The sequence below is a fragment of the Eublepharis macularius genome, chromosome 19, assembly GCF_028583425.1.
Source record: "Eublepharis macularius isolate TG4126 chromosome 19, MPM_Emac_v1.0, whole genome shotgun sequence".
Taxonomy (NCBI): domain Eukaryota; kingdom Metazoa; phylum Chordata; class Lepidosauria; order Squamata; family Eublepharidae; genus Eublepharis; species Eublepharis macularius.
In genome coordinates, this window is record NC_072808.1 from 1,155,117 (window position 1) to 1,273,868 (window position 118,752).

Sequence of the window (118,752 nt, forward strand, 5' to 3'; positions counted from 1 at the left end):
GCCTCAGCCGAGCGCCAAGTCCGACGGGCCCGACGGGAGCCGCGGGAAACCCGCCCGGAGCGCCGCCTCCGCCGCGCCTGCCTTAGGAGGCGGCTGCATGGCCGGCGCGGCGGGGTCTCTCGCCCGCCTCTCGCCGCTCCGACGGCGCGTCGCAGCCCGCGCCGCCCGCCCGGGCCACCCTTCCGGCTCAGTGGCTCCAGGCGCGGGACGAGGCGGCCGAGAGCCCCTGGCGCGCCGCCGCCGCCGTCGGTTGCAGCCGCCCCGCGCCGCGGCGCCAACCTGCGAGTTGCCATAGAGACTCCAGGCACGCCCGGCGGGCGGCTCGGCCTTAAAGGCGCCGCCGGCCCGGCCCGGCCAGGCCCGCCCCGAAGGGTCTCCCGCTCGCCCCGGAGATTCCCCCCCCCCCCACCGGGGCGCGCGCGCAGGAGCCTCCCCGCGCTGGGCTCGTCGCCTTCGAAAGTGCCGGGGAGGCCGAACAGCCCCGACGCCCCTGCAAGGCCCACCGGCCCCCCGCAGCCCCCGGGCCGCCCCCTCGCAGTCCCGGCCCGCGGCGAGGCTTCGCTGCCAGGCGCAAGGGGCCAGCCGGCCTGCGGGCGGCCCAGGGGTGGGGGAGCCCCGGCGAAGCCCCTCGGGGCGGCCTCCGCGCGGGACCCTGCCGGGCCAGCAGGCCCCGCCGCCGCCGGGGCGCAGAAAGCCAAGCGGGGGGCTCCCCCGCCGCCCCGCCGTGTGCCTGCCTGCGAAAGGCCGCTTTTCCCTTCGGAGCGGAGGGCCCCCGGCGTCTCGTTTCCCGGGAAGCGCTCCCCACCCGTCCACTGCTGGGGAGGCGGCCTGCCTGGAAGCCGCCTTGGTCCCGCGTGCCGAGCGGCCACTGGGCCCGGCCCCCCGGCCTGCGCGGCGTCGACCTCAAAGGGGCTTCTCTGGCAAACCCCGCTGTCGCGTGGGGCGTGAAGAGACGGGTCTCAAGCCTGGCGGGAGCCCCCTGGAGCCAAGCCCCCCCCCTCTGCTCTTTGCGGGGGGGGGGCAGGGCTGGAACTGGGTCGCTTAGCCAGACTCTGGTCGAGGGCGTGGAAAGAACCAAACAGCCGAGCGGGTAAGAACGTGCAGGCAGCAAGTGGCTGCGGACTCGGAGGGCTTGGGGAGGGGCGCTCCTTTTGCACACGCAGGGCCGGCCTGTGTGCTTCCTGCTGCCCCCAACCTGCCCCCCTCAAACAGAACAGGGGGGGGAAAAGAGACCCGGGAGTTTCCAGCACTCCCTCCTGCGCCCCGCCAAGGTGGCACTCCAGTTCCGCACTGCTTGGGGAAGGGGAAACTTGTTACAATGCCAATGCCTGTAATTTTGCACTGTTAAGTGAATTTAACTCAGCGCGGAGAGTCTTTTTCTTAGCGGAGGCTCCGCTTGTACCACTACACGCCCCCTCCGTTGGGTAGGCAAAAAACACGTCGAAAGGCAACACCTGTATTTTAATGAGCCAGAATAAAGAGCCTCAAGAGTGGCACTGGGATCTGCAGCGCCAACCGAGGCCAAGGTAGCAGGCATGCCAGCAAAGACCTTTGTCTCATTGTGCCCCTGTTGACAGAGCACAGATGAGAAGGCCCTTGACTCCACCGCCTGCCACCCCTGCTCCGAACAAGCACACGCCCTGTGCCAAGCAGGTGCCCTTTTCTCTCCCTTCTGTTTACCCGGGGACTTGCACAGCAGTAATTCCTAAGGCACTTAATTGCCAACTTTAGTTTTTCAAAAAGATATGGCATGGGTGCTTGTTGTTCTTAACATACATATATATATATAATATAACTCTAAAGTGCTCAAAGCACCTTTATACACATGAACAGCAATTTTTGCAATAATTCTATAGATCAGATTCTTTAACCCCTATTGCATATACGCAGGAATCTTGGGGTATTTAAAAGATTGACAAGGTTTTGGTTCCGTTTCTGCTGGTGATTAGACAGCCTCCTTCCTTGCCAAAAGAGTGTCCGTTTTGCAAGAGGGTAAGGCCCGAATGGAGATTATCTGCTTGAAGAATGTAATGTGTGTATTTCCCCAAATGGGTTGCCAGGCAAAGCATGCAAATTGCTTGAGCAAGATGAGAAACACATAAAAGATGCAGGCCTCAGAATTATAAAAGATTAGGGCTGGTATACATGACCTCTTAGTTTCTCACCATGCTTTCCTTGTGGCTGTTGAGCTTATTCCTTAGTTGTGGGCAACCAGAGCATGTGTCTCAGAGTCTCTTTACACAAGGCATCTTACGCAGGCATGTTCAAGTGACTTACTTTCTGTGTGGCCATGTATTCAAGTGTACTCTGTCTCCCTAGCAGTGCAGGTGTTTCCCCAATAAGAGAACAAGCACAACATGTCTTGTGTAGAGAGAGACTCACTTGCAACTAGCTAGCTGTTCTTGCAGGTTTGCATACCATAGTTCAATCTCCATTATAAAACTTTCAACAACGAAGAATGCTAGATATTTGACTTTTTTTTAAAAAGAGAGAGATGAATTGCTCAAGCCATGTACATTTTGTTGCAGTTGTGAGATTTTGTCCTGCAATATGAACTGGATCTAGCGACACAAACCACCTCGCTGTCAAAACATTGTGCCATTGATATTCTCCATGCTACAGCTGTGCCACTCTGCTGCCTCACCTCCTATTCCTGCATGGCAAAGGCAGGGACCCAGCCTTCACAGTGGTTTCTCAGCAACAGGTCCCACAAGAGAAGTACAACCAGCTCCCTCCAGGATGGTTCGGGACTGAAGCCAAGAGCTCTTTCTCAGAAAAGCTGTTTAGCAGCTCTTGAATCTGGCAAAGGATTAGAAATCAAATGAATTGGGGAGAGGGGGGGGAGAACAAATTTTTCTGTCTACTTACAACAATTTTGAACTTAAAATTTGTTTTCCACACTGCCCAATGTGGATATAGAAACTTTAAAAAAATCATAAGCATTTAAAAAAAAAACAAGCATCAAAGCTCTTATTTAAGTAAAATATTAAATTAAAATTCACCACCAAGGGTTAGTATTTAGGGTAGTCTGTTTTTAAAAATGTCTTTCAAAAGTTGTATGTGCAAAGGTTTATTACTTTCAATTTGTGCGAAATTACATTTTGGCTTTAAAAAGGGAAGCTTCCACGATGCACAGCGAGTTTTATTCTGGTTCCAATAATCTGCTGAGGATATGACATGGGCGTGCACGGACTTCTGCACTTTTTAAAAAGCCAACATTTAGTTGCATGGATTACAAATCTCACTACCACTTGCATGATTTTTAGAGTGGTAAAAACTGTTGGATTAAAGAATTGGCGCTGTTAGGTTTTCGCCCCACAAACATCTAAGAAAGCAGAAGTTAAAAACAGAGGAATAAATCTAAAGACAGTCCCACACCATTTCTACTGAAATAGGGGTCTTTCCTCCGTCTTCCTAAAGCGACTTCACGTTTTAGCACATGGAAGCTACTGGAAATTGCTTCTGCATTTCAGTGCTCCTCTTATCTGAGGGTCTCTCCTACATGAGTCCGGGGCACAGATAACTGTGGTTGGGACACTGCTTCCCAGGAAAGGGCACAGCTAGTAAACCAACCCAAAGTTCTCCAAAAGCACCTTTAGTCTGTCATGACAAACTAAAACAGAAGTGCACACTTTAAGGTGCCGCTGGGTTTTTATTTTACCAAATTAGAAGCCCTTCTACAGCTACTTTACATATCCTCTGCAAGACATCCAGTCACAGGTTTCCTGACATCAAGTCTAGCTTGTCCCTCCAGAGTAACTAGCTTCTTTAGAGCCAAGCTACAAGTGACGCCTGGCACAGGTTGGACATTTGTCAGCTTCCCTCAAGTTCTGATGGGAAATGTAGGCATCCTGGTCTTGCAGCTGTAATGGAGAGCCAAGCTGTAAAACCAGGACGCCTACATTTCCCATCCAAACTTGAGGGAAGCTGACAAGTGTCCAGCCTGTGTCAGGCGTCACTTGTAGCTTGGCTCTAAGTTACAAGTATAGTGAGCCCCTCCTTGGGGCTGCAGAGTTCAAAGGGCACTGATCATGTTTGAAGCAGACTACAGCTCAGTTCTCTCATGCAACAGCTGACAGGCTCGTTCCCCAAGATATTGAAGAGCGTGTTCTAGGAGCCCCTGAGAGAATGCAGGACGTTTTGGGGCTCACTCTCCATTTGTTGCCAAAAACGTCCCGCCTGCTTTTGCTTTGGAATAATGATTTGTGTGAGATCTACCGCAATACTCCCCCCCCCAAAATCTAAGCAAATCTCACTTGCAAGTTGCAACAGATTGAAAAGTTATGTGTTGGTAAAGGAGGAGCTTATCACATACTGTGCCTTGTTAACTGGGGCCGTTTATGTTTGAAGAGGGAGAATCAAAATCCTTCACCTAGGTAACCCAAATTTTGCACTAAGAAAAGCCAGGTTTTGTGACTTGTGTGAAATATGCAAATTTAGCAGAATGGCATTTTTTTCTGTCTCATTTGCATAAGTTCTTCTGCTGTGGGGGAGGCAAGGAGGGAAAAAATCAAGGCTTTGAAGGTCATCTTTGCCCCTTCCAACCACTGGAAATATTGAGCCTCCTTGCTTGCTTCTGAGATCCCATCAGGCATTGCTCACTCACAGTGAAATCTTTCGTCCCAGTCATAAGGACCAGAAATTTGCCTTTTTAAAAAATAATTGAAAGCCAAAAATGTTTTGGAGGATGAATTCTCCAACTGATACTAAATTCAGCGTTGGGCAGAACTGAGAAATAATACGTCCTTGGTGACAATCGGAGCTTCAGCCCAGCCAGTAAGAAAAATTGCCTCTGAATAAGACCTGAATCCATTGTCCTCTGCAGTATGCTTCCGATGAGCAGATCCTAGCGGATCAGAGCGATTCCAAGCTCAGCATCAAAACAATCTAAGGACTGTTGTGCAGTGATAACTTAAAGGCAAGTTTGTGTCTACCTTTCAACAAAAGATGACAGAGTGACAGGGTTGGGGGTGTTATCTCACTTATGTACCTTCGTTCCAGTACCATCTCATTCCTGTGTGGGTGAGCTCCCAACCTATTAAGCACAGCCTTTGTCTTGAACGCAGCATGTGTGGGATGGGCTGTGAACATAGACTCCAGGAAGGTAGAAATAGCATCAGAGGAACTGGCTGGAATAAACTGGTGAGAATCCAGGGCAAAATATCTGTGTATCTTGCAGGCTCTTCTTACAAGCCCCGATTTTACTTTTTTAAATACATACGTTTCTGGCGCTCAAGATAGCTGATACAATTCACTTGTTCCTCATTCAGTGTTTTATATGCCATCAAATGTCAGCAACGCCCTTCAATTCTCTCTGTTGGACAGACAGGTCAGTCTCTTCGCATAAATCTAATGGCAAAAATCACAACGTTCAAAAATCAGTGGGAGAACGTTTTAATGTGCCAGGACACTCCATCGCTGACCCAAGAGAAGCAGAGAAACTTGAAAGGAAAATCACAACACGAGATTTCTGAAATTGTGTTTATTTGTAAATTTGGAACGATGGATCCCCCAGGGTTGAACTGGGACATAAGATTTTTCTAGTATTGCAAATAGTAATTTTCTGCACTTCGAACCCCTCGCTCTACCAAGTTAATTACAACATGTATTATAGCTAGCTTCCTGACACTTTAATTTACAATACCCCACCTACCACCTGCCTAGATTACGAAGACACTTTCCTTTTTTCACTCCTCGTATCTGATGAAGGGAGCTTTCACTTTTGAAAGCTCATATCTTGGAAATCTAGTTGGTCTTTTGGGTGCCATTGAAACCAGATCTTCCTCTTCTATTTTTTATTGAGAAAATGTTCTTTCCTCCGCTCCTGGGATTGCTGTTCTTTGATGTGCCACATGGAATGTGGTTATACAGGTGTCACAGATGGAGCCCTATTGGCTAGTATCTGTAGTGTCTGTGACAGCACTTGATAGTGTCACAGGTGTCCCTTCTACCCAGGCATGCCATTTGTTCACTTTGGGCTGGCAATCTCCTGATGGCCAAACCCTCTCACCTGTTTTTCCATCCAGTGGAACAAAGTAAATCAGCTGACGTGATGACAACATCATAGAGTTTCCAGAGTGTCTGCTAATGTCACATCTGGGTTTTGATCTGATCTCCATAGGCTCCACGCAGCTGTAATTCCTGGAGAACCTCAGGCTCCACCGGGAGGTGGGCAACTCTAGGCTGCCCTTCCCTCCAACCAGCGTCATGATCGCAACTCAACAGCTTCTACTGAAACAACGAGAGCTTGATTTAGGACTGGGAACAGGACTTTTTTTTTTTAAGTGGCAGCGTTCTAAACTCCTCCCATCTGACCTACCCAGTTCAGCCCACACAAGATTTCCTCTTGCGCAAGGTGGATTTTTAAAGATAATTATCACCATCACGCTTAAGTGCGCCTGAAAAAGAACGATCTCTATTTAGCTATTATAACTGTGAACATGGCAAGATGAAGGGGAAAGGATAACTGGAGGTAGTTATTGTTTATTTTAGGGAGCAACTCATTGTAAGACTATACAAGTTTCTGAAAAGCATCCAGAGTAAGGCCACAGGGAACCTTCTTAGAGCTGCTGCTGTGAGCACAGCTGGAAGGCAGTCGCTCCTTTTTTCAGGAGGCAAAACTCTTCCCTTGGGAGAGGGGATTTTTGGAGCAGGTTCTTTGGCTGGAGCTCTAGAACGGCCTGGTGTGGCTTCTACACAGGTGCAACGGCCACATTTTGGACTGCACAGAATCCATGAGGAAGAATGGCTTCCCCCCCCCCCCCGTCCATCCTACCCTTTGAAGTCACGCTTGGCACCCTGCTTAAGAAGGAAGACTGAAAAGGTCCAGGGATCGCAATTTTTAGAAAACCAAATACGCACTGGTGCTGGTCACAAACGTTCATGGTTTAGCAAGCCAAAGATTACTACAATAGCAGATTTTGTTCATCAGTAAGAAGATACAATTTATAAAGAATCTTATTAAATCATATGAAAAAGCTTTCATGGAGTTTAAGACTGGACGATGCAATACAGATAAGAGGTCATTTTGTGCGTGTTTAATGTGCTAACTGCAGCACAAAAGTTTCATGGGTGTTTGATATTTTGTGATTCTTTCCGCCTGTGTAATAGTTTTTGTTTTTTTTTTAATTCAAAACTAGTAGGATACAGCAGTCCCGGCTGACTTTCCCCTTGAATGGGGCAACAGGGCTTTATTTATGCAAACTTTTAAAAGAATTTGTGAATATACTGCCTTGGTAAATTCTCAGGCATGATTACCATAGGCCTTGGGTGTGTTCCTTTGTCAATCTGGGTTGCTTTCAGTAATTCTGCCTCTTCCACCCACAACAATTTGTGATTTGAGGGAGAAAGAGAGAGAAATCCCAGGAGTATTCAGCAACACTTCAAGAGCTTTGAGGAGCTCTTCGTTGTTCATATAAGCAAAACATGGTTCTCAGTCTGATGCAGCCACAATCGTTGCTGTGCTTCCAGGAAGAAAACTGCAGAGAAAAAAAGCTACCTGCACTGAAAAGCACCACAGTTAACGATCGGAGGCGGTGGAAGAAAAGATCTATCTATATTCAAGAGCGTTAAAAAAACCCAGAGTGCTTCTATGAACTCTCAAGCCTACAGGTTTCATAAAGGACTCTTTACCTCAGATTCCTCTGGGAATTTCTGCATGATTGTTTGGTGTGTGTGTCAAGAAAGATTCTCCTGGCAGCAAAACATAACTAAACACAATGACTACAGAGTGACACTCAGCCTGAAGCGCATCCACGATTCTCATGTTTGTTCACAGTGAACAAAACACAGCAATGTTCAGAAGCAAAAAGGGAGAGAAACAGGTCCCTGCCCCAAAGAGTTTGTAGTCTACAGTTCTGACAGCAAGGGAGACCATCAAGGAGGGAAATAACAGGGTGCAAACGCTGCTGCGAGTGCTTATGGCTTAAACTGGGAATGAACCAAAGACTTCATGGAAAAGGCGGGCTTTGAGGAGGGATTTGAAAGGAACAAGTAAAGAGCATCAATTCCTAGTAAATTTTTTGCTGCTACTAAATCTTTGCTAGTTTACCAATACAGGTTTTTTAAAAACACACACACAATATATATTTGCAAGTATCATGTCCTTTTCTCAATATCCAACAGATTTCCTATTTTGGAGACAGTGAACTCGAATTACCCTTACCTACCCTTCTCGTGCCAGACACGCCAACATGACTTCAGCTTGGTGACTCACCCAAGACATAATTATGGGTTTTAAAAGAAATGTATACCCCATTGGGGACGTAGTGGCTCACATCATTCTTTTCTCCATTTTATACACACAACAACCCTGTGAGGTAGAGTAGATTAGAGGGTGTGCCTGGCCCAAGATCATTCAGCGAGCTTCCATGGATGGAAAAGAGAATAGGTTTTTTCTGCTTTTTTTCTCCGTTCATATTTCACTTTTTTTACCATGACCCTTTGAGAGTAGGAATCAAAGCACACTGTCTGCCTGACTAGTTCTTAATAGTTTGTGCCAAAGGATTTTGGCGGGTAGGACTGGGGAAAGGTGCAGCATCAGGAATTCCCTCTTCTCTTCTGTTCTCCTTTTAAAGTTCTAGTTGCTTTAGCAGCTAAAGATATCAAAGACTCCATAAGCAACCACACACTAGGCAATCCAAGCACTCGCTGAACGCTGCTGTTAAGCGGAGGGGTGGGGGAAGCATTTGGTATGTTTGTTTACTATTTATTTACCTTTTAGTCTCACACTTAAGTCAGATTATACAGTGTAAGTCTATGCAGTCAATAAAACATGAAATCTAGTAAGCAACATAATCAGTCAAGGGTTCAAACAAAGCAAAAAGTGTTAGACATAATTTGTTAAGCACTACAGAAAGGGTATTACATAAGGAGAAGACAACGCAGCGGGAGCAGGCTAATGCATACAGTAAATGCATGCTACGCTGGAGACTGAAAGCCTGGCTCTGGCTCTGGTGATGCCTAGCCCTCTGAATGTTGTTCCCAAATATATGCTGCGAAGAAGCTTTAAAAAGGAGCTTCTATTCCAGACATTTTGCACTGGAGGGGGTTTTGCCTGAAGGCCCTTCATGTCACACAGAGATACGAGGACAGCCAGAGCAAGACAGCAAAGAGATGTCAGCAAGGAGCTGCCGGCGCAGCAGAAAAAGGCCAGCCAGCAGTTTGGCGGTGCTCGAGTCAGCCGGTGAAACTTTTTGGAACATGAAGAAAAGTCATTGCTGCATCTGCATGCAGAGCGGCTGTTAAAGGCACAGGGACAGCGAGCCGTTCAAGTAATTGGCAACTCTGTTAGCCATGATCGGTTTGAGGCCCGGGGGCTTAGGAAAAGCACAGAGAGACATGGTGCAGGGTGGAAGAAAGATCTTCCCATCAAGCCAAGGGGCTTTCAGAGTTTATTCTCCTCCCACCCTGCAGAACAGGATGGTGCTGTGCCCACTGGACCCTCCAGTGCCTGTCCCTGTTACAACTTGGGAGCAAAGATCAAACAGTTCCTTCCTTTGATGTCTGCCACATTTTAAAACTCACTCGACTCCTGTGCCTTTAAGATCAGGCAGAAACTAAGCAGGTGAAGATTTCCCCCAGCACCTCCATGCCAAGACAAGCTTTACCTGCGTTCGGGAAAGAATACTGGATTGTTTCAAGGCAGCTTAAGTTAAAATACTCCATGGGAGAAGGGAGGGCGCGCGCGCGCACCCCCATGCTTTATTTGGCAGTTGCAAGTCAAGATGTAGTTAGGGGGTTCTCATGATCTGTTTGCTTAAGCCAAGGTCTTGAGTGATGTTATTATTTTTAAAAAAACACCTGACCTTGTTTCTCTACATGCAGAAATTAAGCAATAAGTTATTTTGGGCACAGAAAGGGAAGGGGTGCTGGCTCAGCCGTAGAGCTTTGAAAGTCCCAGGTTTCACCTGTGGCATCTCCAGTTAAAAAGATCAGGTAATAGGTGATGGGAAAGATCTCCACCTGAGACCCCGGAGAGCTGCCGCCAGCCACAGTAGGCAATACTGACCATGTTAGGCCAATAGCCTAACTCAGTATAAGGCAATTTCATGGGTTTCTACGAGAAAGTCCACTTGGTGCCAACCTTGCCAATCTGCTGTTCAGACAGGCGTTGGGATTTCTGCAAGTGTCCCACGTTCAGTCATGAAAGAGTTAAATTGTTATCCTGTTTGTTTAGTCAGATAGCTAGTTAGCATAGGACCACTTAGGCCTCCAGTAAAAGTTCCCGCCATAAAAAGGGGGGGTCTTTAGTCTTAATGAAGGAATCCAGGATTGTCTATTGGATGAGCCAGTTTATTGGGGGCAATTAACTAGAAACATATACTAAGGTTTTATTGCACTTTGTTCAGTCCCTCTCACAGTTTCTCTCTCTCAGCTCCTAGTCTAATCATGAAGATGTAGTCAGTTAGATATTCTTTATTTTCTTACCAAATGGACCCTTTCCCCTGATATGGAGTAAAAGTATTTTTCTAGAGCTAAACCCACAGAAGTCTGTCTACTTGTTTCCAGCCTGCTAATATTAACCTCTGCAACTTTCTCTCTTTTTAATTTCCACCCACCAACAGGCCTGCCAATTTGTGACCTGTCAAGCCAAATGAAGACTGCAAGGAGCTGAAAGGCCCAGGAAGGCAGCAACACAAGCAGTGTTCCCTGGTGGACTGTCAACACATGGCCGATAAGCTGCGTTTGGCTTGGCAAGTTACAAAATGTGCAGCTGTGCGTGAAAAATCCAGTAGACAACTCTATACCAGCACTGTGCCAAACTGGTGGTTTGGCCCAATCAAACCATGAAATGGTCCAAACTCCCGACTCATACTATTTGTGTAAGTCCCCAAAACTACCCAGCCGCCATCTACTTCTTGCCTTCCTTGTGGGTTGACCTAGCTAATTTCTCTCCATTGCCAGCAGAGTAACATAACACACACCCTTTCTCCATGTCTTTCTTGCATCATAGTAAAGAGTCCAGTAGCACCTTTAAGACTAACCAACTTTATTGTGGCATAGGCTTTCGAGAACCACAGCTCTCTTCGTCAGATGCATGAGAACTGTGGTTCTTGAAAGCTTATGCTACAATAAAGTTGGCTGGTCTTAAAGGTGCTACTGGACTCTTTACTATTTTGCAACTACAGACTAACATGGCGAACTCCTCTGGATCTATTCCTTGCATCAGTGAACTTTCATGGGAATGACAGGCCAGAGAATGAGATAACACAAGGTCCCCCAGCATCATGCCAAGCCTCCTATTGACTCCGGACTCTCTGGGGCGCAAGCACAAAAGATCTACCACTGAACGGACATTTGGCTCATCTGCTTCTTTTGGGAATGGGAGATGGATTGAAAAAAGAAACAGCCCCTGCAATGTCACAGACTTCCTGGTGAAATCATAGGGCACAGACACCTGCCTGCAGAGTGGATCACGAGCTTCCCGCCCTCCTTTTAATCCTTGCCAATGGGGGCTGAAGGAGCATGAAAGAGTCGCGTGCTCTTCCCTCCTTCAGGAGGATGTGCGGGGGCACTGTGGTTCCAACTGGCTAGGAGAAAAATGCCCCGTCCCTTTAGCAGAGGGCTTAAAATGAGGAAACGGGAATCTGAAGCGTTTCCTGACATGGAAATAACTAACAGCCCATTAAGCCTTTATTAGAGGGACTGGACAAGCTTGCTGGCGATGCTAGAGAGTTATGCTCATTAGAGCGGTTGGCGTTTTCAGAAGGGCACTGAAGGGTATCTTGATGGCTAGTTGCTTTGAGCCCACGTGGGGAACAATTTTGTAAAAAAATAAATCCTACCCAGGGGGCCGCAGCACCCCCAGACTTTGAGCCGGTCATTCCTCCAGCGAATTGGGCACAAGAACCATCAGTTCTGGAGCTGTCAGGCCGCTGGTTCACCAGGTTCAGTGCTGCAGCAACTTTCCTGGATTTCAGGCCCAGGTTTTTGCAAAATCAGAGTGACCCAAGCAAAGCTTGTACTCAAGTACGGGTTATGGCTTTTTCACCTATACCAGAGTGAGCAAAGTGGCATAGAGATTATAGTGTAAAATAGGATTGTCAAAAAGCCCCAAGAAAAGCGATCTGCCCTTTGAATTCAGGCTACATGGCTGTTATTTACCTGGTGAGGTTATTTTCCCGCATGCCATGAAAACCGTTCCCACCCATTCAGAGCCAGGCCCGTCGACAACTGAAGTCCGTGTGAAGTGTAGGGGCTGGGTCTGGGCACCCTTTCTCATGTTTAAATCTCCCCTTAGCTATGAAGCTCATTTAGTTATCCGGTGTGGCATTGTGAGGTTCAGCCACTTCTCTGAGATAGCAGGAAGTATAATCACATTTACTGAGAAATTATGAACAAAGCTCCCTGTGCGAGCAAAGTTGCTGGCTTTCAGAATTGCCCTCCCAAACAAATACTCATTCTAAGGACCATCATCAATGGCCATTTTTAAGCAAAGCACAAAACTGAGTTGTGCGTGTTCATGTTTTTAAAAAACCAAACCCAAGTTCACCTTTACCTCCAACAATTTCAATCCACATCAGATTAAAGAGTCCTGGGTGGGTTTTCTTTCACCTTTTTAAACAGCTTCTGTGATTCAACTGTGATTAGATACTTGTATTTAGTCTAATTTTCATATGAATGTTTGTGTTCTTTTCACCTACTTAAGACATTATTGACAATGAAACAAAACACCTATTCAAGTAAGAGTTTCTCGTTCAGAAGGTGTAATAATATACTGGGCCCCCTTCTCCCACCCACTGTGGGGTAAAATGAGAAAGCACTGTTAGTTGTGGGAGGTGGGCAAAAAGACCCAGAGCGGAAGAGGGAAGGAGGCACTGCAGCTGCAGGATTGTTCAAAAGCAAAGTATGATCTCTGGAGCCTGACCTCCCACCTCTAATATTAGTTAAGTGCATCAGGAAGCTAGATGTTCTCAAGATAATGACAATACTTTGATTCTATGGGTATCATAGATAATGATTAAAAAAGACCTGGTTCTTTATTCAGCATCCGTTCTGGGCATGCTGCATGGCAGACATCCCCTCTCCTGGAGCTGGCATGAGTTTTAGGCTCCCTTCCTGCTTGCCTCTTGTAAGGCAAAATACCTGTTTCCAAACACAGCACCGATACAGGAAAATTTTCCATTAAAAATCATGGGCGTTACATGTTTTCTCGGAGCCTCTTTCAAGCCATTTGTTCTACTACTTGAAAACACTGCTTTGGGAAGCGTCTGTGTAAAGTGCTACCAAATCTTGGCTGACTCGTGGCCGGCCACCCGGTTGAGTTTTCAAGGCAAGAGCATAACAGTTCGCCATTGTTTATCTCTGCATAGCACCCCTAGACTTTCTTGGTACTACCCAGGGCCGAGTCTGCTTCACTTCCGAGATCTGAGCAGAAGGGTGCGGGAGGGGAAAAGGGCTTCCTGACTGTCACATCAGCTTGCCCAACCAGCAGCTTGCACAGCCAGTTTCTGTTGGCAACAGGGAAAACCAATACTGAAAACCAGTTGCTGGAAACCCAGAGGAGCATCACACTTGAGAACAAAGTGCCTGCTGTTTTGCATCTGCTCCTCCTAGGCTAGAGAAGGTTAAGGATAGCATAGCTGGAGATGTTATTTTATTCTCACCAAAGCCCTTTGAAGTACGCTAGGCTGAGACTGTCGCCCTAGATAGTTATCCTGACCAACACAGGTTGCTGCAACAAAGGCTGCATCTAAGTCAGTAAGCAACTGGTCAGAAGTCAGAAAGCAAAGGGAGGAGGTGTTATAGTTGCAGCCAGTTTGTCCTAGAGTTGCTTGCAATCAAGCCTGAGCCAGCCCAGCTAGGCCTCTGTCGTCTTTGAATGTACCATCAAAACAAAGAGACGGACTTGTTGGAGGCCATCCAATGAACATGTGGACGGACGTATGTTATTTGAACAGCTGAGTGGCTGTGGATGCAGACACACAACTCCCTATCTAGAGCGGACTTAAGGGAAATTTGTCCTGCTAGTTTGCAACTGGTTTAAGAGTTGCCAAATCTGGGTTGGCAAATTCCTGAAGACTGGGGTGGAGCCTAGGAGGGCAGGGTTTGGAGAAGGAAAAGACCTTCTGAACACAAAGGCAAGAGCCCCCCCACCCCCGTCGTAGCCCCTTTAGCACTGTGGCTACAATGCAACGTAATTATGTGCATACTTAGCGTCCCCTGCACTGGGACCGACAAACATACCTGCCATATTCTAACCATCTCACCCTTCACATGGTAGGGTACCCAAGCTTGCTTCACAAAATGACAGGCTTTGTTTATCACTATACTCTCTGCAAATAGCTCATTTTCATTTCAGCTTAAGTATGTCCCTAATTACGGCAAGTTAAACCAAAACAAGCCACTCCAGGGAACTCTATTCACTAAGGAAAACGCTTCTCCATCTACCTCAACAGCTTCCCTAGTGAAAGGTGGCATTTTTTGCTTCCAGGGGTGGCTCACGTCTCCCACAGGTTTTGCTGGAACTAGTATGAGCTCTCTGGACCACAGTGGCCCCCCTGCCACGAAGTCTCCGTTGTTGCATTTTACAGTCATCTGTTCTCAGCCCTTTTTCTAAAAGCCAAACCCTGCCCCAATAACGAGGAGTCCAGACAGCTGAAATACCGATGCTCTACTTTTGAGATGGGCCGAAGCGGCAGGAGAGATTTGGTTTCAAGACAGAAGTACTTGCAGTTCCCTGTGGCGAAGGCCAACAAGAATGTACTCCAGGGCCAGTAACAGGGAATCTAAGGGGAACGTTACATACGAAAACATCTGGACCAACAGGATTATATCTAGTGATTTCAAAGAGCTCGCGGGGGATGACCTAGAACAGGTGCCGTTCCGTATACGAACGGCAAGATGGTATTTGAGAGGGTTTTAGGCCTGAAAACAGAGAGCCAGAATGCCCCACCCGCTATCCAATCAATTGAACATGGAAAGAGATGTCCCCTGTTTCCCTCTCATAGAAGTTCATTGATAGGCTCAAGAAATCTTTTTCACATATCTTTCAAACACTGACTCAAATAGTAGGAGGGACAGTCCCATCAGTTTCTTCCCTTTGCCTACATTGTGTGGCTTTGTCCATGCAGACCCCTCCAAACTATAGTATCGTGGTTTTGGGGCTCACAGGTAATGGTGAGGGAAGGCAAGTGCTTCAACCAGTACTTTACACTGCTAATGCGAAGGATCCAACCCTTTTAAGATTATAAGCATTTCTGCAGATGGGATGTTTTCTACCTATGGAGCGTGACTCTAGATTGCAGTCCAAATGCTCTCTAATGCTGCTCCCCAAAGTCATGCAATTTTTTCCACCTGGGGAAATGCTCCCTTGGACCCAAGCCAATGACAAAATACCACTCTAGATACGGCCTTTCCAGGGTTCACGAGGGGATATGGGAGAGGGGAGTAGGAGCCATATTTACCACTACTTTCTGTTTGCAGTGGACAGTATCCAACTAATTGAGTCAGCCTTTGTGGCCTAAGCTCCCATGATCTGCTTTATGTTCTGACTGAAAACACTGCGGCACTATGAGACACATTACCATTTGTGAATGCTAAAGCTACGCGCATTAGTGTAGTGTAATGGCTAAGAGGCTGAGCTGGAAACTCTCAATGCAAATCTCACCACCGCCCCTTCCCCCTGCTGAATTCACCTGTGCATAGGGGGCGGCAATCCAGATCCAGGGAAAAGTCAGAATTTCGCCAATATGGCTGAAACTGGCTTTCCCAAATCTAGAACCGGGCTCCAAACCCCTGGGCAAATGCAGGAGACGTGGCTTCAGCCTCTGGTTGACTGGACTTCTCCCGCTTTTTTCCCATGGGGGAAGTGAGGCAGAGGCAGGAGGGAGAGGGAGGGAGTGGCCAGTCCGTGCAGGACCTTCTCCTTGTGTGCCTGGCTTCTGTGACACTGTTTCAGTTGGGCTAAGTTGCGACACTGTCCCTTCAGTTTGGTTTGGGTGGAACGTTCTGTTTTGACACGTTTCTCTGGTTTGATGTTGGTCCCCTTGATTCACTTTAGTTCAAGGGGGGGGGGATTCCATCCATTCCCCTGCTTCAGTTTGGTTCTGTTGGGCTTCCTCTCGCATTTGGGAGTGCGCCTTTGGCCACTGCAAATCTCGCCCCTGTGTGTGTTTCTGCCTCAGAACCGTCTCGGAAATGTCTTCCCCATAGGAAACAATGGAGAGTGGCCGGGGGCATCTCATTCAGGGGCCCACAGAACTGGACCCTGGAGTCCAATGCTCCTGAAACTTGGGTGGTCTTTAGAGGACAGTCAGGAGTAAGTTCCCTGCAAATTTGGTAGTCTGCTTGAAAAATGACCCCCCCCCAACCCCCCAGGTAGTGTTCTCCATAGGCAATAATGGCTGAATTCATCCAGGATTCTTTGCTCAGAGAACAGATCAGAGAATCTTCCTTGGATTTCAGGAATCCTGGTTTTGAGATCCCTGAATCCTGAATTTTGTGTGCGAGCTATAGCTCCTCAACCACCTATCTGCAATACCAAGCTAAAGGTACCTGTTGTAAGGATTACTTAATTATGTGAAGAGTTTTCAAAAAGGTAATGTGTTTTTAAAATGCTAACTATTATTCGATTTGCTACCTCCTAAAAGCACCTGCCCAGCTTTCATCCTTTCCCCTCAGCCCTGCAACACTGAGTGAAGAATAGACTAAATACTGTTTTTAAAGGTTACTTTGCCTTTGTTCAACTTAGGGAATCTCAAATTTCCCCTCTTGACCTATGACCCGTAGTTGCACCCTGTCTGAAAACCTACAGCCAATCAAGATAACCAAATTATACCCATCATACCAGCTGAAAATTCCAGATGTTTGATTTAGATGAAGCCATACAACTGTGGAGAGTCAACGTCTGGTTAATGCGGCATAAATACTCATCCATTCACTCCACAGCTCCATGATCCTGTTTTCCCTGAGCCCTCTAAAAATAAGAAATAACAGCAGAGAGGAGGTCAGCATCTTTTAACATGTACGTCATTTTTATTTATACAAGGACAGAGAAAGACTGCAGCAGTTTTTGTTTTTGCTTGAGATCACCTAGGATTAGCACTGCTAATTAAGTCGCTAGAAATTTAGTGTAGGATCAGATGTTGGGATCGTGGCTAGGAGGCGAACAAATGAAACCTCCCATCTGTCAAACACAGAAGTAGGGAACATCTAAATTTATACATGACGTACAGACAGAATGCTGCTTCTCTCAGGAGGACTGAGTCTCTCCCATTTTGTGGTGGAAGAAGCACCCAAAGCCCCATTTCCCCAAGTATAGTATTTAGGTAAGATGTAGGAAGAAAAACCATCCCAGCAGTCTCTCTCATGGCTCCTCCCACTTGAATTTCTCATTCTGGGCTCACAATTCACAGCAATTTGTTTCATTGCCAGCATGAATAGCTTTGCTGTTAGGAGTCAGGCCTGGCTAGCAGCACTGGGGTGTATGGGGAGGGGACGTTCCAGAGGCTTTCAAACTGGGGCTCTTGGAAGACACCCCTCTCTCATCCTTTTGCTTTTAGGCTGAGACTTGGCCAATGTTTGAGGACGGCATCAGAATAAGGAGGAGCCACAGACTGCAAAGGAGGCAGCAGCGGTGAGGTTTGCCCAGGCCAGGCCTGACAGCCTGAGTGCGCACTTTCCCACGAGAGCCTGACCCAGGTCACATGGCAGGAAGCAGGAAGAGGAGAAGCAAAAGGAAGCTGCTTTCCCAGGAAGGAATGATCAGGGAAGAGAAGTGGCACAGGGACAGCAAGTGTAAACTTTCCTTTGTTAATATCTCTAACTAGGTGTGTCCTACAATCCTGTCATCCAGTTTCGGAAGGCGGAGAGAGTTCATGGTCCTCAAGAACTGGCCACGTCATATTGGCTTGGCCGCGGTTTCCGCTGTGGGAGAGCCTTGACTTCTTTGCCGGGGGTGCCCACGTGCCCGTGTGCAGTTGGGGCTGGCGGACCTGCCTCAGGACCAGGACCAGTCCCAGCCCCATTGGTTCCTGGGGAATAAGTCTGGCTGAGGTGGGCTGTGTTTCCAGGAGGAGGCCTGGACCGGGAGCTTGACTGGTACCAAGGCCCGTTTCTGTACCGATTCGAACTGGGGTGCAGGGCCCCATTCTGGCGTTGTCCTTGGGGCCTGTAGCCTTGGCCGGGCCGTCTGTTACCCTGGACCCCCTGAAATGGAAAGAAAGATGGATTAATGTGAGCAATGCTGATGCCATCTTGGAAACAGGACTGGCATTTGACGAGTGAAAGAGAGACTTGCCAACTGACCAGCTAAATATTGACAAAATAATGGAGAGGTATTTTTAAAGCATTAACTTCATTAGAACAAAGACAGTACTTTGTTCATAAAGATGTTTATGTTTATAATAATATCAAGTATGTAAATAGTTACTGCAAAACTCAAGAATGCCATTTTTTTTAAAAAAAGGAACCAGTTTAACGTCTCTATAAATACAAGCAATTCACTGAACAGTTCTCTTTAGCTTTTCAACCTGGAATATCAAGGTCAGCCTACAAAAACATTGAATTAAAAAAGAGCAAAGTAACAGCACCTTTTTAAAAGCAAGTTTTTAAAGAAGGCAGTTACACGAAGAAGCATCAGACCAATTTTCCCAGTATCCCTTCACAGGAGACGTACAGGGCCAGACAACATGGAGGAAGTACTCCAGGGCTCCTGTAGCTAGCAGGATGGGAGTCCCGGGCAGTGGCTTTTGCCCCTCGTGCGCTTGCGCTCCTGCATCTGCTTGGAGGTGCCAGTAGTTGATGCAGCTGGACACAGAATCTTTGTTACGCTGCTCCGATTGGCCTCAACTACAAGCACTTTTCATTCCCTTTCTTGTGAGCAAATGACACCGCAGTGAAGTAATAACGTCAAGCGGCTACCTGCCTCGTGGCATCTTTAGTTCCATGGAATATATTTTGACATCTGGTGAATCAACCCTACTTTTAAGATTTGCCACATAAGGGAACCAAGGGTATTTGTACAGAAGATCAGCAAAACAAGGCTCCCGTTCCAAGAGAGGGGCTGGAAAGTTATCACGAGTGCTCAGCACCCGAGAGCCAATATGAAATAATGGTTCAGAGTTTCAGGCCAGGATCTGGAAGACCCAGGTTTAAATTTCCACTCTTTCATAGAAGCTCACCGGGTGACTCTGGGCCTAACCTGCCTCATCGGGTTGATGTGAGGATAACATGGGGAAGTGCTACCACAGACTAACACGGCTAACTTCTCTGCATCCATGGGGAAGAGAAGAACCATGTAAGCTGCTCTGAGCCCCTGTTGGGAAGAAAGATGGTATATACATGAATAAATAAGTAAGTTTAATACCTGGTCAGTATACAAGAAAATGCCATCACCTCTAGCCTCACAATGAATACGTTTCTTAAACGAGCGATACTAGTAGGGACATGCCTTGCACTTGTACACTTAGGCCTGAGAATGCAAATATGGATTTAAGCACCACTTCAGAAAACAGGTTTGGACTGAGGTGCTGTAAGGTGACGCAAGTGAAATCAAGTTTCTTTCCATCATTTTAAAGTCTGCATTCTTTCTGGCAGATGAGATCTATGTCTCAGGAACTGGCCCTTTGTCTAAAAGCAACTTGGCAGTCATGCCTGCCCCTGGTATTCTTCTTGCATGGTGCCTTGTTTCCCCCCGGCCCAATTATTTTCCCAGTCCAGAATGAACAGGCATGGCCCTCCCTATTCCTGGCCTGGAAAAAGGGCTCCTGGAGTTGCATGCCGGCAGGAGGAAGCGTCGCAGCAGGTTACAGCACAGGGCAATAGCTCTGGCTGGGATGAGCCTAGAATCCGTTGGCCTTAGCTTCTGTGGCAGCCTCTCTGTTGCCACAGAGCTCCTGTTGTACAGTGGGAATACACACCGGAAGTGTAGCAGGAGAGGCACAGGCATGTGACCAGTTCAAAGGCCAATCCCCATGGTGCCCTCCAGAGCAGCAGGCAGAACAAGGCTATTACCTCACGGTAGGGCTGGTACGGGCGGTTTGCTGCACTGGCAGGTGCTTCGACCGGGGAGGGTTGTTTCTTATTGGCTGTTGTAAGGCTTGGAGCAGAAGCAGAGGCACACTCTGGGGTGGTAGATTCATCTGGGCTGCTCAGGGGGACGGACGTGACGGAGCTGCATCGCGATCTGGTTGAGTAACTGTTTTTCGGATGGGAAACTGAAATGGGAACACAAGGGTAAGCTTTTTCAAATAGCCTCTGGTAACCCAAGGCCACTTGATGGCTTGGATCCAGCAATGTGTAAGTGGAAACACGAATGGGCTTAGAACAGTTCCGACAAAGCTAGATCTTCTGCAACACCTAGCGCTTCCCTCCCTATATATTATAGCGCCCAGAAATTAGCTGTATAAGTTCTTGCCCAACTGGAAACACAAGTGGGGGATGCGAAAATTTTGCCTTAGCATTGACTCAGCACTACCATGGTCTTTTTCTTGCATTTCTTCAAGAGCCAAATGGAAATTTGGCATTGGATGAACCCAGTGCCTCTTCATAAAGCAGCCATTCAAGGAATATTTCTCTTTTGAAACTGAAGCCCTATGGAATGTACTACTGCCATCCTCACTACTAGCAATGTAAATGGAGGCCTCAGAGGCATATTTCCATCGTCAAAAGGAAAGCCTGCGGCAGAACAACGTTCAAGTATCAGTTCTCGCCTGACTTAGTAATTTTAGCCTCTAAATGAACAACGCTAAATACTGTTTCGTGGAGAACTGCTTCATGCTTCAGTGTATCATGATACTGCACCCCTTTATAATGGGAAACGAGAAGTAGAACGGACAAACCCCTTCTTTTAACTCTGCCCGTGAAACAAATGCCGTATGTTAAAAACGGATGCATTGTTTATATTATGTGCGCGCACACATACTTGAGCTGTAGACATCCCAAAATTCAAGAATGACTAAAAGTAAACAGGCATTCTGACGATAACCAGCCAGACAAAAGACGTTACATTTTCGGTAGATTTCATACTTATACAGATTTGCTTACCTTGTCCAAAGGAGTCAACACTCCTCTTGAGCCCGTCTAGGTCACAGGTGAAACGGGCCACCCGGCCAAGATCTTCATCATACTTGCGCTCACTGACAAAGTGCTGAGGGGGAGGCAGAACGTTAGCCCTTTGACGTAACTTCCTGCAAGGCAACTTCATGGATCCGAGAGAAGAAGCTGAGGCAAAGCACAGCTCAGAGGGCAAGAAAGCTGCAAACGCCTTTCTCTGCCTCGCCCACACAACTAACCGCGAGGTGAGGGAACTCTGAACAAGGCCAACACAGCAGGGATTTTATCGGCAGCAAGTCACAAGGTACCAAAACCAGGCAAAGTCTTGAAGAGGGATTCCTGGTGGAGTGGCTGTTACACCGGGCTGCGTTTCTAAATTCAGCGGGATTTTATCAGAACTTTTCAGTGACTTTGTTCTGCCCTCTGGTGGTGGAAAGAAGTGGCGTGTAACAGAGTTGGACTGAAATGGCTTTTTTAAAATAAGTATTTATATAGGCTCTTAGAAGGGTTTTAGTGCTACACACATCTCCTTGCTGCAATCCTCGCAGCCACCCAGTAAGGTGGAGAATGAAAATAAACGCCAAGAGACAACTGAGAGGCACTGCTACTTGGCTGGACAGGATCCTCCAAAAACACTAAGATTTATAGGCGTTTATCTCGGAATTTGAGTGCCAGAGCCTTGAAGAAAGGCAGAATATTTTAAACAAACAACAATGGAAAAATTCCAGAATAAAAATCCTGCCTGAAAAGGGCCAATTCGGTGTTGACACATTATGCAATCCAAGCTATTTTACACGTTTATCTTCACATCTTTTTGGCTGCAGTTTCCCAAAACTTAGAACTCGTGTTATCATTGAGCCTAGTTTGCAGGAGACGCACAGAACTAGAAAGAGAGGCTGGCTCAGTCATGACGTAGCACCGCCCGATTTCTAGAGCTCCACCAGAACAGCACCAAGCGGAAACTGCCCCAACCTTCCCAAGCTTATCTTTACACCCACAAGTGCCAGAAATCTCCTCTTTTAAAAGTGCAACCGAAAAATGGCAGCTTCAGTTTTCAAGATTCTGGGTTGGATCTGGATTAACGTTCCTATCAGCAGCACAGAACATTCCTGCCTTCCCCACAACGCTGCTCCTGGGTGAGAGGGAATCCTGAGGAACAACACGGGGAGGGGGCTGCAACAGGAAAGGGGAAACGGGCAGAAATTGCCTCTCCCCTTCCATCAATGAAAAAAATCAGTCTGGATCCCACTCTATGCCAGAACTGCCTCTTTCTTCATAAGTATTTTCCTATCAGAGAGGAGCCCCAGTCCATTTCTTCCACAGCATCTACGCTACCCATAAGATCCCTCAGTCCTGACGGGTACGTCAACCCTGTGTTCTCCAGGGCGGAGGTTCTTCCCAGTTCTGGCACCCAAGACTCATCTGAGCACTGAGCTTGGGCCTATTAAAAAGCACACACTCTCCATTCTATGTAGGGCTCTTGAGTAAGATAAGAATACAAGAGGGCCGAACTAAGCCTACGTGGGGCTAAGGGATTTTACTCAGAACCAGGGATTCCAGCTTCTGCTTCTAGCACCATCGTTGACTTGTCTAGTCTATACAAACGGGCTTAACAGCCAGACAAGGGCTCCCGTAGTCCACCCACCTTGATGTCAGCTCGAAGCTCTACCAATTGCTCCTCTGACATTCGGACTGCCACATCAGTCAGCTTCTTCAATGCCTCCGCCTTCTTCTGTCGGCTGCTTAAGATTTCCACTGAGATGTAAAGAAACGGAGTGCAGAAAGTTGTTATGCCCAAAGCAGTTACATTTCTAACTCAGCTCACTGTGAGAAACAGAAAATCCCAACGGAAGCAACTGCTTCTGTAGGCCAGCCCAACTCTTGCAGATCCAAACCTTGCCAAATCCGCCAAGAAGTTCAATTATCTCGAGAGAACTACCTGCATGCTTCTTAATGCACCTTCACTGTTCTGACTTGCTAAGACTGATGGCATTTGTTAACGCAAGAAGGTGCACATGGAAGATGTAGTTTTTGCCTAAGCCACTTAAAGCTTTATAGTCCCAAGTCAGCAACCTGTTCGAAAGATAAGCAGCCAGTGCCATCCCTGAAGTACCGGTGCCATGTGAATAAGGGTCCCACCCTTAAAGAGGGAAGATGCCCCATATAAAAAATGTTTGGACCATTATCAATCATTAGTTCCACTCAAAGCATTATCATAACAGCCTCCCTCTGATGTGCAAGGCATGCTTTCTGTTGCAAGGCTTGCAACTTTTCCCGCTGACAAGTTGGGCAGGAAGGTGCTCTTGGATGTTCAAGGAGCCCTTTCACTTCGTATCTTGCATGGGCAAGTGTGCTACAGATCCCTGTGGGGTCCTAGTCCCAGGTCTTCTCTGCTCCAGCGAAGGACATCTTTCGTGTCTGAAGAGGCTTCTGCGGCCACAGGTGCCAACGCAGGCAGAGGGGACCATTCTGGTATATGGAATGGCATTCCTCCTCACTGTTACAAACAAAAGATATTTGAGCGGCCTTTTCCCTATTTTCCCTATTGCATCTGACGAAGAGAGCTGTGGTTCTCGAAAGCTTATGCTACAGTAAAGTGGGTTAGTCTTAAAGGTGCTACCGGACTCTTTTCTATTTTGCTACTACAGACTAACACGGCTAACTCCTCTGGATCTTTTCCCTATGTTGTTCCATTTCCAACGTCCTATGTTTAGGTCAGGTGATTCTGCACTTTGGCAGGGGCTATAGTGAAGACTAATCTCTCTCTTCTTCCCAACAGTTAAGAACCATTTTTGCACAACTGTCCCTTCAGTCATTTAAGGCTGCTATTTTTCCACAAGATCTAATTGTCAGGGAAAGTGGCCAGTAAGAAGAGCTAGTTCTTTTTCCCCCACTCATAATCTGCATTTTCTAAAGTCAAGTTTTAATCAAGTTCTGGAGGTTTTTAAAAAAACTAATGTTCTTCAGCCAAGTGGAGAGGCAGTGCGGTGCAGTGGTCAGAGTACTGGACCAAGCCTGGGGTGACCTAGGCTCAAAGCTCCGCCTGCTATGCCAGTTACTGGGTGAGGACGGGTCAGCCTCAACTGCTTAACAGGAATGCTATGAGGATAAAATGAAGGAGAGGAGAACTTGAAGGAAGGATGGGATAAAAAAAATACATTAAAGATAACTCCTCTCTGCATTCATAGTTACTTTTAAAGAGTAATCGTGCTATTTTCCTCAATATATGAACTTCCCTGCTCACACTAAGTCACTTCTGCAATGTCTGCACGAGCGTTTGCTCTTTAAAAACTTACCCTTCATCTCTTCCCACAGTTGGAAGAGCTGTGGCTGCACCACAGAGCTGCTACCCCCAGGCTGCACAGGAGGGTTCTGTTGTCTCCCATACTCTCCACCTGTTGCCTACGTTGTTTCTCTTTTGTTAACTTCGAAGAGTCGCCATAGTTCTGGCACCCTAAAGTAGCCATTAAGTTTCTCTAGGGAACTGCCATCTAGCCTGGACACTTCCCTGGCAAGCGGGGGCGGTGGGGGGGGGGGACGGACCTATGGCAAGTTCCTTCCCCTCTCTGGTCGTTCCTGACCCCACTTCCAGCTACACTCTCGTTCTTTCAGGCGGCAAACTTGTCCTTTTCTTTCTTTATCATTTAGTGCATTGCATTAAACAATCATCCAACAGCCCTTGGAGTCAGATGGTCATACCAGGCACGTAGGAGGTGCCCTGCCCTTAAGAACCATTTTATACAATCCCTTTTCAGGTGCTTTTAATGCTGAAATAGGGAAGTTTCAAACCTGCTTCTGCCAAGCTAGTCGGAATGCTGCTGCCTTGGCTTGCTTATGGAGAGCAAGACTGACTGGGACCCCCCACCGCCCAGTGCATACAGAGAAGCCCTAAAGCACGTTCACTCCAGTACGGACTCACACATGCCGGCTTCAGCTGATATGCCCAGCTACGGCCATTCCTCAAAAGGCATGATCCGGCCATGGCGATCCATGCTTTGATTACATCCAGGTTATGTATCTGGAATGTGGTTTATGTGAGGCTGCCTTTAAAAACAATCCAGAAATGTCATTTCATCCAAAACGTAGAAGCCAGGCTGCCGTCGGAGTTACAGGGACGACATTACCCCAGCGCTGAAAGATCCTCACAGGATGGCCATCTGTTCTGGGACAGAACTCGAAACTCTGGTTCTTGCCTTTAAGGCCCTAAATGGTCTGGGGCCAGGACACCTGGAGGGCTGCCTCCACCCACACTGTCCGGCCCACCGGTTAAGATCTGCCTTGCAAGTCCTGCTCTGCGCCCCCAACCTTGAGAGGTGAAGTGGGTGGCAACCACAGACACGGCTTTCTCAGAGGTAGCTCCTTGCTTATATAGGCATGCACTTTCCCATGAGGGTTGCCTGGAGCCTATTTTACTTTTGAGTGCCAGGCCAAAATATTTCCGTTCACTCAGGCTTGATTAAGGGGTTATCTTTTAACACTATTAAAAGTGTTATACTGTTGTTTAAAGATCCAGAGGAGTTAGCCGTGTTAGTCTGTAGCAGCAAAATAGTAAAGAGTCCAGTAGCACCTTTAAGGCTAATCAGCTTTATTGTGGCATAAGCTTTCGAGAGCCACAGCTCTCTTCATCATGCATCTGACGAAGAGAGCTGTGGCTCTCGAAAGCTTATGCTACAATAAAGTTGGTTAGTTTTAAAGGTGCTACTGGACTCTTTACTATTTTGTTATTTTAAGTTCGCAGTGGTCCATTTTTATGGTCTCTTGGTAGTGTTTTTAATGCTTGATTTTAATTAATGTCTTTTAATGCTCTTAAAAAATTATTTGTATCTTCGAGGCAGTCTTGGGGAAGTTCCTGAAGAGGCAGCATAATTTTTGTCTAAATAAATGCCAAAGTGCTGCTTTTATTCCTCCCCATCTTTAGCTGTACATAGTTACAACAGAACATAAGCAAGCTAGGGATAGCAGGCACAAAATATTACCTGAATATATTTATTTGCAAGACTGCCTGTAGTTTGCCTTCATAAAAAATTAATGCCCTTTCAGCATGTGGTCACAAAGCGGTCGTGGCTTTTTAAAAAACCTAAAAGGGAAAGCACATCAATGCATTTGTGTGGGTTTTGTATCTGGAAGGGCCCTGAGATTGCAAAATGGAAGGCCTGGCTCAGATTTTCACGGCTGCTGCTTAGTTGGAGTCTACTGAAACAGCACTCAGTTGTTTGCTTTTCAAAACAAGAAATGAGGTAAAAGCCTTACTTGCTTCCGCCTTCACTTTGTCCATTTCGCCTAAAAGGGCTACTTCACGATCCATGAGGCTAGGGGAGAGGGAAAGACACAAAAGGCGTGAGGAGATCCCTTCCCACCCATAGTGTCAATATACAAGTTGGGCAGAGAACAAGCCAGCTAGCGATCTGATGGCGGGAAGAGCTCGCAGTCAGGAAGCCTCACTCTTCCAGACGTGAACAGCTCCATGCTGTGGAGTGATCGTTTAAACTTTAAGCGGATGGGGGTCATCCAAAGCCAAGCCAACAGATGGCAGCAGAAAACTGCAAACTCTTCCAAGGTTTCTGGGGCAGCTCCTTCCTTGAATCAGTCCCAAAACCACAAGTTATGAGCTAACAGAAATCCAACGCACACTTTCCATTCATTGCTTTTCCTTTCCTTTGAAAACTTGTCTTCAGAGGCTTTAAACTCTGTGCCTCCAAAAGTTACCTAGACCTCTTTTAAGTCACTTAAACCACACAGTGCAATGAAATGTTTTTGCTAAATGATCTTGGACGGCACCCCCAAAACGTTCACGCACAATGAAGGGGTTTCCCGTAGCTTAAGACAACTGTGTCTAGTACACGGCGCTTCACTGGGGAGTCTTCTATTTGTAAATTTTGTTTTTCACCTACTTCTGCGCATGGCTGGTACAGCTCATCTTACAGAGCCAACCATATGAACCATATTCCTTGGCAGAGCATTTTAGGAGTGGTACAGCATTAAGGAAGTATGGGAGATATCTTCAGCCACCAAAAGAACTACAGCCGCTTAAAGGGAGCTTTTGACATTCTTACTGGTTGTGGAATACTTGACAGCTCTGTAAAACTCTATTCTGGTTGGCTGACAGATCATGCTGTGAAAAGCACAGTTCTTTGCCATTCCAAAGCGCCTTCCAGCTGACCTAAGTAAAGGACTTTAGAATTGTATTATTTATAGGCATTTGCATAGTCCTTGGTTTGCCTCTTGAGGTCAACGCCCTCTCTGCAATCTCTCGCACTCAGGAACCTCGAAAGGAACGGCAGAATTTTCCACTGACCCATCACTTCAGATTGTGACTTTCTACTGTATGAGAATTGTTCAAAGTCAGGAGTACAACGTATTTAAATACATTGAACAAAAAGTGGTGAATATTGTGAGGGGATCTTCTTAGGAAGAATGGTAGATTCTTCAGTATACCATACAATACGGTATTATTAAAGTCACAGAAAACCAAAGTTTTGAAGTTCCAGACGTGGGGATGAGTGTGCACATACAAAATTTCAGAAAGATTATTCTCTTAATATTTCCTTGCGACACCAATTCTGATCAGTAAACACAAAGCGCTTCCAACTGCTTGGGTAATAAAGTTCAGATTTCAACATCTCTTATCTGCTGACCAAGATCAGCTTGCTCTCCCGCAGAACACAGCACCGCCAAGGTCCATATAACCCCCTGCCCTGGGAGGAGAAACGGATCCGTTTTCCAAAGGCAAACAGAAAAGGATTTGACTGACTTGAATGCACCCAACGGCTGTTCCTGGAAAACAGCTCCGTAAGAAAGAGTCAAGACTTTCCCCTTGCTGAACGGCACGGCACTGCTTTCAGAAAAGGGCAGATAAACTGACCTGACCGCAGGCTCACTGCTTTTATCAGTGCCGTGTACAAAGCCCGCTTGCAAGAACCTTCTTCGCCTGGCATTTATTGAGGGAGGTTCCGCTGGCTCCGCTCCAAACAGGCACTTCACATCCCTGTATCACGGAACTGCACTTCCTGGTTTCTGCTGGTTCTGCTCTCACCTTTCCCACGACAACGGGGAGATTTATCGGGAGTAAAGCTCCTGAATCACACTGGGGTCTTTCACCTTTCTTAAACGTGACGCAAATGTGTCACAGATAATAATCTGAGTATTTTTAAGCTAGCCAATGAGCACTTTTCACTGCTTTTCGAAGAGATTAAAAACGCAGAGTGGCCGTATGAATACTGAATTATTGAACTATAGGGAGATTCTGCTAAACCCAGCCCTAAATATTAAGAAACAAAGATGGTTAACATCTCCTTGAGACTCCTTTTAGGTCTGTACAATATTTATGTGCTTGACATGTTATATTCCTGTTGCATTAAAAACACTGCTGTTTGATTAGAGATTTGGTGCTAGCGGTACCTCTTATGCACTTGATCTGACGTTTTTATATCACACTTCTGTCTCAATTGCTGCTCAGGAGGGACCACTGGCAGATGACGTTTCAGAGTTCAAATGCCAAAAAATTAAGAAGGGACAAGACTTTCCTGGCAGCTGAAGCACGCAGCACTGAGTGACTCTAACAGATGCATGAAGAGAGCTTTTATTACTTTTAACAGTAAGAGTCACAGAAATGCTGCAGACGCCAATTGCCAGAATTTGCAGTCCTGTCTTTCATACATCCACTAAAGTAATCCTGTGAAAAGATGGCCACCTGAAATTTCCACCAATTTCAAACAACATTCATTCACGACTGACTGCTCATATGGTCCCAGCCTTACAGTAGACAGTGCCTGAGATAATAATTAGATAGGAAAATAAAAAGGACCCCCTTTTACCCTAGGATACACCCTTTTTACCACAGCCTGAAACAATCGTTTCTGAACGCTCCAGTTTCGACATGTGTCAGCATACCAACTCTGCAGCTCAGCAAAAGCTTGCTTCATCTTCTTAATGGAGGCGTCCATTTCTTCTTTAACTACCACTCGATACCGAGCCAGTGAGACGGTGCATCGCTGGAGGTCCTTCACAGACTTCTCGATATTGGAACCTACCCCAAACACCCACACAAACACCCAACAGCATTAGACTATACACATTTTCCAGGCTACAGAAGATCAAGAACGAAAATCTTAATTTCAAACCACTCTTGGGTACAAAGTATCCTTGCAAAAACAAGGGCTCGAGGGAAGAATTGACAGCTTTGAATGCCATTTGTTTCAGGCAGAAGTCTAAATACTCAACAGAAGGAAATGCCTTCTCAAATAAATTAAACAGCAGTGTTGAATAATAAAGAGCAAAAATATCCAACTGTGAATGAGACCTTTGAATTAGCTCACGGAGGTATTGCTCCAGTAAACTGAAGTCTTTTTGAGAGAAGGGCTTCCTCTAGAGCAAAAGATGGAAGGCTCAGGTGCCAGTTACAAAGGTTAGACGGGCCCTTCGCCTCAGGTCGACTCCAACAGAACTCCTCTCTGAGCTTATTTCTGTCTCCAAGGTTTGCCGAAGCGGTCCCCGCCCCTCCAAGATGAACTACCGGCTGCTTGTTACGGCCCTTGTTATAGCAAAAAGGTGAACCACCACTGCCAGCAGCCGGGTGTTCACATCTTCCTGAAGCGGCAGATAATGACCCTGTTTCGAACCGAGGTCTTACAGGTCCTTTTTACTGACAGGTGGAAAGAGGAATACAGGAGTTGAAAGGAAGAAACCACACGGGACAGTTGCTTCTCATTAACTATGAGGCCTCTTTGAAATTCTGGTTCAGGGACAAACTCTGATCAACGAAGGAAAGGTACAGAAATGTGGTTTTGTGATGAGGAATATAGTGGAGCATTCCGAATCCATGGAGAAGGTTAGATATAAAACAACCAGAGACTACCAACCTGGGACGTCAACTAATTAAAGGATTTTAGGCAGCCTGCTCTCTGGTTTTCATATAATAGCCAGAGCAGGAAAACAGTGAGAAGACGGAGTACCGACTGCCTGCCCAATGGAAATGCAACATTCCTATTAAAATGTTCATAGCCCTCCCACCACTAGGTAATCTAATTAAATTCACTTTCAGCCAACTCCTGCTCTCTTAATGCGCTCTGCAAATTAGTCCCCCATGTATGCAATACATTCTGTGCCTTCCAAGAGTTGTGCGCAGCCCAAATGGAAGCAGAGTTGGAAGTCAAAACAGAATTGAGAAAGAGACATTCGGTTCAGTGACTTCTGCTTGCTCTCAGAGCAGCCAGATAGCAAGACACAAGCCCTAAGGGGTCAGTGAGTGTTTTGCTTAGCAACACACGCGACTTGTTCCCTTCCTTGGTGTCCAGATTCGGGTGGTCTTGCGCCAGCATACAGGTACGCTGGCAACAGCCTGTAGATAAAGCAGGCATGGGAGTTTGACAAGCATGGGGAAGAAAGGGGGAAATCAGCTGTGATTCTCCCAAGGCAGGCCATAATACCATAAATGCTGGAATCTGTTGTGGAAGTGAACATTCTTCTGGCATTGTACCAAGGTTGAAGAACAGTCAAGAGCAATGGCATCAGTTATTGGTTAGAAAATGTTAAGACATTTCCTAGAGTTATGAAATGCAGCTTAGGTGTTCACAGAAAAGGAGGATAGGAATATCAATGGATGAAGTTCCTCCAGTCTAACGAGCCTCCCCCCAGCTTTACGGATCCCAATGAAGTCAAACATGGATAAATTTATCTACTGCATTTTTGCCTCGGCATTCCTCTAAGGAGCCCAGGCTGACATACACAGCAGTTGTTCTTGTTTTATCAAAGTATGTTAGCCTGATAAGAGCAGCTGGCCCCATGCCCACCTATCAACCACAAGCTAGATGGTGGGTAGAGAGCTGAACCTGTTTATTCTCGACCCAAGTCCAGCACCTGTCCACCATACAGGCTGAAGAAATTAAGCACGATACAAAGATCACTAGCCTGTTAGTCAAAGCGTTTGATACTTTCCACCGTAGCCTTTAAGTCCCAGACATGCCTCCTGCTTGGGCGGCCATTTAAAACCTGGCCAGCAAAGCTGGATGAGCAACAGAACCACAGATCCCACCAGGCCCTACCTTGCTTTTTGTTCCCAGAGGACACAGGGATCTCATCTAGCATTGCTAGAGATGAAGGAACAGTTGACTGGCTGCTCGATGCGGATCTGGAGAATGGCTTGCTGGGGCTCCTCCGCTCATGATGCGCTCGGAGAGACGGGGTGTTCTGGGCAGACTTTGGACTGAAGTCTGCTAGGCGGTTTTCTAACTCAAATGTTGCTGAGGAGGAGAAAAAAGTTCCCAAACATCAGAAAGGTCAGATAGGGAGATGTGACAAGATAACAAAAAAGCAACTGTTTTGGCTAAGCTTACCTAAACTATTCCCCCCCACCTTTGAGAAGTTGAATCCATTCCCTGTCCACAGCATGGCCCCAAACCCCAATGAGAGTCTTTGGATACGCCCACCTTGCTAGAACCTTCTTGGTGCCCTAGCTTCCTTCCCCATGTCATCCAGCCCCCATACTTTGAAGGGAGGCTGCCCAAGGCTAGATGAAGGTTAGACAGCTATAAATATTTATTTTATTTATTTGCTCCCAATTTATAACAGCCTTCAGCTTGCGGCCACTCCCAGTCCTACCCCCGCCTGGGAACCCAAAGCAGTTCCAAAAGGTCCAGTTTACCTTTTATCTGTAAAAACTGCCAAGCAGCAGACAGGTGGTACGGGCGACACAATTCAGACACAACTCTCATTATTAACAGATATTTAACCACAGGGACTGACAAGACAGCTTTAGAAGAGGGGGAAACAACAACCCCCCCACCCCAACCCCACCCCCACGCAGCAGAACTAACCTGCTCGGTCAGGCCCCTCTGGAGCAGCAGGTTCACTTTCCTCCGACTCTCTGGCATCTATGGAAAGAGTATCCAAACCTTCGCTGAGAGAGTCCACAGATTCTGTGTCATTGACTGAGCCGTTGACATGGTAACCATTGATCCCGCCCTTCTCGGAGGAGGCTGCAGCCTGTTCCTCTTCCGCGGACACAGGTTTGCTGGGGTCAAGGGGGCCGGCACTTGATTCTGCAGGAGGTTTTGGTTTGGTTTTCTTCTTTTTGTTCTAAGCATTCACGTATCCGCCCCGCCAAAGAAAAAGACAGTAAATTCCTGATGAAACTTAAGTTCATTCTTCGGATGGGTGAGACTCAACTACCACATGCATGCTAACGGTGCACAGGTAGATGCTGTAGCACAGGGCAGCAATATGAATACTGCTCTCAATTACCAGTCTGAACAACTGGCTATACTCCAGGCTGTGTGCATTCTATAACGCTATGCATGCGGCCGAAAAGCTATACAATGAGCCCCTGAGTTTGGAATCAAGCTGAGAATCTCAGCTTTCAGTTTCTAGCCCTTGCGATGGCAAAAGGTGAACTTGACAGTGTGAACAAAATGCCTTGTGAAGTCACAGAAGTCAGAGATACAGTTGAATAAGACTTCCAGTAAGCAGAGAGGGTGGGGCTTTACTATCTCATGCATCTTAACCCTTCCCAATAACTAGCAGAAGGCAGAAAGAATTGTGCTTAATTCACAGCATTTGTGCAGGTCAAAGGGGTCAATTTTTTTTATTTGAGCTATATTAGGAAAGATCCTTGTCCTTTTAAAAGGGCAGGGTGCACACAGCCTTTGCTATACAAACACTCTAGGTCACTTATGGGTTCCCTCTCGTAAGTCCAGATTGCATGAAAGAGATTACAGAATATGACTAAGGGGTCAATCCAATTTTATCCTTGCTTCTACAACGTCTGACTTTGTCTTCGTCTCCAGCACCCACTGGCGGCAAGCCATCTATAGGATTTATTATGGCCCTTTTGTGGATTCCTTTCTGGTTTACTATGAGGATTACAATCTGCTCCTGGAACAGATTATCTATAAACAACCTTATTTTAAGTTTGGTTACCATCAGGCACCTGGCAAACTGTCCCAAGATAAGCAGTGAATCTTCCCAACATTCAGACTCAAATGCCCTGCTCTGATTAAAGAAGAGGGCACAGGCAAATGCGAAAAAGTCAACTTGCACTTGAGGAAGGAAACGAGAGAGCTGGCCAAGATAATGAGCTGGACAACAGCGGCAGGGACAAGCCCACCGGAGACGGGGCACTCCAGGGAGGAAGCCACTGCCAGTGAAAAACAGGGCACTGCGGGACAAGACAAAGAGGACTCGTGTGTGTGGGAAAAGTCAGGGAAGTACAACATGCGTGACTGGATTAAGCAAATACACGACACACAGGCCTGGCATTCCTCTGCGGAAAGACCATTCAGAAACTGGAAGACTACCCCTTACCCTATTAAAAATTATGTAAGTCTGGAGTGAATTTCCTAGACTAACTGGGAATAACGACAGGGGGAAAGGGAATCAAATGTATAACACTCATACCAGCTGAAGTTTGCATAATCAAGACTGTAAAGAGAATCGCAGGTTTTAAGCTTCATTTCAAAAGCTACTTGGTTGTACAGGAGACCAAAATCAGCAGATCACGACTTTTAGGCAATCAACGTAAAAGCCGTCCTCTGGGCAAAGATGCTCTTGGCTGCATCCCTGTTATTTAATCGGGAGCAGCGCAGGGAAGTGGGCTTAGCAGGCCAACACAACACACACCCTCACAAGCAGCGGTTTCATGTACAAATCCAGTGTTACCTTTTTCTTGCCTGTAACTGTCCATTCTTTCAATACTGCACTGGCACTGCCTGCAAATTAAAATAAATGTAAAAGCATAAGCAGTAATAGTTCCAAGTTCTCCTCATGCACCCACCGTAGAAACAAGCTCGACAGACAAGACAGCTGCGACGTCTCCGAGAATCTGTTTTCTATACAGCAACATCTAATTCTCACTCATGGAGCAACATCCTACACGTACAACTGACCACATTTCACCAACATTTTACACTGGTATGGGAGGATGGCGTATGAGTGGGAAGAAGAGGAATAAATTTGCCTCTGCCCAGGCAGAGACAGAACTGTTAAGGGCCTTAGATAAGAAAATCAAGGATTATTCCAAGTCTAAGAGGAAAATGATGATTCTGGGTCTGCAGAAACTGTTACAGGCCAGAGTCAGGGGCAGCAGAATGAATGCACATCTTTAAAAGGGTGTTTCACAGGAAGCCTAGATCTTGAGGAATTAAAATTGATATTTCTAGGACACAGCGTAACTGGTTTAGATGTAATAGATTTTGTTTAATGGTTGTGCAGTGCCATTTTAACTTCTAATGTCACTCAAATACAGTACAATTGTCTTTTCAAAATAAATCCAAAACAGATTCTGAAAGAGGGGAGGTGAAGAAATCTATACTTAGAAAGAGGAATGAAACTTATGCGCTTGGGTATTCCAGGAAACGATGACAAAGGCCTCTCCATGCAATTAATGCGATACAACGAAAGATACACCTGGGATTACCACTGAAACAGGTTCATACTCGGTTTCATGTTATGCATTCAAAATATCAGTGTTTGTGAATCTACATAAACTTATACAAATGAGTCACACTGAAAAACAGAATTTGGAATTTGAAACATATTGCTACATAACACAGACAATGTAAAGCCCAACAGCTAGAAGAATTTGTCCACATTCTTCCAAAAAGAGAGTTTCTAGTTCTCACAGCTAAAAGTAACACATAGAAGAGTACTGGCAGTTCATGTTCAAAATTTAGAAATGACAGACCATTTGAGTGCCCCTACAGATATAGCTTATTTCATACACACACCTAAATTTTGTGCAAAACGCACTCACTGTACACCATCCCGCATGAAAATTGCAGGAGTATCTATTTTCTACAATTATCCAATTATTTGCATACCCACGGAATACAAAATCTAAAACAGGCTTCTTGTTGCGATCCCAGTGAAAAGAGGTTATGCGAGATGTTCACACGACGGTTCTACACTCGTGGGCATGTTTACCCCCTTGAAGTAACCCTGAGGAGGAAATAAACGGGTCACGAGGCAGGCCTCTTACAGGGTTGCCAGCCTCCAGGCATGGCCTGGAGATCTCCAAGAATTTAAACTGATCTCTAGATTAGAGAGATCGGTTCCCCCGGAGAAAATGGTTGCTTTGGGGGGTAAACTCTGCCGAGGCCCCCTCCTCCCCAAGCCACTCCCTTCCTAAGGTTGTATCTCCAAATATGAGAAATCTCCCCACCTGGAGTTGGCGACCCCAACCTCTTTACTCAGCAGTCACATTCCTGAAGGTAGAAGCAGCAGCAAGAACGGGAGAGAAATCAGAGCCCTGCTGGAGAGCACCCAAGAGCTACGGAGCCCCACGTTCTTTTTACCACAGAGGCCGGCCGGCCAGACGCTTCTGGGAAGCCCCCCCCACTCTACTCCCGCCCTCATCACGCTCTCTCGTCACAAACGTTATTTCTTATTCCATGTCCAAATACAGTACGCGTTTTGTGAGAAAATATATAAATCCTCGCCGATACCGAAATGCAAACGTAACAGCATGCTAACTGCACAATTATGTAGAGAGGGCAAGCGAGGTAAGGTGCCAGTAAGCTTGCTCATTTCACACTACTTATTCCAGTCACCTACTTGAGGTTTTGCAGCCTCCCGTCCAGAACTGCCTGACTGGAAAACTCACCTTCCATAAAAGCCTGCACTGTTCGGTCTACACAGTTATCAAAGTGCTGCAGCACTAGTATGATTTCATTGTTGCTGCGGTTGGGGACTATCGCTCGCACGGCAGTGATCTAAAAAAGAGAGAGATCCAAGTCACACATTAACCAGTTGCTTCCAATTGTCAAACATTCTCCCTTACAGAGGAAAAGAACTAAGTTTCTGTTCTCCCAGCCAATGTTAGTTTCATTTCTGCTCTGGGAACAGCCCACTGACATTGTTTTCTTTGGCAACATTTTTCTGAAGCCCATCCCAGAGCAAGCAGCAAGTATGTCACTGACGCTGGAAGCTGGAAGCAACAATCAAGTCGTGCACTTAAGCTGCTTCTGTGAATTTTGTATCCGGAACCAGTAAGGCTGGATTTTCAATAGCTGAACAGATAAATAGGAGTTACTCCTATTGCAATAATGCGCCACTTGCCAGGAAGGGAGGGGGGGGGCAGATAACAAAGTGTAGAAAGGCTCAAAAACTGGCCTCTGGGAAGCAGGAGAGCCGCCATACACCCAAGTTCCTGTTCACAGGAGTTTGTAACCTCCCTGTCACCTGCAAACCAAAATGTCACTTCAAACCCTTAGCTAAAGAACCTCTCAGGAATTGCTTACCTTTTCTTTCATGTTTTCAAAGGTACCTCCTTGGGCCATCACAGTATTGGACTGCACATCAAAAATAAACCCTGATGAATCTGAAGAGGCATAGAGAAGTTAATGTTCAGAATGGAAGAGACTCATAAGACATAAAACTCTAGGTAGAGACTGCACTGCATGGCCATAAAAAGCAGGTGGAGGATCTGCTTTGATCCCTGAAAGCAACTCTGGCAGATGTACCGTGGGAGGTATGTAGAAGATGAAGCCGTTCTGCTCCCTGAACCTTTTGGTACCTGTACGTACGGCTTTCTTACAGAACGCTGAAGACAAAAAGCCCTGACCAAAAGGCCCGAATCAAAGTTTGTCAGGAGCGCTTGTGACTGACCAGTTCTGAGAGTGAGAAGCTCAGCCTGGCTTATCGCTAGACATAGCCAAACTTTTCACCATCTTTTCAGGTTTTACATGCCTTCAGTGTATCCAACGGGGCCACGCTAAGGACAGTTACATCTTTCCACACCCACTGTTTTCCAAAGGTGCAACTTTGCTTGGGAAGTCAGGAGAGCTCTGCCTGTAAGTGAATGCCTTAATGCTGTTTCTAGAACAAACATCACAGGCGGGACTGGTGCCACTACAAGACAAAAACGACATTAGGGTCTTTTCACATACCCCTCTTGGAATGCGATGGCTGTTCCTTTCACTTAGCCCGCCCCCATTTCCAGTTGGATCAGCACATAATGAGGCTGTTGTGTGTACTGTGGTCCCTGAACCCCAAACTCATCGGCTTTCAGCACTGCCACCAGTCACAGATGAGCTCAGAGCATAGCAGTGGCACACACACACACAAAGCAGCTTGTCCACAGCCTGACTGAAAATGACAGCAGCACCAACCAGAGGTGACCATGCAAGCGGCATAACGCTTATGAAGGGGCGTGCGACATCTGCTCAGCTCCTGATCAGTTCCGTTTTATAAGGCTGTCGAGTTGCTCAAGTACTGCTTTATTAGCCAGCCTGGGTGGTGGGGAAGGGAGCAGACGACACAAACACAACGAAGAAAACGTAACCACTAATTAATTTAGTGTGGTATCAACTGCATTAACTAGAGTAGTCCAAAGGCTTTTGTACGACTGTGCTAATCAGAGAGCAACTTGCGGTCACCAAACCTATGTACAAGAATCCCTCTCGGGCACCTAACCTTTACTCAATATTTAATGTCATCTCACCCTCCTGGATGTGCAAACTGCACTGCAACCCGTTAATCAACATCTGCCAGCTGCTGATTCTGATAAATGCAAGCCTGACTTCCAACAAAACCTTTGTTTGTTTTGCATCTGGTCTTGCAGGCCAGAAACGGGTGACTGCTCTTCCTAGAACAAGAAAGAAGCGGCTTGATTATTCTAAGGGTCTGATTCTGGCTTTGAGAAATCCTTTAGACCTCTGCGGTTGAAAGTGTCAGCATGATTAATTTACAACCGCCTAAAAATATAACAACTTGTGTTATGACTTCATAAAGAGCAGTTTAGTTATGATTACGTATGCAAAACATCAGGATCATGGTATCTTATGGAAGAAGGAGAAACAAGCTATGTTATATATTTACACCACCTTTAGAAAGTTTCTATTTGTCAATTAACGAATCCTTACATGTTTGATACTATATATAATGTACATAACTATGTTTACTACATGTATAACATCTTACATCTCTTGTGTAATTGGTTAATTTTGATTTCAAATAAACTTTAAAAAATTTTTAAAAAGGAAGTATCAGCATGAAGTCTCTGGATTTGTTCTCTCCCCTCTGCCTACTGCTCAACAAAAGAGACACAGAGGAAACCAGCTGGCCGTCACGGCTCCCAGAATTTTCGGTTAAGGATACAGGAAAGTCTGTATTTTTTTTTTAGATACAAGTTTGTCGCCATGTCTCCCAGCTGCAAAAGTTATTTCTCACTCCTGACAAAAGGTGTTCTGAAGACTTCCACGTGGCACAATGTCAGGACACTGCGCTGACACTGCTGTGTTCTGAACAGGACAAAGGCCGCAACATCCAGCCACGCATCCACTCATCAGCTCAGGAGTGCCACCTATCCATGCTGCACGTATGAGAGTGGAGCTGCATTTTACATTTAATTCTGCCATCCTTTTAAAAGACCCCTCCCCTCTTTTCTGAACATAACCACGAGGAGGTGGTTAAACCTTTCTTCCCTGGCCATTTCCCAACGGACATAAGTTGCCAACAGAAGGAAGGGAGAAGGAGGCAGTTTTATTCCCCCCCCCCCTTGCTGAGCACCCCGCACCGCAGGGCATTTTCTTTGTGAGGCTCTCCTAAAACTCCAAGACGATTTTCAGAGCAGACTGCCTGGAGGAGGAGGAACTGGTAAAAGATCCACTCTGCCAATTTCTGTACACTTTTCCAGTGAACCCTAACCCTATTGATTTAAAACAAACATTTCCATTTTTTTCACATGCTTCCTAAATAAAAAGTAAATACTAATTGGTAAGTTTGTTAAATACTTAGCAGTATTTTTCTAAGATATAATACATTGCTTACAGCTGCTTATATATCTCAACTGGAGGGACCCAGTCAGAGGAGGGCATTCTCAATTGCAAGACATCAAGCCCTCCCCTCTGCAGTTCTAGAGGGGCAATACAAGAAGTTTCGGGTGGAAGATGGGTTGTATCCTTGTGGTACAGGGGAAATTGAAACTATAGAACATGTTTTATTACATTGCCCCTTTTATCAAGAAATTCGCATTAAGTCTGTTCCCCCTATAATGGGTGTCTTGGAACATCTGGAAACATAGCTGTTCATAAAGGTGAAAAGACTAGCTCTTTTATTGTTTGATTGTTGTACTGAAGAAAGCCTATTGTTCAAGATGTAAATACACAATAGTGTGAACTTCTCTGCAAACGTCAGACCCTCTACTGATGGCAGAGCCCCAGGGATTTTATTATTACATTTCTAGCCTGTACTTCTCTAAGGAGCTTAGGGCAGCTTGTAAGAGTTTTTATCCTTTCAACATGCCTTGTGAGGTAATTAGGCTGGACTGGTTTAAGGCCTCCAAGCAAGCAACACGGGAACGCAGAGAACACTGAACTCTCGCCTCAGTCCAAGTCCAGCGCATCACCCAATGCACCACACTAAATCTATGGTAATAATACAGCCTCTGCCGTAATCTTTGAACCTCTATTTAGATAATGGCTAAGTCAAAGAAATTACAGTTTACAGTTAATTTCTGAAGCACTCCAAATTAGTAATTTCCCCCATTAATAAATGTTTTGCCACTTAAGATTCTAAAGGGATTGCCTGGATTTCTACTTATGATAGCATAAACGTGAGGCGATTTTTACTGTACTATTTTATTTAGTTATGTTTCTGTCTGAGACTTTCTGTCTGAGACTCAAGAGGGATTACACAGCGCAAGTCAATACAGTCAATACGATGGGGCATTCAATAATCAATGTAACAGGAAAAGGGTTGCAGAAATCTGAAAGCAAGCTTAAACAAAGTTTAAGTATTAACATGACATGTTACACAATGCAGAAATTATACAGTAAGATAGTACATCTAGCAAGCAACAGATAGTACACGCGATAAGCAATGATATAGTCCACAGCCCCTTTTCCTTCACTGAAGCTTCTTTCTGAACTGTTCCCTTGTAGGATAACACTATTACATGTATAGAAGTATCCTGCTTTAAAAACTCAGTTTTGCAGTTTGCAGAAGACCAGGAGAATGGGAGCCTCCCTGAGCCCCTGAGGCAGGCCATTCCACAAGGCGGGGGGGGGGCACAACAGAGAGTGCGTGTGGGCAGGCATTTGTTGATCTTGCCCCCGCAAAAGGCCCTGCTCAGAATAAAGGGAGGGGTGGTCCTGCAGGCATGAGGGTCCAAGGACATGAAGGGCTTTTTATGTGATCACCAGTAATCTGGAGTTGAACCCAGTAACTGACAGGCAGCCAACAGAGGGACTGTAGTACGGGAGTCATATGCACGCTCTGCCTAGCTCCCGATAATAACTGAGCTGCAGCATTCTGCGACAACTGGAGTCTCTGAAGGAAGACCTACGTAGAGTGCATTACAGAAGTCTAGCCTCAATCCATGGATCCAGGTGGCCACCACATCGGCTTAGTCAAGGCAGGGGGCGATCTTCTGCACAACACCAAATGGAAAGAAAGCAGTTTTTGCAGCCGCAAACTTGTATCTCCGGCGGTAATGCTGGATCCAGTATAACCCTTAGGCTCCTGTGCGTGCGTTCTCTGTTGTAGCTCCACCTTCTGGAATGGCCTGCCCGACGGCTTTTGGCTACTGGGCAGAACTGAACTGTTCAAGAGGGCTCCTCTATACAGGTAATAGGGTTATACTGTAACAGAATGGTGTGCCTGTTGCTGCAAGCAGGGTCCTACGATGCAGCTGTTGCATTGTTTAATGTCATGCAATACTTTTCCTTTACTTCAGTTCTGTTTTCAGATCTCAGGCTAGTTTCAGATTTCTACAATCCAAATCCTATTGCATTGTTTATTGGATGTCTCATCCTGTGGACGGTATTGACTTACTCTGTGCAATCCACCTTGAGTCCAAAGGGGAAAAAGGCAGACTAAAAATAACCTAAGTTTAAAAAGGCCGGCCCATAAAGAACGCAGAAGAGCCAACGTGGCTCAAGGGCCTCAGAATGCATTTTCCATACAGAATTCCTTAAAGAACTGTTCGGGCAGTACAAGCAAAATCGACTTGAGTGGGGACTGGCACAACCCACGAGTGACTGCAACCCAGGGAGGCTTATTTCTTGGTGAGTAGAAGGGCATCCTCCATTAAAGGCACTCACAAGTTTAGAGATAACACCTTGAAGGGGGGGGGGAGAAAGGTAGAGAAGCAATCTCTTACAAGAATTTAGTTGGCAGAATTCAAGCTTTCAGTAGCCCTAACCTGAAAAACAGTAATGAGTCCAGTAGCACCTTTAAGGCTAACCCACTTTAGTGTAGCATAAGCTTTCGAGAGCCACAGCTCTCTCTGTCATTTCTTGTTGTTTATTATTTCATAATGGCTGTGTGAAATCCAACAGCATCATTAAGTGGTTTTTGTGAATAGGTACCTATGAATGAGATTGATGGATTTTTAACTACCGTGTGCTCTTTGACAAATATTTTATGAAACGGGTCACATGAGGTTCTAGATAACCCGTCGGAGGACCAACCTTGGGATTTCACACAGCCATTATGAAATAATAAACAACAAGAAATGAAATAATACACAACAAGAATTGACTTTATTTCACTGGAACTTCTCGCTCACTATTGGACTGTTGCTATTCAGGACCTGTGAAATAGAACATGCTGAGTTGTTACTATGCACTTGCACTTTAATAATTGTATGTGCAATGAATTTGTGTAGCAGTTTGTAGCACCAGCACTTTATTATTCTGTGGTACCTGTATTTTAGCAACCGTATTCATGGTTTTCCATATGTGAGTTGTGGAAACAGTTTTATGAATTGTTGTTTTAGTGTATATGTATTTTACTGTGTAATGTGATTTATGTATTAAATATACGATTGTGGTTGTTAGTTGGCACGTCATGTGGTTTTTGCTGTTACAACTTAAGGGGTATTAAGACAAAAGGGGCACGTGTAAGAGATAAAAATTTTAAAGGTTAAATATTGACTGGTACAACAGAAATATTTTGTTTTCCAGTTTTCATAACTAAGTAAAATAACTACAAGATGCTCTGCATGTTCTGTCAAAGGTAGAGAATTCAAGTCAACACAGAACAGGCCATTCGAAGAAGTGGATGCTGGTAAAGACGTGAGCATTACACAAATTAACCCCATTAACACCGGAATATCCTTTGAGGGGGTTAATTTATACCTATCTAGTAAATTCTTGCACGGAACAGTCTAACCACTTGTTGAAGCCCTCTTATTGGAGCTTGAATTTTAACTGAATTTGGCCCCATCCAAAACAAATACATTTATGTTTTACACACACGATTACAATGGCTTGAGTGAGCGGATGAAAAATAGTTGTGATTATAAGGAACATAAAAACAAAAGCTAACACAACAGAAATACATTTGGATAAAGATCTTGTGGTTGTTAGTTCTGTTGCAAGGGTAAAGTCTTCCAAGGTAAAGTTAGAAAAGACAAAGGTGGCGCGGCAATGCAATATCAGATCACATTCTGCTCGTACAAATTCCTCTCCCTCTGATCAAAACAGAAATATTATTTTGAACACAAAGAGAGACTTTTTCCACTGGACACTGAAGGCTCGAATCATTTGTTTTAACTCTTTATAAAGATAAAATGACTTCATTTAAAATTAAGTACAATTCTTTTGCAGTGAGAAAGCCAAATGAAAACAGATGTTTAAGTTTCTATAAATTACACACAAGATCACCGTTACGTGCCTGCAGTGTGCAACTCTTTTACAGATCACCATGTACAACAGTTCCACACATCTGCGTTTCACTAACAAGTCTTAAATCGTCAGTTTCCCAGCACAGATACGTACAGCAAATACATTTACATGAGGACTGAACAGAAGTGCCTACACGGAACTGACTTCTGTGTTACATCTGCAACAATCCAGCAACTTTGCCAGTCTTCATGATCTAGGTTGGAGATTCACCAAGTTCCTACAAAGACTATATATTTATTTAAAACGGCACCCATCTTTCTTTCAGTGAAAGTAAAGGAGAAGCAAATTATAAATACATATAGTCAAGCTTGAAGGAACAGGAGGGGCAGCCCATGCAAAGAACACTGACTTGAGGTAGGACTGGCCTTCATAGTGCTATTACACAGGCCTGGAGAAGTTCAAAGCACCTGGCTGCCCAGGACTTTTCTAAGACTTAGTAATTTCCTAAGTTGTGTCAGCCTTGAATAGGATGGGTACCTACCAGGGATCCCCTTCCTCCAGTGGGGATGGGGGATCCCCACTCCCAGGCTCCACTTCCCTCTCACATGTCCAGTGGGGGGGGGGAGGTGTGAGAATGGGCCTGGGAGCCCTGCAGCATGCTCCCATGTGCTCCAGAGCATTTTCTCATCGCATTGGGAATGACATCATTCCCAGCATGACGCATCTAGCATCTGGGGCCAATTTTTCTCAAATCAGCCGCATGCGGGACTCATTGCTTCCACGTCACACCAGGAACGATGTCATTCCCGGCACAACAGGGAAGTGTTCCAGACAGTGTGCGCACTGCACGCACAAAGTGAGTCCACACACACACACACACACACACACACACACACACGTGTGCACTGCTCTCTGGCTTCAAGCCCGACAGACCTGGCATCCCTATTACCTACAGATACTTGATACTAGCTTTCTCACTGATGTCACGCTTGACAAATCCGCACTGTTTTCCCAGTCTCTACATCCGCAAAGAGAACGTACAATAATTTTTTTCCTATTTTGGTCTTTACACATTTTCCTAGCATTACCAGAAAAAGCTGAAAGCTACCTGGGTGTATTTAACACACGAACATGGATTGCTGGCAGCATTCCCTTGTCTCGCTTTCATCTACCACACACAACATTACTAACTGATATTATTAATTTCATTTATACCCCACCTTTCTTCCCAACGGAGACCCAAAGCGGCTTACATAAAGTGGCTCTCCTCTCCCCTATTTTATCCTCACAACCATTCTGTAAGGTGGGCTAAGCTGAGAATGTGGGACTGGCCCAGTATCTCCTAGCAAGCTTCCACGGCAGAGCGGGGATTTCCACGTGGTTCTTCCAAATCCTAGTCTAGCATTTTAATAGCCTGGCAAAGTATGTCTGACTTGCTCAAAGCTTTGGGCTGGATATAAACAAATATTATTTGTAGAATATAAAATATTAGCTAGTAACTTAACATAACCCCTTCACCCGCCTCATATTTTCCCACATTACAGCTCCGTCTATAATTAAGCATTTAAATACAACTTAAAATGGTTTCGTCGGGAACCACGTCTCCTTTTGGACAGAGTGCTGCAAGCCTTTCTTTTGCAGAATGAATAATACTTCTCAAACCAATTCTGCTGTAGGAAGGAGTATCCAATCGGTTTTATGGTCTCTGTTCTAGAACAGCTTGGCTTATGATTTATAGCAGAAACTTTCAAGGAAGTGACAGAGGCACCTTGCCAGCTCCAAGGGGCATGTTCGCAGATAAAGACATGAACTCTGAGCCTGCTCCAAGTCTTCTCAGAGATCACAAAAGGGAGACTCAGTGTATCAGCAGTTGTCATACTGGATGGTAATGGACTAGCAGAAGCCTAGAAGACTGTTTTAATTGTGTAGCATTAATTGTGTAGTCTTTCTTTATCCTGTTTAAGCACCTCTGTAAACTCTTCCATGTCAATAGTGGCTATGGGTAGAGAACTCCAATACCTAGGAGAAGTCATGGGAAGTCATGGCTTCTGCTATGTTCAGGAGAAGTGGGACCAGGTACACTGGACAGCCATTAACATTAAGGCTGAAACTAATATAAGTTACATTAAATATGTAGCCACCGCTAACAATTGATGCTTTTAACATTTTTATTATGCTACTTTTAATGATTCCAAGGGAGGCTTTTTAACTGCTGCTGTTTTACTCATTTTAAAAAAAAATAGCTTTACTTAAATTATCATTTATTCAGCATTTTATTCATTGTAAGCCATTGCGTTTTTAAAACAATAGAATTGTAACATCTTATAAATAAAAGCATCAGTCACCTTTTAGTTCCCACCTCCTCACTTGCAACATCTAGAAAAAAAAAAACCTGTGTTTCAATGTCACCACTTTCAACAGCAAAACTCTGCTGCTAGCAAAGTACGCCTATAACATTAGGACATGGCTAGAGTTTGCTACATGCTGCAGAGCAGAAGGGGAGAATTAGGTCTGCAGCTGGCATTCCCAGTAGCATGTATGTAGTTAAGCAATGCCTTAGTTCTTCCCCCAAAGGCACGTTCAGTAAGAGCATCCTGGCAAATCCAAACCCACTCTTCTCCGGGGACTCAAAAACCAGCACTGGATATGCTATTTGAAAGGACCAAGTGAAATGCTCATGAGTTAGACCCGTACCCCTGGAACAATCTTGACGGAGCACTAGCTGCTAAGTGATGGCACCACATCCAGGGAGGGAGATTTGGTGACGGATGCAGATCTTGCTGGGGAGAGAGGTTTTCCAGGAGAGACAGAGGCACCTTTCTGCAACCTGCCTACTTCTGGTTAACCCACAGCTAAGAGAGAGACCACTTGCGCTATCACTTTTTGTTGACTACTAGTCCAAGAAATTCTATTTTGGTTTTTTCATTGAGGCCCTTTTTCCTTTAAGGGCATATTCGAAGGATCTTAGGGAGACAATGTGTTGTGATTTAAGAATCCCTGACCTACAGAACTTATCTTCAATCTCTGACTAAAAAAATCCCAAGATAACCAACAAAATCTCAAATGCACAACACAGCTTATTATTTTGCTCAGATTATATGCCAAGTCTTACCTTTTTGGTTTTGCTTCTTAGACATAATAGATTTTTTTTCCTGTACTTAGTGTTCAGTTACACAGCAAAGAAACTAGAGTCCCTCAAACTGAGGGTGGAAGGTGCAACTCAAATGCTGTTTTGCATCAAGGCAGGAAATGGTAAGTATCTGGTTGGAGGCTGCAAATCTCCAACTCCAAAGGCAACAGATGTTGTTAAAATTTCTGCTAATATGATTGCAGATCACCACAGATCCTTCTCCTCAGCACCAATCTTCTGTCAGGAAGCACAAACAGACCAGTTCATGACCAGCTGTTTTTCAGAACCTGGAAAAAGTAAATACACAAAAATACATCTTGTAAGCCTGCCATACCACATCTGAGCAACAATGTCCCTTAAAACCTTAGACTTTTAAAAACCTGAAAAACATGCTGCCTGAAGAGAACAGCTGAACCACAAGTCAACAAAAAACATCATCATGAAATTCAGTGAAGACTCGGACAGACTTTGCCCTGCATTTTAAACAGAGTGCAGTTCCAGAACTATAGTTGGTGCATGAGGGCAAAAGGAATTCTGAAAGCACAAAGGCACTAAAAACGATTAACTCATTAACAGAAGCACTAAACGCTTCCAGTAGCACAAAATCATTATTTCCAAAAGTGCTGAAATACTGGACGATCGTTGGCATAGGAGAGAATTCTTGAAATTTCACACTTCTTGAAGAATGGTAATGTAAGAGAGAGTACGCAGTAATATAATGCAATAGAATATGTGGTATGAAAATAAGCAGAACTGAAATATCATAATGCTCTTTTATAGAAGAAATTTTTTCCCAGTTATAAGCACTTCACATTCTACTGTTTAAAACAAACTTGGAACACAAAGGAACCAGCTAGAAAAATGGCTGCTCTGTTGCCTTGAGCAGTTTTGCCAGCATCACTTTCCACTTTGCTTCCTTGAGCCAGAACCAGCAATTGACACTGTCAAGCAAGACAACAGGTAAAAAGGCAAACAACAGGGAGCGATATTAACGATGGAATAAAGAATTCCCTCTGTGGGTGCAGGCTGGCACAGCCATACTAGAACAACCCCTGTCTTTCCAAATGAAACCCGCAAGCAATGTTTGATCAAAACAAAAGCACAGCAGTGGTAAAAGGATACTTTCACGTGTTTCATAAAATATCTGCAAAATTACCATATTCGCTCACTTTTATACTTTTGGCATGCTACAAGCATTGCAGAATTAACCCTGGATTTTCTCCTTCCCCATCAATTTGTTCATTGGTTGTTGTGGGTTTTCCGGGTGAAGACCACGGCAATACAGCCCGGAAAACCCACAACAACCATCGTTCTCCGGCCGTGAAAGCCTTCGACAATACAATTTGTTCATTATTTCTACTCAACGCTGCAAGTCCTATCATATTCCCTGGAAAAGGAAAGTTAGATGAGACAAAGGGGTCTGTCTCGCCACAGACTGCTCTTCTGATTAAGGGGGTGGGGGTGAGGCGCTCCTAATTCAAGAGTGTTCAGATTTGCTCCCTAATGTAAAAGGCTCCAAGGAAAAACGCAGCCCTGATTTTCCACAGTGAATTTAGAATGCATTTGCATTTCCATAGTTCAAGAAACGCACGCTCGTCTGGAACAGAAGCATTTATGAGGTCCTAAAACAGAAGCTGTGCAACACACAAATAAATGTTTATATCCAGTTAAGGATAACTTTTATCTGAATGGTCTTTGCATTTCTAATTCCATCTTTTAAACAAAACCTATGCATAATTGACCTTAGAATAATGGGGGTCAAGGACAAGCAGATCGCAAACCAAGTGTTCTAAAGACATCCCCACATAATTTACAAAGTCTAGGGGAGACTGCAATGCCTGAAAAATGGCTAGCAGCTAATAACAGTGTAAAATAAGAGTTGCATAAATGATATATATTCAGCCGCTCTTTGATGTATATTGACAGCACCAACAGCCTTTCATTCTAAAAGAGGCAGAACCCAATCCCAAAGTTAGGCTGCTCTATCTCAGCACCGCTGAACACACAGCGAGCCTGTAAGACGCACCTGCAGCTTTTGTCCAGGCTTAAAGGCATCCTCCTACCATCAAGGTTTACCCAACGCTGTTACCACTACACCTGCTGGCTCTCTTATGTAAGGGAATCATACATGTAGCTCACACAACGGCTCGCACAGCCAGCAGCAACTTTTTATCAATGGCATGCCTAACAAGCTGCTTCCACTTCCAACTGCATGCTGGATTTCCTTGTCCTTACATACACAGAAGAGAAAGATCCAGCAGCACCTTAAAGACCAGGCTTTCAAGAGTTAGAGCTCCCTTCGTCAGATACAAGGAGTGGGAGAAAAAGGGGTCCTTATAATCCAGTAAGAAGGTGAGAGGGGTAAACTGGAGTGTTAGGAAGCTTGCTATAATACATGTTGCAATTAGCTTCACAGAGCCTGGATGTGAACTGCAGAAAATTAGTATCTGTAATGTGAGAAAAATCCTATGCCAGCCCTGGAGGATCAAGTGTTTCAAATAAAACTCAATTTCTGCAATCTCTCATTGTAATTCTCTTTTGAAGTTTCTCTGCTCCTCTTAGGTCAGTGCTGGACTGAAGCGTTGTCCCACTGGTTTTTGAATGCTGTGGTTTTTGATATCAGATTTATGTCCGTTCAAGTGCTAATTTTCTGCACACTGCACCCAGGCTCGAATAAGCTAACTACAACATGTATTTTAGCTAGCTTCCTGACATTCCAATTTACAATACCCCCCCTCCCACCATGTGCCTGGATTATAAGAACCCCTTCCTTTTTCCACTCCTCATTTCTGTGAAAGGGCGCTTTGACTCTCAAAGCTTGGAAATCTAATCTTTAAAGTGCTATTGGACCTAAATCTTACTCTTCTGCTACAGACCAACATGGTTGCCCACCTGAAACTATGTTACGTGCATAAATGGCATATTTTGATTGTAGCTCAACTTTCCAACATTTAGCATGGAGCAAGCCATGTGATAAATTATTCCAGCCACCCGCAGGGTAGTTGCCCTAAAGAAAAGCACACTGAAAGCAAAGTAACTCTTGTGAGGCATAATACGCTATCTCTGGTACCTCCTCCAGTAGAAAAGCCTTACGGGGAAGGGACAGCGGGTTCAAACAACCACTGAGCTCAAAGTCATGCACTGTATCTTGCCATGCTCACGGAAAAATGAAAAATGGTTTTCTATTTTCAGAGAACCCATCATTTAATAAACCGTGATGAACTTTTCAGAATGTTGCCATTACTGTGTAACTGCAGCTCCTGCTCAGAGAAAATGATTCCAATTAATCTATTTTTACATGCATAGCTGATTCTGTGGAAGATCAAGAACTACCTAAGCCATGAAACAAACATTCATGTGAAATCAACCTTCAACTCCATGTTGATTTACTTCATGTAAAGCATTAATAATTTACACAACGCTATGTTTACACAGCACAACCAAGTTTCATAAACAAAAACGAGATACTTCCTATTTCCGCTAGTTTATAAACTATAACTGGCAGTGAAGAAGACAAAAGAGGGAAGGGAGAAAGGAGTAGGGAATAGCAAGAGTGAATGAGAGAAAATTTAGACTCATACAGCGCTTCTTCCTCAAAGGGATGGATGCGTGAGCATGGTCAGTACTTAGCAATAAATCCTACAAGATACAAGAGAAATAGAAAAATATAATGGAGCTTAAATACAACATTTGTTTAGTAATCTATTGCCTCATCCATAGTTTTACCAAGTCACTTTAACACAGGTACCCAGTAATTTTTAACATAGGTACACGACAGGAAGCTCTTGATTTGACAGAAATCCAACAGCATAAAAGCATCCTTCAAGGCTCATGTCTCTGGGTGGTTTTCTGTGAAGTATCATAAAACCCCATTTTTAATAATTGTATTTGATTATTTGCATGTTCTTATACTGTAACTAAGTTGATGGCTATTTCAGTAGAATAGAAAGAACAGATCTCTTAACACGGAAGCTGCTTTACAAAATCTGAGTACTGGTTCAATCATAGTAAAGCATTTTTCAGTCCCACAGATTTCAGCATGAAAAATTTAACCACATGCTTGACTCTCCCACGGAAGCCACTGGGAGTGAAAGTATTCAGTCTGCGCTGGATCATACACTTTAGTCTTACTGGCACTCCAATTAACCACTGTACACTCGACTGCGAACAGTATAAAGCTACCGTGCTCCAAAGGCAGGCAGAGTTTCAAGATTCTCAAACACACGAGATTTTACATAGTCCTAGAGTACTTTTATGACACTTCCAAATATTTCTACAAGAGTGGAGCACTGAGGCTTTTAGGGAAAGCTTCATAATGATGATTTTGCATCACAAAGTGATTTAAGTTGAAGCATGGGGGAAGGGAAAGGAACCGCAAAAACATTCCGCATCTGTGAGTGAAAACGGCAATCAGAAATTGAGCTATGGAAAATAATTGATTGGCCTTGTGGTAGTAGAACACAGGATAAAAACTAAAGTTTATCGTCATTATTTTACATAAGGCTGTTAATAAACTGGGCATAACAGTAAACACAGAAATGAACACATATACCATTATCTGAGTGAAGCAGACCCTCCACAAGAAACCTTGATGTTAATACTAAAGGAATAGCTTTACATATCATCAGATTCACATATTATGACTGGCCAAGTTAGCCAGCCAAAATTTGTGGTCACGAGAGCTTGACTGAGAATACCTTACCCACCGTCAAGCCCAGAGGGGCACCACTGACTGACACTGTGTTTATGTGGAGCTTTAGATACTTTCAGAAAGCGCTTGTCTTGCAGCTTTCCAAGAACATCCAAAACTATCACAACTGTGGGAATGAAGTCCACAGCTCTTCTCCCATGCTGCATTTACTTGCTGACAATTTATTATTGCTCCTGGTGAGATCATTTGATGACCCCTATGTATTCTCCCTCATTCACTAGCAAGGCAAACGACCAATATAATCGAAAAGAGTCCAGTAGCACCTTTAAGACTAAGCAACTTTACTGTAGCATAAGCTTTCGAGAATCACAGTTCTCTTCGTCAGATGCGTATCTCACACCTGACGAAGAGAACTGTGATTCTCGAAAGCTTATGCTACAGTAAAGTTGCTTAGTCTTAAAGGTGCTACTGGACTCTTTTCGATTTTGCTACTACAGACTAACACGGCTAACTCCTCTGGATCTATGACCAATATAAGATGCCCTCCCTGTCTAGTCTTGGAGAAGAACACATGAAAAAGTATCAATCAATCAAGCGCCACACAAGAGATGGCCAAACATACAACAGTTCAGGAAAATTCTGCCCTGGTGACCAAGAAGTAGCAAAATGGACTTTGAAGAAATGTCAATTTGTGTGTGGTGAAGGACTTCCACACATATTGGAAAAATCATTTGGCCTCAAATCAAAAAATATTTAATATGAGTATGAGAATAGATTTTAAAACCTCTGAACATGGTCAGACCCCAGGGTCAGACAGCACCATGTTCTACGTTGCAAACTGCCAAGACTGCCTTTGGTAGAAGTACGTACTTTGGTGAAAAGAACAAAAGAAACTTCATCAACATCTGTTTACATGAAGGCCTATCTCATTCTCCACAAAGGTTGCATCCCATAAACATGTATATGTTTAAAATACATGTATATTTAAAATAACTGTGTATGCACAGTAAACATGGCCTAAAAGAAGAGAACTAGCAATTGATTTCCTAGAGGTGATTCTCTCATCACGGGTAGCTATTTAAAAGTTAGTGCACCATAAGCAATTGTTTACCACCAGATGAAGTAGCCTGGTGAAAGAACGGTTTCAAGAACTAGGCTCCAATGACTCTGTAATTCACAATAAGCAAGTCTGGCTCCAAGAACAGCTTGAACTATGAATATCTACCTTACGCTGCAAGTAGGCCCTCTGAGCTGTTTCAGAACAAGAGCAGGGTGCAGCAAGTGTGACAAATTGCACACCACCATGGGAAAGTGAATTACAGCAGATCATTTCCCCACACTCTCAAAAAACAAAGTTCACCACTCAATTTAATAAGAAGTTAGAAAAGAAAAAAAAAAGCGACTGCTATTTCTGACCAGGAGAACTCTCCTTTCTTCCCATCCCATCATCGCTTTAGAGCTGTGAATACATTTAACCATATCCTGTTCTCTTCATAAAGTCTGCTACTCTGATTTTTGTCATCCTAGACCTCCAGCATTGCTTATTGGATGTCTCGTGCTATTTGACTGCATTGTTCTATACTGTGCAATCCGCCTTAAGTCTTTGAGAGAAAGCGGACTATAAATGAAGTAAATAAACAAACACTCTACCCTCAGTACTAGTTCAAGAGAAGGTATTACTTGAAGAACCACTAGGGGACTTGTTTTTCTGGGACAAAAGTAGCAAACATTTCTGTAGAGGGCAAGACAAAAATATAAAGTGGACTGAGAGCTGTAGGAAAATATGTTCAATTTTCTGTAAGAAACAGTAATTTTGCCAATGGTTCTAAGGTCATTCCAAAGAATCCTGTCACAGTCACATTTGGATGCATGCTTCCATTGATTACCCGCATTCCTCATTTAAATGTATTCTGACTACCATCATGCACAATCTTTAGTTCAGAAAATTTCTATTACCTATAAGAATACTCTTCTCTCTCTCTCATTTTGTCTCCACCAAGCTTGAACAACACCATAAATGTTATGTAGGAGCATCTGGCTAATTGGCTTTTGAGTACTATAGTCCCTTAACAAGCTATTTTAGTCTTGTTGATCGTGTACAGAGGAGTCTTTGTAAAGAGGACAGTTTGTAACTTACAATTATTCTCATAAACATACATAAGATATAAAGTTTACCACCCAAGTTGTAAACATCCTCTAGAACAACTGTTACCCCCCCAACTTATATAATTATGCCTTTGCAATCAGGGAACAAAAGTATTAGGTTTTATATTAAAAACTTCATCAAATTAGTCTAAAAATTCAAAAGCCTGTGGTATTTTGAGCTGATCAGCTATACTTACAAGCTACAATTTAAAATTTATATAATTCTTTTACACAACACTTTAACTGTACAAAGTAGTTCGATGTTTACATTACTCAATCTTAATGACTCTTTCTTGAAGGTAAATTTCACTAAAATCTATGGGACTTGCTTTCCAGTAAATATGGGTAAGACGAGGCTGCCCAGCACAGAACCTGCTAAACTCTCCCAGATCATTAATTATGCACATATGTTCAAACTTCTGATCATTTTCCACCATGCAGATAGCTTTACAACTGAATCTGAAGCCCTGACACAAGCTGCACACACAGCACACCATAACTGCAAGTTATATAGTAAGAGTAGCTGCTACTCGTTAGCCGGCGGCTGTCCCAACAGCAAGTCTCTGTTCTGCCTCCATTGCTCTTATGCCCCCTCAGCTTTTCCCCTCCCTGCCCCCCTGCCCCTTTCAAGCACTTCATTACATGGAGGCATTCCTGCTTTCCAGCCTCAGCCACTCCCCCCAGCCAGGCTTCGCACGCGGCTCTCGGTGCCCCTCCAGGACTAAGCGATTTCTGTTAGAGAGTTAGGAACCAGAGACCTCACCACTATGTTGTACTGGATTCCTGCTAATGCTGTGTCTTTGTGAACTTGTATCTATTCACCCTATGGCATCGTTTACGGAAATGTTCTTGATATTGACTGTACTCATCGCACACTGTGCAATCCGCCTTGAGTGTCCGTGATGAGAAAGGCAGACCATAGAGGACATAAATAAAAAATAAAATAAACACACAAAGCAAAATCCAGCTGCAAAACAAACCAACATTTCCCCTAAACTACCTCTACTCCACCCAGTCTCCTGTTCCCCACCACTCTCTTACACTTTACATTCCTAAGAGAAGCCTTAATTTCTAAGAAAACGGCTGCTGAGGCACAGGTTCGTCTGAAAATACCCCACTCCCACCCCTTTTCAGTGAAAGGCTTAGTAATGTCTGTTGGGTCAGTTTCAGCTGGGTCTGCAGCAGAAGAACAGGATTTGAGTCCAGGGGCACCTTCGAGACCGACAGGATTTTCAGGGTATTTCCAGAGTCAGAGCTCCCTTCTTTAGATACGTGACGGGAAGCAACAGTTAGCAAAACCAGCAAGGGCTGTTTCAAGCCTCTCCCCCCCCCCCCACCCCCATTAATGGGCTTAGAATCACAGAACTGGAAGGGACCTCTAGGGCTATCTAGTCCAACCCCCTGCACAATGCAGGAAATCCACCAATACACCCCCCCCCCACACACACACACACCCAGTGACCCCGGCTCCATGCCCAGAAGATGGTAAAACACCACCAGGCTCCCTAGCTAAACTGGCCGGGAAGAAATTGCTACTGACCCCAAGGTAGTAATTGGCCTTACCCTGGGCATATAAGAAGGGACCACGAGAACTAAGCACAAACTCTCAACTTCAACAAGTGGGGTAGTTCAGCTGGGTAGGCCTGTGATAGAACAGCAAGACATGAATCCAGGGACCCTTAGAAACCCACAAGATTTTCAGAAGAAAAGAGCAAGGGTGCAGCAGCGCCTGTAAGACTAAATTTGAGGTATGGTATGAGCTTTTGTGAGCCACAGCTCACTTCTTCAGATACCAGTAAAAAAGAGCAAGAGTGCAGTAGCACCTGCAAGACTAAATTTGTGAGAGGATATAAGCTTTTGTGAGCCACAGCTCACTTCTTCTGATATCTGAAGCAAGAAAAGAGCAAGAGTCCAGTAGCACCTATTAGACTCACAAAATCTGTGGTAAGGTAGGAGCTTTTTTGAGTCACAGCTCACTTCTTCAGACAGAAAAAAGCACGAGTCCAAGTAGCACCTATATGGCTCACCAAACCTATGGTAGGGTATGAGCTTTTATAAGTCACAGTTCTCTTCTTCAGATACCAGCAGAAAAGAGCAAGAGTGCAGTGGCACCTGTAAGACTGAATTTGTGGTAGGGCAGGAGCTTTTGGGAGCCTTCTTCTGATATATGAAGCAAGAAAAGAGCAAGGGTCCAGTAGCCCCTCTAAGACTAGCAAAATCTGCGGTAGGGTAGGAGCTTTCGTGGGCCAGATACAGGGAGGAGAGGCGCCTGGGCTCTCCTTGGCCTCCCCGGCGCCTGGGCTGGCTCTGGGGCTTAAGGGCGCCTGGGCTGAGCCCCCCCCCACCTCAGGGCTGCCCCGCGCCTCGCCGCCCCCCACCCCTTCGCTCCCCTCCCCCTCCCCCGGCCGCCTCCTGGCCCGCCCCTCCCCCCCCGGCCATTCGCTCCCCTCAGCGCCGGCTCCCCTCCCCCCTTCAGCCCCCGAGGCCGTTTCCCGCGCCTGCCCGGGCCCCCCTCGCCCCCTGCCCGGCCCCCTCGCGTCTTCCCCCCTCGGAGCCCCGCTGCATACCCGCCAACGGAGATCGCCGCCGCTGCCAACACAGCCGCCGCCGCCCCCTTCCCTCAGGCCTCAGCCGCACCGAGGAAGCCAGCCCCGCCCCCCGGCGCCGCGCTCTCCGCGCGCCTGAGCCAATGGGCACACAGCAGCTGGCGCGCCTTAGCCAATGAGAAGAGGCGTCTGGCTGGGCAGAAACGTCCGCCAATGGGAGGGAGGCGCAGCGGAGTTCGTCCCCCCCCCCCCCGCTCCACTTTTCCCTCAGTGATGGAGGCTGGAGAACAACGGGGGCTCCTGGGCCAGTGGAAGCCCTCCGCCCGGCGCCCAATCGGCCTCTGCCTTAGGAAGGGCCAATCGCAGAAAACGAAAGTGGAGGCGCTGCGTTAGAGGAGCCACTGGCGAAGCCGCAGAGCGAGAGCCAATCCGGGCGCGGGGGGCGTGGCCAGGGCCTGCCGCCGACCAATAAAGCAGAGCCTAGGAGCCAGCAAGGCGGAAAAAGCCGAATGGTTTCCGGAAAGAGCCGAGGAAGGAAGGACTCATTCTTTCTATGGTAGAATAGTAAAGAGCCAAGTAGCACCTTTAAGACTAACCCACTTTATTGTAGCTGAAGCTTTCGAGAACCACAGCTCTCTTCGTCATGATGCATGGACCCCCCCCCATGCATCAGATGAAGAGAGTTGTGGCTCTCGAAAGCTTCAGCTACAATAAAGTGGGTTAGTCTTAAAGGTGCTACTAAACGTTACTATTTCGGTACAACAGACCAACACGGGTAACTCCTCTGGATTTTTAACAGGCAGAAATTTGCTAGGAAGAAACTTTCTCTGCTATTGCATTTCTATGGCAGGAAAAGTTTACATTTCTGTCAGGAGCCCTGCCAGGAAAAAAAAATCCTGTTCGATAATCACAGTTTCCCATTTCTCAGTATGATAAGGATCATGTGTAAGCTTCAAATGCCTTCACCTTATCTGGAACTGGGGTTGCTAACCTCCAGGTGGAGGCTGGAGATCTGGAATTCAATCTGATCTCCAAACCACAGGGATCCATTCTCCTAGAGAAAATTGTTGCCTTGGAGGGTGGATTCTATGGAATGATAGATCTGGAGAGGTCTCTCTCCTCCCTAGTCCCCACCTTTTCCAGGATCCACCCCCAAATCCCCAATAGTTTTGCAACCCAGCGTTGGCAACCCAACCTGGAACTCAAGCAGATGCACTCATTGGGTTCAGGAGTCCTCACCAGAACTTGAAAACCAGGGGAGGTCCAGGGGTTTGGCCTGCTTGGAAACAGCACCCTCCAATATTTGAAAAGCTGCAGTCCCCCTCCCCCACCCCAAAATACTGTGGTTGTTCATTGGTAAAGTAGAGGCATATACTTCTGTTTATTTACTATAAATCACTGTTTTCTTCCTATTTTCCCCACTTGCAGGTATCTTCTCAAACTGGTTTAGTGGGATTTGAAAGACGTGCAGGCCTTTGTGGTCCAGTTGCTATGAGCTGCCTCAAAATGGCAACTAAGGATACTCTTTGAGCCGCCCCCTCATACTGCGCAGACCTTTTCTCCATAACATAAGCAAAACACACACACACTCCAAATCACACAACCAGACTGACTACACAGAGCTCTAGGTCACTCAGGCCATGCTGTCCCCTCCCCTCAGCAGACCTGTCTGCGGGTGTTAAATCTCTGAGCGGCATATATGCAGGCTCCTCGACGCTAGTCCACAATCTGCCATTTTATATGCTTCAGCTGGACAGGATCAACTGCTGGCAACATATTATATAAGACATTTTTTTCTTCTCACAGTGTCATAAGTCTTTTTTGATATCTTGTCAACCAAAAGAACAACCTTCCTTTGCTTTTAAAACAGTTCAGGACCGTCTCTTGCAGGACAAATGAATACTGTAGGCAGTGAATAGCTTTCAGCGAAATGTATGATGTGTGAAGTATATCCTGCTCTGGTACTGATTGTCCATGCAAAGGTTAGGGTGGTTCCAAGCATGGAAAAGCTGCTCTGTGAAATCCTTGAAAGTCTGGCAAAGACATTCTTCACATACTTGGGAGCTTGTCTTCCTCAGCAGATCCTGTTATATTTCCAAGTCTGAAGCATGACACCGAAAAGAAGATCTAGGTGTGAACAGTAGTGAACCACTGTTCAAATCAAGAATGTGAACCTACATAGTAGAAACTCCATCCAATCTTTACCGTAAGGCTAATTCAACCTCCTCCTTTAAGCCTCCAGTAACCTGTCTGACTTGTGGGACTTGAACCCATTGCTTAGCACCTATTGTGATTTGTGACCACAGCACTTACTGTTGCTTTTCTCAGGCCTCCTCCATCCAAAGCGATCCCCAGAGGATTTTAAACATCTGCATTAAAACAGACTTTCCATTCATTCGTTTTCCTCTCTCTGTTTTTCAATTGCACCTCAACAGCACCCCCTGCTGGGCTTTGCTGAGGTTGTAGGCATTTGAAACTACCAAATACTCTTCTTTTTTTTCTTCTTTTTTTAAATAATTTTTTAATTAAGCTTTATAACATACAACAAATAGAAATCAACGATGAACATCAACTGTAACACAACAACTAATCAATAATAGTTTACAAGTTTTGAATAATATGAACATTACAATAACTTTTAAACAAAGCATACATAATATTACCAAATATCAGAAAACTGAGTCAACGTCTGAGCAATTCTTATTTTGGGATGTAAATCATGCATGTCTATAAATTCAAGAAAAGGGAACCATTTGTCATAGAAATTAGACCTGGCAGGAAAGCGTTCAGCATTGAGGATATTGTCATCAATTTTATCCAGGATGAAATGGTCCCATGTCTTAGAGAGCCACATCTCTTTAGTTGGCACTTTCTTTAGTGTCCAGACTGAAGCTGTCGCTGATTTCGCTGCAACTAACAAAATTGCTATAAGATTCCTGATAGCTTTTGGGATCTGCGGAATATTCCATTGGTCTAGAAATATAATTGAAGGCGATAATGGAATATCGTAACTCGTAATCTGTTTTATTACTTCCAATATTTCTTTCCAAAATGTGGCTATCCGTGGACAACCCCACCAACAACGAGAGAAGGATCCTACCTCATTGCAACCCTTCCAACACAGGGGAGAGCAAGAGGATGAACCAAATACTCTTCTCATGAAATGTAATCATATCTTGTTTTAAACCACAATTCATAATCTGAGGCATAGACAGAAGAATTTGGAAGGTCTAAAGAAAGGCTAGTAAAACAGACAGGAATACGCAGGTGAGTTATTTTGGTGGTTAATTTGTAAAGAGGAATGCCTGCTCAAGTGTGCTGGGATTTCTGTTTGTCCCAAAAATCTGGACGTGGCAGAGGAGACGGTGGCTATTCTATGTCAAGGAAAATAAAATACTGCTTCTTGCAGAAAAGGTGAAAAACAGCAGTAATGTAATTATAAAACTTTATTTAATGACTGTTTGGATGTTTTAAAAAGTGCTTATAGAGCAAGGGGTACAGTATCCTAGGAAACCAGCGGCATTTCTATCTAATGCTTTCAGATACATACTGCCAGTTTCAAAGGCATTTCAACACCAAATCAGTCCATAGTGTCTTATTTTAAAGATTGATAACATTGTGCTGAACATGTAAAACACATATGCACCTCCAAATCCCACTCACATGGAATAGCATTTTATTTAATCTATTCATTGGGAAGTTTGGGTGATTTTTGGATAATTTAATTTGCCCAGCCAATTTCAGTTCCTGTTTCTCTGGCATCGTTCAAATAGGTCCAGTTCTGTCCTCACAAACTTCTCTAAGTCAAGAATGAGGTCTGTGGAAACGTCCCCAAAGAATTAGAAGGCCAGGAAAACAAAGGGAGGGTCTTATGAGCCCCGGTACCATGGGCCAGCATCGGTGTGGGATAATTCCACCCTCTGGACCTATTTGATGCACACAAAAAGTACCTCTCCAAGGAAGCATCTTCCAGTGAGAACCATATACCAACCAGATGAGCGTACATAGAACTGTTGTTTGTTCGCTGGTTAGGATATCCAGTCATGCAGGCTTCTGTTTTCTCATCTGTGTGAGCAGCTCATAGGCAGCCTGGAGTTCAATAAAATGTCTCTCAGCCTCGGCTGCCCTGTGCCGATTATGATCTGGATGCCAACGCTTTACCAGCTCCCGGTAGCTTTTGTTGATTTCATCAAGTGTGGCATCACTTTGGAGCCCTAAGATCTTTAAAGAGAGAGGGGGGGGGAACAGGCAGTGAGGATATTGGGATAGATCTGGGAGGCTTTGAACTAGCCATAGCTGACTTATCAGGAAGAAAAGAAAAATCCTAGTAAACTAGGTCTGGTTTTACCTACGGCGATGATTTGCTGCAGGACCTGTTAACCAAGAGCCCTGCACAGAACTAACTAATGACGCAGCACACATGCAGTTGTTTCTCTGTTCCCTTCTCCTACAGTTCAGCACTCGCCCAGAGCTTCTTTCCTTCTCCCAGCTCCAAAGGTATTATGGCTGAAGAAGTTTCTTTTTTAATCAACTGTTTCTGGTCATGAGTATTTTCCCTTTGAATCTCCAGACCGGGGGAAGCCTTATCTGCTTTAACTTTCTAGACTTTGACCAGCATTCTCTCTCCTAAAATTTCAGACAATGGTTAAGGTTGTAGCGGGAAGATGCCAGAAAATAAGTCTAGAACTTTGGACATTTGTTTTTGGTTACACGTGACCATTAACTGATGGTTTGTTTTATTGCCCTTTGTACTCTTAACTGTTTGTTATTAAATTAATTTTTACATCTGTTACATTTAAAATGATGAACTTGGTGACAGACAAGAATGATTCAGCTACTATGCTTTAAATGGTACAACAAGTAGGATTTTTTTAAAAACAAAATGAGATTTAAAACCGTATTTTCAAAGACATTTGGTTTTCTTTTTCTCCTGTTTTTGTAAATGGATTTTATATGTTAAGATTACCAGCACTTGTTGTTTCATCTTGGAGTCTCGATGATGGTTTAGTCTGAGTTACAAATGAACAAAATATCATAGGCCATAAAGAGTAACAAGAGCATTGTGACGAAGTTTTATGAGCCAAAGCCCACTTCATAAGAATATAAAGTGTTAGCTATTGAATGTTATATTGTTGTACCAATATAACAATTGTCTATCAGGTTTTGTGAATCCCCAAGCTTTCATTTAAAAAAAAATCTAGCCCTTTTCATGGCTGAGATGTGCCTTGTCCCTTATATCTCTGCAATGAAAAAGGAAAATTTAAAAAAATGGAAGCTGGGAAGTTACAGCCCCTGATACACAGATGGTTATATTGGTATAACAATATGCAATTGTTTGTGGAAAACCAGGAGAGTGGGAGCTTTCCTGACCTCCTCAGGCAGGCCATTCCAGAGAAAACGAGTGTACAGGTAGCTGTTGATTTCACCTAACTACAGGGTAATACCTGCAGAAGGCCTGTTCAGATGAATGAAGCTGCCTTGGCAGAACAGAGCAGGAGGGGGTGGTCTTGCAAATAGGAGGGGCCTAGGCCACGCAGGCTTGAACTGGGCCCGGTAACTGATGGGCATCAGAATGGGAGTGATGCGCATGCTCTGTCTAGCTCCTTGGCACCAGCTGGAGTTTCTGAGCTGACTTTGAGGGGAGACCTATACAGAGCGAATTAGAGTAGTCTAGTCTCAATGTTACCATGGCATAAATCCAGGCGGCCAGATCAGCCGTGTCGAGCTAAGGGGCCTTCTTCCAGGCTAGTCCAATGTTCCTCTACAGTTACAAGGAACTACAAGCCAATCATGTACTGAATATCCAGCTTGCTGTATCCTCAACACCATTCCAAACGCTTTAGATTCCCTGCACCCAAATCCATGTGTTTTATCTTCCCATTTCCCAAACTCTCTCTAAATGTGGATAAGGGAGCTAATGTCCTCTCTATCCCCGAGGGGGTTAAGGATGGGCCTCCTGCTTCTGGAAATCTCTTTCCCTCCCAACACTCCCCCCACTTCAAACATTACAAATCTCCACCCCACTATTGCCCAATTCGCACAAAGAATCGTAAGCTGATCAGTAAAAGACGTGCCTCGTACCTTGTACGCCATCTGCTGCCTCTCAGTCTGGAAAGACTGTACAAACGCAAACATTTTCTCCCACTCCTGGAAGTAGCTGTGGCCAAAGCCCAGAGTCTTCCAGGCATTGTAGGGCAGGAGAAGCATTGATTCCAGTACGCTGCTCAGTGATGGGAATATACTGAGCCAGTCCAGCGTGGCTCCGATAGTACTGGCTACATAGTTGGCCGTGGCAGCTGTGTTGCAGAAGGCAGAGTAGGCCAACGGTCCCGAGAACGCCAAGTAGGCCAAGCCCAGTCGGTACAGCCGGGCACTAAGATTCTCGCCGGTTCCCCGGCGGGATTTGTAACGCCGATGCCGCTGGGCTAACACACTCGTGGTGAGACTGATGGGCAAGATGGCCACAGAGCGACCGTAGAAGATGGGTGCGGTGGCGAAGGCAGCTGTCAACGTGCCCTGCAGGTCCGAGGACTGCTCGCCCACTTCAGACACCAAGTGAACTCCCAGGCCCACGGCCAGAGGCAGCAGCACCAAGTAGAAACCGTGCAGGGCTGAGAGACTAACGAGGGCCACCAGTCCAAAGTAGATGCCCACGAAGACCTGGCCCAGGAAGCGAACGGGGCTCAAAGGCGGGGGCTCCTCTCTGTGAGCTTCCGGGGTGCTGTTGGCCTGTGCCACCCAGCCAGGCAGCAGCCACAGCTCCCAGAGCCACCCTACTCCAAAGCCCCCCAAAGTCAGCATCCACAACAGGGCGTGGTTATCCCGGCCCAGGTAGAGATGGTGGAGCCCCGCTGGACCCCCCAGAGCCCAGAGAGCGATAGCCACCAGAAGCCTCTTGGCCATAATAGGGTGGAAATTCCTTCACCATACGCAGGATATTCTGCCGCGACGTTGTCCAGTGGGTTGCCAAAGATCCTGAAAGGAGAAGAGAGCAAATGGTAGGAGTCTCAGATACATACACCCTATCCATGCAGAATTTAAGTTGCAGTGCCAGATCTGTAGCTATGCGTCCTGCCACCAACATCCACCTATGCGACCTGCAACCACTAGCCATTTCCTGACACCGAAGCTCCCGATGGTCGTCTAATTATCCTGGCGTTAGTTCTCTCTTGGGGATGGTTTCTTCTGTCTCTCTCCTGAGCCACCTCCTCTCGGGACAAGGAATTTCCTAGGCACAAGGGTGTCTATCCCCACAGTCCCCCACAACTCCCACAGGCTGGGTTCAGCCAGGTTGAAATTACCACTTGGCCAGCGGACCAACAGCAGATATCCCAGCCATGCCCACCCAGCAGTTACCTGAACACGCTTCCCGGGGCTGTGATCTCATGCCTCCCAGCTCACTCCCCCCCCTTTCCTCCCAGCAACCATGTGAACTCAGAAAACCTTTGATCTCTTGAAGCTTGCTTGGACTTTGCCTTTTTCCTGGGGGAACGTGATGGGATTGGGAACAAGGCATCTGACAGGGCGGGCGGGAGGGAGAACTGGCCAAAGGGCACGGAGGCACTCCCTGCTTTAGTGACAGCACTGGGTCCAGAGGGGCTGTACAGGAGCATCCTGTGACACAGAGTGCACGTGGCGCAACAGAATTCGTGTGTGGCTGCTTAGGAAAGAAAGTTCACTTGGAGCCTCACTTTCTCTTTGGTAAAAAAAAAAAGGAGTCCTTTATTTTAAGGAACTCCGTTCAGGATAGGACAGAGCTGAGATAGCTTTATATGCTAACTAGCTAAACTAGGACGGACAGAGATGCAAGAGAACACGTCTTGCTCTCCTGGTGGTAAGAGGGAGAAGGGGACGTGCCAGCCAGCCAGAAGGAAGGAAGGTGCCCCGAGAGTAGCAGTCTGCACACCAAAGGGAAGAGCACCAGAAACGTGGAAAGGAAGGATACACAAAGTCCTGACCCATCGGTCTTTCTGGACTTCTCCCTGCCCGTCTACGTGTTTCAGGCTAGACTGACAAGTTGATGCAATAGATATACTGTGTGATGCACTCCTATTGCTACGTAGCTGACACTTGTCTGGTGGTAAATTGATTTTAAACTACGGCTGTTTCTCCTGGGATGACACGAGTTCAGCCTCCCTGAGCGGAAATAATTGGGCCCAGCGCCCTTTTTCAAAGGCAACCACCATCAACTGTCCCTAGCAACACATGGGAGAATGGTTTGTTCAGAGCATGGTGGAAAAGTAAAAAAAAAGAATAGTTCCAGTTAGGACTAGGATTTGACTAAGAACCAGCATCCATTTTTTCAAAAAGTGCCCATTTTTTTGTTTGTTTCTCAAATCTATCTATGTAACCATTGCATTTTGTAATTTGTCTTGCACCCAATGGGCTCTAAGGCACTTGTCTTCAACCTTTCCCAGCTCAGGACCGCCACCCCCCCGCTCCCCGTTGCAAGCTTGTGAAATCAGAGTCACATGACAGGTCAAAGAGACCATTTCCCCACTTTAACCTTCCCCTCAGGGTTGTTGTGAGGATAAAAGGAAGATGAGGAGAACAATGTAAGATGCTTTGAGTCCATACTGGGATGAAAGGCAGAGTATGAATGAAATGAACACAAATCTGAAAGTTCAGTGCCTACTTCATTTATACCCTGCCTTTCTCCCCAAGTGGGGGCCTAAAGTGGCTTACAGCATTCTCCTCTCCTCCAGTTTATCTCCACAACAACCTGTTCATTCCACCACAGTTCTCCCTTTATTTCTATCCAGATCCAACCGTTTGCTTAGTGAATTGATTTTCTGAATCAGTCCCCATGAGAAGAAGCTAGAGTTTTGACTTTCAGGGGCAAATTTTTAAGTGTGTTCTTAACCATGATCATATAGGTTGGCCTGTGCTTAATTTACAAAATGAGACTTGCCTGGAAGTAGCATATCTAGAAGCCCCAGGCAGTAACAACAACAACAACAACAACATTCAATTTATATACTGCCCTTCAGGACAACTTAATGCCCACTCAGAGCAGTTTACAAAGTATATTATTATCCTCACGACAATCACCCTGTGAGGTGGGTGGGGCTGAGAGAGCTCTGAGAGAGCTGTGACTGACCCAAGGTCACCCAGCTGGCTTCAAGCGGAGGAGTGAGGAATCAAACCCGGCTCTCCAGATTACAGTCCCACACTCTTAACCACTACACCAAACTGGGCTTCTCCCAGATGTGTGTGAGCCAATCACGTCTATTCTATCTCTGCTCAGAGACACTCTCTTCTTTATTAACGTTCCAGATGTATCAAAGCTAAGTTCCTGGTTCTGCACCAGAGCTCTACTCCCTGCTTACTGGATGAGCCAAAAGCATTACATGCATGCTTGAAACGCTTGTGCAATTGCAACACCTGCCTGCCTGCAATGAAGTTCTTTCTGCTTTGTTTTGTTCCAAATTAAACCCGGTGGAAACCTCTATCCTAGGTGTTAACTGCCAGTATCTGAGAAAACCTGGGACTCCTCAGTTACTAGAAGTCTCTTAACTGGCTTAGCAAAACTAAGAAAATTGCCCGTTACTGCTGTTATGAATGGTCCCTGTACTTTTCTCGACCACTTTTGAATTTTATGTAATTACCTACCTCACAGTGCGTTCTGCATTTCATTGCTATTTAGGCCAGCTGTTTATATCTTCCTTTTTTATAACCTCATATAGAAGTGTTGGCTTAAGTGAGAACCTGCTACTTGCATGGAATGAAGTGGGCTGTATTCCATGAAAGCTTAAACTGGAATGAGTCTCTAAAAAGACTCAAGTTTACTATTGTCCTAAGATAGGGCTTAAAAACACCAGGTGGCAGCATTGACACCATAATGGATGAAAGCACAAAAAGCTCCCAGGGATGCTAAACTCCTTGTGCAAGATAGTTTCGTCCATCAAGCAGCACACAAAGGAAGCATGTCGTGGGAGTCAGAAACAATAGAAATGTTTTAACACATTCAAAGAAGCACTTATATTCCGGACTTAGGGTGACACATCTCTGTAGATCCTCAAGTGCAATGACTTATGTGCAGGCTTTTCACTGTGTGCACATGCTCGAGAAAACTGCAACCCACTTGAGGTTCACAGTGAATGCAGGGCTAGGGAAAAACACACAACAAAATGTGAGCCCAGTAGCACCTAAAAGACTAACAACATTTTCTGGGGTATAAGTTTTTGAGTCATAAGCTGGTATCTGATGAAGTGAGCCTTGATTCAGGAAAGCTTATACCCTGGAAAATGTTTTTGGTCTTTCAGGTACTACTTATTTTCATTAGTTTATTTATTTACTTATTTATTTACGTTATTTGTAGTCTGCCTTTCTCATCGAGACTCAAGGCGGATTATACAGTGTGAGTTAATAAGTCAATTTCAATAAACAATGTAATAGGATACCGAAATGCAACTTTGCCAAGATTTAAAACCAGCAGAAATCTAATACAGAGTTGAGGAAATGCTGAAACAAACCTTAAGCAATTCTAAGGCTGACAGATTAAACAACATAGAACTACAGACTAAGAGGGGGAAATGTAAGATTCGGGTCCAGTAGCACCTTAGACACCAACTAGATTTCCAAAGTGTGAGCTTCCGATGAAGGGAGCTCTGACTCTCGAAAGCTCGTACCTGGAAATCTAGTTGTTCTCTAAGGTGCTACTGGACCTGTACCTTGCTCTTCTACTACAGACCAACACACAGCTACCCAGGGGAAATGTGTTTGTGTGTAACTGCAGTGATCTATTGGTGGAATTCATGTCAATTTCTACACAAAAACACTCCCTGCCTTCTAAGAACTTTGCAACATTAAAGTGGCTCTGAAAATCCCAGATTTGGGGTTGTTCAATAAACCAGTTCAGAGCTCAAAGCATAGGATATGCGGTTAGATTCTGCGTTGGATCTAGCCAACGGTTTTTGCTCAGTCTCATTTAATTCTCCTCCTCACTTGAGCCCCAGCTTTTGTTCATGATGCTCTCCAAGGATATCGACCTCTTCCTCCCTTTTTCACCGGCAGAAAAGCTACTATCTCTTGCTTTAAGTTTGTGCTCCTACGTACTACCCCACTGGGTAGTTCTGTGTTGTCTAATGTCAGTCCTAGAATTGCTTTTGCTCTGTTTCAGCATTTCTTCAGCTTTGCATTGGATTTTTGCTAATGCTATGTCTTCGTAAACTTGCATTTATTTATCCTGTGGCATGGTTAATGGAAATGTCCTTGATATTGACTGTGCTCATCTCACTCTAGGTAATCCCACCCTGAGTCTCCGTGAGAAACGCAGACTGTAAACGACATAAATAAAATAAATATATAAAATGCGTACAAGAAGTTTGAGCAGCCCCTTGCTACCTTTGCATTTGAAAAACCTCTTCTGTACTGGTTTGGCTGTTTATAATGAAGACTTTTCAGAGCACATTGATGAGCGAGCCCACCATACAGCAGTCGGGGCAGCAGAGGAATCGCAGCAGAATTCTGGGAGTTCTCTTATACCCCCGCGTAATTTACACACATTCAATACATACAGGATATCTGGCAGTCATTTCACTGTGCGCAGCTTGGTTGTTCCTCTTTTCCTCCTTTGTGACTTTTGGACGGGTGGTGATGGCGCAGTCATAATACAGGCCCCACTCAAAAGTGCTCGCCGCTGAAGTGTGAAACTTCTGCAGAGGAACGAGACAGCTGTCATTTGTTTTCATTCCTTTACTTCATTTATACTTTTCTCCCCAGCGGGGACTCAAAGTGGCTTATATTATTCTTTCCTTCATTTTAGTCTCACAATAACCCTTTGAGGTAGGTTAGGCTGAGAGTGTGGGATGGTCCAAGGCCACAGAACAACACATTTCCATGGCTGAGGGGGGGGGGGGGTTCAAACCCAGGTCTCCCACTAGACATGCTGTTTCTATGTAGTTCATTGGCATAAACGATAAAGGGATGTGTTGCACAATGCTAGTCTTGTATAAGTAACAACAACAACATTTGATTTATATACCACCCTTCCTGACAACTAAATGCCCAGTCAGAGTGGTTTACAAAGTGTGTTGTTATTATCCTCCGGACAATCACCCTGTGAGGTGGGTGGGGCTGAGAGAGCTCTGAGAAAGCTGTGACTGACCCAAGGTCACCCAGCTGGCTTCAAGTGGAGGAGTGGGGAATCAAACCTGGCTCTCCAGATTAGAGTCCTGCCACTCCTTAACGTAAACCAAACCAAATAACATCCTTCATTGGTCTTCCAGTTTGAGATAGAAATGCAGGCAGGCAGGCAGGACAGATGCCCTTCCTGAAATCCAAATTCCCCGACCCTGCTCAGTACGAGCCACTCCCTCGTCTTTTTACTTGACCAAGGGATGCATCTGGCATCCATTCTGCCAGGGCCGCTCACATGCTGGGCATCTCATCTCCCATGTAAATCTCTTGCCAACACCCCCGCACAGAGCCTCCCCCGACCGCTCCCCCAGGGCAGGGAGCTGGCCAGCCCCGGCTCTCCTTGGCGAGCGCTTGTTTGCGCAGGCACTTGTGGTATTATCATCCTTATTTACATAGATTAGCGAGTAGCAGGCCGCCAATTTGTCCTAATTCATAATTAATCAGCCCAATCTCCTTGCGTGCTGTTGACTCTGCCGCCTGCCTCCCACCCCCATGCAAATTGGGATAATTTTGCCGTGACCTGGAGGTGCATTGGGAGGCTTTAATATTTCATTATTTTTTTAAAAACACACACACAAACAAAAAGGAACCTGGCTCACACTGATCCTCCCCAGGCTGCCCCCCCCCCCCGCCTTCAGTGGTGTGCTTTGAAGCACCAGACCATAGCCTGGCTTTTAGTTTGTCCAAGGACAGCAGGTGTTGGGAACAGGGACTGGTCTTCCCCCCCCCCCCTTAAACGTGCACGCTCTGATTTGGCACAAGAGGTTGTTGCGGATACTATTTCATAGGGTACCAGCTGGGTTTCCCTGGCTCGGTCCCACACGGCAATGGGAATAGGTGGGCCAGTCTGCAGCTTCTCCTGGGCGCATCCCGTCATGAGCTTACTTCCAGGTTTGGTACTTCACAGTCCGAGAATTTGGTTTTTTTCCTGGAGCACGTGGCACAGTGCAATGATGAAGGAGGGGAGGGGGGATAGTGCAAAGTGCCTTGAGCCCTGACCCTTAGGGTCCTTCAATCGCTGTGCTATTCCCTGCCACCTCAATCTGTTTATCTTCAGCCTAGATGATGACAATGAAAAGGAGCAAAGCATCTGCTGGGGCAGGTCTGAGCCTGTTGCAGCTTTTGTGTTCATCTGATCACACCTTGTCACACCGTCGCCTAAGGGTGACATTCGTAGGAGAGAGTCCAGTAGCACCTTTAAGACTAACCAAATTTTTTGTAGCATAAGCTTTCGAGAACCACAGCACTCTTCATCAGATACATCTGACGAAGAGAGCTGTGGTTCTCAAAAGCTTATGATACAATAAAGATGCATCTGATGAAGAGAGCTGTGGTTCTCGAAAGCTTATGATACAGTAAAGATGCATCTGACTAAGAGAGCTGTGGTTCTCGAAAGCTTAAGATACAATAAAGATGCATATGACAAAGAGAGCTGTGGCTCTCGAAAGCTTATGCTACAATAAAGTTGGTTAGTCTTAAAGGTGCTACTGGACTCTTTTACTATTTTGCAACTACAGACTAACACAGCTAACTTCTCTGGATTCATAGGAGAATATCCTCTTCCTCGTTTTGGGAAGCTTTCTGCCCCTACACATTATGCCTTGAGATACAGACCTGAGAAGTAAAAATAAAAGGCCTCCTTGTTATCATCATGTCTGAAGTCCTGATCCTGCTTAGCTGTCTGGCAAGAGTCATCAGGCTCACAGCTCCAGAAAGCAAGTGATGGGAATGCAGAGAGACAGTGAGGTCACGGAGAAAAAGAGAAGTTGTTAAGGCAAGCCAGCTGCGAGCCAAAACTTCTTGGCTTCCTCTTTAGCATGGGGCAAAGACGACTGGTCTTGGAAACAGGGTTACCACATTCTGTTTTCCAAGTGTGGAAGGTAAGGGCGGACTGGCAAGTTGCAGCAGAGCGAGGAAAGAGGGGAAGCAAGCCTCCTTCATAGGGGTGGCCCTAGGATGGCTGGGGAAGGGTGTTAAATATTTAACAGGCTGATGAATATTAACGCTGAAGGGCTGCCTCTTGCTGCCTGCAGATTCCCCCAGGAACTCGGCATGCAGCGTGGCCCTGAATCCCCATAACTGATTAGCAGGTGTCTCCCCTGTGACTGACACAGATGTTAGCCGGTGCCCCCGTTCACTGCACACCTGGATTCGAGGACACAGACAGACGGGGCCGCCACCCAAATTAAGGGCTGCCTTAGATGCGGGGGCGAGAAGTTGGGCCAGCTATTCTTGACTTTGGAAATGGAGGGTGAAGATCAAAATAGAAAACAGGGCAGTCCAAATGACACGGGGCCACAGAATCGTCAGCACCACATCTGACTTTGGCTCAGGAGGCAAATCTTCTCACAGAGAACAACGTTTTCTCTCACAGGAGTACAAGGATGATGCGCTTCACTCTCCAGGTACCACAGGAAAACCAGGAATCCTTCGCCGATTTCTGGAACAAGGGCAAGCCTCACATAGAATTCTAAAATTTCACAGTCTCTATGAAAATTGTTTTGACGTACACCAGTGGGTCAGATCAGAATTCGTCATGGCTTTCCCATTCAACGAATCTAAGAGCCTTGTGGGGTCAGGCTGTTGATTTAAACCATTTTCCTCTTTCCAGCACTGGCCGGTCACTCGCTTCCTGGACACGTGCAGAGCATGAAGAAAATCATGGAATATACTTTTTAAGGAAATATATATGGAAGGAGGAAAATTGGTCAGAGATATTTAATTGGTAATTGTAGACAGGATGTTAATATGTTCCCTCAGGTGTTGAGGTGTAGTCATCCACAGGGCTTTTTTTTCTGGGAAAAGAGGTGGTGGAACTCAGTGGTGGAACTCAGGACTGCACAATGACGTCACTTTGGGTCAGCTGGAACAAGGGGGGAGTTTTTTAAAGTTTAAATTGCCCTCGGTGAAAATGGTCACATGGCCGCAGAGGGCAATCTCAACTCCCCTCTGTCTGGAGATCAGGGGGCGGGGCCACCAGCCATGTGACCCTTTTCAAGAGGTGCCGGAACTCCGTTCCACCGCGTTCCCGCTGAAAAAAAGCCCTGGTCATCTAGGAGGAGCAAAGAGCTTTCATCCCTCTTCGTTGGCCCTAATGTGTCCACGTCCATCCTGTTGGTGTGCATTCTTTGATAGCTTCTTGGGATGCTGATTTTATCTTATTCAAAGAACCAAAGACAAATTGTTTCAACAAAGGCTGAACGGCTACGTGCAGGAAATGCTTTGTTCTTAGGAAGATTATCCAGTCTTTTGTGTGTCCTAAGGCTGCTGTGGGTCTCCTTGTCTACGCACGACTCGCCCACTGACAAAATGGCCTCTGGCCCACAATTGTGTAGGCTGCAGTACAGGTGTCCATCTTTTAGGCGCCATAAACCAGGCGGCTTCTGCAGTTTCAAGGGCGTGAGGTTAGCAACTTGGGATATCGTAGTAGGGTCCTCTTGTTTGGGTCCTTTGCTTATCCTGCTGTAGCAGACATTTGTCCTCTCTTCGGACCTGCAGCAGGAACTCTTGCCTTCCTCTGACAGCAAAAGCAGATGCAGTAGAGTTACGACTGGTGGAAGACATCTGGAGAGGACCGAAGGAGACCAGTGTCTCAACCCAGGCACCACAAGCTGAGCTGAACATTCAGCAGTCTGAAGAGAACCCTGAAGAACCAGTAAAAGAGTCCAGGAGCACCTTTAAGACTAACCAACTTTATTGTAGCATAAGCTTTCGAGAGCAACAGCTCTCTTCATCAGATGCATCTGATGAAGAGAGCTGTGGTTCTCGAAAGCTTATGATATTGGACTCTTTGCTATTTTGCCGTTACAGAGTAACACGGCTAACTCCTCTGAAGAACCAGGATGGCGATTCAATGGTCTGCCTGCTCACAAATCTGAGGACTGCTCAGAAGGAGTCAACCTAACACAAGATTTGAAGTCCAAAGGCGCAGCTGATAATGCTACACTGTCCTTCCGCATCCCATTCCCAGCACCATTGCCCCCACCCCTTAAAGAAGTCACTTGTTTCCTTCTGCTTCCCTTCTTCATCATCTCCATACCCTTACTCAAGTTTCGGAAAATTCTAATGTTGATACCTCCTAGAGAATAATATCAGAAAAATATATTGTTCCCTAAAGAGCCAATGCATTAGAACATCCAGCAGCATTTACATTAAGGAAAGTATGAGAAATGACCTCTACTGACATCCAACACAGAGCACAATCAAGAAGCAACGTAAACCACAGTAATAACAAAGTGTTCGTCTCCCTTGTCAATGGGTGGTTTTCCGGAGGAAATTTCCTCTGGCTTTGTTCTCCCATCTTTCCAGATACTACCTGGTATCTTTGGGGTCAGACTGAGTCTCTGCCCTCCCCTCTCCAATCCTAGCCTGTCTGTTCCATGACAGTCGATCCCAAGGGGACCGCTAGCAAGAATCTTTCAGTGCCGAGCCCTTGGCTGTCTCTAAGCTGAGCTGTCCCAGAGGGGATCCCGAGGACGCAGCCAAGGATGGAGCCCAGCCAAGCACAGACAGCCCAAAAGAGCCTCTTCAAGCCAGAATTGGGCTAGCAGGGAGGAGGGGTCCAGCCTGGAAGCAGGAGCAAGGTGATGGGTGGAGGCTGGAAACGGGGCCAACTTCTGAGCTGCGATTCCATACATCAACTTCCTGGAAGTGACATGATGCTAAACATCATGTCTACCTTTATTTCTGTCTAGTTAGTTACACCAGGTCATAGGGCAATTCTGGGCCTACTTCCGTCCTGTCCCAACAAGCCAGCCAAACTCTCTCTCTCTCTCTCTCTCTCTCTCTCTCTCTCTCTCTCGTTCTCTCTCACACACACACACACAATACACACATCACATGCCACAGCTATGTTTGTTACATCCATTAAAGATTTCCTGCTCAACTCCTTTGAGAAGATCGATTGTTGAGGGGGGCGGAGAGGGGGATTTGCCTCCCAACTCTGATCGATTCCGTAAAAGATCTGGCTTGGAACTGTCAAATTTGCCTTTTCCCACTTGAGGCCAGGTAGAGGGGAGGGCTGGGGGTGCCAGCATTCAAGAAGGGCACACAGCACTGGACTGGAGAGCCCCCCACACTTGGATGACCCGCAGCGTTCTGGCACAGATGCCAACCGTGCCCCGCTCACCCCCCCCACCTGTCTTCTGAGCTACGGATAGCCAATGTAGCCCATTCCCTCAGAAAGCAATTAGCTTGGGAGGCATGACTTCGCCCCCTCCCCTTTCCACACCTCATTGCAATGCATGCGCTACATTGGAACAGCCTGAGCCTTTCATCCCAGCTCCCTGTTTGTGAGTTGTTGTCACACCAACACAGTGCTGGCATTTCCCCACTGCCAGGAGAGAAATACCTGACAGGTAACCAGGATACTGATGAGGGCTGTCAGGTGGGCTTTGGGGTGGGAAGAAGGAGCACTCTAAGTTGGGAGATTTGGGAGACGGGAACGGTTTGAGTGAAGGGATGCCAAGCTTTGGGGTCCCTGAGCTGCCTTTTATTTAAAGAGACATGCTGTATTTTAAAAAGGCTTCATCTTATTCCAGCACATTATCGAACAAAGCACTTCCAACCCCACCCCTTGTAAAGTTGCTTACACCACCCTAATGAAGCATGTAATAAAAGGATACCCCACATATATTCACCTATGAAACATATATATTAAAAGGCACTATCAGCACATGCATAAACTGGTACATATTTAGATGCATGAATAATGAGCAACCTGGCATACGACCAACAGACATATAATGTACATAACACATATGCAAACATTTATAAACAAACATGACGTAGCCACAAATGAATATGCAATATAGCCACAGATTTAGGTGCACAAACACTTGTGTACATGAACATGCCACAAACATTCATGAATGTACAAAGACATATGCAAACACACATATTTAGAACTTATATATCCACGTATCAACAATGCTGGGCTGTATAGAAAAATCTGCATGAATGCAGACCCGCTCACAAAAACACAACATGCCAGCACAGAACTATATTCTTATAAGGATACATGATGTCAATTGTTCTGCTACTTCACTAGCACATATATATACATGTTAACACATTACAAGAAAGGAGTGCAAACTGAATAAGTCAAGACAGTTTCACACTCTGGCTTCTCACACCACAAATATTTACTATTTAGGGTTTTGAGTTTCAGTTTATTACATCTGAATTAATATTGCAGTACTCAAAAGCTCCTGAGGCCCGGCACATGTGGGGTTAACAGCCCCTCCCAGTTTCTCCTCCCCTTCTGGTAGAATAGGCTCAACCCTTCATCCCATTTCCCTGTTTGCAAGTTGTCACGGAAACAGAGCCCCTGGCATTTCTGTGCTGCCAGGAGACAGGTACCTGACAGGCAATTGGGCCAGTGATGCGGGCTGTCTGACAGGCAGATATAGGGATGGCAGGCAGGTCAAAATGGGCCCATCTAGCCAACCCCAACTCAAAATGAGTTGCATTGTTGACAGATTTAGACCATTGTGGGGCAAAAAAAAAAAAATTAAGAACATGCATACACATACAGACACACCAAGCTCTGCCCAAGGCAGGAAATTTATATTGCTTCTCATTTCTATTCCAGTGGTTGGCGGTTCCATACCCTCTTAACTGAGTTTTTCTGATTTTGGCTTATTGTCCCTTGTACCAGGATATGAGAATGTTTTATATAACAGCAACAACATTGGATTTATATACCGCCCTTCAGGACAACTTAACGCCCACTCAGAGCGGCTTGCAAAGTATGTTATTATTATCCCCACAACAACAAACACCCTGTGAGGTGGGTGGGGCTGAGAGAGCTCTGAGAGAGCTGTGACTGACCCAAGGTCCCCCAGCTGGCTTCAAGCGGAGGAGTGGGGAATCAAACCTGGCTCTCTAGATTACAGTCCCGTCATTCTTAACCACTACACCAAACTGGAAACAAGTATTCTGTACCAACTGCAGCCTCCAAGTAGTCTTCAGGGGCAGCCCAAACTACAGAGAACTGCGTGTGTGATGTGCCGTCAAGTCGCCTCCAACCTAGGAAGGAAAGACCTCCAACACGTCTTCTAGTCAAGATGTTATCCGGACATGCACCAGAGTGGCAAAATCTTTCCTGCCAGGAAGGACAACAGTTGGCTTACCAACTGGATCTGGTGAGAGGCACACCTGGCCACTGCTGCCAACTGGAAGCCTGGGTCCAGCACCACCCCCAAGCTGTGAGCCAGCTCCTTTAGGGGCAGAACAGGAGAGATCCCCAATCCTGGGTCAACCCTTCCCCCACCAGTAGCACCTCTATTTGGGTGGAATTAAGTTTTAGCTTGTAAGGCCTCATCCATCCCATAACTATCCCCAGGCACCTGTTCACAGTTTCTACAGCCTCCCTGGGATCTATTGGAGGCAAAAGACCGAGTGTCATCTACGTCCTGGTGACAACGCAGCCCAGATCTCAGCCCAGCAGCTTTGCAGAGATATTGAAAAGCATGGGGGACAAGATGGAACCTTGGGGCACCCCATGGGCCAAGAGGCCAAGGGGCAAAGCAGCAGCCCTCCCAGCACCACACTCTGAAACCTGCCCTCGAGATAGGTGTCATGTCTGTCACCCCATCCATGCCATTATTTTCAGTTGAAGTGTTGCTGTGAACCAGTGTTTTGTGCTGAACCATTGTTCTATGCTGTTCCTTGATATCATATTGCTGATGCCATTACTTGCCTTGTATTCACAGGCCTGCTGTATCCAAAGTGTCTTATCTCTTGTGGTTTGAAGCTCAGTGTCTCTGACCTTGCAAACCTGCTAGTTCTCAGGGGAAAGAAGAATACTGTGTTTCATTCTTAATCTGTTGCCTTTCTCCTTTGTCTCTAGACGAAGCATGTAAACTATTTAGGGAGTTCTCAGAACTTCGCTCCAAAAGTTATGTTTTCCTATCGGGAGGGGTGATGAGTACTTGGGACCTATATGAACCATAGTTTTTACAGATCTTGTTATTTCTGTCCACCTCTGATCAACATGTGGACATATCTATGAACCTGATTTGATTCCGTGAATAAAGGCTTTTCAACCAAGACCACGGAGTGCTTGCTGTTGAGGGTACAGGGATCTGTCGGACATAGCCTGTCATCCATAGACCTGACAATGGGACCGGAACCACTACAGAACTGCGCTTCCCACTCCCGGTCTTCAAAGAGGCCCATATGGACACCCTGATCAATGGTATCAAAAGCCACTGAGAGGCCCAGGGAAATTAACAGACTCCTACTCCTTCGTCCATCTCCCAGCCCAGGTCATTCACCAGGGTGACCAAGGCCAATTCAGTCCCACGGCCAGGCCCGAAACCAACTCGGAATGGATCCAAACTACCCGTTCCATTTTGGTTGAACAAAAGATATTACATAGCTTTTGTTTTTGAAGCTGAGAGTTGTTAGCCGAGTCAACAATGTATTTATTCATTAAAATATTTATACCCTGACTTTTGCTGAAACCCCAAAGCAGCTTTCAATCAAAAGACAAAAAGCAATTTAAAGCAGACAGAAGCAACAGCATGGGGGGGGGCGGTTTGGAAAAACCCCTGCAGATATTAGAGACGGAACGCTCTCTGGAACAATTCTTTACATAAAATCCAAAGGCCACCTGAAGGGGCTAGAGGGAAGGTCCACAATTTTGGTACTGCTAGTGAAGAAAAATATCTCATCACATGTATTTGCACTACTACCACACTTCGTATACTGGGAACACACGCATCAGAGCCCCTGAGAAAGATCTTAAAATTTGGGAGTGAGTGCTTAGCTGTTGGTAAATGCTGGGCCCTAACCTTTTAGGGCTTGAAAGGATGCATTTATTTTATTTTGTTCATGTATACCCCCATCTTTCTCTCCAACGGGGACACCAAGTGGCTTCCGTCCATCTCCTCTCCTCTCCTCTTATTTTTTCCTCACTACGAATCCTGTGAGGATTTGTGACTGGCCCAAGGTCACCAGTGACCTTCCAGATCTCCCAGGATCTCCCTGGTCCATCGCTCGCTAGCTACTACCTCAGACTGGCTCTCTGAACCAGTTGAATTGGTCACGAAAAGCACATAAAAACCAATGTTCTTGGCAACCCATTCCAGTAAAATATCTGGCGACTGCATTTTGAACTTCAGTCTGACAAGCCCACATAGAGCATATTTAAGCCATCTAATCGAGATGTTACTGGAGGACAAGTTACTTGCCTAGGCCCTCTTCCTCCAAGAGAGGCCTCAGCTGGTCAGCCAATTCTAGTGAGTCAAAGACACTCTTGGGCATAGTTGCTTCAGCACCATCTGGACATCCAAAAGCAACCCTGGTTCCAGAGGGCATTCCCGCCCCCCCACCACCACCACACAAACACGAGATGCAAATTTGGGTTTTGTCTGCGTCCCACCCTGGAGCCCACCGGGTGGAGGTGGGGAACTCAGTGCTGCTTTGAGGCAACAGACTTTTTCAAAACAAAAATCAACAAACCCTCCATGTACCTGGTGTATCGACTCGGTATTTGCCTGACCTCAGTCGTGACCTGTAATTTCCCACAGTGTAGTCTGACAGGGTCTCCCCCCCCCACCCGCTACATACTCCACAAGACAGACCAATGAACTCAGCCACTGTGATCTGCCACACCCGCTACCCTCGGTCAGGCCAGTAAGCGGGAACCGCTGAGTTTTCATCCCCCTCTCCCCCAGATCAGACCACCGCACCCCACCAGAGCTCTGCCACACCTGAGTTGTCATGCGTCAGATCCTCAGCTCTGTGAAAGGTCAGCAGTATCGATCGCGGAGGCTTGTCAGAGCTCACATCAAGGAAAGGCTAACAGAGCGGGGAGGGGAGAGCAGGAGGACTTGGTTCGTTCCTGATGCCGGCCCTGAACACACACACATCCCCCTTCAGTGAAAACCGTGGCTAGGCCAACCACCGACTGACACACACACACACACACACACACACACACACACACACACACACACACACACACACACACACATGGGTTGCCAACTCCAAGTTGGAAAATTCCTGGAGATCTGGGGGCGGGGTGAAACCTGGAGAAACCTGGAGAAAGTGGGGTTTGGGGAGGGAAAGGACATTGACATGGCATAATTCCATAGAGTCCACCCCCCACAGTAGCCATTTTCTCCAGGTGAACTGATGTCTGTGGCCTGGAGATCAGTTGTAATTCCAGGAGATCTCCAGCTACCACCTGGAGGCTGGCAACCCTAGCTCCCCCCTTTAGACGGTAATCGACACGGTCAAATGCAAAGTTACAGCCTGAACTGGGATGCCCCCTGCTAAGCCCCTGAGGTGGGGCTCCAGGGCTTCTGCTCCAAAGTCCGGCTCTGAAGCAAACACAGCTGGGAATAGAACCTGAGCGCCGTGATGCGCCTACGAGGCTCACCTCTATGCCCCGCATGTCACAGTCTGCCCATCCCCCCTCCCCCACCCAGACAAGATGACAAATGCCTCAATTAGTAGGCAGATTTTACTGATCGATTTCCTTAAGCGCTGGTGACCGGGTCTGATCAATGCCCCCAATTATGCATTATAACAGGCGTACAAGGCGTACTTGTAAGACACGTGTCTGGCCCTGCTCAACCCAGGAATATTCATTACCCTGGCGTCTCTCAAGGTCTGGCCAGAGCTTCGGAGGGAGGGGAGAGCTATGCTGATTGGACTCTGCCTTGGCCAAAGAGCCTGTAACTCTCCACTTGGCCTAGGGACAAGGGCAGTGGGAGGGCATGTTGGTCCCTCAAAGCCCAGAAATGGCCGTGGCCGTGGCCTAGCGTAGACATTCAGACCAGAGCTGGCATTCTTTGGATCTGCCTTTGCTCTGACGCATCACATTGCCAACCTCCAGGTGGCGTCTGGCGGTCTCCAAAATTCCAACTGGTCTCCAGACAACGGAGATCAGTTCCCTTGGAGAAACTGCTGGAGGGCGAACTCTATGGCATTATGCCCTGCTGAAGTCCCTCCCCTCCCCAGGCATAGGGCTGCCACTCCTCTGGTGGGGGGGATCTCCTGCTCCCAGCCTCTCCCCCCCCCCCATGCTGCCACTCACCTGGCTGGTGGTGGTGGGGAAAGGCCCTGAGGAATGGGCCCGGGAAGCAAGAACCCCCCTGGGCCAGTATGCAGTGGGTGCGCTCCCCACGGGAACAACGACGTCACTTCCAGAAGTGATTTCATCACACCCGGAGGTGGGAATGCTCCCACCCTTCATGCTGCAAAGGTTGAGCGCATGCCCACCACCGGGGAGAATGATGTCACTCCCAGAAGTGATGTCATCATGCCTCCTGGGATCATGCATGTGCAAGATCGCCCAGTCTGCAGCATCTGAGCACTAGCCAATGCCTCGAGTGGGCATGGAATCTTTAAGAGGAAGCTTAGTAAAAAAAAGAAAAACTCTCTAGTGATGGCATAGCGTAGCAAAAGAGTATTTAAGCCAAGAAACCTGGGCTGGGTTAATCATTACGCTAACTACTCTACACAGCACAGCCTCCAGCCAAACAGAACTTCGCTCTGCAGCAATATAATTATCTGGGGGTTTCTCACTGTAGACTGTGCACTCTGCTGCTCCGGGGGGGGGGGGGCGGGGGCGGGGGTGCCTACAGTATTTGGAAGCAGCATCCCTGTTCTCCAACAATGGGATTACCCAGCGTGAGCAGTAAAATACGGGTCCTCGTGCAGACATGCCTGTTTTTTGTGGAATTTTTTTTGGTGGCAAGTTGCAAACGAATTATGGTGACCTTGTGGAGTTTTCAAGGCTAGAGACAAAAAGACATGGTTCACCATTGCTTGCCTCTGTGTAGCAACCCTCGACTTCTTGGGTAAGCTCCTATCCAAGTACTAACCAGACCTGGTCCTGCTTAGCTTCTGAAATCTGATGAGATCGGGCTAGACTGGGCTATCCCATACATACATGTACTGAAGAAGAATGAAAAGGATTCCGTGGGCAGAACAGGGAGGGGCAGACTGGAGTCTTTGAGTGCAATCCTAAGAACGCTTTTGTGGGAATAAACACAGTTGAATAAAATAGGGCTTACTCTTCATTTGTATAGGTCAGGTTCTGTGCCAATGAAGTCAGAGACTTACAGGGCTGCAAAGCATGGTTTGTAATGGTCTTTATTTCCTATCTCCAGCCTCCAGCATTCCCATGTTAAGTTTCCATCCTGTAAAAAATTTGCCTAACTTACTTGTGTTGTCTGTCATACTTTGGTCACATCATGAGAAGACAAGATTCTCTGGAAAAGTCAATGATGCTGGGGAAAGTGGAAGGCAGCAGGAAAAGAGGAAGACCCAAAACGCGAAGGCTGAACTCAATCAAAGAAGCCACGTCCTCCAGTTTGCAGGATCTGAGCAAGTCTGTTAATGAGAGGATGTTTTGGAGGTCTTTCCTTCATAAGGTTGTCATAGGTTGGAGGCAACTTGAGAGCATATAACACACGCACACACATCATCAAGGCATAGGTAAAAGGCTAACATCAACAGAATAGTAAATTAAGTTGCCATCTTGCCAGCAGTATTCTTTCCCAAGTCCTAAAAGAAGCGTGGGACCAGCAGCTACTAGGCAAAAAGAGAAACCAAAAAGTTCTGCAATGATTAGGTCTCAGTTAAACAAGCTTTACATAATTAGAAAAAATAAATCAAAGCTAACAGGCTATTACAGCTCCAACTACATATAAGCCTGGTACTCACACTCTACCTCCCAATAGGAGAATGTGTGGAATAATAGCAAATTCTAACTAAGGACTGTCACTGAGCTACACATTACATGAGAGAACTAGGATTGAATTTTTTTAATGTTATAAAGCAACAGTGGATGGACTTTATTTGGCAGGGGGGAAATAGAAGAACGGTACTTCTGCTTCTCTTTTTTCAAACCAAATTTAATAGTAATTTTAGGGGATTTCTATCAGGAATTGGCACAGCAGGAAATAATTAAAAACTCCCCACCACCACCACCGACACAGTGTGGCCCTGCTCCAAACTTTCTCCTCTTCTAGTGACTTTTTAAAATTAAAAAATGTGTAGGCTGCCATGATCTCTTTGTAGAAAAGGTGGGATTAAAATGTGATAGATTAACAAGCAGACAGGCAGAAGGACAGATGGGAAGCACAAATCTCACACTCCAAACCAGAGAGAGAGAGAGAGAGCTGTACAAGGGAATCAGAAAAAGATAATTCATATTTCTAGAGCAATTATACAGCTTTTAAAAATATTAGTGATGTAAAATTACAATTCATATCTCTGGGAAAACAAAGGAAAAACAGTGTTGGCTAATAAGGCAACCAGCTACAAAAGGACATGGGATTTAGGATGAGATTTTAGGATCTTCCGTTCTTTGTGGCCTCTCCCTTCACTTTTTCCCCCTTTGACAAACATGTACGGGATTCCCAAGACCAAACTATTTCATTCGAGGTTGATTATTCCAAAATAAGCTAGCACTTGGTTCCATTCTCAAGAATCACTAACTCTGATTAAAACAAGCACTTCGCTCTTGAGAGTACATTCTGAACTCAGTTAACCTGGTTAGCTGGCACATAACCTATCTTGAACTATTTATTTATTTACTTTGTGTGTGTGCGTGCATGTGTGGTGTATCATCAAGTTGCTTCTGACTTATGGCGACCCTATGAATAAATGCCCTCCAAAATGTCCTGTCATTGAGTGATTCCGCACACGTTGGATAATGCACTTCCAATCCTCTTTGCAGATCATTTGGAATGGATTTTTTCATGTGCGGAACAAAAAGTCCACCTCAAACAATTGATAAAGTGCACTGAAAGTGCATTATCCAACGTGTACGGAATCAGCCAAAGACAGCCTTGCTCAGGTCTTGCAGACGAAGTCAATCGATCCCATGTTGGGTCTTCCTCTTTTCCTACTGCCTTCTAATGTTCCTTCATTTATACCCTGCCTTTCTCCACAACGGTTTCCCTCCCCTCTATGTATCCTTAGAACAAGCCTGTGAGGTAGGTTAGGCTGAGAATATGTGATTGGTCCAAGGTCACCCAGTTAGCTTCCATGGCAGAGTAGAGATTTGAACCTGGGGTCTCACAGTGTGACCCTCCAATCACACCACCACACTGGCTTTCTTTTGTCATATTTGTGTGCATATAATAGATTAGGGCTGCTGCAAATTTCATCCCCAGTGAACAGGAAAACAGATAAACTTTCCACGCTGGTTTGCAGTAGGTTTTCATAAAACCACACCTGTGCCAGGACACTGCTAAGTCAATGTGATCCACACTCGTCAGTGTTTCATGCAGAAGCTCTGTTTAGCAGGATGCTTTTTAAAATGAAGATACTGCTCAAGAAAGATCCTTTAGCAGCTGCTGCCAAAGCACCTTTCTGCGCAGCCAATCAGATCTCTAATGGCCAACTGATGCCCTGCTCAGCAAAAGCCCTATCAGGCCCTGCCCACTCTCTAAAAACACTTGGTGAGCACCAGGAGAGGTATTGACAGGTGCCAGGGGTACATGCACAAGACGGTGTACCTCTGTAGAACTATATACATATATACATAATTTACTCACTTTCTACATTTGTGTCTTTATCTTTTTATATACAACATGAACACCTCATTGTATGTTCAAATGTTCACATCTTCCAACACACACATCAACTTGCAACAGACACACAATTTACTTATGAGGCCTGTTTACAAGTTACAGTAGATAATGTATCATCTAAGCCCTGTACTCACCTTGAACGGGATAGCCCAGGTGAGCCTGATCTCGTCAGATCTCAGCATGCAGCTAAGCAGGGCCGGCATTGGTTAGTAACTGGATGGGAGACCTCCAACAAAGACCAGGGTTGCAGAGGCAGGCAATGGCAAGCCACCTCTGTTAGTCTCTTGTCATGGAAAATCAAAAAGAGTCCAGTAGCACCTTTAAGACTAACCAATTTTATTTTAGCATAAGCTTTTGAGAATCAAGTTCTCTTCGTCAGATGCCTGATACAGAGACTGTCATGGAAACTCCGCTAGGGGTCACCATAAGTCACCACCACAGGCCCTGTACACACAATCACTCCACGTACTGAGAGAATGTGCAAAAATCAAGGGCAGGCATGAGTGTGCAGGCCCCACCCCTGCCTGCGCATGACTGCAGACTCAAGAGCATGGGTTCCATGCGCAGAGGCAGTCTCCATGTGCATGCTCCCTCCCCGTGGTCACTGCTTTCTAAACATTGGGTTGCCAATCACAGGGAGGGAACGTACATGTAGACACCACCTCTGCCGGTCATGAATTGGCAATCACTTGGAGGGGGGGGCGCAGGGCCCCCTCTGCTTGTTTAGTAAATGCATGAAGAGGTCATCATGTTTACGTGGCTTCTGTGAACGGTGTGCACTTGATTTAGGTGTGCGTTGACTAGCTCTCATGTTACATTCGATGTATATACACCTGAACCTCACATTTATCCAGGTACTGGTCCCTGGGTTCACATCTAAAGCGAACATAAATCGGGTCTTTCTTACAAACACACGTTTGCTGTAACGTGAACACGGCTATGGTTATAAGGTAACACACACACACACACAGCGGTCTTGCATAGACACTGATCCGTATTTCAGCTGTTTTCGCATTTTCCCACTGCACATTCTTTACAGTACAACCACATCCCTTTACACTATTTACATTCCTCGAGGCTAAACACAGACGAGCGCGCATTTCTTCACATATACCCAAAATAAATCCTTTCCTCTTGCTAACTCTCACACACACATCCACACATCGGCCAAAGATATTATAAAGGGGCCCCTGCCTATTCTGCGCTGTCACGTCGGCCTGTCAGTCGGCTGGTAATTAATGCGAACTGCAGGTCCAGCGCCCCATCGGAGTCGTATATCACTGCCAGTTCTGGCGCGGCAAAGCAACCCCTTTTACCCAAGCACCGTTATTAGGGGAATTTTCTATGTATTAGCTGTTGATGCACATTAATACATTAAAAATGTCAGTGGTGGAGGCCAGCTAATTGTCTGATTTAAATGTCTATTTGTCAGCGCGCAGCTCAGGTGGGCATGAGCCGAATCGCGAATGAGGCACGGAACCTGCCTCGGAATGGGGGAGTGGGTCTCGCCGGAGGGGGGGGGGATCGATGGCAGAGACACGCGGTCCGAAAGGTTTGCGCTTCTTCTTGGCTCTCTCTGCACATGGGAGAAGGGGAGGGGAGGGGGACAATGAGGCCCATCTCATGGAGACAGGAGGAGCTCTTCAGTGGAGGCGCTCCTGGTTTCTCCAAACCCAGCTGTTAAGCACGGAAGAAAGAACGGCTGGCTTTGGGTGAAATGATGGGCTGCGCTGTGTGGAGAAGGGCAGAAGCACAAACTGTGCAGGAATACCAATGGCTGACTCCCCCCCACCCCCCACCCCATCTGAAGACCATGTGGAAGGCCAGATGACTTGCCGTGGGGTGTGTGAGGAACTCCCATAAGCGCCTGAACATTCAGGGGGGTGCTGTATGGGGAAAAGCTGGGAAGAGAGGGGAATTAGAACCAAGGTTGCCCCCAAATCCAGCATGAAATTAAGTAGTAAGAAAGAAAACTAGCGCCTCTGAGAGCCAAGCTACAAGTGAGGAATGACCCTTGCCTGGCAAGTGAACAGACTCGCGTGTAGTCCTCCCTGTTCACTTGCTCAAGTGGAGCGCAAGTGAATGGCAAGTGAACAGGGAGGAATACACGTGAGTCTGTTCACTTGCCAGGCAAGGGTCATTCCTCACTTGTAGCTTGGCTCTGAGTATCTGCATCTCTCTCCACTAAGTAACCACAGCCCCATAGCTTGGATCCAACAGTGTGTTTCCATAAGCACTGGGATTTCTGTCCATGGAGCATGAATCTCTTCTTGCCTCTTCCCTCCTGCTGCAGCCTAATATGCCCACAAAACGATGTTCTTTGGGGTCCCCGAAGAGCGCTCTAAAGGATCCCTTCCCTCTGTGGAAACGCTGTGGTGAATCCAAGCCCACAGATGAAATTAGGATACAGGCAGTTAAGTACTTTCTGAAGATAGAAAGCTGGTGCGGATTTGTATTCATTTACCCTATGACATGGTTAATGAAATGCCTGCCCTTGTCCTTGCCACTGATTGTACTAAACTCACACTATGCAATCCGCCTTGAGTCTCAGTGAGAAAGGCAGACTATAAATGACATAAATAAATACAAGTTTAATGTATCTGGATTAGATCTTGTTTCAAGGTCCAGGTTTATCTAATTTAAAACCTCTGTCAAATCTGTTCTATTCCTTCATTTGCAAAGTGGGAGTAGTGTAATATTCCTCCTTTCTTGCTTGCTTGCAATAATTATACCCAACAGGGACCCAAAGCAACTTTCACCCTCATTCTCCTCCACTTCATCTTCACAACAACCCTGCGAGATGTGTCAGGCTGAGAGACAGATGCCCCAAGCTTCCCTGCTGAGTGGAGATTTGAACCTCTCCCCCCCAGATCTTAGGACGGCACTCTTAGCACCACACCACACCACACTGGTGAATGTAAAGAACATTTCAGGGACCTCCCCACTGCATGAAAAGAACTCCTCTTTGTTACATTTTCAGGGTTTGAAAGAGTACACCAATATTCACAATGACCATGCTATTCCGGCCATAGTTGCCACTCTCTCCACACCATCCCGGCAGTGGTGGCTGCGCTCTTCTTCCTCAGCAGCATTCAGGCGGTGGCACTCCCTTTGAGGGCGAGGGCAATATAATGCAAAAAAACCCATTCTGTTAACAGGTACAAACAAGGTGAGCAAAGTAGGGGCTTTTGGAGACCAGCTTGGACCCCACGCTGCCCTCGCCCGTTCATGCAGAAATTACTAGCTTGCAAACATTCAGCGTGGCGCTCATAATAGTGACCTCAAACACATAGTGTTGGTAGAAAAACAGGACAAGAGAAATGCATTATAGCAACTTCTCTCACAAGGAGTGGCCCAGGGCTCTTTTAGACACTACGCGACCCCATTTTGCCGTAGAATGTACATCCCACACCGGAGTATAACCAATCTTGGTTCCTGTGCTAGAGCAGCCACATCCTGCACGTGCCTGCAAACCTGTCTTCGTTCCATTAACACCGTACTCCTAAAACTTCTTATGCGTACATGATTTGCAAAGCAGCCCATATGAGGCAGGATTTAAATCGTTAAAAGGTGCTGATGCCGATTTATGAGCATTGTGCTCTTTGGAGCCCCCTCCCCAGGGAAATCCATTCATCTTCCTCCATCTTTGTCTGCTGCTAGCAGCGGGGGGGGGGGGGGGGGCTTCTTTGTTTCATTTGGTCTTTCCTTACTGGGTCTTATTAGCTCTCTCCCCTGTTTGGGTGTCTATGTATTTATCTGCCTTCTTTAACAGTTTTAAATATTTTACATAGATTTGTATTTTACAACAACAACAACATTTCGATTTATATACCACCCTTCAGAACAACTTAATGCCCACTCAGAGTGGTTTACAAAGTGTGTTATTATGATCCCCACAACAAAACACCTTGTGAGGTGGGTGGGGCTGAGAGAGCTCTGAGAGAGCTGTGACTGACTCAGGGTCACCCAGCTGGCTTCAAGCGGAGGAGTGGGGAATCAAACCCGATTCTCCAGATTAGAGTCCTGCCGCTCTTAACCACTACACCGAACTGGCTCTTAAATAAATAAGTAGTTTTCAGCTATGACTGTGGTCTCTTGGTGGCATTATACACATGCTCAGAGGCACTTTTCTTTATTGTTACTTCCTCGAGCAAGCCTTGGCAGTGAAAACAGGCTCTGGTGAGCTTCAATTGGAGAACCTTCTCCCCTCCTCCATCCCTGCCCAGTCTCTGAGCAGAAGGCGCAGACAGCACGGACAGAAATAAGGGCACAGACTGGGGACAGAGAGGGAAGAGGCTCCTGTTTCCTGGCATCTGAGCCCTTGTTCCAGCTAGGACAGGCTCTGTTGACCCTTGGCATCCGTGCCCCTGGGAGCCCCATCTATCCACCCTGATCTTTCGCTGCCCGCCTAATTGCCAGCGAGGGCAGGATGGATTTCTTCATCTGACATCCTCAGAATGCTTAATAAATGCCGCTTGTCCAAGGAATTAATTCGGGCCGCCCTGCAGATATCAATCTTGGCGCGTACTGGCATGCAGGTGATATACGGCCCGGCTGCCATTTATTAGCACAGGGCCGGTGGATTTAGGAAATGACTAATTTTATATGGTCTAGAGCGCAGTGCATCTCCTCGGACAGTAAATCCCAGCTGAGAAGATGGGGGGCGGGGCGGGGTAGAATGGTCTTTTCCTACATTCTAACAAAAAGCATCCTTCTTTCCTTGGAAAGGGAGCAGCAAGTTTGAGTCAGAACAGTGTGTGTGTGTGGGGGGGGGGGACACAAAAGAAACGTACTTGGAGGTACATCTTCTGGGTTCTAACCCCACTTCCAGGGAGCAGTGCCTAGGCGCTGGAAGCCACGTTTCTAGCAGTGTTGAGTGCAGCACCATTCCAGCTGCTTCCACATGCCTCTGTGGGGTGAGGGGGCGCTTGCCTCCCCCAGTCTTACATTTACTGCTCCGCATCAGTGATTTGCCATTGCAAGTAATAGACTCCCTCATCCCACTCCAGAATTATTCCTGCAGACGTCTTTGCCTGCTTCACTTACCAACATCTGTAGATATGGAACAGAAGGGGGTAAAGAAACCGCTGCAAATAGATGAAGCCGTCCCCTTAAAAGGACAGACGAGGGGATGCATGACAGAGGACACCAAAACGGGAATAATAGGACAAATGTTTCTGACGTGATACATGATTTTTCTCTCCCTTTCATATGTTCCACCTTTTGGCAGTGAAAAATACGTACCTGTTTACGTAAATTGATCAGGGCTGGGTTCTTGGTAGGAACCAAGACAAAAGATCATACCTGGGACCTGATAGTACTGCTCAGCCAAAGAATTAATTTATATATGTGGGTATGTATAAAACACCCGGAATGGCAGAAATTAAATTTTCAAATTTAGAATGATCATGGTATTTCTCAAGCATCACAGGATGGATATCACACCCAAAGGCTTCTAAAATGTAGGGCCAGCTGCCCAGGTTGTAACACAACATTGCTGCCCAGCAGAGATGGGCACTATAGTGTTGTGTCAAAGATCCACACCATTGGCACTGACAATATGGTTGCGGGCCTCTAACAGTGAAAGCCTACGCAGAGTTACTTCAGTCTAAGCCCACGGAAATCAGTGGGCTTTGACTGGGGTAACTCTGTTTAGGATTTCACTGTTAAATGTAGCAGCTGCCCCACAGTATGAACTCAAGGAAAAGCTACTCCACTGGCATGTAAAAAACGTACACAAGTGCTAACCATTTTAGTCACACATTTCATCTGCAGCATACCCAATTGCTCTGGAGTTCTGCACTCACCAGAAGGTTTGGGAGGTGATTTTCCAAGGTAAAATGGGCAGCAATTAGTTCACCGAATAGATGCAGAGGGCAGGGAAACTCCAGCAGCAGGTACAAATTCACTAAATTTCAAAAACCAATACAGAAATATGAGTGATGGCGCTTCACTATAGAACCTGTCTGGCCATGAATGGGTCAGCTTTATAAGACACAGCGCAGCCCTAACCCACCTTCTCAAGTGGCCCGTAGATCTGTACTGCATTAACTCTCACAGCAGGCCAGGTACTTGTTCTTACCAACCTGTTTTTTGGTTTTACTATAACTTGGGGAGGGTCCAGCTTATCTCCCCTTCCCTTTTCATTCTCTGGACTGCACCTCCTTTAACCTGGGAGAGGCTGCCTAGGCGTGCAACTGAGAGCCAAGCTACAAGTGACGCCTGACACAGGTTGGACACTTGTCAGCTTCCCTCAAGTTTTGAGGGGAAATGTAGGCGTCCTGGTCTTGCAGCTGTAATGGAGAGCCAAGCTGTAAAACCAGGACGCCTACATTTCCCATCAAAACTTGAGGGAAGCTGACAAGTGTCCAACCTGTGTAAGGCGTCACTTGTAGCTTGGCTCTGAGACAGCCAAAGGTTTAGTTCTCTGAAGAAGAAAGTTGTATTGCCTCTTATTCTGACCAGCTCTCTTCTCTCTCTTGCCCCCCCCCCCCGCCCACAACGTTCTTTCCACACTCACCCCTCCTGGCTTGCATGCTATCCCAAGATCAGCGTCTTCTCACTGCAGAGCAACTAAGTCTTCTAGCGTTTGAAACAGATGCTTACAGAGAGCATAAGGTCCAAGCAGGTTTAAATGCCAATATCTATGTTCTCTCTTTGGTGCTAAATAAATTTTATGCAGGGCTCGGAGCTTCCGACCTCTCTTCAGTGCCAAGGCTCAACCTGGGAGCATGTAAAGTAGCCACAGTACATTCACGAACATGTGCAGAAAACTTTTCCTCCCCTGCACAGCAAGCATCACTGCACACATTTGGCATTGAAGGGCAGACTTCTGATTTACAGCAGTGTCCTCTAGCCGTGGCTCAAGACCCCCAGGTGAGTTGCAGAAGCTGCTACAGAACTGCTGGATCTTTGGCTGGTTTTTTTGGAAAGACCTGCTGCTAGTGCGCATGCGTCGAAAGACCGGGCACCTCGCTTCCTGCCTGTCTTTGCATACAGGCTACGAGAAGCGACAGCACGGCGAGCCAAGATTCGCTCAGCAGCAGACAGGACTCCTCTGTGGTTCTGAATCTCAACTTGTTCCTCGCTGCATATCTTTAACAGCAGCTGTATAATTTAGCCACTGGCATTTCCCCCTGCCCTAAAACGTATGAAGGGTTATTTGTTGTTGTTATAATGTACGTTAAAGTTAAGGTTGTCAACAGGCCTGGAGAAAACTGTGCGGTCCCTTTAACAGAGAAGTAATGTGTGGAAATGGGCAGATTCAAGCTTTTCATGGCTTGGAGGTAAATCATACCACAATAAAAATGCATTAAAGGGACAGGACATTTTTTTTTTTATTTTTCCGGGTCTATTAGCAACTCTCGGAAGTCCTCAACTATTTGTGGTTGGCTGGATTTCCCAACATACTTAGGCACGCATCTCCCTGTTGGAGAAAACTCTCACCTGTGCAATGCCTCTGTGCAGCTGCCGTCAAAGGTGCAGGTGTAGCAACAGTTAAAAAGCTGGCAACTAAGGGTGCACACACAAAAAATTGGTATTATTTGGATTTGAGTATCTTATTTTGTCTGTAGCCATACAGCAGTTAAAAAGCAAATGGCTGTTAAAAAATAAAGGAGGGACCAAACAGCCTCAGAATGCCTCCACAGGGGGTGGGGGGTGGGGGTTCCTCCCTCCCGCCTCAAGACATTGTCACAATAGCATGGGGGTGTTTTTCACTCCTGGTTTTACTGCTCCATGCACACAGAAGAAAAAAGGAAAAAAAACTTCCTTCCCCTGCTATTTTGACATGGGGAAATGGCTTGAGGGGGGAGAAAGGAACCCTTCCTCCTCCCATGGGGGCATTCTGACCCCATTCCGGCTCTCTGTTATTTTTTAACCGCCATTCCCCAAAGGTGCTGTGTGGCTGCAGGGAATTCGAATTGGGTCCAGGGAACCCAGATGCAACTCTTTAAAAAACCTGCATGCCTAGCTTGGCCCTGAGTTTCAGGGGTTATAAACTCTTTCTAGAGGCTACAGCAAATTCTGATGGGCTGGACTTCTAAAAACACCAGGGCTCTTTGGGCTTTTAATCTTCCCTCACTGTTAATGTTATTCTAATGCAACCGAACTTAAAATGAATATAAAACCAGGATCTAAGCGAATGCTCCATCACTTAATTTGCCTGTCTTATGTTGCCCAGGCTAAAGCAAGATACGGGCAGGATGAAGCAGCAAAATAAAATTTTGCCTCAGGCAGGAAAATGGCCTTATTACTCCTCCATTATAAGAAATGAGACCTCAATAAACCTTGCTGCTGGGAATGGATATAAAGACTGTCCTGAACTTTCCACTGCTCAGGGAAAGAGGAACATTAAACAGTAGGGACAGCTGGGCAAGAGGGAAGTGTGTCGAAGCTAGGATCTACATATTTTTTCTGGCTGCACATTTGTAAGTGGGATTTTATTTCCACCCCCCCCCCCCCTGTGCTTTCCTTCATTTCTAATTCAACTGAAATGTGACCCTTGTTTTCCTGTTTGCTTGCTGTTTGTTTCAAAACCAATTACGCGCATTTAGTTCCGGAAATACAATAAAATTTTCTGTCCAGAAGATTACATTTTATAATTAGTACTTTGACATTTTTTTTCCCTTCTAGCTAATCTGTGGTGGTTAGGGAGATTTAAAAAAAAAACCTTTTTAGTCTGCCTATAGTCTAACATTTGTAGGGAGTGGAAGAAGTTTTTTCCACATCACTTGTCTATGTGTTTTGAAGGTTTGGGCATCTCCTACAGCCACAAAAGAGCGGCAGGAAATGGCTTCTTTTTTTAAAAAAAGTCAGCCCAAACAGGGCTTGGAATAAATATGGCTGCAGGGGGGAGCTCCTGCCTTCCCCCAAGCCATTTTACCACATGAAAACAGCACTGGGGCTACGAGAAGCGACAGCACGCGAAAGTAGAATACTACTTTCCGTGTAGTATTCTGTGCACATGGAGAAACAAAAATAGGGGAATTAACTCTGCCCCCCAGCGCTCTTTTGGAGCTGGAAAACTGCTAGGGGCAAAAAGCAGGAGCCCTTCTCTCCCCCCCCCCATCCCCACCCCGTGGTGACAATTGGGCTATTATTCCTTTTTAGAAGCCATCCCCCCACAGCTTCTGTGGGGCTACGGGGAACCTGAGTTGGGTCCAGGAAAACCATGTAGTTTGGCTCTAAGTACTGTCCTCCTTTGGGAGTGGTGGAAGGGATGCGTTAAAGAGGATGGGAAAATCTTATTTCCATTTCAGTTCTAAGAGTTACTAAGCATGCTTCAGAGATTGGACAGATTCAACTGTAACGGCAAACTCTGCAGCAACAGAAATGAGTCTGGGGGATCCTCCCACATCTACCTGTTTGGGTTCCTCCTCCTCCTCTTGTACACAGCCAGTCAACAAAGACTTCTGCAGTCACGATGAAAGATAGTCGTATGAATCACAAACCTCCAGTTTTCTTTCTTTCTCTCAGATGAGGATCACAAACTAGAAAACCACCATTAGTTTGCACAGAAGAGAGAAAACTGTAGTTTTGGATGCCGGGGTTAACTGTGGTTTGCCCCAAATCTTTTATTACTGAGCCACATATGAGAGCATGTGAAACGAAAGATCCTGCCAGCTCATTGGAAATCACGGTTTGTGTAATGGAAATTACGGTTTGTTGTTCTGTCTGATCCTAGTGAGTGCTGGAGAAGGGGACAGACAGCATCATTTTTCTAACTTTGGCCTTCATTGTAGTGTCTGGTAGGTGAAATATTAGCCATTTCTTTCTATGCCTACCACATTTTCTACACCAGTGGTCTTCCACCTACACGGATCACACCACCTATTCGGTGAGGGAACTTAGCACTGCAAATTTTTGCTACTTTTTGAAAAAACCTGTTTGAAACGGGAACCCCATTCTGCCTCAACACCAGCGCCTCAACTCTCTCAACTTACCTGGAGCTGGGAACGCCACACAGGCTGGGTGATGAAATCCCAACTGCTGCTCTTCATTCAGAGGGGGGGACCCTGCAAAGACTCTGAGGTGCTGCTCAAGGTGCTGCCCGGACCTGGAACTAGGAATGGGTGGGCAGGAGCCGATAACACCGCCGGAGGAGGAGGGTGGCAGAGAGGGGAGGGAGGAATGAAAGGAAGGAGCTGGAAGCTGGAGAGCCGAGTAGGGAAGAGGGCCGGACAGGTGCTGCCTCCCCATGTGCTGAATGTCACCAACAGCCCAGTCTCCAGCAAAGAAGTTACAGCAGGATGAGGACAGGCTGATGAGAAGAATCACGCAAGCCAGCTTTGTATCTGAAAGTAAAAATAAAAGTTACCTTGTGAGCAGTTACTGGGTGTAAAGGTCTTTCACATTCCCAGGAATTCACAACCTGCTACTGTGTGTATGTATATGTAGGGGGGGGGGGCGTGTGCCCTCAAGTCAGAGTTGACTTATGGCGCCTCCTGGTGGGGGTTTTCATGGCAAGAGACTAACAGAGGTGGGTCCACCATTGCCTGCCTCTGCAACCCTGGTCTTCCTTGGAGGCCTCCCATCCAATTACTAACCGAGGCCGACCCTGCTTAGCTTCTGAGATCTGACGAGATCAGGCTCACCTGGGCTATCCAGGTGAGGGCCTATTATTGCTGCGCAGGTGTAGAAGGCAGGAGCTCCGTGTTTCTCCTCTGCATGCTGACAGGAGGACAAACTAAAGTCACTTGACAGGGCAGAGGATTCCTCCGTGGCTGCTTCCTTATTATGGTACACTTGGCTTTGGGATTTTTGTCACTTACTCTCTCGAGCTGCTCGCTCGCTTTCGCCAGTGAGGTCCTAGCTCTGGTTTCCCCTCTTCCTGTCATTTGATTTCATGGGATGAGCTTGCCGTTCAGTGGGTGCCAGGCCAGCACCCACGTGGGAATTAAAATACTTGTACACAACTGGAGGCAAGAGACCATACCACTGTCATTCGTCACTGTTAGGACATCCATTCCCATAAACAACAGAATCTATTTGTTCTGTGTTTCTGGTTATCCCCAGTGGCACATGACCAGTGCTGCCCTGCATGGTTCCTTAGTGTCAAGAGATTTGTTATTCCTTCGGCATAACACCAGTAAAGAAAAGCAACAATATAAGTTCTTGAAAACGTGTCGATGGGCCCACCACTTCCCAGCTGCCTTGCCACCAATCCTCCATCACACTCATACCTACTTCCTGTTGCTGTTTGCACTGGAACATCCCCACAGCCGGAAAGCACACGGGAGGAGGAGAGGGGGAATCGGAACGCTTCCCCGCCTGAAAACCATAGCCCTGCTAACAGCATTCTCCCTGCTGCATCCCGGACCTTGGAGATCCTCTGCTAGTGGACCCGTCCCCAGGTGAATTCTGCAGGGGGACTTTACATCTCTGCTCTCGGGAGGAATGGGCTGCACTTAATTGCACCCATCCATTAGCTCCTGTCAGTCTTCAGATCTAATATCCATGCCCCCCCCAATCACCTCTTGCGCAGCCTGCAGCAGGCAGCTGTCTGTCACCGGCAACCGGCTTCAATATTTCATTAACCATGGGCAAGAGGTGACTCTCCGCTGGGGGAGGGAAGGGAAATTTCCCCCCTCCCTTGTTTGTGTTCAGAAACCGGCAGGTGTCCAGTTCTGTGCCGCTGCCAGCCCATCAAGGCAACAGGCATGACTGCCCAGGGAAAAGGCTCCTCTTGACAGTCTGCCTCCAACCTGACATGTGCCATAAACTCAGGGAACCGGCCTGTGGCGCTCCAGGAGCCCAGCTGAGCCTCCGCCAGAGAGCGACAGACAGGGCGCTAAAAGGGAGAGTTCACGGGGGAAATAACGGCATTCTAAGCTCCCCAGGAGGATTAGAATTCCAGCCCTAACCTTCCAAACACATTAGACTAGTGCGCATGGGTTGTTGCTCCAATCTCCCCTGTAAGGGATACCCCAGGCTCCTCTGTGATCCTTGCGGCCTCAGGAACGAACTTCTTAATAGCCCTGGCATCTCCGTGTGCTATGGGGAGTCAGGCAGCCTCTCCCTCTGACTCCCAGGGGGAACTGAGGAGCCCTTAGCGTAGCTAGCTCTTGCAATCTCACCTGCCACCGCTCGGTCGCATATTGCCTGCTGAGTGACAGGTGAAATTACCAACCCCTTCATATCGCCAGGCCAACATTCTTGTCAGGAAACGAGAGAGGTCAACGTGTGTCACTCCATGAACAGCTGCTCCCACAGCCTGGGGATCCCAGACTCCTCTAGAAAGCACTCATTGGTTCCTGCGCACCCGGTCATCCCAACCAACCTAGACTGCTTGCTATCGAACATTTTAGACCCCCCCCCTCGGGGATGGCTCAGTGACCACTGAAGCGCTGTCATCAAAAGTTATGGGTTTCTCCTAGCATTACAGACCAGTATATTGCAACCTTCATCGTATAACTACATGTTTATATATTTTAGAGATCAGAAAGAGGAAGCTGGTGTCCATCCTAGACCAAGAATCAGAACTCATAAAGGACAAACAACCTGTGGCAGGCCCAAACCATAAGAAATTGTAATCCTATAAGTGATGGGACCTGAGGCCTCCTGAGATGTCCCTGCCCTGTGTGTGTGTGATGTGCCGTCGTCTCCGACCTCTGGGGACCCTATGAATGAAAGACCTCCAAAACATTCTATCTTTAACAGACTTGATCAGATCCTGCAAACTGGAGGATGTGGCTTCTTTGACTGAGTCCAGCCATCTCATTTTAGGTCTTCCTCTTTTCCCTGCTGCCTTCCCTGCCCTACCCATTTTTTAAAGAGACAGTGTAGCACAATTCTTTTGCATCCCGCAAAAGGGCCCCACAAAGGAGCGTTCCTCTGTTCTGTAGCAGCAATAATATCAATCAGGTGTCTTAGATGTTTAGCACTTTTTCTGGGACAAAACCTACTTGATTTGGATGGAGCAACATTGGTTAACACATATTTAAGCCGCACCGCAAGTGCTCCTGCAAAGATTTTTTCATCAACATTTATGAGGGTTACGGCCCATAGACAAGAGCAGAGAAGTGGGCCTTTCCGTAACTTGGGTGGAACAGGAATGGATGCTTCATTCATTGACTTTGGCAGAACACCAGAATCTTGTTCATCTCCTGCAGACCAAACCAAGGAGGTTACCCCCATTCACTCCTGAGGGCCTTGTACCATTCCCACCTCACCCAGAGCCTTACCATTTTTCACATTTTCGATTGTTGTTGCAAGCTCAGACTCCGTTAGAGGAGCGACCAGAAATCCCTGATGTTGCTTGTTCAAAGCTGGCAGGTGTATCATGCACAGAAACTTTGAAACAGCAACTGCAGAAGGAACACAGGGGCGGGGGGGTTGCAGGGTTTCCCCCCCTTTTGGTTCTGGCCTCATTCTGCTTCAGTTATGATCTGTTGACTAAAGAACTGAATACAAATTTCTAAATTGGCCATTAATTGATTTTGGAGTGACATGAAGCTCTTTTTAAACTTTTAACTGTGCAATACAATTGCAGGCGCATATTTGCTTCATTCTAAAAGACAGTAATTTGCCATTTTTTTCTCCCAATAATTTTCAGTTAATACATGCCTACATAAATTCAGCTTGCAATGAAAGGCATTTGTTAATTTCATATCTGAGTTTTACCATGTTACTCAACTGCCTTTCCTTGTGGAATGGGTTACAGAGTGAACTTTGCAGGGTCTAGTTAAAGCTATCCTCACAGGCATCTTTTGACATGTTGCCACTGGACCTTTTTGTACTCTCTGCTTATAGTATACCATAATCTAGCTAAATGGGTCTAATCCACTTGTGCTATGTCTTTATTTAGGAGGTTTAAACACGGTCTTCTTGCTATTAGAATAGCATTCAGGGAAGTTTACAGATATCTAACGGACCACCTTACCCCATATAATACCATGTGCCAACTAAGGTCATCGTGCGCTTCACTTCTGATGGTTCCCTCTGTTTGGGAGGTCCATTCATCTACAGCCCACACACACACTTGTTTTCAGTGGCTGCGCCCACACTTTAGAACAACCTGTCTGATACAATACAGAAAGTTCCTACACTCTGTTCCTTTCATAAAAGATGCACAGCACAACTATTTTGACATGCCTTTAGCAGAAATGACTAATTAATGTCTCTGGCAGCTGGTAGTGACAATGTTGCCATTTTAACTTAATGTATTATAATTCATGTGTTTAATAACATTTTGATTGTGTGTGTTTGCGCTCTGTAAGCTGCCTTAGACATTGTGGTAAGGTGGAATATAAATATTTTAAATAAGAAAATTAAAAAGGGTCAGATTTTGTTAACAAAGGTTGACAAAAGAAAAGCCAGTAGCACTATGAAAATCATGCACAACAACGGCAATAAAAGCAACAGGTGAAAATTTAAAAAGCAATAAAGGTGACAGGCTATGACAAAACCCATATAGTGTACGAGTTCAGGGAATGAGACTTTTAGAACAAGGATTTTTTAAAAAACTAAGGCTCTCAAAAATCCTCAATAGCCTATTTTTGGAAGAAACAAACACCACCATCCATTTCTCACTGGTTTTCTAAAGTATGGGACCAACTTTTCATAGACAAAATAACAGAAAATTTAGCCAGTACCTCATCCACGTCCAATTTCTATGAAAAATGGTGGCACTTTCTAGACTTTATAGATAGGACAGAAGCACATCCCCCAAATAATTTATATCAAATTTTTTTGGATATTTAGTTCTATAAGCAAAATTACTTTGAAAGTATTTTATATATTACTTCTAGTTGTAAAGGTTAAAAACTAATGTATTTTGGTGTTAAAGCATATTTGTAACCAACTTTCTTGTTATTACACAGCATTACCTTCTGTATTCAAAGTTTAACATTTGTTGTTTATTGATGTTTATTATTATTTTAAATAAATAAATAAATAGTTTTTTTAAAAAAAAACTAAGGCTCTCAAAAGGCCAGGAGTATGGATTCCTGACAGCTCTTATGATGCAGGGAATTCTACAGGAGAGGGGCCACAGCAGAGAAGGCCCTGTCATTCATACCTGCCAACCTCATCTCTGTGAATGCCAACACACAAAGCAGGCTGGGAAGGGGTTGTGTCTGCTAGGTCAGGAGGGCTCCTGAATTCGAGGACACCATGAGCCATGTGAAACCCTCCAATGCTTCGGGCCCTGGTGTCCCATCAAGAACGTAGTTATGACGACTCAGAGTTTACAGCTGAGAAACAGGAAGATTCGACTTGTAAAAACTTGTGTGCATGAGTGAGAGAACAGAGAACAAGAGCTCTAAGCATTCTCATTCAAAACGAGCCAAAACGTCTCTCTCTCAAGGAAGGTCCCTTTCACATGGATAAGCTGGGAAAGGAAACAGCACAACATTTAGAAAACTTCTTAGAGGTGCTGCTGCATGGTAGCTGCGTGGCAGACAGGAAAAGAGAGAGGAGGAGGAGGAGGTGCAAGGGAGAATCTGACCTTGCTTTGTCTGGGAACAGAAGATCAGGTACCGAATACAGGATGTTCCTGTCAGCACCAAGAGACTGTGTTTCTACAGGACTTCAGGTCTTGTCCTCGCCTTCTCAGTAGACCTGGTTTGACCTTTGAACTCAGGAGACCCTCTGAGAACACTCAGGAGAAAGAAAAGGCTAAGAGGGAGAGGCTAACAAGCAGCCTGGGTGCTATTAAAGGTGGCCTGCGGCGGGTCACTCAGTGGGCGTCTTCATCATATTATAGCCTGTTGAATGCCTTCCTTCTGATCTTTTGCTTTACATTAGTGTCTGTTAATGCTTTTAGGCAGCCACTCTCTCCAGTCTCAACCCCCCCCATCAATAATATGGGGATAAATTGACCTGCGATAAAAGGTTCTTCCAAGGATCACATCTGCCCCCAAAGATAATATAATAATAATAATATCCGATTTATATACTGCCCTTCAGGATGACTTAACACCCACTCAGAGTGGGTTACAAAGTGTGCTATTATTATCCCCACAACAATAATCATCCTGTGAAGTGGGTGGGGCTGAGAGAGCTCTGGAAGAGCTGTGATGGACCCAAGGTCACCCAGCTGGCTTCAAATGGAGGAGTGGAGAATCAACCCCGGATCTCCAGGTTAGAGTCCCGCCACTATTAACCACTACCCCAAACTGGTATGTACAAAGCGCTTTGGAAACTTGGAAAGTGCTATAAAAATGCAAACTATTAGTATTATTCTATCTCAGATCAGGTGGGGTGGGTTGAATGACCTTCCGAGCTTGTTTTGTTTCCAGTACGGGATGCTTTTAAGAACAGGGCCAGTTTGGCTAGGGATCCTGGAGGTGTTTTGCCATCTTCTGGGCATGGAGCAAGGGTCACTGGGGGTGTGGGGGGGAAGGAGTTGTGAATTTCCTGCATTGTGCAGGGGGTTGGACTAGATGACCCTAAAGGTCCCTTCCAGCCCTGTGATTCTATGATTCTCAGGGGCAAGCTGCACATGGGTGATCCTTCCCCGGCTCCGTTCCCCTTTCCTGCCAAGCCATGCTCAGCTGGTTATCGACCTCGCCGTGGCAGGCAGGATCTCGTTTATCAAGCCGCCGGCGTGGGGGCCCTTTGCCACCGGAGTCAGCCGCCTGCCCTGACACTCTTTAAATTGCTTTCTGCTGAGCCCAATTTAAACAGCGTGACGAGACTGCAAAGCGGGCCAGGCTGACAGCTCGGGGACCTGCCTGCACCTCAGGAGCCCTTAATAAAGAGCAGCCTTCCTGAGCTGCTGATGGGCAGAGAGCCAGGCCTGCCGCCAGGCAGCACAACAAATGGGCTGGGAGGGGGTGGGGCAGGTACTGCTAATTACCCTGAGCATCTCTGGGGAAGAGCAGCTCATTATCACCAATTAGAGCCAAACACTTTAATTGATACTATATTATACAGCATAAAGCAATGTGTGCGTCTGTGTGCAAAAGAGCAGGATCATAAGTAAGGGGTGGAGTAACTGTATGTCGAAAAAGTCAAGTGTTGCTCAGGCAATGGGCCTCCAGTTCTCTAGCCAGACATGCACACACACGCAGGAAATGGTACATGGACACCTGCAAAAATGTGTCTTGCATACACATGTGACATGTGGCGCAGAGTGGTAAGCTGCAGTACTGCAGCCCAAGCTCTGCTCACGACCCGAGTTTGATCCTGGCGGAAGCCGGGTTCAGGTAGCCGGCTCAAGGTTGACTCAGCCTTCCATCCTTCCGAGGTCGGTAAAATGAGTACCCAGTTTCCAGGGGGTAAAGTGTAGATGAGTGGGGAGGGCAATGGCAAACCACCCCGTAACAAAGTCTGCCAAGAAAACGTCATGATGCGACGTCCCCCCATGGTTCAGTAATGACTCGGTGCTTATATCACCTTTACCTTTTACCTTATACTAACAGGACATTGGTTCATCTGATTGCAACACTGTTCACTGGCGGAGGGTCTCCGCAGTCTCAGAGGACTTCCCCAGCCCTTCCACCCCAAAAGATCTCCAGACCCAGTCCTGATGGCTGTGTCTATACAGGGGACGTGTGCTCTGCCACGATTTGGCCTCTACATAACGCAATTATGTATACATATCCTTAAGAATAGGGATGTGTCGTTGGGGACCAAGACCAAGATAATTCATACTATGATATTCCCAATAACTATGTATGGAAATTGGACAATGAAGAAAGTTGACAGGAAGAAAACGGACTCATTTGAAACGTGGTGCTGGAGGAGAGTTTTACGGATACCATGGATGGCCCAAAAGACAACTGCGTGGTTTCTAGATCAAATTACGCTTGAATCCTCCCTAGAAGCTGAAATAACAAAACTGAGGCTACCGTACTTTAGTCACATCATGAGAAGACAAGAATCTCTGGAAAAGACTATAACGCCAGGAAATGTTGAAGGCAGCAGGAAAAAGAGGAAGAGCCAAGATGAGATGGATCGACTCAATAACGGAAGCCACAGCTTGCAGTTTGCAAGACAGGACATTTTGGAGGTTGTTAATTCATAGTAGGAAGCGACTTGACCGCACATAACACACAATGCAATTACTGGCTCCCACTGTAATTGTACCACTTCCGGCATCCTGGCCCAGCTTTGCACCCAGAAATAGGCTTCTTGTTATGTACATCCCCAGGGGATGGGGAACTGCACGTACTAATGGTTCCCTCCTCAGGCCCAACAACTGGGGCTGTGTATGCAAAGCCCCTGAAAAACAGTAAACACCCATCAATCCGCTATGCAAGAGCAGAAGCACCAGTACAGTCCTCTCCCTTCCCCTCCCAAATAATTTGATCAGAGAGAAGTTTTGCATTTTTTAAATGGCTTCATGGGTGAAAGGGCTGTGGCTCAAGGGCAATGCACTGGCTCTGTGTGCAGAAGGTCTCAGGTTCAATCCCTGACATGTCCAGTTAAAAGGATCAGGTAGCAGGTCATAGGAAAGACCCTTTTCTGCCTGAGATCCTGGAGAGTGGCTGCCCGTCAGAGCAAGCAACACTGCCCTTGCTTGACTCAGCACATGGCAATGTCCTGTTTGTTCCAAGGAGCGCTCTGTGTGTGTGCCACTTTGATCAGGATGTATATGAAACCCCCTTTCTTCAGCCCTGCAGTCCTTTACAAGACCTGTGTTGATTTGTATTCTAAATGGCCTTTTGGAAATCGCAGGAAGTAGGGCGGTCCGGTCCATAAAGCAGTCCTCCCTGTATCTACCAGGTCATGGGCTTCTTTACTGCAAAGTGCACATTTGGTTAACCCTTTTCTGGAATGCTGCGCAGGCTGAGAGCGCTCTCTGCAGCAAAGCAATAGGCGCAGGCTGCGATTTGTATTAGATAATTTCAGGGGGAGAGCTGTGTCGGTCTACAGTAAAAGAGCAGGATTTGAGTCCAGTTGCACTGGAGCTGGTCTCTGGTCTGGGGATCCCCAACCGGGTGCCCGGAGACATCTTTCCCAGCACCGGCTGAGTGTTTCTAGAAAGGGGGCTGGGCCAGGCGGGGCTTTTTCCATGGGCCATCTGAGTTCTGACGGGCTGTGCAGATGGCAACCACATTGGTTCAGCTGCAGCTGCCACTGCCGGGCTGGCTTTTTTGTTCCCGGCTTCGTCTTTCCCGGGGTGGTCTTGAAGTGACCCCTCTGCTCTCTATTGGGGCTCCCTGTGTGTGGATGGCGTGGCCGCCCGCAGCAGCCAATTTGGGGTTGTGCGCCCACCGTGTGTGTACCCAAGGGGCCTCCAGGCTCCGGAAGGTCGGGGCTCCGGGCTTGAAGCTGCAGCTGGACTCGACCCTCGTCTTCGCCAGGGGCTCCGAGGCCAGGCGCGCAGCAGTGGAGGCTGCTCCGCGGGGCCTCTGGCCCGCAGCGGGGGCCTTCCTCGGAGGCACCGCGCGCCCTTCCTCGCCGCCCCCGGGCTTCGGATGCTCCCACCAACCTTCGTGGCGGCCCGGGCCCTCGCCGCCCGAAGCGCCCTTGCCCGCGCGGCCGAGGGTGCGCTCCTTGGCGCGCCGTGGGCCTTGCTGCCGGCAGGCCCTCCCCTCCCCTCCCTGCCGGGGCTCCCTTCGGGCCGTGCGAGGCGGGCGGGCGCGGCCCGCGGCCTCCACCCGGGCGTGACGCGCGCAGCTCTCTTCTGCTAACAAATCTGTTCCCGCCGCGCCGTTCCGCGCCACGCTCCGCAATCCCCGACAATCAAGTCCATTTTCATTTCAATCAAGCCCCGCCGGGGCGCGCCTGCCTTTGCTTACATTTGCCAGGCAGACGGAGCGCCGCCCGCCCCCGGGGACGCGCCAGCCCCCGGCCCGGGCTTCAACGGGGGGAGAGCGAGACTCGGCTTTCCTGGCTCCCCTCCTCCCCCCCCCCCCCCCGGGGCCCCGGTTTCTGCTGCCATTCAAGGGCAATTTTCATCCAATTTGGGGCCCGGCGTGGAGGCGCGTGTTTGATTGCCAACATGGCCCGGCGTAAGTGGCGCGCCGGCCCAGCCGCCCGCAGCCCATCTGTATTCATTTGCGCCCTTCGGCTGCCCGGCCCGCTCCGGCTGCCGCTGACACGCCAATTTGTCTCCCGGCCCCGACGCGGCGGCCTAATGGAGAGGGAAGAGGCGCCGCTTAGCCCGCGCAATGGGACGCTTCCGCCGCTCGCCGCCTCCGCCCCGCGAGGCGCGCCAGGCCCGTCCGCGCGGCTCTAGGGGGCGCCCGCGCCAAGCCGAGGCTCGCCGGGCCGGCGGGGGGCCGGGAAGGAGCGGCGCTTCGGTCCCGGACGGAGGGCGAAGGCGGACGTGAAAGCAGGCTGCTGCCCGTAACGCTTTGGAGCGAGCGGCGCTGCAGGCTCCTCACGGGGCTGGGATAGGCGCGTATTGGTCAGCGCCTGGGCCATCAACACACCCACCCGCACTTCCCAGATCACTTATTCGGGGGGGGGGGGGCGGTGAAAGGCTAGGCATATAAACAGGGATGGCGGTAGAAAGTGCTGTCAAGTCAAAGATGATTAGCCAGTTTGGTGTCGTGGTTAAGAGCAGCAGGACTCCCATCTGGAGAGCCAGGTCTGATCCCCCACTGGAGAGCTGGGTTTGATTCCCCGCTCCTTCGCTTGAAGCCGCTGGGTGACCTTGAGTCAGTCACAGCTCTCTCAGAGCTCTCTCAGCCCCACCCACCTCACAGGGCATACTTTGTAAACTGCCCAGGGGCGTTAAGTTGTCCTGAATGGCATATTATTATTATTATTATGGCAACCCTTTCTGGGATTTTCAAGGCAAGAGACTACAGAGGTGATTTGCCCTTGCCTGTCTCTGCATAGCAGCCTTGGTCTTCCTTGAATGAGGTCTCCCATCCAATTGCTGTTCAAGGCCAACCCTGCTTAGCTTCCAATATCGGACGAGATTGGACTTGCCTGGGCTATCCAGGTCAGGAGATACACCTATGTAAGCCACTTTAAATACAAACAAGGGGAATAACCCCCTTGCCATGTAAAGGGAAAGACTGAGAGGGGGGCTTTCATGGGTTTGACAGCTTCATTTGATTTGTATTGTTTGGCTGCTTTATATTATCAGTGGGGATCAGCACTGGTTGACAGCAGTGTGGCATACGAAAGCTCCGAAATAAATAAAAACGCGTTGCTTGTCAAGGTGTTTAAAGCACTTCACGGACTGGGGCCTGCAGGGCCGCCTCTCCCATTACGTCCCCTGCAGGGCGTTGCGCTCTGCTGACAAGCAACTCCTGGTGGTCCCGGGCCCAAAGGACACCCATCTGGCCTTGACCGGGGCCAGGGCCTTTTCTGCCCTGGCCCCGGCCTGGTGGAACGCTCTCCCGCTGGAGATCTGGGCCCTGCAGGACCTGTTACAGTTCCGCGGGGCCTGTAAAACGGAGATGTTCCACCAGGCCTTTGGCTGAGGGCCAGCAGGTGTGTCCCCCCCTTCCACTTAAGACCACCACTTTTTCTGGGGCTGCCCTCGGCCATGTGCTATGCTCATAGGTATGCCTATATACAGACTCCCGACGGTTTATTTAAGTAGCCTGTGGATACGGCATCTGGACTATTTTAATGACTGTTTTAAGATTATTGCTGATTTTATAATTGTATTATTATTGCATTTTATGAATGTTGTGAGCCGCCCTGAGCCCATTCGTGGGGAGGGTGGGGTAGAAATCAAAATAAATAAATAAATGCACGCATGGCCCCCTTCGAAGAAAGTTGGAAGGTGAGTTCACACCCCAGGCAAAGGATTACGGTGGCTATGGTCAAGAATGTTGTATCTGTCATGACCGCAACACACAAGACACTGATCAGGATCCTTCCACCTCTGACATGCAGGATTCAACCTATGCTGTTTGAGTGGGTCCAACCAAAGAACGGGGATCTGTGACCTTCCTTTGCCAAAGAACATAAATTCAGCTCTAGGACAGGCTGGCTGAATGCAGACAGGAAAGCGGGGGAGAGCTGTAACAGAAATGGAACATCTGCTGGGCACGCAGGAGGTCCCCGGTTCAATCCCTGCGTATCTCCAGTTGAAAGGACCAGGTAATAGGAGATGGGGAATGCCTCCGCATGAGACCCTGAAAAGCTGCTGCCAATCTGAATAAAAAATTCTGACCTCAATCGACAAATGGTCCGATTCAGTAACAGGCAGCGTTATGTGTTCCGGGGGGCCCATCCCACCCTGCACAAGAACAAGCCCTAGTCTCACTGCCTCCCAAAACGGCCGTTTCTTCCTAGCTTTCAGTCCCTCCAAAGTTGGTTTTAGACGTGGATGGTCCTGCAGTACAGATTTACCCGGTTATTTCCTTCTTGTTCCTTTTCCTTTGCTGTCTCTAGGTTGGGGGCAAAGAGCAATTTGTTGTCTTTTAAGCTGGGAGTGCTTGTTATTTGCTCAGAGCTTCAACCACAGGATAGACTACAAAGATAAATGGGTAAATATTATGATTGCTGCATGGAAAAGTAATAACGGGGTGGAGATGTGTGAGGTGTTGCTTGTGGCTACGCTGAGTGAGTGGCCCAAATCTCTGCTAGCCCAAGCTGCCATCATTTTCCCTCTTCATTGGTCATGATTCTTTGGGAGCAGGCTATTGCCCTCTTCTGAATTTCGCTAATGATGTTTTGCTAATGAGTTAGAACCCATAGATTTCACCATCATGTTGCCTTACATATTATCTGTTGCTTTAAATATGTACTCCTATGTACTACCTGTGCTTCTTGTTGTTTAATGTCAGTCCTAGAATTGATTGTGTTCTGTCTCAGCAATTCCTCAACTCTGTACTGGATCCTTGCTAATGCTATGTCTTTCTAAACTTGTATTTATTTACCCTGTGGCATTGTTTATAGAAATGTTCTTGACACTGTATGGAAATGCCTGCCCTTGTCCTTGCCACCGATTATACTAATCTCACACTATGTAATCCGCCTTGAGTCTCAGTTAGAAAGGCAGAATATAAATGACATAAATAAAATAAATAAAAATAAATAAATTTTAGTATCTCTCTTCCTGGATTTTTCTAAAAATACAAAAACAAAGATGAAAACAGCACAACAATCTCCCACCCTGTGGCAAAGCTACCCCCGCAATGCAGTGAGAATACGATGCTATTGTAATTATAAGCTCCATAGTGCTAGTTCTGAATTCAGACAACATTTCTAAATGTTCAAAAGCTTAGAGGCAATGGAGGGAGGGGAAAGAATACAATTAGCTATATTGTTCTTCCATGAGGCTCCTCCTCCACTTTTATTTATTTATTCTTATTTTTTTATTTAAGAAAATGTATATCCTGCCTATCTGCTCTCAGAAGGGCTAACCAATTAAAACATACATAATGAAACTGACCAAAACAATAACAACAACACATCATTAAAACAAACCAAAGACATAAAAACAACAATTAAAACAATGAGCACGAAGGAGAGATCTCTGACGGAATGCCAAACAAAACAAACACGTCTTCCCCCTCTGGCAGAAGAGGGCAGCAGAAAGGGGGCAGGCGAATCTCCCCGGGGAGAGAATTTTTCCCAACTTGCAGTTGCAAGCAGGAATCCAGTTTAGCTTCCAAAATGAGAAGGTGGTAGAAGAAAGTGGTCAAGTGGCACAGCGGAAGTTGCAGCAGCTGCGTCTTCTTGCCTTGACTTGGGACTTTTCTAGGAGTTGGCACGCCAACAACTGAAAGAGAGTGGATGCCAAAGGGGTAGCTTAGCAGGCTCGCTCAACCATGAGTTGCCCAGAAGGACAGGAACGCCAGTAACAGACAACCACTGTCTAAGTGCCTGTCCTGCAGGGTACCAAATCCTGCACTGCAGAGGGGTGTGTGCCTTGAATGTGTGGAAACAAATTTGAGCATTATTTGGTATTACCCTCAAAATGGGGCTTTCTAAGAAAGTACATATAGCTCTCTATGACTAAAATGAGTAAATAAGCCTAAAGATGGACAAGAACACAGGTGCGTACAAAAAAAAACACCAGGTGCTTGCTCAAGGTATAGGCTGGAGGGACCAGATGGCTCCAGATATTTCTGCCTGACGCTTTGCAGCTGGTACCCAGCAGAGGCACAACGGTGAATCTTGCCCCATCCCTGTGGCAATACGGCTAGGGAGCAAGTGGCTACACAGACTCCCATCTGTTTCTCTCAATTGTTTTATTTCTGCCCAGTGACAATGGCCCCCCTAAGAATACTAATACTAATACCTTAAGGCTAACAAAGGGGTCCATCTGACCTTCTGAGACCCTCTCTGATAGAGACGGGAGGGAAATTTTTAAAGACATGACATCAGCTCTGCCAAGGATGAGACAGAGACCACCTCCCTTTACTAACAAGGAGCAGAGGAGACCGTTTCCCAATCTCCGCATGGTCTGCTCTGCTAGCAATAAACACACACAGCTGGGCTATACAGATCCTTTGAAAATATCTCATCCGACAAGTGAGAAGGTGTGAAAAATCCAGTCGCTATTAGAGCTTCAAAAATCTGCGTCAGTGGGAAGCCCGTGCACATGTGCGTGCGCACATAGCATGCTTTTCTTGCGTCCAGGGGTCATTCCGTAGAAAAAGAGCTGCAGGAACTTATTAGCATAACTCATTAGCACAACTCATTTGCATATGCCATGCCCCTTGCCATCAAGAGAAGTGTGTCATTGGCATAACTGATTTGCATATGCCACACCCCCTGACATCACCTATCCTGGCTGTTTTGGAGCCAATCCTGGCCATTTAGGGCTGAAATTGGGCCCAAAATGGCAAAAAAAGGGCTGAAAATGGTCGAAAAGGGGCCCCAAATGGTCAGGATTGGGCCGCTGCTGAGCGGGAGAATGATCTGCCACCCATCAGAGGCCCTGTTCCAATGAAGGGCTTGACCAAGACCCTTCAGTCCCCCCACCTCCAACTGTGTACCTGCCCTGGTTCGTCTTAATCCTTAGCTAAATTTGTCTTTCCCTCCCAACTTCTGTTGCCTTCCCTACGTTGTCAACATTTAGGTTATAAGCTCCTTGAGAATCACAAACCATTCTTCTTTTGTCATTTTGATAAATCATTCATTTTCTCATTAATAATTTACAAATGCAAAATGTGTATTCTTAATAGAAATGGCCCGCCCTGTGAGAGGATCTCAGTGTTAGCGTTGTAAACAACCCATTTGCAACTACGGATCCAAGCAGTGGTATCTCATGTTTTGTACAATGGACGTAGCGGCTCCAACAAAAACTTCGGACAACATTCAAAATGCCTGAAGCAAGCTTTCAGCATTCACAGAAATCTTCTTGAGGTGCAATTTTTAAAAAGCCGCACAATACCTTTGAATAGGAATGGCCAAAATGACACAAAGTTTTCAAGTTCTCTATCAGGCTGGAAGAGGGGCAGGGGACAGATTTCAGGCCAGAGGTCTCCAAAAGTTACCGTGTGACCTACCCGTAGCTCGCCCACTGCTGCAGAGTAGCTTGTTCATCCTGTAATGGATGTAGGTAGAACTATGGGAGAAGAGTTGCTGAATTTGACCAAGAAAATCATAGCAGATGCCTTTGCACGCAGAAACAGGGCTAGTCCAGCCTCATTGTTACTGTGTATAGTACCCAAGACATTATCTGTGATATACCTCTTGCCAATGATTTGATACAGGAAAGCTAACTTAACTTAAAACATCTAGTCTGAAGAGTTCTGGAGAACTTGCACACTGTTTTGTGTCATTATGGTTGGTCCTAATAAAAGACGCTCATAGCTCTGTCACCGAGTATCTTTTAAATTATTCTGTGAAATGATATTTTATTGGTTTGCCTTAAGCAGCTTTGGAATGTCCATTTTTGCTGGCTGAAAAGCGGGGTAAAATTCAAAAAAAATAAATACATTTAATCTGCTGATTAAAATGTATTAGGCAACTCACCATTATAATATAGCCTGTTAACAGCTCTACATTCTACTGTAATAGCTAGATTCCGCTTGGCCAGCATGATCGTAGCAAAACAGACTTCAAAACAGAACTGAAATACTTTGATAAAAGGCAAGCAGTCATTTCCCTGTATTTGTGACAAATTTGACTCCCAGCCCCAAGATTTTAAAACTAGCAGTCTATTGAGAAGAGTGTAACGGATCACAAGTCAGAGGCCAACTGTGACTAAGCAGGCAAGGGTGTTTATTAATAATATCCAGGGGGTTTCTTAGCCAATCTGTTCCCACTGCACTGGGGGAAACGAGTGGACGACAACTTGATCCTTCATCCCTTACTCATACAAAGCCATAAAGAAGAAAGTGGAGGAAAGGTACATTGAGGGTCTCCTGGGTTCTGTCTTCATTTCTGAAAGAGGACTAGAGTACGGAAAGAAAGCTTATAGCCAAGATTCCCTTGCTTTATTCCTAGGAAGGTCTAATCTGTTGAACTGTAGATTTGGGGGACCCTTTGAGCAAGACACCTTCAGTGGGCCTCAAGAACTAGGAAGGTGCAAACAAACTGGCACGTATCCAACCACATTCTGAAAAGCTAAAGACACTTAATTTTTTTTCTTAAGATGGGGTGGTGATTTTTACTGATTCTCCCAGTAGAAGGGGAAGTAAAACTGACAAAGCCTTCAGGACACAAAGAAGAAATCAGCGAACCCTCTGAGCAGCCATCTTCGCTGGCTCTGAAGAGAGGGGAAATTGACAAAGCCTTCCAATTTGTCTTTTGAAACTCGGCTTCCCAGCTAACATTGCAACTCCCTTCATGTGTGCGCCCTTGTGTAATTCGCCTCTTGTAGTTTCGCTCCAGGTGTCACAGCCACTTGCCTCAAAGAGCTCAAGATGGGATCCAGGAACCAAACTTCCCATGCTGTTTGCCCACCGCTGGCTGAGTACAGAACCCGCTGGCTTTGGCTTTTATTCCCCGCTAGACACCTTCAAGGGAGGAAAGCTTAACTAGACATTACTCTCTTGTCTCCTAACATCAGCCTCAAACACATAGAATCATAGAATCACAGAGTTGGAAGGGACCATACAGACCATCTAGTCCAACCCCCTGCCCAGTGCAGGATCAGCCTAGAGCATCCCTGACCAGTATTCATCCAGCCTCTTCTTGAAAACTGCCAGTGAGGGGGAGCTCACCACCTCCCTCGGCAGCTGATTCCACTTTTGAACTACTCTGACGGTGAAAAAGTTTTTCCTAATATCCAGCCGGTACCTTTGTGCATGTAATTTAAGCCCATTGCTTCGCGTCCCACCCTCTGCTGCCAACTGGAACAGCTCCTTGCCCTCCTCCAAATGACAGCCTTTCAAATATTTAAAGAAAGCAATCATGTCCCCCCTCAACCTCCTCTTCTCCAAACTAAACGTTCCCAAGGCCCTCAGCCTTTCATCGTAGGGCTCAGTCTCCAGCCGCTAGATTCCACTGTTTTCTCAGAAGTGGGACTAGAATCCCTGCTAAGCTGTTTTATGTGCATTTTGGTTCTCTCTGAAGGGAAGAGCGATCAGGAGATTCAAGAGGGATACCCCAGAACAGGTGTGATGCCGAACTAGAGTATCACCAAGATAATGAGGTTCTTTCCCCCCACCACACACACACACACCAACCCTCCCTCTCAGAAGTATACAACATGTCATTCTCCTGCCTTGTAATGATGATACCAAGGGGAATGCGGGAAGGCACATCACTGCAGGGTCACTGATAAGTGGCGCCTCAGGCACTCGCACGCTGGAGGCAGAGAGAGCCCAAAAACCAACCTGGCCCCTCGTTTGAACATGGTCCCAAAGCAGCATCCAGCTGTCAAGTGCAAGAATGTGGACAGAATTCATATATTGCATTAGCATGTGGCAAGCTAAAAGGTTTAGTGAATCTGTACAGAAGATCTCAATGTCTGGCCTTTCAGCAGATTCACGTAAAATCAAAAGTACAAGAAGCCAAGGAATCACTGTTGTGCGGAGCTTTGCACATTTCTGCTGTGCGCAACACAAAAAATGTCTCCAATCTGCCATACGCTAACTTGACATAGCAACCGCAGATTGAGACATTACTGGAGAATTTTTGCAGGGGGGGGGCAGTGATTGAGATGGGGAAGCAGGTCATCCAGAACGTGATGCTGTTGCAAGACTTCCATTTCTCCTAGGCTCTTTGGTGTACTATAGACTCCATCCATTGAAGCTGCGGTTTCCTCCAAGGAAATGATCTCTGTAGATCAGCAGTAATTCCGAAAGAACTCCAGGCCCCCCTTGTGAGAGGTAACCCCACATAATGGGTGGGGACTGGCTTTGCCGCGGGGACGTCTGCTGCTCTAATGCAAGGAGAATTGGTGTCATGCTAGAAGGAGAATCCACAGCGCCCAAAGAAGAGAGGGTAACTTTGCTTGATACATGAGCACTCCCATGCTATATTGGTGAGCAAAAGAGGGCTGACATACCTGAATTTATTTAACAAATAATAATAATAATAATAATAATTTTTTTAAAAGACATCACAAAATGGCCCGAGCGTAGGAGGGAGAGAGAACCGCATCACTTGTCATATCACAGACGCTATCCATTACTTTTGTAACCACATTCCACAAAGCTGGACAAGGCGGAGGGAACTGATTATTACTTTTTGATTACCTGGTGCTTTACAGAGCAACATAAGGAAATGACAGGGCTCCGTCCTGAAGAGATTACAACATAAATGTCGATACTGTGTTTACCCCAAAGGAAGAGGGTTTTTTTTTTCAGGTGTGCCAGCAAGAAAACATACTGCAGTTATGTGCAGTAATTAAAAAAAAACATTTTTTGTATAACATTTCTTGGGGGGGGGGGTTGTATTATATTGTATGGTCATCTTCCTTTTGAGTAAAGAAGAGTAAAGAACTGAAATTTTGAGTAAAGAACTGAAATTTAGACAGGAGTGGAAGAAGGAATGTAATAGAGGGAAGGGTGTGTATAAATTTTGCCACAAGAAAAAAGCCTCAGAGCATTTGGGATTGTAAAATTGGAAGCTTTCAAGATTTATATTATCCCAGCGGCAAAATATTGCCATTTGAGTTCTGAGGAACACAATCTCTGCAACAGAAGCGCTCGTCTGAAGAAGATGCCCGACTCCTATGCGATGAATCAGTAGCAACAAAATATGCATTTATTACATGAAGATCGTCCCGAAAGGTCCCTGGGGCCCAAGTACAGCATTTTATTTACTTATTAATTTACTTCCTGCCATTCTTCCATCATGGAATTCAAGGCAGTACGCTGAGCCTTCTCGGGAGCTGTCTTGTGTGCCCTATAACCCCACCCTAAAGCCAAATTGTTCCGTACTTAGTGGTGCCATTGCCAGAAAATTAGACTTGCAGGCAGACCCAGATTCAAATCTCTGCTCAACCATGAATAACCTTGGGGTGATCATTGCCTGTTTTCTAACCACCTCACAGAGTTGCTGTCAGGACAAAATGGGAGGGTCCACAAGCCCCTTGGAGAACTGATGAGGAACACCAATGCTGTAGACTAATATAGATTAATGTATTAAATGTAAATTAATATAGCAAAGTAACTGCTGTGCCATGTATGGTCTTGGGAAGTCCTGTGTTACAAATTCTATGACCCGCAAATAAAATTATGCTAATTTGCCATTTTTGGGAACACATTATGCAAATGACTCCATTTGCATACACTCATTATTGCTATAAATCATTTCTATAGCACTTTCAGCCTGTCAAACGTTTTGCCGTCCTTTTCCTAGTCTCCTCATAACAATCCTGGGGGGACTAAATTAACATTCCCATTTTAAAGATGGACGAGTGAGGGTAAGAAACAGCCATTATTCACTGCTACTTAGTGACTTCTGGGCCACACAAAGATCCAAACTCCGCAACAGTTCTCACAGCCTCAGATTGAATTTGCATTTTCATCTAGGTTGTACCATTTTATTTTATTTATGTCATTTATAGTCCACCTTTCTCACTGAGACTCAAGGCAGATTACACAGTATGAGGTTAATACAATCAGTATCAAGTAAGTACATTTCAATACAATACTGTAACGTAAACAGATACAAGTTTAAAGACATAGCATTAGCAAGGATCCAAGACAGAGTAGAAAAAGTACTGAAGCAAAACATAATCAATTCTAGGACTAACATTAGACAGCATGGAGCGATGGTTGTACATGGGAGTACATATTTAAAGGAGCAGATAATATATGAGGCAAAAATGGTGATGAAGTCTATCGTCCCCAACTTGTTAGTGAAGCACCTGAGACCCCATCCCTACAATGCAGCCCTCCCATTTGAGTAAAAAGCCTTTTTGAATAGTTTGGTTTTGCATCGTTTACGGAAAGCCACACACAATTTTTTTGTTTCGGACTAAGCAGGATTAGAAGTTGAACCCAAAATACACAAAGTGGGGTACAGTGAACGAGTAGAGAGAAGCAGCAAGGCAACAACGGGACCGATGCTGATCAAATGTCCCTATACCCTGTGACCTCTGGGAGCCCCTGTCAAGGCCTCCATTCGAAGACTTAAGCAATCGCTGCAGACTGCAACCATGAAGGCTAGCTAGAAACTGCTACCACACACTCAGATTCTCAGGATTTGTATTCTGCGTTAGAAGACATATTCAACCCACCACAACGTGATCACGGCTCCGTGATTTTTAGATTACTTGACCCTGGAGCTTAATATGGCTCCTGCTAAGGGAGCTGGAAACCGCTAACCCTGGACTCTATTTCTGGCTCTCAATAAAGCGTATAGATTTACCACTCCAGGTCTCCTTTAAAGGAAACCTCCACTGTTAGGTCACCCAGGCACACGTTATTTTTTGTATGGAAAATTCAACTGGGCTAAACATGACTGGATCCAAGCCATGCATGACTGGATTATGTGTGGAAGCTTTGTATTCCACTCCTGAATTCGAGTGTTTATTTATTAGGGTTCAAAACAGAACTCCAAATGGAGCTGACCAATAGCAAGCTTGAAAGCATCCAGTCCCTCTCAGGGAACAGATTTGAAAGAAAAGCCACCTCTGGAGAGTAGGCTGTCTTAATTTAACATAAAATAATAATTTCAAATAATAAACTTGCAGAGGGGGCAGCTGGTCACAGGCTATACAAGGACATTGGCATGCCAGATGTGACTTCAGTGCCTGGCTAGCAGGGGTGAAGGAGGGAGGCCTCACGCCATAAATACAAATTTTATTCAAGGTCTTTGCCACCATCAGCTTTTTGAGAGGGGGGGAGCTGTGATGTTTCAGGCAGCGAATGCCTAATTGCCGGACGGCTGCCTCTGGGGTGTCCATGATGGATGGATCAGAAGCTCAGGTGGCAAAAGGTTGCGTCACTAAGCCGTTCCCGTTCCTGCAGGCCCCCCTTCGTCTTGTTCCCTAAACCCAGTGGTTCTTCTCTCAGCTACCGAATGAGGAGACATCCCCACAGATGTACACAATCCACGTGGCAGAGATGTGGGAATTACTGGTCAGAAGAGGGCCTTGTGACAGTAAAGTTCACGTCTGGGAAAGGGAGGGCTGGTGAGAGAGAGGAGAAAAGTTTATGAATTTATTCATGGACTGCTGCCTACCCAAACCCAGCTCTGCGGAATAAGAATTCACCAAACTCTTACAGCACCGCTTCTCTTTTTACCTGGCACTCTAAAGGGAACAGAGACTTCTTATTTCACACACATACATACATACACACATACACACACACACACACAGAGACAAAGGTCAGGAGGACTGCTTTATTCCTATGGAGGGGGGGATGATCCCCTCGAACACAGACACTCAAGGGGAGTCATGGCTAGATATGAGCAATTTAGATAAATTGCAAAGGTTAAAGGACCAGAATACCTTATTAATCAATTTCTACTTTGGCAGAAACAAAAATATAGATCTTTTAAAGAACAAGGCGGCCCAAACTTCTTAGCCAAAAGAATAAGCTTTTCTCTCTACTGCATAAAAGAGAGTATATTTTAGATAAATGCTATTTATTCCAAATGCCTTCCAGTTAGGGGGGGGAAGGTATACTTTCAGTTTCGTACACAGCAGGTTCATTCCGGCAAAGGCAAAGTTGAAATCAAAGAAGAGTTATCTCTACAGTATAAAAATAAATATACCAATCAAAAGAGAGAGATTGATAATGTTAGAAAGTGGACTCCGGAGCAATTTCGACCTTTCTTCTCAGATTTAGGTTGAGCAACGTGTGTGTGTGTGCGTGCGTGCGTGTGTGTTATGTGCTGTCAAGTCGCCTCCGACCTATGGTGACCCTATGAATGAAAGACCTCCAAAACGTCCTGTCATCAACAGCCTTGCTCAAATCCTGCAAACTGGAGGATGTGGCTTCTTTTGTTGAGTCCAGCCATCTCGTTTTAGGTCTTCCTCTTTTCCTACTGCCTTCTACTTTTCCTAGCATTATTGTCTTTTCCAGAGAACAACATGTAGTTTATACCTTTATGGACTTTAAGGCTATATATGCCAGGGGCCGTATGTGTCGTCTACCTTTGATGATTTTTAGCCATTGAGAACCAAGTCTGCTCCTATTCCCACAGCTCTATTTCTTCATTTGTGTAGCCCCATCCTGGGTATGAATGGGTAGTTAAGAACTGGCTTTTTATTTAGAGCCTGCTTCATCAAATGGGTTTGGAGTGAATAAATAGTATGCTAACGTCTCTGTCAAATCAGCACCCAAAACTTTTTTTAAAAAAGTATTTATTCCCAACACATAAACAGAAAAGTTTTCTCTAGGGGTATGCACAGGGGGGAAATGACATATTCAGGTTCAGTAATACCAAACTGGAAAAAAATTTCAGTATTCTCCAAATACCAAATTCATTCTCCAGTTCAGTTTGGTAATACAAAGCAAATTCAGTAAATTCAGATATATCTGGTGGCCGGGTGTGTGTGTCATTTTTTGATTGAATTTCACCAAATTTGCAGTGGACTTAACTCCTAACTTTCCTGTAATGAGCCCCCAAGTTTCATAAAGATTCATAAAGTTTCATAAGACTGGACCTGTCTTAAACTTTGTTATCAGTTGCAAATGATGTCTGTTTGTACCTGTTCAAGTTTCTTCACAAGGTTGATGGATTTCCATTTTCTTCCATTCCATTCTCAAGACAATGCAACCACCTGGACTGAATCAAGACCTAGGCTTCCTCTCTCATTACCAATGCTGATTTCTCCACACCCACTACCCCTCTGCATACCCCACCCTACTCAATCACGGCTGCTATTGTCATTCACCAGCTATTATCATTCAATTTCCGTAATCACTCCACTCTCCAAGATATAAGAACAGATGGACTCACATTATAGTTGTATCTGAAGAAGTGAGCTGTGACTCACGAAAGCTCCTACCCTACCACAAATTTTGTTAGTCTTACAGATGCTACTGGACTCTTGCTCTTTTCTACTGTATCAGTTAAGGCTTTCAAAAGGCAGCCCCACACAGGCCATATTCTACTAATGTAGCCTAAACATTACAAAGGCATGAATAGCCGTGGTTGGATGTAAAATGGATATCAAAGATATCCACAACTGCACAGTGGAAGATCCAAGTGCATGACAAGACTGCTACCTTCAAAGACCAAAAAGAAGCCATTGACATCTCCTCTGCCTACCAGTCGATTCACCAGAGCACACTTCATCCCCAATTATAGCCAGACGGAGGGTGAAGGGAGACGAAACACGGGGCACCATACGCATTCTGAACTAGCAGCCTCAACTGCTTGCAAAGCAGGATGGAGAAGAAAACGGATTCCGGAAGGAAATGTTCCCTGTGACATCCCTCCACAATTTCCCTGCCAGGAACGAACAGAACCACCCATGAATACTGGCCTTGCAGTTATAAACACCAACAGCGTGTGACCAATAGTATCAAAGGTCACAGAGGGATCTAATAGGTTCAATAAGGAACAATTTCCTTTATTGATCTCCAGACAAAGATCACCAGCCACGGCCACCTGCACAGCTGCAGAGCCATATTGTAGGTTAAAAGCCGAGCTGGAAAAGGTTCAAAACAACATGCTGATGTGCTGGAAGCTTCCTGGCTACCCCTGGAGTGACAAGCTTCCACCCTCAAAAAGCAGAAGAGGAGAATTCAGGTCAAAGTCTCTCCACAGGAGGCTGTTTTGCATTTTGTTTTTAAGGAGGGAGGAAAGGACGGATGGATGGCAAACCTTTCTGGCAACTTCTCTTCTTCAGGTAGCCCCAGCCAGTACAGATTGTAGGGAAATTATTAGAATAGCAGGATTCGAAACGGGAGACTTAGGTTTACGTGGGAGAAGTCAATCCTGGATGTACCCTTACCTCAGAACATTAGACGTTTTATACGTCAAAACCAGCAATTTAAATTAACTCACAGAACCAGCGAAGATCTTTAAAAGTAGGAGAAAAATACTCACTGCGGCTGGCCTGTCTCCTGTATTCCAGTTGTTTCCAAGACAGCCCCACATATTCCTCCGCTTCACTGATATCATCCCCTTTGATGACTGTTGGTAAATGTGCAGTTCTCCCTTAATTTTAGGTCTCTGCTTTACGGATAGCAGCCAAGAATGTATCTGAGAGTCTCTCCACATCAGACATCTTACTTGAGGGCGCTCAAGTGTAAGGAGACACAATGTTGGCCTGGAAGCGTAGTTTTAAAAGATAGAGCCGGCGGAGATCACTCCTCAGATGGTTTGTAAATTTCATCTTCGCCTCCCCGAAGGGGAGCTTCCCAGCTGACATTGCGTCTCCCTATACTTGAGCACCCCCGTGTAAGGTGTCTTGTGCAGAGAGACTCTGAGATGGACCTAGTCAGGCTGTTCTGAGAACCGATGCCTAAGTATGCCAGGTCCCCTTACCATCTGGGCGGGAGGTAGAAGATCTGGCATGCACCTTTTTAGATGTCCCAGGCCATGCGATAACATCCTGGGAAGTCACATCCTTGCGCAGGCCTTGTGCTGCCTCTGGGAGCGCTCCTGCGCTCTGCAGCAGGCTGATTTCGGCTCATTTGGGGCCGAAATCAGCCAGCTACGGACTGCAGGAGTGCTGCTGCTGGGGCAGTGTGATGGGCCCTGGGGTGCTCCTGCATCCTGCAATGGGCCGATTTGGGCCCCTGTGGCACACAGGAACGCTGCTGGGAGGGCCCTGACCAACTCCTGCACTTTACAGTGCACCAATTTAGGCCTCAAATGGCCCCGATTTAGTCCGTTTGGGCCCCAAATCGGCTCACTGAAGTGCACGGGAGTGCACTGTGGTGTGTGGGAACACACCCCACCTTTTCCCCTGCTGGCCAGGTAAGTGGGGCCGGGGGAGTGGAGGGTGACAGTGGGGAATTCCCACCCTCCAGTGGGGTACTGGCAACCCTACTAATGCCCCCAAGTCAAGGGCTTGACGCTAATGGTTTCACAATAAGTGCAGGCGACAGGTTTTCTGAGTGCCAGCCACCACCCCACAGGATTTTTTCCACAGTCACCCATGATTTCAGGAAGAGCCAGCAGCTGCACTCCCAAAATTACAAACAAAGTTTTTTGGAAGCATAAATCTTCCTGCTTCTCTAATCCTTTGAGGCCCGATTAAAAGGCCAGAAACAGCCTTATCTCTGAATAAACTTCCTCAGATCAGGAAGCATCTCCTCGGCCACAAAATGACAATATTCTCCTTCCCCATCTTTCTTAGTCTCATTTTTTTCTTATCTGTTCATCCACTTTAAATATGCTCCGTTTCATTTTTCCTGCTCATTCTCTTCATGTCGTTTTTCTTTTCTGATGCGACCTCTCCCTCCATCTCTTGCTTCCACTTCTGTCTAGCAATGTATCTTCTTTCCCTTCCCATCGAGTACAGTCTTCTCTCTGCCACCTTTAGAATCCTGCCCCTTGTGAATTATGGCCTCTCAAAGCTGTGCCAGTCCAGGTGAGAGGTGTGGGTAGCAATCTCTCAGCTCTACATATTCATAATAGAGCAGGGCTGTATTAACCCATGGCTGGGCCCCCTAGGCTTTCAGGTATTTTGGGCCCCCTCCAGCACTTCAGTCTTTCACCCCACTACAGCTGACAGGCTGACCCTGGTATGGTACCAGACTACAGTACATAGCCCTCTATCCATTTGGAGGGTCGACCGAAGAATTCTACTCACAATTTAAAAAATATTTTTATTGAGTGAGTAGAACACTTAAGGAAAGCATGTTTTGGGGTACAATTTTATTTATCACTCTTGCCTGAATATTGGAATAGAGATATGGGCAAAAAAGGAACCGGTATGAAATACGGTGTTAAAGTAATGTATATGGATAAAGCTATATATACAGATATTGCTACAGTGCAGAGTGCAAAGTGCCTTTAACCATTGGAGCCCTAGAGCATACGTAACAGTGCCTCAGCAAAAAAAATTGACGGGCCCCTAGTACCTGCGGGGCCCCTAGGCTTCGGCCTAGTCAGACATGAATAATACTGCCCTGTAATAGAGCTCATCTTATTGGTGGTGTTCATAAGCTCTGCTCATTTGTTACATTCAAGGGTCCCAAGAGATTCCCAACTGCATAAAGATCCTCCAGATATTTTTGCTCACCATGTTGTCTGGACAGAGGGAACGTACATACGCCTATACAGCTTCAGTACACATGAAATGTCCTCTGGCTTTTTCAGGGGGCTGTTTTTTGAATGCTGAAACCGTACACACATGCAAAATACATGCATTCCCGTGTTCAGAGAACATGGCACCTGTGCATATCAGACACACTGCCGGTATTGCGTACTCCAACTCCTGATACACACAGCTACTGTGCTTTCGATACATCTGAAAAGGGCTATTTTCAGATACAAAACTGTGGAAGTATCTGAACGTCCCATTTCCTAAATAACCAAGGACTTCCTATTTAATGTCAACAATGGCTTGCTTCCAATTATCCAAACTTCTGATTATTAATTTGAACATTTTGAAGATCTCCCTCGCCACCTGGCTGTGGTTGTATTCATTTCTTCTAACAAAGATCCGCTTTGAATGTTTCATCTTTAGGAATCCTAGAAAAATTCTGTACTAAGAGGAGTGATTTCGCACATTCAATTTTGTGCTGACTGAGCATCAGAGTGGGACTTCCCGCATTCAGAGAGGCAACTGGCAGACATGCAAAGCATGATAATGTGTCTTACAGCAACACACACACACACACACACACACACACACACACACAAACGGCTTGGCATTTCAGCAGCACACAAT

At 46.2% G+C, this 118,752-nt stretch overlaps 2 protein-coding genes across 7 annotated transcripts; both read right to left on the reverse strand.

Moving 5' to 3' along the window:
* Positions 1 to 16,954: 16,954 nt before the first annotated feature.
* On the reverse strand, positions 16,955 to 55,132 carry SPATS2 (spermatogenesis associated serine rich 2). 2 transcript variants are annotated; one of them, XM_055003317.1, is made up of 13 exons: positions 55,051 to 55,132; positions 45,670 to 45,974; positions 36,228 to 36,307; positions 35,591 to 35,699; positions 33,649 to 33,698; positions 31,809 to 32,070; positions 31,038 to 31,235; positions 28,888 to 29,023; positions 26,248 to 26,306; positions 22,643 to 22,752; positions 20,989 to 21,091; positions 19,957 to 20,159; positions 16,955 to 18,150 (listed from the first exon to the last, which is right to left on the reverse strand). In XM_055003317.1, exons 2-13 carry the CDS (start codon positions 45,692 to 45,694, stop codon positions 17,827 to 17,829), a joined length of 1,659 nt encoding a protein of 552 aa, XP_054859292.1. In that variant the 5' UTR covers positions 45,695 to 45,974; positions 55,051 to 55,132; the 3' UTR covers positions 16,955 to 17,826. The 2 variants fall into 2 exon arrangements, with proteins under 2 accessions (XP_054859292.1, XP_054859291.1); XM_055003316.1 differs by lacking the exon at positions 55,051 to 55,132 and adding an exon at positions 44,903 to 44,933 and having other exon boundaries at positions 45,670 to 45,704.
* A 2,558-nt stretch (positions 55,133 to 57,690) lies between these two features.
* On the reverse strand, positions 57,691 to 78,306 carry DNAJC22 (DnaJ heat shock protein family (Hsp40) member C22). Of its 5 annotated transcripts, none has more exons than XR_008598689.1 (5): positions 76,890 to 76,932; positions 66,549 to 66,686; positions 61,111 to 62,004; positions 59,021 to 59,250; positions 57,691 to 57,942 (listed from the first exon to the last, which is right to left on the reverse strand). XR_008598689.1 is itself a non-coding variant. In XM_055003321.1 (5 exons), the coding sequence occupies exons 3-4, from the start codon at positions 61,930 to 61,932 to the stop codon at positions 59,071 to 59,073; spliced, it is 1,002 nt and encodes a 333-aa protein (XP_054859296.1). In that variant the 5' UTR covers positions 61,933 to 62,004; positions 66,549 to 66,686; positions 76,890 to 76,932; the 3' UTR covers positions 57,691 to 57,942; positions 59,034 to 59,070. The 5 variants fall into 5 exon arrangements, 4 of the variants coding, with proteins under 4 accessions (XP_054859296.1, XP_054859293.1, XP_054859294.1 ...); XM_055003321.1 differs by having other exon boundaries at positions 59,034 to 59,250; XM_055003318.1 differs by lacking the exon at positions 76,890 to 76,932 and adding an exon at positions 78,221 to 78,306 and having other exon boundaries at positions 57,691 to 59,250.
* Between the last annotated feature and the right edge of the window lie 40,446 nt (positions 78,307 to 118,752).

What these genes read in the sequence shown, in the direction of transcription:
- SPATS2 (XM_055003316.1), bottom strand. Translation starts at nt 44,933, where the DNA reads ATGTTGCAAGTGAGGAGGTGGGAACTAAAAG. An exon ending in TTGAAAACATGAAAGAAAAG is followed by an intron (nt 35,700 to 36,227) that starts GTAAGCAATTCC and finishes TCTCTTTTTTAG; the next exon opens with ATCACTGCCGTGCGAGCGAT. An exon ending in CAAAGTGAAGGCGGAAGCAA is followed by an intron (nt 22,753 to 26,247) that starts GTAAGGCTTTTA and finishes TTTACATCTCAG; the next exon opens with TGGAAATCTTAAGCAGCCGA.
- DNAJC22 (XM_055003318.1), bottom strand. Translation starts at nt 61,932, where the DNA reads ATGGCCAAGAGGCTTCTGGTGGCTATCGCTCTCTGGGCTCTGGGGGGT. An exon ending in GGCAGCAGATGGCGTACAAG is followed by an intron (nt 59,251 to 61,110) that starts GTACGAGGCACG and finishes CTCTCTTTAAAG; the next exon opens with ATCTTAGGGCTCCAAAGTGA.